This window comes from Oncorhynchus tshawytscha, linkage group LG12 (genome assembly GCF_018296145.1).
Source record: "Oncorhynchus tshawytscha isolate Ot180627B linkage group LG12, Otsh_v2.0, whole genome shotgun sequence".
NCBI classification, from domain to species: Eukaryota; Metazoa; Chordata; class Actinopteri; order Salmoniformes; family Salmonidae; genus Oncorhynchus; species Oncorhynchus tshawytscha.
In genome coordinates, this window is record NC_056440.1 from 23,416,346 (window position 1) to 23,560,524 (window position 144,179).

The 144,179-nt window shown below is 42.1% G+C and overlaps 1 protein-coding gene and 1 pseudogene across 1 annotated transcript; one reads left to right on the top strand and one right to left on the bottom strand.

Annotated features, from left to right (window-relative positions):
• Window positions 1-9,426: 9,426 nt before the first annotated feature.
• Window positions 9,427-98,749, bottom strand: htr7c (5-hydroxytryptamine (serotonin) receptor 7c). Its single transcript, XM_024438453.2, has 2 exons — window positions 97,809-98,749; window positions 9,427-12,092 (listed from the first exon to the last, which is right to left on the bottom strand). Exons 1-2 carry the CDS (start codon window positions 98,267-98,269, stop codon window positions 11,354-11,356), a joined length of 1,200 nt encoding a protein of 399 aa, XP_024294221.1. The 5' UTR covers window positions 98,270-98,749; the 3' UTR covers window positions 9,427-11,353.
• Window positions 98,750-136,940: 38,191 nt separating this feature from the next.
• Window positions 136,941-144,179, top strand: part of LOC112263929 — an 8,143-nt pseudogene continuing 904 nt past the window's right edge.

Sequence of the window (144,179 nt, forward strand, 5' to 3'; positions counted from 1 at the left end):
CTTACTGTTCCAGAAAAGACAGAGTGATAGGCCTGCATGGTGGGTAAGATTTGCAAAGGGGGGAGGGGGGAGAAGGCTACATCATGTAGGCTACAGTAGCTGCTGCTTTGATGCCATGTTTATGTTTACACGAGTGTAGCTATCTCTCGTGCAGAATTCGGCACAGATTCTAAGTATGTCTGTGGGAGGAACTTGATATTTCAGATCACTCAGTAATTACTCAGTAATTGCCGTGTTTACAGCTAGGTCCATTTATAGCTGTGGCTTGAAGGAGGTTGGTGGGAGAGTGGTTGTGAGTGGAAACAAGGTTGCATTTGTAGCCCAATTACATGAGAAAGAGTGTGTGTATAAGTCCTCCTGGCTATGCATGTTTTGGCCTCCTAGCGTTATGGTTCACCAACCACTGCATTCGTCTTAAGAGGACCACAGTACCTTAATTCATGCTAACAGAATAGGTGACCTAGACGTACTTCTCAAGTGTTTGGTGATATTTATAATACCAACAACATTTACATAACTTCTCCTTGCTCCATTGCACACATCAAAAACATTTACTGTATGCTTTAGGACATGCTTGTACTGCTCTTGGCTAATCATTCCCTTTATGAATTAGGGCACAGGACACACATTAAAAGGTGTTAACATTTTACAACTTCAGAGCTGTTCCCTTTCATGTTTAATAAAAGCATTCCGCTTAATTTCCAGGCAGGATTAAAAATAGCAGTGTGTGTGTGTGTGTGTGTGTGTGTGTGTGTGTGTGTGTGTGTGTGTGTGTGTGTGTGTGTGTGTGTGTGTGTGTGTGTGTGTGTGTGTGTGTTTCTCTGTTCAACCAAACAAGATTTTTCTGTTTATCTTCAAGAAGAATTTGTGTTCTGGCCTGGTTTAGATCTTATCTGTCGGAAAGATATCAGTTTGCGGACGACACAACAGTGGTAGGCTTGATTACCAACAACGACGAGACGGCCTACAGGGAGGAGGTGAGGGCCCTCGGAGTGTGGTGTCAGGAAAATAACCTCACACTCAACGTCAACAAAACTAAGGAGATGATTGTGGACTTCAGGAAACAGCAGAGGGAACACCCCCCTATCCACATCGATGGAACAGTAGTGGAGAGGGTAGCAAGTTTTAAGTTCCTCGGCATACACATCACAGACAAACTGAATTGGTCCACTCACACAGACAGCATCGTGAAGAAGGCGCAGCAGCGCCTCTTCAACCTCAGGAGGCTGAAGAAATTCGGCTTGTCACCAAAAGCACTCACAAACTTCTACAGATGCACAATCGAGAGCATCCTGGTGGGCTGTATCACCGCCTGGTATGGCAACTGCACCGCCCTCAACCGTAAGGCTCTCCAGAGGGTAGTGAGGTCTGCACAACGCATCACCGGGGGCAAACTACCTGCCCTCCAGGACACCTACACTACCCGATGCTACAGGAAGGCCATAAAGATCATCAAGGACATCAACCACCCGAGCCACTGCCTGTTCACCCCGCTGTCATCCAGAAGGCGAGGTCAGTACAGGTGCATCAAAGCTAGGACCGAGAGACTGAAAAACAGCTTCTATCTCAAGGCCATCAGACTGTTAAACAGCCACCACTAACATTGAGTGGCTGCTGCCAACACACTGTCAATGACACTGACTCAACTCCAGCCACTTTAATAATGGGAATTGATGGGAAATGATGTAAATATATCACTAGCCACTTTAAACAATGCTACCTTATATAATGTTACTTACCCTACATTATTCATCTCATATGCATACGTATATACTGTACTCTATATCATCGACTGCATCCTTATGTAATACATGTATCACTAGCCACTTTAACTATGCCACTTTGTTTACATACTCATCTCATATGTATATACTGTACTCGATACCATCTACTGCATCTTGCCTATGCTGCTCTGTACCATCACTCATTCATATATCCTTATGTACATATTCTTTATCCCCTTACACTGTGTATAAGACAGTAGTTTTTTGGAATTGTTAGTTAGATTACTTGTTCGTTATTACTGCATTGTCAGAACTAGAAGCACAAGCATTTCACTACACTCGCATTAACATCTGCTAACCATGTGTATGTGACAAATACAATTTGATTTGATTTGATTTGATTTGTCTCTGTGAATGGTTTGTCCTCTGACAAATCAACTGTAAATTTTGGTGTTCCTCAAGGTTCTGTTTTAGGACCACTATTGTTTTCACTATATATTTTACCTCTTGGGGATGTCATTCGAAAACATAATGTTAACTTTCACTGCTATGCGGATGACACACAGCTGTACATTTCAATGAAACATGGTGAAGCCCCAAAATTGCCCTCGCTAGAAGCATGTGTTTCAGACATAAGAAAGTGGATGGCTGCAAACTTTCTACTTTTAAACTCAGACAAAACAGAGATGCTTGTTCTAGGTCCCAAGAAACAAAGAGATCTTCTGTTGAATCTGACAATTAATCTTAATGGTTGTACAGTCGTCTAAAATAAAACTGTGAAGGACCTCGGCGTTACTCTGGACCCTGATCTCTCTTTTGAAGAACATATCAAGACCATTTCAAGGACAGCTTTTTTCCATCTACGTAACATTGCAAAAAACAGAAACTTTCTGTCCAAAAATGATGCAGAAAATTAATCCATGCTTTTGTCACTTCTAGGTTAGACTACTGCAATGCTCTACTTTCCGGCTACCCGAATAAAGCACTAAATAAACTTCAGTTAGTGCTAAATACGGCTGCTAGAATCCTGACTAGAACCAACAAATTTGATCATATTACTCCAGTGCTAGCCTCCCTACACTGGCTTCCTGTCAAAGCAAGGGCTGATTTCAAGGTTTTACTGCTAACCTACAGAGCATTACATGAGCTTGCTCCTACCTATCTCTCTGATTTGGTCCTGCCGTACATACCTACAGGTACGCTACGGTCACAAGACGCAGGCCTCCTAATTGTCCCTAGAATTTCTAAACAAACAGCTGGAGGCAGGGCTTTCTCCTATAGAGCTCCATTTTTATGGAACGGTCTGCCTACCCATGTCAGAGACGCAAACTCGGTCTCAACCTTTAAGTCTTTACTGAAGACTCATCCCTTCAGTGGGTCATAGGATTGAGTGTAGTCTGGCCCAGGAGTGGGAAGGTGAACGGAAAGGCTCTGGAGCAACGAACCGTCCTTGCTGTCTCTGCCTGGCCGGTTCCCCTCTTTCCACTGGGATTCTCTGCCTCTAACCCTATTACAGGGGCTGAGTCACTGGCTTACTGGGGCTCTCTCATACCGTCCCTGGGGGGGTGCGTCACCTGAGTGGGTTGAGTCACTGATGTGATCATCCTGTCTGGGTTGGCGCCCCCCCCCTTGGGTTGTGCCATGGCGGAGATCTTTGTGGGCTATACTCAGCCTTCTCTCAAGATGGTAAGTTGGTGGTTGAAGATATCCCTCTAGTGGTGTGGGGGCTGTGCTTTGGCAAAGTGGGTGGGGTTATATCCTTCCTGTTTGGCCCTGTCCGGGGGTGTCCTCGGATGGGGCCACAGTGTCTCCTGACCCCTCCTGTCTCAGCCTCCAGTATTTATGCTGCAGTAGTTTATGTGTCGGGGGCTAGGGTCAGTTTGTTATATCTGGAGTACTTCTCCTGTCCTATTCGGTGTCCTGTGTGAATTTAAGTGTGCTCTCTCTAATTCTCTCTTTCTCTCTTTCTTTCTCTCTCTCGGAGGACCTGAGCCCTAGGACCATGCCTCAGGACTACCTGACATGATGACTCCTTGCTGTCCCCAGTCCACCTGGCCGTGCTGCTGCTCCAGTTCCAACTGTTCTGCCTTATTATTATTGGACCATGCTGGTCATTTATGAACATTTGAACATCTTGGCCATGTTCTGTTATAATCTCCACCCGGCACAGCCAGAAGAGGACTGGCCACCCCACATAGCCTGGTTCCTCTCTAGGTTTCTTCCTAGGTTTTGGCCTTTCTAGGGAGTTTTTCCTAGCCACTGTGCTTCTACACCTGCATTGCTTGCTGTTTGGGGTTTTAGGCTGGGTTTCTGTACAGCACTTTGAGGTATCAGCTGATGTACGAAGGGCTATATAAATAAATGTGATTTGATTTGTTCCAGAGTGGTGGTCGTTCGACGTCTCAAGCCTGATGACAGGTGTCCACGTATGTTCACCCCTCACCCCCTCACAGGCTGTCATATTGCAGTTGGCAGTGGGAGCCTTTGGGTAGCATATGTGAAGGAGTCATCTGCTACTGTCTGCTTCCCTTTGATGAACAGACATCACATGTGAACATTTGCCGCCATCTCCCTCCCAGTGGTAATACGCATTTATTCCAGCACAGGGACAGAGACAGGAAGCTAGAGAAGCTGTGTGCTGACATGCAGGGTGGCTTCCTCTCAGGGTGTGCTCTTCTCATTCCTCAGTGTTACCCATGGCTGTTAGGAGATCAGACATCGTCGGTTGGACAGGATGGGGTTGGCAGTCCTGTGGGTCTGACTGCCACAACCAGAATGTCAGCATGCTACAGGAGCAAAGGCTATTTTCTCACTCCCTCGTTTGTTGTGTATGCTCCTTTCTCTCCTCTCAGTCATACTATATACCAGGGATCATCAACTAAATTCAGCCGGCGGAACGATTATTTCCTGAGCGGATTGTCAGGGGGCTGGAACATACTTCCAAATAATTTGCAGATTGCTAATTGACCGGAAGAAGCCCAAAGATATATATTTTTTGAGGAAAACATAATCATTTCAAACCTTGCTTACATTTGTATGCAATCATGTGTCTCTCTATTATGCATGAGAATACTTGGGAACATAGTTCTTGAATTAAACGATGAAAATAAAAAATACATTTGTTTTCTTGTTTTATTTTGCTCAGAAAACTTGGGAGGACAAATAAAACAATTTTGGCCTGCAGGCTGCCAGTTGGGGAACATTGCTGTACACCCAGCTAGCAACAAACGTTCACACAACAAAGACTGTTCCCCTAAAAGTCTCATTAGGTTAGGGGTTCCAAAATGTCTTTGGCCCGCAATTTGATATAAAAATTATTTTGAGGTCCCACTCAAAAAACGTTTTCATTGGGGCTATAACAATCTATTACAAATCAGTCTGAAAGTAGTTTTGACAGTATTTCAGGCTGAAGTAAATATGGTTTAAAGTGACTGAACATATTGGGAAATTCAGAAGATCATTAGGCAATAATTTTGTATGATCTTCTTTGTGGAAAAGAACATCATAATTGATTGTTCTTTTCCCCACAGTCTGATTTAGTGCCTGATCTTATCCACTCTGTTCTAATGAGGCTTGTGGGCATTGTAGCGGGAAACAGAGAGTCTTATCTTTCAGTGATGGGGTCATAATATTTTGTAGCTTAAACAGTTCAAAAGATAGAGCCACATTTGTTAGAAGAAAACAGATACCGCTCTGTTTATTACAACTGCATCTATTGGCTACTGGAGGTTACAGACGTAACCCAGTTCTATGAACCAAGCTCAATTTTATTTTATTTTATTTGTGTTTCCCTCGTGACCCCATTTTCAAATCAGGCAATCCAACATGGGGTTGTGACCCCTAGTTTGCAAATGCTGGTTTTATCACGACTCAGGATATTACCCAGATGCAGACATAGGAGGCGGATAGTACAGCTCTCAGATGATTTATTGAAAACACAGGGCAGGCAAATGGCAGGTTGAGGACAGGCCTGGGTTTGTGATCAGGTCAGAGTTAGGCAGGTACAGGACAGCAGGCAGGCTCAGGGTCAGGGCAGCCAGAATAGTCAGAACCGGGAAAACTTTTTTGCCCGCTTTGAGGACAATACAGTGCCACTGACACGGCCTGCAACGGAAACATGCGGTCTCTCCTTCACTGCAGCCGAAGTGAGTAAGACATTTAAACGTGTTAACCCTCGCAAGGCTGCAGGCCCAGACGGCATCCCCAGCCGCGCCCTCAGAGCATGCGCAGACCAGCTGGCCGGTGTGTTTACGGACATATTCAATCAATCCCTATACCAGTCTGCTGTTCCCACATGCTTCAAGAGGGCCACCATTGTTCCTGTTCCCAAGAAAGCTAAGGTAACTGAGCTAAACGACTACCGCCCGTAGCACTCACATCCGTCATCATGAAGTGCTTTGAGAGACTAGTCAAGGACCATATCACCTCCACCCTACCTGACACCCTTGACCCACTCCAATTTGCTTACCGCCCAAATAGGTCCACAGACGATGCAATCTCAACCACACTGCACACTGCCCTAACCCATCTGGATAAGAGGAATACCTATGTGAGAATGCTGTTCATCGACTACAGCTCGGCATTCAACACCATAGTACCCTCCAAGCTCGTCATCAAGCTCGAGACCCTGGGTCTCGACCCCGCCCTGTGCAACTGGGTACTGGACTTCCTGACGGGCCGCCCCCAGGTGGTGAGGGTAGGCAACAACATCTCCTCCCCGCTGATCCTCAACACTGGGGCCCCACAAGGGTGCGTTCTGAGCCCTCTCCTGTACTCCCTGTTCACCCACGACTGCGTGGCCATGCACGCCTCCAACTCAATCATCAAGTTTGCGGACGACACAACAGTGGTAGGCTTGATTACCAACAACGACGAGACGGCCTACAGGGAGGAGGTGAGGGCCCTCGGAGTGTGGTGTCAGGAAAATAACCTCACACTCAACGTCAACAAAACTAAGGAGATGATTGTGGACTTCAGGAAACAGCAGAGGGAACACCCCCATCCACATCGATGGAACAGTAGTGGAGAGGGTAGCAAGTTTTAAGTTCCTCGGCATACACATCACAGACAAACTGAATTGGTCCACTCACACAGACAGCATCGTGAGGAAGGCGCAGCAGCGCCTCTTCAACCTCAGGAGGCTGAAGAAATTCGGCTTGTCACCAAAAGCACTCACAAACTTCTACAGATGCACAATCGAGAGCATCCTGGTGGGCTGTATCACCGCCTGGTATGGCAACTGCACCGCCCTCAACCGTAAGGCTCTCCAGAGGGTAGTGAGGTCTGCACAACGCATCACCGGGGGCAAACTACCTGCCCTCCAGGACACCTACACCACCCGATGCTACAGGAAGGCCATAAAGATCATCAAGGACATCAACCACCCGAGCCACTGCCTGTTCACCCCGCTGCCATCCAGAAGGCGAGGTCAGTACAGGTGCATCAAAGCTGGGACCGAGAGACTGAAAAACAGCTTCTATCTCAAGGCCATCAGACTGTTGAATAGCCATCACCAGGCAGCTTCCACCCGGTTATGTAACCCTGCACAGAGGCTGCTGCCCTATATACATAGACTTGAAATCACTGGCCTCTTTAATAATGTAACGCTAGTCACTTTAATAATGTTTACATATTTTTGCTTTACTCATCTCATATGTATATACTGTATTCTATTCTACTATATTTTAGTATATGCCACTCCGACATTCTTCATCCTAATATTTATATATTCCTTAATTCCATTGTATTACTTTTAGGTTTTGTGTATATTGTTGTGAATTGTTAATATATTACTGCACTGTTGGAGCTAGAAATACAAGCATTTATCTACACCCACAATAATATCTGCTAAACATGTGTATATGAACAATACCATTTGATTTGAACAAAATGTGGAAAAAGTCAAGGGCTGTGAATACTTTCTGAAGGCCCTGTAAGTTCTGATTGACATTAAAGGGAATGTTCTCTTAACTTTAACACCAAAACATGCTAAAAAGGTTCTCAGTAGGTGTTTTGCTAACATAGATAGAATATTCCCCTTACTAATGGAAAACTGGACACTCAAACATAAGGGGAACATTACGAGTAACATTACAAAACCATTCTCTCGCTCTAGAATAGACTCCACTAGCGCGTTGGGTTAAATGCAGAAGACACATTTCAGTGGAATGCATTCAGTTGTACAACTGACTAGGTATTCCCCTTTCCCAAGTCGTTCATTATTTTCCATAGAACACATAGCCCCTTGTTGATTATCGCTTACATATGACTCTCGGGATATGAAGCAGACAGCTGCCAAACTAATGCTGAATAAAATATTTAGCTGGGAGCAGGTTGATAATAATGAGGAGTTTTTGGGTCACTGTCCTCATTCACTCCTCCAGACACCTCGGTCATGTTTCAGAAGCAAATCTTTTTGGATTGTTTTGAGTTAATCTGAAAACGTATGAATGTTTCAGGACTAGACCTACAGTATACAAAGCCTTAAGGTCTATCATGATTCCCTCTATGAAAGGTCTATAAATCTAGCCAGCTTTGTTGATATATTTTGCATTATTTAGGTTTTGCTCTTTGGTGAGGAGATCTTTTATGTAACAATGAAGGAGCATTTTAAAGGCCTCTTGACGGTTTCTTGTTTCAAAGTGCAATATGACAGGGCATGTTTTAAGTGTGAAACAGCTGGCAGAGATATAACATCTGTGGGTATTAAATAGTTCATGACCATATGAATGTCTGAGTGACTGGGGAATATATGTGCATACTGGAAGAAACCACTGTGAGATTTTAAACCAAGTGCTGCTTTATTTACAAAGTGATGAAATAAATATGCTTTCATTTCTCCAGGTAAATTTGAGAGAATAATGTCGGCAAAGCAGTTGTAGACGGTATGTGAATGAATTTTGTCGACACTAGACACTTTAAATAACATGGAATTATATGACAAAATATAGTGCAAGCCAGGAATAGATATCTGTTTGCAATAATAATGAACAAGTACTTTACAAAAATCGAGGTAGAGAAAGCATACGCTGCTTCAATGATTACGTTTTACACAGATCAATACAGAGAATGTCAACTGAACAGAGCAGTTGTTGTGATCAACTGAAGTTGAGGCAGAGTTCCTAGAAGTTTTGACCACATCCTGCTATGAAGTAGAGACAGCAGAAGTAGCAATACCTGTTAGAGATGAAGATGCTGATGGGTGGACTTATTCCTTGTTGGGTGAACCTCATCAGCATAATTAGTGTCTTTTCCATAATGGTCATGTTGAATAGTTTGATCAGCTTTTGTTACAACACAAACAAAACGGTAGGGAAAATCGTTAGTTTAAGATCACTTCCACATGTTTTACCCTTATGTGCTTAAGTATGCTTGGGTGACGTAGTTTAAACCACTGTGCTGCTGAACTACAGATGTAGGATCTTAATTTCAGCCAGTTTGCTACAGCAAGAAAATAATCCAGCAACAGGAAATATGAATTATTATGTGGATTATAATGAATTACATTTTCTTAGGGGTTGATATACTTTTCGTAAGGGGAAATCAAGTCTAGAAATGACAAACTCCAGAAGCCTATTTAAACCTCAAATACACTACAAGTTTTAAATGTCCTGCATTGCAGGAAAGCTCTCATGCAACAGGGTGATCAAAGTAGCCCTTTCCTGCAGTCAAATGACCTAGTTGCCTCATGGGTGGAATGTTATTCATAGTTTTCATAATTTCATAATTAAGAAACATCTTTTTTTTTAAACGACGTGTGTTTCTATGTCAAAGCTTTTGTTATATTTCAGTCTTCTGTGATGTTATAAAGTGTACATTTAAAACATGATCTATATCTGACATGGTACAGGTGTCTTCTTTTTTAAGCCCATAACCATGTGTGTGAGGTGTATACTTTTGTTTCAAAGTAGATTTGTTTAAGACTACCAAGAAACACTCTGTGTGACCCTGTTTTAGTCCACTGCAGTAAAAGGTTTTAAGATCCTACATATGTACTGTATGTCAGATTTACTATGCACAACATTCTGTTCCTCCATGGATAATGCATAGCATGTTAGACAGATGCAAGTTTCAATGCAGACTCCACTGAACAATGAATGCCAAATGAAGAGTTTTGTTTTCTGAAATAGTGAGGGTTCCTGTGGATTTTGTAAATGGGCATTTCTCAGAGATAATATGTTTCTAGTTACAGTACATTCTCAGAGATAATTTGTTTCTAGTTACAGTACATTCTCAGGCGCTAACCATTAGGCCTACTTGTTGTACCATCTCTTTTTTCTCTTACCCATTAAATCACTTCAAATCACAGGCTTGTCATATTTGCTACCCTCAGGTGCTTTGTGGTAACATTGAAAGATTAACTTTTGTTTGTTGGCTTTCATTTGCATTACGATTTATATTCAAAAGTAATATACTATCTTTGCCATGTACTGTGTGTGTGTCCCTTGGGTCTGTGTGTGTGTGTCCCTTGGGTCTGTGTGTGTGTCCCTTGTATCTGTGTGTGTCACTTGGGTTGACTTTGTAGTTAACTCTTTAATAGCTAAGTGATGTTGGCCAGCAGAGATCAATGTATTCTATTCAATGATTGAATGGAGAAACTGACAGTCAAAGGCATGTCTGGAAATAAAATGACAACGCAAAAGGTGCCTTCTGAGGTGTATACTACAAAGCAGATTCAGTGAGTTAGCCAGCTAACTTTGATAAACAACGACAAATAACAGATGATTTTCTGGTTCATTAAAAAAGCTAAACATAGATACATGTATGTGTTTTTGGTTGTTGAGTCAATGAGACAATGGCAATTTCAAGATAATCTTTCTGAAAACGTTCAACATTTTCAGAATATTCAGGCTCCTTGATCCTGCTTTGTAGTATACCCCTCTGTTCTGCAGTGTTTTTGTTGGTAAACAGAAAACACTTAACTGCCTCCACAAAGTAATAGATTCACATATACCTATACAGACCATTTTCAATTGTTCACCATCATCACCTACTGTACCACAGACAAGATGAACTGGAAACAGTTATGTAGATACCGATTCCGTGACCTTCATTGGTTTAAATCAATAGCCACTGGCACCCACTTGCTCAAGCATCAATTTGGCAAATATCATCATGCAGAAATCTATTCGCAGCCCATGCTTTGAATGACCCAGAATTATTGCAGAAATCTATTCGCAGCCCATGCTTTGAATGACCCAGAATTATCGCCTGGGTCCGCATGTCATTTCCCCAGTCAATGCACCATCCACCAGACATGAATATGAAGTCAGGACTGTGTAGCATATGCACAAAGCCAGTGTCAACTTGAATAGCCCGTCAAATACGGTCCATGGTTTTGGGTCCCAAAATAGAATGACTGAGCGAGTCACACAGACACAGACCTAAGGAATGGCCTTATCTCTGTGCCTCTGCAGTGGGTTAGAGAGGAAGTAACAGTCAGCCTCTGTCTTTATCTGTCTTTATCTACAATACTACTGCCAGGTCACAGGTCATCCCTCTAAGCTTCCATTATACAACCACAGAAACTGCACTTCCCAGTAGTTTTTGCAATAAGGACGGCATTTAAAATTCCTTGGACGCTTCTGGGGCCCCAAACTCTCCTCCTCATCATCCTTGTCCTCTTCCTCCTACACCTTGAGGGCCTCATGCACGCCCACGGCGGACAGGCGTCGGTTGATGTTGCGGTAGCGGCATCGTAGCAGGTCCTTGTATGTGGAGCGCAGATCCCGGTTGAAGAAGGCATAGATGAAGGGGTTCATGAGGGAGTTGGCATAACCCAGCCAGAGGAGGAACCTTTCCAGCCAGATGGGCACGCAGCTGCACTCCACCCCGCAGATGAAGGGCCTAGCTGTGGACAGGATGAAGAAGGGCAGCCAGCAGACAGAGAACACACCGACGATCACCCCCAGCGTAGTGGCTGCCTTCTGCTCCCTTTTGAAGATGGAGATGTTGCGGCGCTCACGGGACAGCAGACGGGATAGCGCCGCACACTCCTCGGCCACACCTTGCGGCTTCAGGCCCTGCATCCTCAGCGCCTCACTGGCCACTGTCTCCAGCCGCTCCCGCCGGGCAAAGTCGGTGAAGCGGTGCTTCAGACCGCTCTTGCGGGCGGCCCTGAAGATCTTGTAGTACATAAAGAGCATGACGAGCATGGGGATGTAGAAGGCCACTGCCGTGGAGTAGATGGTATAGCCAAAGTCCTGGCTGATGAGGCACACGCCGCCCGTGTGGACATTCTTGGCCCAGCCACAGAAGGGGGGCAGGGTGATGGAGGCGGACACCAACCACACCCCCAGGATCATCTTGGCCATCAGCTGACCGTTCTGCCTGGCTGGGTATGTGAGGGGCCGGGTGATTCCCAGATACCTGAGAGAGAAGAAACAAAAATAATTTAGCAAGGAAAACTTTATTATCCCATATGGAAATGCAAGCAGGATAAACATACAAGGCTACATGCCCCTCTTCTGTGGCTGGGTCAAGAATGTCCAAACGGGCGGTGTGTGCCTCATCAGCCAGGACTTTGGCTATACCATCTACTCCAATGTAAAGATGGCGCCGGAGAACAAGGCTGATGTTTTACGTATTCCTAAACAATTGAATTTTTTTGTTTGTTTCTCTGCTTTGTTTGTAACTTATTAACTTATTTTGTACATCATGTTGCTGCTACTGTCTCTTTTGACCGGAAATAACTTCTTGACATCAGAACTTCGATTACTCACCACGGACTGTCAGAATCCTTTTTTTAATTTAACAAGTTCGACATGAATGATATATCGCTTTCCCGGAAACAGGCCCAGATCCCCGTCATTTGCGTGAAGAGAAGGTGGAGAAAAAGGGGCCATAGGGTGGGCTGCCTTCTGAGAATTTGTAGTCAATCGAATAAACCCCCACTTCCTTCCATTCTGCTAGCACACAGCAATCTTTGGAAAATAAATTTGATGACCTACGCGGAAGATTAAATTACCAACGGGACATTCAAAACTGTAGTATATTATGCTTCACGGGGTCGTGGCTGAACGACAACATTATCAACATTCAGCTGGCTGGTTAAACGCTGTATCAGCAGGATAGAACAGGGGCATCTGGTAATGCAAGTGGTGGCGGACTATGTATTTTTGTAAATAACAGCTGGTGCACGATATCTAAGGAAGTCTCAAGGTTTTGCTCGCCTGAGGTAGAGTATCTCATGATAAGCTGTAGACCACACTAACTACCTAGAGAGTTTTCATCTGCATTTTTCATAGATGTCTACTTACCACCACAGACTGATGATGGCACTAAGAAAGCACTGAATGAGCTGTATTCTGCCATAAGCAAACAGGGAAACGCTCACCCAGAGATGGCGCTCCTAGTAGCCGGGGACTTTAATGCAGGGAAACTTAAATCTGTCTTACCAAATTTCTAGCAGCATTTTAAATGTGCAACCAGAGAGAAAAAACTCTGGACCACCTTTACTTCTTTTCTCTACTGTGTCATTGACTTGTTTGTGTTATTGGCTTGTTTATTGTTTACTCCATGTGTAACTCTGTGTTGTTGTCTGTGTCACACTGCTTTGCTTTATCTTGGCCAGGTCAGAGTTGCAAATGAGAACTTGTTCTCAACTAGCTGTCGTGTCTTTACTACCATTAAACTGAAGACTTATAGTTTTTATCAAAGATTCTCTGTAATTAGTATTACGCGAACTGATCGAACTGATTAATCATGTAACTGTAATTAACTAGGAAGTCGGGGCACCAAGGAAAATATTCAGATTACAAAGTTATAATTTCCTAATATAACCTTTCAGATATTTTCATATCTGATCAATAGCCTTCTGATTAATTAATTATTTGCGTTAGTCTCATTCCAAACGTGAATTGTTGGTCATCTGCACGAACCCAGTCTTCACTATGAGTCATCGATACATCAATTGTCTTAAATCATTTATTTATTAACTAACAATCATAGAAGTGCACACACAAACAAACAAAGTAAATATGGTTACAAGAAATGATAGGAGAATGTGCCCTAGTGGGCTAAACCGGCATGGTGTCTTGTTAGACAAAAGGGGGAGTAGGGTTCACCTGAGAAGTCACTACAGATTTGATAATTGTAGCAATTGAAATACTAATCCTTTGCACATGAACGCTCACTCATTCGGGAACAATTGCAATCAATCAATATATTTACGCTCAGTGTGTCGTCTTGATCACTGTTGAAAAGTTTGTTCCTTTTGTAGAATTCTTTCTCTCTCTCTCTCTCTCTCTCTCTCTCTCTCTCACACCACAATGTAACAAACGGACCAGTTCGTAGCTGGATTCTTCACTGATCTTTTATACCTTCTCCGGAACATAAATGTTGTTTGGACCTCAAGATCTGTGAGGTGGAAGAAATTCCTTTGTTCTCTGTGAAAATTCACTCTGTCGTTATACTGTGTGGCCATGAGGAGATCCTCTCCTCAGGAATTTACGACCTCTCTCTGACCACAGCAGTCTGGTTGTAGGAGCAGAGAGCGGGGGATGGTGCTCGATGTACCCAAAGAGGGCAACATCATGACATAGCCTACCTGGTTAAATAAAGGTGAAATTTCAAAAAAATTAAACTCCACACAGAGACGTATACAAAGCTCACCCTCGCCTTCCATTTAGCAAATCTGACCATAATGCTATCCTCCTGATTCCTGCTTACAAGCAAAAATTAAAGCAGGAAGCACCAGTGACTCGATCAATTAAAAAAGTGGTCAGATGAAGCAGATGCTAAGCTACAGGACTGTTTTGCTGGCATAGACTGGAATGTTCCAGGATTCCTCTGATGGAATTGAGGAGTACACCACATCAGTCATTGGCTTCATCAATAAGTGCGTCGATGATGTCGTCCCCACAGTGACCGTACATACATACCCCAACCAGAAGCCATGGATTACAGGCAACATCTGCACTGAGCAAAAGGCTAGAGCTGCCGGGACTCTAACCTGGACGCTTATAAGAAATCCCGCTATGCCCTCCGACAAACCATCAAACAGGCAAAGCATCAATACAGGACTAAGATCGAATCGTACTACACCGGCTCTGACACTCGTCAGATGTGGCAGGGCTTGCAAACCATTACAGACTACAAAGGGAAGCACAGCCGAGATCTGCCCAGTGACACAAGCCTACCAGACGAGCTAAACTACTTCTATGCTCGCTTCGATGCAAATGACACTGAAACATGCATGTAAGACCTTTAAACAGGTCAACATTCACAAGGCCGCAGCGCCAGATGGATTACCAGGATGTGTACTGCGAGCATGCGTTGACAAACTGGAAAGTGTCTTCACTGACATTTTCAACCTCTCCCTGTCCGCGTCTGCAATACCAATATGTTTTAAGCAGACCACCATAGTCCCTGTGCCCAATAACACTAAGGTTACATGCCTAAATGACTACCGACTCATAGTACTCACATATGTAGCCATGAAGTGCTTTGAACGGCTGGTCATGGTTCACATCAACATCATTATCCCAGAAACCCTAGACCCACTTCAATTTGCATACCGCCCAAACAGATCCATAGATGATGCCATCTCTATTGTACTCTACACTGCCCTTTCCCACCTGGACAAAAGGAACACCTATGTGAGAATGCTATTCATTGACTATAGCTCAGCGTTCAACACCACAGTGCCCTTGAAGCTCATCAATAAGCTAAGGACCCTGGGACTAAACACGTCCCTCTGCAACTGGATCCTGGACTTCCTGATGGGCCGCCCCCAGGTGGTAAGGGTAGGTAACAACACATCCGCCAAGTTAATTCTCAACACAGGGGCCCCTCAGGCGTGCGTGCTCAGTCCCCTCCTGTACTTCCTGTTCACGCATGACTGCACGGCCAGGCACAACTCCAACACCATTTAAGTTTGCCGATGACACAACAGTGGTAGGCCTGATCACCGACAACGACGAGACAGCCTACAGGGAGGAGGTCAGAGACCTGTCCGTGTGGTTCCAGGACAACAACCTCTCCCTCAACGTGATCAAGACAATGGAGATGATTGTGGACTACCCGAAAAAGAGGACTGAGCTCGCCCCCATTCGCATCTACGTGGCCGTAGCGGAGCAGGTTGAGAGCTTCAAGTTCCTTGGTGTCCACATCACCAACAAACTATCATGGTCCATGCACACCAAGAGAGTCGTGACGAGGGCACGACAAAACCTATTCCCCCTCAGGAGACTGAAAAGATTTGGCATGGGTCCTCAGATCCTCAAAAGGATCTACAGCTGCACCATCGAGAGCATGGTTGCATCACTGCCTGGTATGGCAACTGCTCGACCTCCGACCGCAAGGCACTACAGAGGCTAGTGCGAACGGCCCAGTCCATCACTGGGGCCAAACTTCCTGCCATCCAGGACCACTATACCAGGCGGTGTCAGAGGAAGGCCCTAAAAATTGTCAAAGATTCTAGCCACCCTAGTCATAGACTGTTCTCTATGCTTCCGCACAGCAAGCGGTAGCGGAGAGCCAAGTCTAGGTCCAAGAGGCTTCTAAACCGCTTCTACCCCCAATCCATAAGAATCCTGAACATCTAATAAAATGGCCACCCAGACTATTTGCATTGCCACTCCCCCCTATTTTACATCACTGTTACTCTCTGTTGTTATCATCTATGTGTAGTCACTTTAATAACTCTACCTACATGTACATATTACCTCAACTAACCAGTGCCCCCGCACATTGACGCTGTACCGGTACCCCCCGTATATTGTTTCGCTATTGTTATTTTACTGCTGCTCTTTAAATGACTTGTTACTTTTATTTCTAAGGACCACTTTAAGCCATAAACTCCACAGAGCTGGGCTTTACGGAAGAGTGGCCAGTAAAAAGCAATTGCTTAAAGAAAAAAATAAGCAAACACGTTTGATGTTCGCCAAAAGGCAAGTGAGAGATTCCCCAAACGTATGAAAAAAGGTACTCTGGTCAGATGAGACTAAAATGTAGCTTTTTGGCCATCAAGGAAAACGTTATGTCTGGCACAAACCCAACACTCCTCATTACCCCGAGAACACAATGAAGCATGGTGGTGACAGCATCATGCTGTGGGGATGTTTTTCATCGGCAGGGACTGGGAAACTGGTCAGAATTTTAGCATGGTGCTAAATATAGGGAAATTCTTGAGGGAAACCTGTATCAGTCTTCCAGAGATTTGAGACTGGGACGGAGGTTCACCTTCCAACAGGACAATGGCCCTAAGCATACTGCTAAAGCAACACTCAAGTGGTTTAGGAAACATTTAAATGTATTGTAATGGCCTAGTCAAAGCCCAGACCTCAATCCAATTGAGAATATGTGGTATGACTTAAAGATTACTGTACACCAGCGGAACTGATCCAACTTGAAGGATCTGGAGCAGTTTTGCCTTGAAGAATGGGCAAAAATCCCAGTGGCTAGATGTGCCAAGCTTATAGATTCATACCCCAACAGACTTGCAGCTGTAAGTGCTGGTGGCTCTACAAAGTATTGACTTTACGGGGGGCTTAAATAGTTATGAACGTTCAAGTCTTCTGTTTTTTTGTCTTATTTCTTGTTTGTTTCACAATAAAAAATATTTTGCATCTTCAAAGTGGTAAGCATGTTGTATAAATAAAATGATACAAATCCCCCCAAAATCTACTTTAATTCCAGGTTGTAAGGAAACAAAATAGGACAAATGCAAAGGGGGTGAATCCTTTCGCCAGCCACTATCTTGCATCTAAACAAATGTGTAAGCATTTCACTGTAATGTTCACCTGTTGTATTCGGCGCATGTGACTAATAACATTTGATTTGACAATACAAAACATAGAGACACTGGGGCAGCAGGATCAGGAAAACACGACAGCACTCCGAGCTAGAACATAACGTTCTGAGAACCATATGTTGTATAGAGCTTGAGAGCGTTCAGTAGATGTCCTATGGTTATTTTGCATACAACGTTCCCACAACTTTCTGGGAATGGTGCAAGATAGGTATTAAAGAAACTTGACAAAGCATTTGTATTTTATTTATTCTTATTACTTTAACTGAATGTTTTCTAAAAGTTCTAACATGGTTACATTTCATATTTTTTTGGCAATAGACATTTCAACTGGTTTGACATTGGGAACAACATTGGGAAAAACATTATTCTGTGGAAATTTCAGTACTTCAGCATAACATTTCCTACAGGTTTCCTCATGGTTCTATTGAAAGTAATGTTCTCAAATAGTTCAGAGAACGTTAAGAAATAACATTCTTCTACAGAATATTCCACACGTGTTCACATGGGATAACATTTAATGTCATATTTTTATAACATTCTGGGAGCATTAAAAAATGGTATGACTTAAGAGATGTTCTCAGAACATTCAAAGAATGTATGTATCTCTTATGTCAGTCCTTGGCAATATTCCGGGAATGTAAAAAATAATCTACACATTAACATCAATTAGCTCTAAATTCCATTCTCAGAACATGAACTTTAAATACAAAAATAGAAGAAAATGTAAGTAACTTTCACAGAATGTTCTAAGAATGTTTTTAAAAAACATACACATTCTGTTCTCTTATCAACTGGGTGATAGCAATCTGAGAGTTTTTCCAGGATCAGACTGGTAGGTTGGTGTATGTGTCTTGCCTTGGTTACACAACAACAGAGTCATGTCACTACTCCACTCTACTCACTCACTCCCCCATCCCAACTCTTACTAATGCATTAATAACCATCTCAGTCTCAAACTCTCTTTCTCTGTCAGTCCCAGTGCACTTACACCACAGTGGTAAGACTGTGAATGGGTCATTAAATACAGTGCATTCGGAAAGTATTCAGAGTCCTTGAATTTCTCCACATTTTATTCTAAAATTCATTGAATTTTTCTCTCTCCCCTCAATCTACACACACAATACCCCATAATGTCAAAGCGAAAAAGGTTGTTTATTTTTTTAATGAAAATGTATTAAAAAAAATGTTTTTAAATATATATTTACATAAGTATTCAGACCCTTTGCTATGAGACTCGAAATTGAACTCAGGTGCATCATATTTCCATTGATCATCATTGAGATGCTTCTTCAACTTGATTAGAGTCCACCTGCGGTAAATTGAATTGATTGGACATGACTTGGAAAGGCACACACCGGTCTATATAAGGTCCAACAGTTGATAGTGCATGTCAGAGCAAAAACTAAGCCATGAAGTCAAAAGAATTGTCCGTAGAGCTCTGAGACAGGATTGTGTCGAGGCACAGATCTGGGCAAAGGTACCAAAAAATGTCCGCAGCATTGAAGGTCCCCGAGAACACAGTGGCCTCCATCATTCCTACTTACTGGTGCTCTTTCATGCCCCCCTTGGGTTGTGCCGTGGTGGGCTATACTCGGCCTTGTCTCAGAATGGTGGTTGAAGATATCCCTCTAGTTGTGTGGGAACTGTGCTTTGGCAACATGGGTGGGGTTATATCCTTCCTGTTTGGCCCTGTCCGGGGGTATCATCGGATGGGGCTACAGTGTCTCCTGACCCCTCCTGTCTCAGCCTCCAGTATTTATGCTGCAGTAGTTTATGTGTCGGGGGGCTAGGGTCAGTGTGTTATATCTGGAGTACTTCTCCTGTCCTATCCGGTGTCCTGTGTGAATTTAAGTATGCTCTCTCTAATTCTCTCTTTCTTTCTCTCTCTCGGAGGACCTGAGCCCTAGGACCATGCCTCAGGACTACCTGGCATGATGACTCCTTGCTGTCCCCAGTCCACCTGGCCGTGCTGCTGCTCCAGTTTCAACTGTTCTGCCTGCGGCTATGGAATCCTGACCTGTTCACCGGACATGCTATCTGTCCCAGACCTGCTGTTTTCAACTCTCCAGAGACAACAGGAGTGGTAGAGATACTCTTAATGATCGGCTATGAAAGGCCAAGTGACAATTATTCCTGAGGTGCTGACTTGCTGAACCCTCGACAACTACTGTGATTATTATTATTTGACCATGCTGGTCATTTATGAACATTTGAACATCTTGGCCATGTTCTGTTATAATCTCCACCCGGCACAGCCAGAAGAGGACTGGCCACCCCTCATAGCCTGGTTCCTCTCTAGGTTTCTTACTAGGTTTTGGCCTTTCTAGGGAGTTTTTCCGAACCACCGTGCTTCTACACCTCCATTGCTTGCTGTTTGGGGTTTTAGGCTGGGTTTCTGTACAGCATTTTGAGATATCAGCTGATGTACGAAGGGCTATATAAATACATTTGATTTGATTTGATTCTTAAATGGAAGTAGTAGGAACCACCAATACTCTTCCTAGAGCTCACTGCCCAGTCAAACTGAAGAATCGGGGGGATAAGAGCCTTGGTCAAGGAGGTGACCAAGAACCTTCCAGAAGGACAACCATCTCTGCAGCACTCCACCAATCACTCCACGGAAGCTACTCCTCAGTAAAAGGCACAACAGCCCGCCAGCTTGGTGGCACAACAGCCCGCCAGCTTGGCTTGGCCAAAAGGCATCTGGTCTGAAACATCTGTGCTAGCTGGGTAGTATATCTATCCAGTAATATTCTGGCCTTCAACATGTATCCATTTGACATGGCCTACCCACATATGTACAGTGCATTCAAAAAGTATTCAGACCCCTTGACTTCTTCAACATTTTATTACAGGACAGCCTTATTCTAAAGTGGATTAAATGTTTTTCCCCTCATCAATCTACATACAATACCTCATGATGACAGAGCAAAAATAAGTTTACACATTTAAAAAAATGTACTCAAAGTCACAAATGGAAAAATCACATTTACCAACCTAGAATGCAGTACTTTGTTGAAGCAACTTTGGCAGCAATTACAGCCTCGAGTCTTCTTGGGTATGACGCTACAAGCTTGGAACACCTGTATTTGAGGAGTTTCTCCCATTCTTCTCTGCAGATCCTCTCAAGCTCTGTCAGCTTGGATGGGAGTGTCGCTGCAAAACTTATTTTCAGGTCTCTTCAAAGATGTTAGATCAGGTTCAAATCCAGGCTCTGACTTGGACACTCAAGGACATTGAGACTTGTCCTGAAGCCACTCCTGCGTTGTCTTGGTTTTGCGCATAAGGTCATTGTCCTGTTGGAAGGTGAACCTTCACCCCAGTCTGAGGTCCTGAGTGCTCTGGAGCAGGTTTTCATCAAGAATCTCTCTGACCTTTGCTCCGTTAATCTATCCTTCAATCCTGACTTGTCTCCCAGTCCCTGCTGTTGAAAAATATAATCAAAGCATGATGCTGCCTCTACCTTGCTTCACCATAGGGAAGGTGCAAGGTTTGCTCCAGACATGATGCTTGGCATTCAGGCCAAAAAGTTATCTTGGTTTGATCACACCAGATAATCTTGTTTCTCATGGTCTGAGAGTCTTTAGTTGTCTTTTGGGAAACTCCAAGAAGGCTGTCATGTGCCTTTTACTGAGGAGTGGCTTCCGTCTGGCCACTCTACCATAAAGGCCTGATTGGTGGAGTGCTGCAGAGATGGTTGTCTTTCTGGAAGGTTCTCCCATCTCCATGGAGGCCACTGAGTCTCTTGGGGACAATTCCTTCAACCTTGCGGCTTGGTTTTTGCTCTGACATGCACTATCTATTGTGGGACCTTATATAGAGAGGCATGTGGCTTTCCAAATCATGTCCAATCAATTGATTTTACCACAGGTGGATTTCAATCAAGTTGTAGAAACATCTCAATGATGATCAATACAAACAGGACGCACCTGAGCTTAACTTCGAGTCTTATAGCAAACGGTCTGAATTCTATATATATATATATATATATATATATATATATATATATATATATATAAGGTATCTGTTTTTTAATATTTAACACATTTGCAAACATTTCTAAAAACCTGTTTTCGCTTTGTCATTATGGGGTATTGTGTGTAGAATGATGAGGATTTTTATTTTAATTCATTTTAGAATAAGACTGTAAATTAACAAAATGTGGAAAAAGTCAAGGGGTCTGAATACTTTCCGAATGCACTGTACATGTTGTTTTTCTCTACGAACCTGGCAAACGTCTTGGGACTCGGTACAGCCAATCTGCCAACTTCTGTCTGTAGTGTTCAAACAGTTTGGGTCACCCCACTGTGGAAGGGTGAGACTGTCACGAACATGTTGTTTTGCTCTAGGACGCCCACAGGCTTCAAAAGACATGTCTGATGGTCCCTGGTACCAGTTGGAAAAAATGGGGCTTCACAAGCAAGGATATTGCTGCCAGTAAGATTGCACCTAAATCAACCATTTATCGGATCATCAAATACTTCCAGGAGAGTGGTTCAATTGTTGTGAAGAAGGCTTCAGGGCGCACAAGAAAGTCCAGCAAGCTCCAGGACCATCTCCGAAAGTTGATTCAGCTGTGGGATCGGGGCACCACAAGTACAGAGCTTGCTCAGGAATGGCAGCAGGCAGGTGTGAGTGCATCTGCATGCACAGTGAGGCAAATACTTTCGAGGATGGCCTGATGTCAAGAAGCGCAGAAAAGAAGCCACTTCTCTCAAGGAAAAACATCAGGGACAGACTGATATTCTGTAAAAGGTACAGGAATTGGACTGCTGAGGACTGGGGTAAAATCATTTTCTCTGATGAATCCCCTTTCCAAATGTTTGGGGCATCCGGAAAAAAGCTTGTCCAGAGAAGACAAAGAGCGCTACCATCAGTCCTGTGTCACGCCAACAGTAAAGCATCCTGAGACCATTCATGTGTGGGGTTGCTTCTCAGCCAAGGCAGTGGGCTCACTCACAATTTTGCCTAAGAACACAGCCATGAATAAAGAATGGTACCAACACATCCTCCGAGAGCAACTTCTCCCAACCATCCAGGAACAGTTTGGTGATGAACAATGCCTTTTCCAGCATGATGGAGCACCTTGCCATAAGGCAAAAGTGATAACTAAGTGGCTCAGGGAACAAAACATCGATATTTTGGGTCCATGGCCAGGAAACTCCCCAGACCTTAATTCCATTGAGAACTTGGGGTCAACCCTCAAGAGGCAGGTGGACAAACAAAAACCCACAAATTCTGACAAACTCCAAGCATTGACTATGCAAGAATGGGCTGCCATCAGTCAGGATGTGACCCAGAAGTTAATTAACAGCATGCCAGGGGCAGATTGCAGAGGTCTTGAAAAAGAAGGGTCAACACTGCAAATATTGACCCTTTGGATCAACTTCATGTAATTGTCAAAAAAAGCCTTTGACATTTATGAAATTATTGTAATTATACTTCAGTATTCCATAGTAACATCTGACAAAAAATACCTAAAGACACTGAAGCAGCAAACTTTGAAAATTTATATTTGTGTCATTCTCAAAACTTTTGGCCACGACGGTACACTACATGTCAAACGTTTTAGAACACCCACTCATTCAAGGGTTTTTCTTTATTTTCACTATTTTCTACATTGTAGAAAATAGTGATGACATCAAAACTATGAAATAACTCATGTAAGTAACCAAAAAAGGTGTGAAACAAATTAAAATATATTTTCTTTTGAGATTCTTCAAATAGCCTCCCTTTGCCTTGATGACAGACAGCTTTGCACACTCTTGGCATTCTCTCAACCAGCTTCGTGAGGTAGTCACCTAAAAGATAATACATTTTTTGTGTACCATCATCTTTGAAATGCAAGTGAAAGGCCATCATGTATTATTCCAACCCAGACACAATTGAGATTTTGGCCACTAGATGGCAGCAGTGTATGGGCAAAGTTTTAGACTGATCCAATGAACCATTGCATTTCTGTTTAAAATGTTGTGTCAAGACTGCCCAAATATGCCTAATTGATTTTTTAAAATACATTTTCAGGTTCATATCTGTGCAATCTCCTCAAACAATAGCATGGTATTCTTTCACTGTAGTAGCTAGTGTAAATTGGACAGTGCAGTTAGATTAACAAGAAATTAAGCTTTCTGTTCATATCAGATAAACTCAGCAAAAAAAGATACGTCCTCTCACTCTCAAGTGCATTTATTTTCAGCAAACTTAACGTGTACATTTTTGTATGAACATAACAAGATGCAACAACTGAGATATAAACTGAACAATGAAGATCTGAAGTTATTTGGATTTTTTCTAATTATCTTTGAAAGACAGGGTCCTGAAAAAGGGATGTTTCTTTTTTTGCTGGGTTTATGTCTATATCCTGGGAATTTTTCGTGTTATTGACAACCTCATACTAATCACATTAGCCTACGTTAGCTCAACAGTCCAGCGGGGGGTGACACCGATCCTGTAGACGTTTTAAGACATGAATGTCAGTCAATACATTCAATACATGAACATTTTAAGAACTTTGAAAGTCTCTTCAAGTGCAGTTGCAAAAACCATCAAGCACTATGATGAAACTGGCTCTCACGAGGACCGCTACAGGAAAGGAAGACCCAGAGTTACCTCTGCTGCAGAGGATAAGTTCATTAGAGTTAACTGCACCTCAGATTGCAGCCCAAATAAATGCTTCAAAGAGTTCAAGTAACAGACACATCTCAACATCAACTGTTCAAAGAAGACTGTGTGAATCAGACCTTCATGGTCGAATTGCTGCAAAGAAACCACGACTAAAGCACACCAATAATAAGAAGAGACTTGATTGGGCCAAGAAACACGAGCAATGGACATTAGACCGGTGGAAATTTGTCCTTTGGTCTGGAGTCCAAATTTGAGATTTTTGGTTCAAACCGCTGTGTCTTTGAGAGACACGGTGTGGGTGAACGGATGATCTCCGCATGTGTATTTCCCACCGTAAAGCATGGAGGAGGTGGTGTTATGGTGTGGGGGTGCTTTGCTGGTGACACTGTATGTGATTTATTTAGAATTAAAGGCACACTTAACCAGTATGGCTACCACAGCTTTCTGCAGCGATACGCCATCCCATCTGGTGTGGGCATAGTGGGACTATCATTTGTTTTTCAACAGGACAATGACCCAAAACACCTCCAGGCTGTTGGAATGCCATGAGTGTGCAAAGCTGTCATCAAGGCAAAGGGTGGCTATTTAAAGAATATCAAATATAAAATATATTTTCATTTGTTTAAAACTTTTTTGTTTTTGGTTACTACATGATGTCTTCACTATTATTCTACAATGTAGAAAATAGTCAAAATAAAGAAAAACCCTTGAATGAGTAGCTGTTCTAAAACTTTTGACCTGTAGTGTATATATGGAGACTGTTTAGTGCCAAAAATAAGGGGTTAAATACATGTAAAAAATTATAATGTTTCCTGATCTTTCTTATGTCTCTCAGATATAGGACAGACACTTCAGAACAAACTTCCTTTACATATTTTTTTGTTGTTGGGGGGATATCTGTTGTTCCATGTAGTGAATATGTTATTCAGTGTGTTTGTATGGGCAAATAGCAGTGAGGAAAAATACAATTTTTCAGCAAATAATTAGAAAATAATTTGCGGGGATACTTCAATGGGTCTTAAAATTCTAAATCAAATAGCAAAATGATCCTTGGTAAGACCCTCTTAAAACAATTCCACTTAGCTTAGTAGAACACCCCCTCCCCTCCCCGCCCCCCTGGCTTAGACTCGTATGGCCCCTTTAAACATCCTATGGTCAACATCCCTAGTGTTCACATTTCTCTCAAGTAAATGTTGTATTTGTATAAAATATTAAATAAACTATTTATTTGGGAAATATCCTGTCTTTGCTCTTTGTTTCATTTCCATGCTGATGATTTCAACTTGTATTGGATTTACCTGCATTTGTTGAGACATTGAATACATGTAGTTTAGTATATTTAGTACATTTATTATGTTTAGTTTGTTTTCTCTGTGAGAAGCAAGTTCATTTAAAGTTATATGTGATTTGGTTTATGTAGATAAACACACAGTGACCAACAACCTGATCTAATTTGCATATTCATACTCCGTTTGCAAATTGCCTTCAGAAAGTATTCATACCCCTTGACTTCAGTGGCGGTTGGTGCCGTTTAAGATGAGGGAGGACAATTTTTTAAATTTTTATGAGCATGGCCTTATTTCTATTACAGGATATTGGATGACTGTCATTCATATTCCATTCACCCAGCTCAATGTAACATTGATAGGTTTAGGCTACTACATGATACTAAAAATGTTTCCTATACCCACCATGAGGTTGCTACAACCTAGATCTATGAATTAAAGTTTAAAACATAGGTTGAGAGAAAAAAAATGTTGTAATCAAGGTGACAGACAGTGACACATTCAATACCACCTAGCACACTCTTGGCTGCATCTAACTGATCTAGGGTGTAATCATTAGTCCAACAGTTGCAAATGAGAGTTTCTTTTGGACAAATTCATGTATGTTTATCTTTGTTTCGTTCCTTTTAAGAAACTTTGCCAACAGAATTTACTAAATGAATACACTCCTGATCACACGCACAGTTCACTTTCATAGCAGCCACATACAAACAGCATGATCACTTTGCTTGTTTTATAATATCTCCTTCTCGCATCTACGCACTCTCCTTCTCTCACCTTTCACTTCACTTGTGAACACTACAGAAAAGCTGTCTGTGAACAGGTGAAAAAAACTTTCCAAGCCAGACCTTCATACCATAACCGCTAACCGTTACACACAGCGTACATCATTGTCACCATATTAGCTAACGTCATAGTCATCATAGCTACTATAACTAGCTCGTTAGAAAATCTGCTACAATCATGCAGTACAGAGTACAGCAAGCAGTTTAGCAGTTACACCGGTGGGCCCTGGTGACAATACATTTATAAAACCAAAAGCTTACCTTGACTTGGAAGGGTTCCAGTGTTGGATAGTCATGGCCAGCTAGCTAACATAGCATTCCTCTCAGTTTGAGCAGGGTGTTTGAGTAGGCTAAACTAGCTACCTGCATTTGCTAGCTAAGTAAGTGAAAGTGAAAAAAAATCCTACAGAATATAACGTTAGCTAGCTCTCTCACTCTCTCTCTTACCTATCCTTCATTTTTGAAGAAATGTATTTGTTACACTATTATCTTTCTCTTTGAGTCAACTACTCATGACATGTCATGCACTGCCGCACTAACCAGCTGAAGCTTTTGCTTTCAGTAGTAGATTCATTCTCTGATCCTTTGATTGGGTGGACAACATGTCAGTTCATGCTGCAAGAGCTCTGATACGTTGGAGAACGGCATAATTACTGTGTAAGTCTATGGAAGGGCATAATCATGAGCCCCCTGGGTTTTGTATTGAAATCAATGTACCCAGAGGAGGACGGAAACTAGCTGTCCTCCGGCTACACCATGGCGCTACTTCAGAGAGTGCTGTTGAGGCTACTGTAGACCTTCATTGCAAAACAGTGTGTTTTAATCAATTATTTGGTGACATAAATATATTTAATATAGTTTTATCTAAAAAGGTTTACTTTTTATGTTGAACTTTTTTTATGCAATTCACTGAGGATGGTCCTCCCCTTCCTCATCTGAGGAGCCTCCACTGCTTGACTTATTTTACATTTTGTTGTATTACAGCCTTACTTCAAAATAGATTTTAAAACAAAATGTCTCACCCATCTACACACAATACCCCAAAAGGACAACTTTAAAAAAAAACATTTTTTGTCAATACATGTTAGAATCATCTTTGGCAGCAATTACAGCCATGAGTCTTTTTGAAGTAAGTCTCTAAAAGCTTGGAGACACCTGGATTGTACAATATTTGCATTTTTATTTTTATTCTTCAAGCTCTGTCAAGTTGGTTGTTGATCATTGCTAGACAGCCATTTTCAAATCTTGCCATAGATTTTCAAGCAACTCCAGTGTATATCTAGCCTTGTGTTTTAGTTTATTGTCTTGCTGAAAGGTGGCTTTGTCTCCCAGTGTCTGTTGGAAAGCTGACTGAACCATGTTTCCTCTAGAATTTGGCCTGTGCTTAGCTCTACACCATTTATTTTTTATCCCCCCCAAAACACTCCCTAGTCCTTGCCGATGACACGCATCCCCATAGCATGATGCAGTCACCACCATGATTGAAAATATAAAGAGTGGTACTCAGTGATGTGTTGGATTTGCCCCAATCATAGCACTTTGTAATCAGGACATAAAGTTCATTTCTTTGCCACATTTTAGTGCCTTATTTATTCCGTACGGGCTTCCTGCTTTTCACTCTGTAATTTAGGTTAGTTTTGTAAAGTAACTACAATGTTGTTGATCCATCCTCAGTTTTCTCCAATCACAGCCATTAAACTCTGTAACTGTTTGAAAGTCACCATTGGCCTCATGGTGAAATCCCTGAGTGGTTTCCTTCTTCTCCAGCAACTGAGTTAGGAAGGATGCCTGTATCTTGGTAGTGACTGGGTGCATTGATAAATCATCCAAAGTGTAATTATTAACTTCACCATGCTCAATGGGATATTTAATGTCTGCTTTTGTTTTTACCCATCTACCAATAGGGGCCCTTCTTTGAATCTGTGTTTGAAATGCAGTGCTCAACTGAGGGACCTTACAGATAATTGTATGTGTGGGGTACAGAGATGAGGCATCAACAACCATTGTAACCACTACTATTGCACACAGAGTGAGTCAATGCAACGTATTGTGACTTAAGAAAATGTTTACTCCTGAAATTATTTAGGCTTACCATAAAAAAGGGGTTGAATATTTATTGACTCAAGATATTTCAGCTTTACATTTTTTATTAATTTGTAAAAATGTCTCAAAACAGAATTCCAATTGACATTACGGAGTATTGTGTGTAGACCAATTACACCCAATCTCAATTTAATCAATTTTAAATTCAGGCTGTAACACAACAAAATGTTAAAAAGGTCAAGGGTTGTGAATACTTTCTGAAGACACTGTAGCTAGCTCCCAAAGACTGAAATAAGATAAATATCTGTTTTCAAGTGCACTTTAAATATGCAGCATGCAATATGAATTGTTCTGATCGTATGAATAGGGAACACTGTTGACCATTTAGCCAATTTATTGAAAGCTAGCAAATGTTACAGTTTTGAGTAGCCTAGCCAGCTCCTGTAAATGTCAGTTTGTGTTTCATTAGCCATCTGTCAGTGAATTACATTTTGTAATCATGCTTATGCATGATTATATGCCTCATTTTAAGTAACTAGCTGCAGGCTTAAAGAAACATTCAATCATAAACGTTGCACTGAAACTGAAACAAAAGCATGTTGTGATCGAAGGTGTGTGTGTTTGAGTGTGTCATGTATGCTAGAATGGAGGTTTAAAAACGACAGCTGCATATACATATTAGCCAATACATATGGCATAGCCTACACATATAGCATACGTTGAAATAAAATCTTCTCTAAAAAAAACTGTTGTATAATGTGCTCTGCAATAAGATAAACAAAGTTGGATTTCAAAACCAGATGAGTTTTCAAATAGCAGCTTCCCAATATCCTGATAGGCATGCATAATGTTGGATGCATTGGAATATAAGGTATGGAGAATGATAGAGAGGCTGTAGGATTATAGAAAAAGTTGGGAAATTAACATTTGAGTTTAAAATGCTACATGTTCAGTGAATGTGAGTATATTAAGGTGGTTTAAATGATTCGCTTTCCTACTAACCTTCTAAAAGTTGACGGTACCAAAATCTTGCCAATCCATTCATTAATCTACTAACTATGACAGAGTGTGAGACATGTTACCCATAATGTACGTTTCATGCATATACATTTGAACAAAGAACACCATCACAAATAGTGTTTCACAATTATTGAGTATGGAGACAAATAGCAAAGGTGTCTCAGGCAGTATTTGAAGTATCTAAATATAGTGTAACCTACTAATCAATGTACATCAAGTGCTGTGGAGGGCACAATCTTACAATGTTGCAGTCCAGAAATGAGAGCTTTACCATCTATGCCAAAATCCTGGGCCTCTGATGGACACTGTAGAACTGTCAGTATTCCCCCTTTCTCTCTCGGAGCATTTGTGTGCCCAGGCCCCATAGGCATATCAAAAGGATCCCACCATGGTCACCAAAGTAGCTGACCGATGTAGAGAGAGAAGTGCCTTAGCAAAATGAAATCTAAAACTGGTGTGGTCCAGAGACGAGAAATGTACCATCTATGGCAAAAGCCTGGGCTCCTGAAGCGGTAGAAGTCTCCCCACTGAATGTTACAATAGTAAAATAATCTGTTTGTCACCTGTTAAACTGATTCTACATTGAATTTAGATTTTAGTTGCTCAAACAAGTACGTGTCTCTGTATTTGCCGTTCTTCAACCAAAAAAAATGCACTTGACTGTGTATGACAAAATCCACAAAGAAAAGACAACAGGTGAATGCATACATATGTGGTCCCAAAGTCTAAATAGTGAATGTTTTTCCAACAGTCTTGAAGATGTTCCCACATATTCTGAGCACTTGTTGGCTGCTTTTCCTTCACTCTGCGGTCCAACTCATCCCAAACCATCTCGATTGGCTTGAGATAGGGTGATTGTGGAGGCCAGGTCATCTGATGCAGCACTCCATCACACTCCTTCTTTGTTAAAAAGCCCTTTGGTTAAAAAGCCCTTACACAGCCTGGAGGTGTGTTGGGTCATTGTACTGTTGAAAAATGAATTATAGTCCCACTAAGTGCAAACCAGATGGGATGGTGTATTGCTGCAGAATGATGTGGTAACCATGCTGGTTAACTGTGCTTTTCTAAATAAATCACTGACAGTGTTGCCAGCAAAGCACGCCCACACCATCACACCTCCTCCATGCTTCACGGTGGCAACCACACATGCAGAGATCATCCGTTCATCTACTCCACGTCTCACAAAGACACAGCAGTTGGAACCAAAAATCTCAAATTTGGACTCATCAAACCAAAGGAGAGATTTCCACCAGCCTAATGTCCATTGCTTGTGTTTCTTGGTGCTTCTTGGTGTCCTTTAGTAGTGGATTCTTTCCAGAAATTTGACCATGAAGGCCTGATTCACACAGTCTCCTCTGAACAGTTGATGTTGAGATGTGTCTGTTACTTGAACTCTGTGAAGCATTTATTTGGGCTGCAGTCTGAGGTGCAGTTAACTCTAATGAACTTATCCTCTGCAGCAGAGGTAACTCTGGGTCTTCCTTTTCTCTGGCGGTCCTTATGAGCGCCAGTTTCATCATAGCGCCTGATGATTTTTGCTACTGCATTTGAAGATAATTTCAAAGTTCTTGAAATGTTCAGGGTTGACTAAGCTTCATGTCGTAAAGAAATTATATACTGTCATTTCTCTTTGCTTATTTGAGCTGTTCTTTCCTGATATAGCCCTATTTGGTTAAAGACCAAGTCGATCTTCACTCCGACCTTGTCACAACACAACTGTTTGGCTCAAACACATTAAGAAGGAAAGAAATTCCACAAAATAACTTTTTACAAGGCACATCTGTTAATTGAAATGCATTCCAGGTGACTATGTCATGAAGCTCTTTGAGAGAATGCCAAGAGTGTGCAAAGCTGTCATAAAGCCCAGGGTATTTTGAAGAATCTCAAATATAAAATATATTTTGATTTGTTTAACACTTTTTTGGTGACTACACGATTCCAGATGTGTCATTTCATAGTTTTGATGTCTTCACTATTATTCTACAATGTAGAACATTGTAAAAATAAAGAAAGCCCTTGGAATGAGTAGGTGAGTCCAAACTTTGAATCGGTACTATATACAGTGGGGAGAACAAGTATTTGATACACTGCCGATTTTGCAGGTTTTCCTACTTACAAAGCATGTACAGGTCTGCCATTTTTATCATAGGTACACTTCAACTGTGAGAGACGGAATCTAAAACAAAAATCCCAAAAATCCCATTGTATGATTTTTAAGTAATTAATTTGCATTTTATTGCATGACATAAGTATTTGACCACCTACCAACCAGTAAGAATTCCGGCTCTCACAGACCTGTTAGTTTTTCTTTAAGAAGCCCTCCTGTCCTCCACTCATTACCTGTATTAACTGCACCTGTTTAAACTCGTTACCTGTATAAAAGACACCTGTCCACACACTCAATCAAACAGACTCCAACCTCTCCACAATGGCCAAGACCAGAGAGCTGTGTAAGGACATCAGCGATAAAATTGTAGACCTGCACAAGGCTGGGATGGGCTACATGACAATAGGCAAGTAGCTTGGTGAGAAGGCAACAACTGTTGGCGCAATTATTAGAAAATGGAAGAAGTTCAAGATGACGGTCTGGGGCTCAATGCAAGATCTCACCTCGTGGGGCATCAATGATCATGAGGAAGGTGAAGGATCAGCCCAGAACTACACGGCAGGACCTGGTCAATGACCTGAAGAGAGCTGGGACCACAGTCTCAAAGAAAACCATTAGTAACACACTACGCCGTCATGGATTAAAATCCTGCAGCGCACGCAAGGTCCCCCTGCTCAAGCCAGGGCATGTCCAGGCCCGTCTGAAGTTTGCCAATGACCATCTGGATGATCCAGAGGAGGAATGGGAGAAGGTCATGTGGCCTGATGAGACAAAAATAGAGCTTTTTGGTCTAAACTCCACTCGCCGTGTTTGGAGGAAGAAGAAGGATGAGTACAACCCAAAGAACACCATCCCAACCGTGAAGCATGGAGGTGGAAACATCATTCTTTGGGGATGCTTTTCTGCAAAGGGGACAGGATGACTGCACCGTATTGAGGGGAGGATGGATGGGGCCATGTATCGCGAGACCTTGGCCAACAACCTCCTTCCCTCAGTAAGAGCATTGAAGATGGGTCGTGGCTGGGTCTTCCAGCATGACAACAACCCGAAACACACAGGCAGGGCAACTAAGGAGTGGCTCCGTAAGAAGCATCTCAAGGTCCTGAAGTGGCCTAGCCAGTCTCCAGACCTGAACCCAATAGAACATCTTTGGAGGGAGCTGAATGTCCGTATTGTCCAGCGACAGCACCGAAACATGAAGGAACTGGAGAAGGTCTGTATGGAGGAGTGGGCCAAAATCCCTGCTGCAGTGTGTGCAAACCTGGTCAAGAACTACAGGAAACGTATGATCTCTGTAATTGTAAACAAAGGTTTCTGTACCAAATATTAAGTTCTTCTTTTCTGATGTATCAAATACTTATGTCATGCAATAAAATGCAAATTAATTACTTAAAAATCATGCAATGTGATTTTCTGGATTTTTGTTTTAGATTCCGTCTCTCACAGTTGAAGTGTACCTATGATATTGTACGTAGGAAACACTGCCGATTTTGCAGGTTATCAAATACTTGTTCTCCCCACTGTATATACAGTTGAAGTCGGAAGTTTACATACACTTAGGTTGGAATCATTAAAACTTGTTTTTTAACCACTCCACAAATTTCTTGTTAACAAACTATAGTTTTGGCAAGACGGTTAGGACATCTACTTTGTGAATGACACAAGTCATTTTTCCAACAATTGTTTACAGACAGATTATTTCACTTACAATTCACTGTATCACAATTCCAGTGGGTCAGAAGTTTACATAGACTAAGTTAAGTAACTTTAAACAGCTTGGAAAATTCTAGAAAATTATGTCATGGCTTTAGAAGTGCCTGTCACCAAGGCTCGATCCTAGGCCCCACGCTCTTTCCAATTTACATCAACAACATAGCTCAGGCAGTAGGAAGCTCTCTCATCAATTTAGATGCAGCTGATAGTCTTATACTCAGCAAGCCCCTCCCTGGATCTGGTGTTAAATTCTCTACAACAAAGCTTTCTTAGTGTCCAACAAGCTTTCTCTACCCTTAACCTTGATCTGAACACCTCCAAAACAAAGGTCATGTGGTTTGGTAAGAATAATGACCCTCCTCCCACCGGTGTTATTACCTCTGAGGGTTTAGAGCTTGAGGTAGTCACCTCATACAAGTACTTGGGAGTATGGCTAGATGGTGCACTGTCCTTCTCTCAGCACATATCAAAGCTGTAGGCTAAAGTTAAATCTAGACATGGTTTCCTCTATCGTAATTGCTCCTCTTTCACCCCAGCTGCCAAACTAACCCTGATTCGGATGACCATCCTACCCATGCTAGATTACGGAGACATCATTTATAGATTGGCAGGTAAGGGTCCTCTCGAGTGGCTAGATGTTCTTTACCATTTGGCCATCAGATTTGCCACCAATGCTCCTTATAGGACACATCACTGCACTCTATTTTCTTCTGTAAACTGGTCATCTCTGTATACCCGTCGCAAGACCCACTGGTTGATGCTTATTTATAAAACTCTCTTAGGCCTCACTCCCCCCTATCTGAGATATCTACGGCAGCCCTCATCCTCCACATACAACATCCGTTCTGCCAGTCACATTTGGTTAAAGGTCCCCAAGGCACACACATCCCTGGGTCGCTCGTCTTTTCAGTTCGCTGCAGCTAGCGACTGGAATGAGCTGCAACAAACAATCAAACTGGACAGTTTTATCTCAATCTCTTAATTCAAAGACTCAATCATGGACACTCTTACTGACAGTTGTGGCTGCTTTATGTGATGTATTGTTGTCTCTACCTTCTTGCGCTTTGTGCTGTTTTCTGTGCCCAATAATGTTTGTACCATGTTTTGTGCTGCTACCATGTTGTGTTACTACCATGTTGTTGTTATGTTGTGTTACTACCATGTTGTGTTGTCATGGTAGCTTTGCTATGTTGTTGTCTTAGGTCTCTCTTTATGTAGTGTTGTCTCTCTTGTTGTGATGTGTGTTTTGTCCTATATTTATATTGTATTTATTTTTTATTTTTTATTTCTAATCGCAGGCCTCCGTCCCCGCAGGAGGCCTTCTGCCTTTTGGTAGGCTGTCATTGTAAATATAATTAGTTCTTAACTGACTTGCCTAGTTAAATAAATATAATTTAAAAAAGAGCACATTGGCCTCCATCATTCTTAAATGGAATTAGTTTGGAACCACCAAGACACTACCTAGAGCTGGCCGCCCAGCCAAACTGAGCAATCACCAGAGAAGGGCCTTTGTCAGAGAGGTGACCAAGACATGATGGTCACTCTGACAGAGCTCTAGAGTTCCTCTGTGGAGATGGGAGAAAAGGCACGTGACAGCCCGCTTGGAGTTTGCCAAAAGGCACTTAAAGTACTCTCAGACCATGAGAAACAAGATTCTCTGGTCTGATGAAACCAAGATTGAACTCCTTGGCCTGATTGCCAAACGTCACGTCTGGAGGAAACCAGGCAGCGCTCATTACCTGGCCAATACCATCCCTATGGGGAAATCTGGTGTTGGCAGAATCATGCTGTGGGGATGTTTTTCAGCGGCAATGATTGGAAGACTAGTCAGGATCGAGAGAAAGATGAACGGAGCAAAGTACAGAGAGATCCTTGTTGAAAACCTGCTCCAGACCACTCAGGACCTCAGACTGAGGTGAAGGTTCACATTCTAACAGGACAACAACCATAAGCACACAGCCAAGACAAAGCAGGAGTGGCTTCGGGACAAGTCCCTGAATGTCCTTGAGTGGCCCAGCCAGAGCCCGGACTTGAACCTGATCAAACATCTCTGCAGAGGCCTGAAAATAGTTGTGCAGCGACACTTCCCATCCAACCTGACAGAGCTTGAGAGGATTTGCAGAGAAGAATGGGAGAAACTCCCCAAATACAAGTGTGCCAAGCTTATAGTGTCATAGAAGACTCGAGGCTGTAATCGCTGCCAAAGGTGCTTCAACAAAGTATTGAGTATAGGATCTGAATACTTATGTAAATGTGAATATATTGGGGCCCCTTAGAGTTGTTTTATGACATATTTTCAAGGTATTAAGGTATTAATTAACAGAAAACACAAACCTTGTACACTAAGGACCTGGGGAATAAAATAAATGAATAGCCCCTGACATGTTTCATTTTTAAAAAGTAGCTTTCCTGCTGGAAAAGGTTGGAAACCCCTGCCCTAGTCAAACAGTGTGGCTGAGTTAATGGAGACTTCTGTTACTTCCACTAGGCTGGCGAAGCACAGTAAAGTGGAACTATTTTCTGCACACATGCATAATGGAAGGACCTGGATCGGCATCATGGTTGCAGTGGCTGTTATTCACCTTCAGGAGCAGGAGCACCACTCAAGCGTTCTATGTCTGAGATGGGAAACATGGTGAAATATTTAACTGGGCTGGAGCTGCTAATTTGGAATGGCTTCCAGCAACAACATAAAAAGCAACACACTAAAAAAGGAAAACAGTCTGCTGGGTAGCTTTTAGGCCAAGTGTCTCTAAGAATAAGAGTACAATTCTGTAATTTTCAAACAAATTGTGTTTATTATCTTAAAGGGAGATTTTCAATGTCAACAAAACAATCGGATTGAGTTTTACAAATGTAGATCGCTCTCTGCTTTAGTAAAAATATCAGAGGTTCTGTGCATGTCATGTGCATTTGCAATAACGCTGTACAATGTATTTGCACAGATGAGAGAACAGTGGATTTGAATGAGATGCACAGGGCTGATGCTAATCTGAAATGAAGTTGACTTTTTTCAGAACGTGAGAACTGTCAAGTTGCTGTTTTTCCTTAAACGTTCAGTACATTTGCTGCTCGCTTCATGGTTCATTTCCTTAATATAAAGAAAATGTTAGTGCCATGGAGAAACTTGAATGCACAGAAAGACAGCAACTTCAGCACATCTTCAAACTGAATTAGCTCTGTATTACTGAAGTATGCTGCAGTTGCCTTACCAGTCCTCCTGCTGATAATGGACTAACACAAATGTGTCTGTATAATGATGTCATTATACAATGATGTCTAGCCCATCTGTGGCCAGGTCAAGGTTAAAACGAATGAGCGTAGAGGTCAGTTAGGAGCTGGAAGTGCCAATATAAAATGGCATTGTCTCTTACATAAACCCTGGCTGAGTCATCCCTAGACGGTGTAATCTGTGCACTGGGGTTTGTCTTCCCACCAGCCCACCAGCCCTTCCCCACATGCCATCCCTCTGTGCTGCCCACTCCCCTTTCTCTGCAGCTCAAAATCCCTGTGTTTAAATAGTATTACATTTGAGAGTTTGATTAAGTGTGCCAGTCCAGATCGAAAGCCTGATTGAGTGCCAGATGGGTGGGTTTGGGGCCCTTCTCGGTCGATTCCATTAGTTCCATTTAGAAATGCTCAAATCAAGCACAGCTGAAGTATTTGGAAAAAAAACAATACAATGTGCTTGCATAAAATTGCTCCTTAGCCTGTGACACTATTTGAATCTTTGAAAAACTCCCTAATGGAACATTAATATGGATGTCCGTAATGTGCTGTGTCTGGCCCCACCCTTGACAACCATGATTTGTAAACGGTGACCAGGCCCACATTTATTTTTGGTTGTCGACGTGAGTAAAACATTTAAATGTGTTAACCCTCGCAAGGCTGTAGGCCCAGACGGCCTCCCCAGCCGCGTCCTCAGAGCATGCGCAGACCAGCTGGCTGGTGTGTTTACGGACATATTCAATCAATCCTTATTCCAGTCTGCTGTTCCCACATGCTTCAAGAGGGCCACCATTGTCCGTATTCCCAAGAAAGCTAAGGTAACTGAGCTAAACGACTACCGCCCCGTAGCACTCACTTCCGTCATCATGAAGTGCTTTGAGAGACTAGTGAAGGACCATATCACCTCCACCCTACCTGACACCCTAGACCCACTCCAATTTGCTTACCGCCCAAATAGGTCCACAGACGACGCAATCTCAACCACACTGCACACTGCCCTAACCCATCTGGACAAGAGGAATAGCTACAGTGGGGAGAACAAGAATTTGATACACTGCCAATTTTGCAGTTTTTTTTAATCATAGCTACACTTCAACTGTGAGAGACGGAATCTAAAACAAAAATCCAGAAAATCACATCGTATGATTTTTAAGTAATTAATTTGCCAAATCGGCAGTGTATCAAATACTTGTTCTCCCCACTGTATGTGAGAATGCTGTTCATCGACTACAGCTCAGCATTTAACACCATAGTACCCTCCAAACACGTCATCAAGCTCGAGACCCTGGATCTCGACCCCGCCCTGTGCAACTGGGTACTGGACTTCCTTACGGGCCGCCCCCAGGTGGTGAGGGTAGGTAACAACATCTCCACCCCGCTGATCCTCAACACTGGGGCCCCACAAGGGTGCGTTCTGAGAACCTCTCCTGTACTCCCTGTTCACCCACGGCTGCGTGGCCATGCACGCCTCCAACTCAATCATCAAGTTTGCGGAAGACACTACAGTGGTAGGCTTGATTACCAACAACGACGAGACGGCCTACAGGGAGGAGGAGAGGGCCCTCGGAGTGTGGTGTCAGGAAAATAACCTCACACTCAACGTCAACAAAACAAAGGAGATTATTGTGGACTTTAGGAAACAGCAGAGGGAGCACCGCCCTATCCACATCGATGGGACAGTAGTGGAGAGGGTAGTACGTTTTTAAGTTCCTCGGCGTACACATCACGGACAAACTGAATTGGTCCACCCACACAGACAGCATCGTGAAGAAGTAGTATTAGCCTCAGGAGGCTGAAGAAATTAGGCTTGTCACCAAAAGCACTCACAAACTTCTACAGATGCACAATCGAGAGCCGGGGGCAAACTGCCTGCCCTCCAGGACACCTACACCACCCAATGTCACAGGAAGGCCATAAAGATCATCAAGGACAACAACCACCTGAGCCACTGCCTGTTCATCCCGCTATCATCCAGAAGGTGAGGTCAGTACAGGTGCATCAAAGCAGGGACCGAGAGACTGAAAAACAGCTTCTATCTCAAGGCCATCAGACTGTTAAACAGCCACCACTAACATTGAGTGGCTGCTGCCAACACACTGACTCAACTCCAGCCACTTTAATAATGGGAATTGATGGAAATTGATGTAAAATATCTCACTAGCCACTTTAAACAATGCTACTTAATATAATGTTTACATACCCTACATTACTCATCTCATATGTATATACTGTACTCGATACCATCTACTGCATCTTGCCTATGCCGTTCTGTACCATCAATCATTCATATATCTTTATGTACATATTCTTTATCCCTTTACACTTGTGTGTATAAGGTAGTAGTTGTGGCATTGTTAGGTTAGATTACTCATTGGTTATTACTGCATTGTCGGAACTAGAAGCACAAGCATTTCGCTACACTCGCATTAACATCTGCTAACCATGTGTATGTGACAAATAAATTGGATTTGACTTGATTTGATTTGGATAGCACTGCATTGATGACAGCCTATTTACCATGAAGCTCATAAAGCTTACCGTATGCTTCCCAGTTGAAACAGTTCGCACATATATTATGACATTTTTTGAGGACACACATTTTTTTCTTGAGGCTTGTTTTAATTAGGTAACCGAAGTCTACGCCCTTTCGTCTGTGATTGGCCAACAGTAGGGATTTTTCACCTCTAGTGTTTGTTGTCATTCAACAACAGACGACTAGTTTTCATGCTAATTACTTTACCAAACATCTTAGATGTCAAATTACGAAACTTAAGGCCTCCTCTGCAAAAAACATCAATTAATGACAAATTTCTTGTTGACAAACTATAATTTTGGCACATCAGTAAGGACATCTACTTTGTGCATGACACAAGTATTTTTTACAGACTTATTATTTTGCTTATTTTTTATTTTATTTAACCTTTATTTGACGAAACAAGTCAGTTAAGAACAAATTCTTATTTTCAATGACGGCCTAGAAACAGTGGTATAACTGCCTTGTTCAGGGGCAGAACGACAGATTTTTACCTAGTCAGCTCGGGGATTCGATCTTGCAACCTTCTGGTTACTAGTCCAACGCTCCAACCACTAGGCTACCTGCCGCCCCATATCATTCACTGTATCACAATTCCAGAGGGTCAGAAGTTTACATACACTAAGTTGACTGTGCCTTTAAACAGCTTGGAAAATTCCAGAAAATGTCATGGCTTTAGAAGCTTCTGATAGGCTAATTGACATAATTTGAGTAAATTGGAGGTGTACCTGTGGATGTATGTCAAGGCCTACCTTCAAAGTACCTTAGTGCCTCTTTGCTTGAAAATATGAAAATCAAAAGAAATCAGCCAAGACCTCAAAAAAAAAAAAGTAGACCTCCACAAGTCTGGTTAATCCTTGGAAGCAATTTCCATACGACTGAAGGTACCACGTTCATCTGTACAAACAATAGTACGCAAGTATAAACACCATGGGACCACGCAGCCGTCATACCGCTCAGGAAGAAGACGCATTCGTTCTGTCTCTTAGAGATGAAAGTACTTTGGTGCGAAAAGTGCAAATCAATCCCAGAACAACAGCAAAGGACCTTGTGAAGATGCTGGAGGAAACAGCTACAAAAATATCTATATCCACAGTGAAACGAGTCTTATATCAACATAACCTGAAAGGCTGCTCAGACAGGAAGAAGCCACTGCTCCAAAACCGCCATAAAAAAGCCAGACTACAGTTTGTAATTGCACATGGGGATAAAGAATGTTCTTTTTGGAGAAATGTCCTCTGGTCTGATGAAAAAAAAATAGAACTGTTTGGCCATAATGACCATCATTATGTTTGTAGGAAAAAGGGGGAGGCTTGCAAGCCGAAAAACACCATCCCAACCGTGAAGCATGGTGGTGGCAGCATCATGTTGTGGGGGTGCTTTGCTGCAGGAGGGACTGGTGCACTTCACAAAATAGATGGCATCATGAGGAAGGACAATTGAAAAAACATCTCAAGACATCAGTCAGGAAGTTAAAGCTTGGTCGCAAATGGGTCTTCCAAATGGACAATTACCCCAAGCATACTTCCAAAGTTGTGGCAAAAATGGCTTAAGGACAACAAATTCAAGGTATTGGAGTGGCCATCACAAAGCCCTGACCTCAATCCTATAGAACATTTGTGGGCAGAACTGAAAAAGCATGTATGAGCAAGGAGGCCTAAATTCACCCAACTTATTGTGGGAAGCTTGTGGAAGGCTACCCGAAATGTTTGACCCAAGTTAAACAATTTAAAGGCAATGCTACCAAATACCAATTGAGTGTATGTAAACTTCTGACCCACTTGGAATGTGATGAAAGAAATAAAAGCTGAAATAAATAATTCTTTCTACTATTATTCTGACATTTCACATTCTTAAAATAAAGTGGTGATCCTAACTTACCTAAGACAGGGAATTTTTACTAGAATTAAATGTCAGGAATTGTGAAACTGAGATTAAATGTATTTGGCTAAGGTGTATGTAAATTTCACACTTCAACTGACTTCAACTGTATATATACAGCCATGTATCATGAGATTTTGAGTGAAAACCTCCTTCCATCAGCAAGGGCATTGAAGATGAAACGTGGCTGAGTCTTTCAGCATGACAATGATCCCAAACACACCGCCCGGGCAACGAAGGAGTGGCTTCGTAAGAAGCATTTCAAGGTCCTGGAGTGGCCTAGCCAGTGGCCTAACCCCATAGAAAATCTTTGGAGCGAGTTGAAAGTCCGTGTTGCCCAGCAACAGCCCCAAAACATCACTGCTCTAGAGGAGATCTGCATGGAAGAATGGGCCAAAATACCAGCAATAGTGTGTGAAAACCTTGTGAAGACTTACAGAAAACGTTTGACCTCTGTCATTGCCCTTGCTGATGGAAGGAGATTTTCACTCAAAATCTCACGATACATGGCCCCATTCATTCTTTCCTTTACACGGATCAGTCGTCCTGGTCCCTTTTCAGAAAAACAGCCCCAAAGCGTGATGTTTCCAACCCATGCTTCACAGTAGGTATGGTGTTCTTTGGATGCAACTCAGCATTCTTTGTCCTCCAAACACGACGAGTTGAGTTTTTACCAAAAATATCTATTTTGGTTTCATCTGACCATATGACATTCTCTCAATCTTCTTCTGGATCATCCAAATGCTCTCTAGCAAACTTCAGACGGGCCTGGACATGTACTGGCTTAAGCAGGGGGACACGATGGTAGTGTGTTACTGATGGTAGGCTTTGTTACTTTGGTGCCAGCTCTCTGCAGGACATTCACTAGGTCCCCCCGTGTGGTTCTGGGATTTTTGCTCACCGTTCTTGTGATAATTTTGACCCCACGGGGTGAGATCTTGCATGGAGCCCCAGATCGAGGGAGATTATCAGTGGTCTTGTATGACTTATATTTCCTAATAATTGCTCCCACAGTTGATTTCTTCAAATCAAGCTGCTTACCTATTGCAGATTCAGTCTTCCCAGCCTGGTGCAGGTCTACAATTTTGTTTCTGGTGTCCTTTGACAGCTCGTTGGTCTTGGCCATAGTGGTGTTTGGAGTGTGACTGTTTGAGGTTGTGGACAGGTGTCTTTTATACTGATAACAAGTTCAAACAGGTGCCATTAATACAGGTAATGAGTGGAGGACAGAGGAGCCTCTTAAAGAAGATGTTACAGGTCTGTGAGAGCCAGAAATCTTGCTTGTTTGTAGGTGACCAAATACTTATTTTCCACCATAATTTGCAAATAAATTCATTAAAAATCCTACTATGTGATTTTCTGGATTTTTTTTCTAATTTTGTCTGTCATAATTGAAGTGTACCTATGATGAAAATTACAGGCCTCTCATCTTTTTAAGTGGGAGAACTTGCACAATTGGTGGCTGACTAAATACTTTTTTGCCCCACTGTATATATTGTGGCAGACCATGTGGTTTAGTCAAGACGTTTACACAGATCAGACACGGACAGAGTAGGATTAGCTCGGTTTCAAGGGTGTTTATTAAATAATAGTTAAAAAGAAAAGGATACTCTCCGGGATACCGTCTTCTGGGCTCCGGGTCTTGCTGTATCTTGTCGGGCACAAAAACTGAACTCCCTCCTTTTAGCTCGGGCACCGGCTTCAACTATACAGAAGTCACCTTTCTTCCCCCAGTCCCTCCCCTTGTGTGCTGCCCTTCTGGCAGCTTCATGGGATTCGTACAGCTGGTGAGCTTGATTACCCACCAACCACAATCAGCCCCAATTAGTCCTGGCCGGAGAGCCCGTCAAGACCTGGCATGTCCAGCAGAGGGAGCCATCGCCTCGTGATGTAGACCCGTGTGCCACCAGGCCTTGACAAGTCTCCCCCTGGTGGCTGACCTGCTGTACGCCACAATACATATATGTGTACACACACACACACATATATATATATACACACACACACATATATACATACACATACATACATACATATACACACAAATGTATCTATATATCTATCTATATACTAGAGGTCGACCGATTAATCGGAATGGATAATCAATTCGGGCCGTTTTCAAGTTTTCATAACAATCGGAAATCGGTATATTTGGACACCGATTTTGCATATATATATATTTTTTTACACCTTTATTTAATCTTTATTTAACTAGGCAAGTCAGTTAAGTTAAATTAAGTGTTCATTCAGTATTGTTGTAATTGTCATTATTACAAATAATAAAATGTTAAAAAATTTGGCCGATTAATCGGTATCGGCTTTTTTGGTCTTCCAATAATCCGTATCGGTGTTGAAAAATCATAATCGGTTGACCTCTAATATATACACACACACGTATGCATATATATATATACACATATATATATACACACACACACACATCAGGACATGTACATAGTGAACTCGTATACATTGTAAAATAGAATACAATGTTTCAAAACGTGATCTACCGCTTGCATGTCTATATCAGACTGGGAAGAATTTGCATTTGCGATCTCCCCCTATCTGCAAGCATGACCAACGGCATAACACATTATTGACATCTGACTTGAACCAAACAATTAGAATACATAAAAATCAAATACATATTTCTGCAGTGTCAGTGGAAACAGTGGAAACATAACCATATCTGTTACACTGTTACACTGAAACGTGAGAATCCCACCAAAAGCATATAATCTGTAGACCTATTTATCTGGCCTGTGCCTCATCGACTGGAAACCATAACTCTTTCCACTTTAGAAGAGGAGGATGTTTGAGCAGTAACCCTGTGATAAAGTTTGCAAGTTCGTGAGCACATAATATCCCAAAGTTAGATTCTCTCTCTTCTGTTATGTCTCTTCATTCCTCTCTCCAACCAGCCTGTTCAGCGGCTGGTACTGTGTGTTAGTCAATAAAACATTCATGTTTTATAGCCTTATTTACAGTGGATCATTGCAGGCCTCAGAAACCACCTGCACCACGAGTTTATAGAGTTTCCCACAGATAAAGATAATAGCCGGCTATTAGAGTCAAAACAATAAACGGTTAATGGGAACACTAATATAGTGCACAGCTGGTCTGTCACTTTATATATAAGAGTGGGTGTGTATGTCAAGTTTAATTTGAGTGTGTATGAGTCTGTGATTAGATAATAAGCTCTATCGTTTCCTCTGGATATTGTGGGTAATTATACCTAAAAACCAATTATAGATAAATATGTTTAAGGTTTAAGAGTGAAGAGAGGATATAAATTGAGATAAGATTGTGATGAACCAGCATGAACCAGCATACACACACAGTTACACTGTTGCTATACAACATGTAATATTACCATGTAGAGTATATTTATGAGCCAGCCAGTCCCAGAACCAAACTCATTTACTAGGGGTCCTAAAATGGTCACAAAAATATTTATGAATTTGACAACTATTTTCTCATTATTATGCAACGACAAATATATTGGTAGATGCTGAATATGTATGTCTATTGGTAGAAGCTGAATATTTATGCTTTACCTAGTCCATTGTTTCTATCCAAATCATGGTGATCCATGTTTACTTACCCATCATTCTGTGTAATCTATATCATACTGGTAGCCCTTTCCTGCAGTCAAATGACTTAGTGGCCTCATGAGTGGAATGTTTTTCATATTTTTCATAATTTCATAATTAATAAACATAACTTTTTTAAATTCCGAAAGTCCGGTTTTGTTATATTTCAGTCTTCTGTGATTTACATAAAGTATAATATTGGGAAGCAAACTCAAAATTGAATCAATTTAAACTCTATATCTGATATGGTACAGGTTAAAATAATTTTGTATGTTAAATATGTTTTTTTGCTCTTGACCTCTGGGACCAAGGTAACCAACACCATAATGAGCAGGTTTTATTTGATCTGTCTCACCTACATTTCACAATCTAAGTTCCCTAGTTGAAGCCTCCGCTTGTAACCTAAACATCTCTAGATGTAGACAACTGAATAGAACAGGAATGTGGGGGAAATTATTTCTAACTCTTTACTGTGTCCATTTGAATGTGTTTAAAAACCAAAGGAGGTTGGTTAAAGGTGAATATTTCATTGTCCCTAATACCTTTTAAATGATGCAACCCTAATAGCACTTTGCAGGTCAACGTTGTAAAAAAAACACCCTGAGACAGAGAGAGTGTGTGAGGGAGAGAGAAAGAGAGACCATCTTCCTTCGAAGATCTTCAAGATGGGGGAGCTCCATCAGTTTTTCAAAAGAGCACACGGGATAATATGTTTTATATAACAGTATATATCTCATGTTACAGTGAAAAGTCATGCTTTTCTCCTCCATGTGTCCTTCACACAGCATTGTAAATATCTGTTCAGAATCTGTACGTTGTCTCGACCTCTGTAATTCAACATTTATGGAAAATGAGCTAACGCTACAGAGTAGAGCAAACATTAGGAATACCGAAAAGCAAAGTTCCCTCTAAGCTGCACACCTGCACGGGCCCGCAGTAGCCCCGAGACTGCAGCAGCAGAAATACAGTATCAGCCCACGTAGAGAAGCACAAGATTGAACTTCACTCAACTTTCTAGAGTTTTCTCTGTTAGTTAACACTATCAACGTTTCCCTTTACTGTGACAATTGTGATCGAATCAATGCAATATCAGCCGCTCTCAACGCAACATAACCAAACAAAGGAACTATGCAAGACTTAGTTTGCAAATTTAACTACAATAGATTTTGTTGTAGGCAGAACTCATTGGAGTAGGACTCTATTGCATTATTAAGCACGACTCAGCCCGTACTCTAGGCAGACCAGTGCGGAATAAGCAATGAGAGCTGCAATAGGCCTATATCTGTGGCGGCTGCTGAGGGGAGGTTTGCTCATAATAATGGCTGGAACAGAGCAAATGGAATGGCATCAAACACATGGAACCATGTGTTTGATGTATTTGATACCATTCCACCTCTTCTGCTCCAGCCATGACCACGAGCTCGTCCTCCCCAATTAAGGTGCCACCAACCTCCTGTGGCCTGCAGTGCATTCGCAAAGTATTCAGCCCCTTCCGCTTTTGCAAGTTTTGTAACATTATAGTCTTATTCTAAAATTGATAAAATTATATTTTTTCCTCACCAATCTACACACAATACTAGAAATACCTTATTTGCATAAGTATTCAGACCCTTTGTTATGAGACTCGAAATTGAGCTTAGGTGCATGCGGTTTCCATTGATCATCCTTGAGATGTTTCTCCAACTTCATTGGAGTCAACCTGTGGTAAATTCTATTGATTGGACATGATTTGGAAAGGCACACACATGTCTACAGTATATAAGGTCCCACAGTTGACAGTGATGTCAGAGCAAAAACCAAGCCATGAGGTCGAAGGAATTGTCCGTAGAGCTCAGAGACAGATGTGTGTCAAGGCACAGATCTGAGGAAGGGTACCAAAAAATGTCTGTGGCATTGAAGGTTCCCAAGAACATAGTGGCTTCCATCATTCTTAAATGGAAGAAGTTTGGAACCAGTAAGACTCATCCTAGAGCTGGTCGCCCGGCCAAATCGAGCAATCGGAGGAGAAGGGCTTTGGTCAGGGAGGTGACCAAGAACCCAATGGTCACTCTGACAGAGCTGCACAGTCCCTCTGTGGAGGTCAACCATCTCTGCAGCAATTTACCAAAATCAGGCCTTTATAGTAGAGTGGCCAGATGGAAGCCACTCCTCAGTAAAAGGCACATGACAGCACACTTGGAGTTTGCCAAAAGGCACCTAAAGTATTCTCAGACCATGAGAAACAATATTCTCTGGTGAAACCAAGATTAATCTCTTTCGCCTGAATGCCAAGCATCAAAACTGTAGAAAACCTGGCACCATCCCTACGATGAAGCACAGTGGTGGCAGAATCATGCTGTGGGGATGTTTTTCAGTAGCAAGGACTGGGAGACTAGTCAGGATCGAGGGAAAGATTAACAGAGCAAAGTACATAGAGATTCTTGATGAAAACCTGCTCCAGAGCGCTCATGAGCTCTGACTGGGGCTAAGGTTCACCTTCCAAAAGGACAACGACCCTAAGCACACAGCCAAGACAACGCAGGAGTGTATTTGGGAGAAGTCTCTGAATGTCCTTGAGTGGCCCAGCCTGAGCCCAGACTTGAACCCGATCGAACATCTCTGGAGAGACCTGAAAATAGCTGTGTAGCAACGCTCCCCATCCAACCTCACAGAGCTTGAGAGGATCTGCAGAGAAGAATGGGAGAAACTCCCAAAATACAAGTGTGCCAAGCTGAGGGAAAAAAACAATTTCATTAATTTTATAATGAGGAAAAATATGGAAAAAGTCAAGGAGTTTGAATACTTTCTGAATGCACTTTATATGCAAATCAACCTTTGCCATATATGGATCTGTGCCATTTACTTTGAACTGGACTGTGAGTAGATGCTCTTGTTTTGAGATCAAAGCAGGAGCTGCATGTAGCCACGTGCACATTTTGTTAATATCCTTTGCTAGTTAGTAAGTTATTAGCACAGTTATAGATAATGTGTCGTCAACAATAGTGGAGTGAGTGCTTCTTACATGAGCACAAAACATGTACATTCATAGACATCTTTGAAAAGCGAGTTTTTTTTTTGTCTTGAAGGGGCAGTGTTAGAGAGTGTTGAATAAGCTATGTAGCCAATATACAATATTATTATTATTATTATTAATAATAATAATTTGTTTTATTTTGTAAAGTGGTGTCTTGCATCAAACACAACATTTTCAGTCACTTCCTTGTCTGAAGGACAAGTGGATTAACAGGTTAATGTCAAGGTTAATGTCATGGAATGTAGGCCTACATTGAACACCACATATTGGCTGTTACCGTAGGCTGAATGATAGAACAGCTATTCCCATGTTAAAATGTTATAGGATGCATTGTCTCCATTGTTACTGATGGTAGGCCACTCTGGTAGGCCTACATTATGATCAAATAGCTACAGTAGCCTACTTAACAACTGTTAAAACTAACTTAAAGCGGGTACAGCCTCAATGTTCACAGTAAACGTACGCTGGAAGTTGCACACAATTGTTTGAGCTCAGTGGAACTGAAATTTGCATACCTTTTTTTTGAGGGAACATTGCCTACAAGGTGTCGAAAGTGTTCCACAGGGATGCTGGCCAATGTTGACTTCAATGCTTCCCACAGTTGTGTCAAATTAGGTGGACTATTCTTGTTAAACACAGGAAACATTTCAGTTCTTGACACAAACTGGTGCGCCTGGCACCTACTACCATACACGTTCAAAGGCACTTAAATATTTTGTCTTGCCCATTCACCCTCTGAATGGCATATATATACAATCCACAGCTCAATTGTATCAAGGCTTAAACATCCTTCTTTAACCTGTCTCCTCCCCTTCATCTACACTTATTGAAGTGGATTTAACAGGTGACATCAATAAGGGATCATAGCTTTCACCTGGATTCACCTGGTCAGTCTGTGTCATGGAAAAAGCAGGTGTTCTTAATGTTCTGTATACTCAGTGTATAGCTGGAAAGAAAAGAGACTTTAATTATAGCAAATGTTAAGCCTTCCCTGGGGTATATCAATGTGTCTACTGCCCTGAGTTCTGCAAACAGAGAGTAAAACATAACTAAAACATACGGTTTTATCAATGTAGACCAACGGTAATCTTCATCTCAATATTCATTCAGTGTTTCGTGGTGACATCCATGTTCCAACAAGCAGTGGCGTGTCCAGATTTTTTTTTATGGGGTGGCAAAGGTGAGCACAATAAAATGTTGAACCTTAATAGATGCAAGGTGTATTTTTAAAATAAAATAATGATTGTTAAATGCATTAATGATTCAGCTTAGGTTTGGTACATTTCCCTGTTCTAAAAAAATCATTAAAAAAAATAAAAACAATACAATATAAAACAATACAAATGGCCACACCCATCAGTGGGATCTCTGGTCAGTGGGTGTGCTCGCCCCCACCCACCCGTGAAGCCGGCAGGGCTTAGCCCCCACCCCAAAGGGATTTTCCAAGGGCGGGGAGGACAACCATGCAGGCATGGAAGTGAGCGCACCCAAACTACCAGGACCAGCACACACACCGCTCACAGTGTGAAACCAAAACAGGAATAAACACAAAACATAAAATAATCACATCCCCACACTCACCCCTGATTGGAGGACCTCAAACATTTATACTGTGCATGTGTGTATGTATTTATTCCTACTCATTAATTCCAAACTTCAGACAGCCACAGATCAACCTATGTTTCCCAGTTGATCAACCAATGTTTCCCAGTTAATCATCATGCTTTTCTCTTGCAATACATCCATCCATTATACTATGGTGTCTCTCTAGGGACTTGAACCTCCCAATCTGCAACATTTCTGACAAAATTGCTCCAACAATAAACATTTTACCCAAGAACAAAATTATATTTCCTATTTACAGACTGTGATCCTTCAAATCCCCCAAATATACAGTTTGCAGGTCTGACTCCAAAAACAAGCCACTGATGAACAGTACCAAAAGAGGAGCTCTATTGAGTCTGTTTCCGCGTGTTCAATGTCCCATACACTGAGCTTTTTTATATATAATAGATTCAAATCGAAAATAACAGATTGATGGGTCAATCAGTTCATAACCCATTTCCATGGTATTGAGACATTGAAAATCTGTTCCCAATTATCTTGCATTTTATGCAGCATAGTTGTCAACCGTCTTCACCGTCAGTGAAACTGATACATTTTAAGATTTATACTGGTCATTTTAAGCCATTTATGATTTTTAATTGGTGGCAGACAAACCAATTAATTTCTTTCTCTTTTAAGTAATTGCCACTTCCATTTTTATGGCAGAGCTGCGATGAGTTAGTTATAATTCTCCATAAATCTTGATTAATTGCTTGTGTAACAATTTAGTGTCATTGCTTACTATGTCATTCATAAACATGATGCCATCCTTATACATTCTCTTCAAGAAAATTGATTTATCTGCTGTCAGTACATTGGAATTTAGCCATATTATTTGCTGTAATATATGTTCTGCCTGTACTGGAGGATAAAATTGGAATTGTAGCCAACTCTGTATGGATACTTTAAATCGGGTTCCATTGTTAATCCACCTTAAATTGATGGTTTTAATCTGTATATGAGCAAAGAGCCCCCCTTTGTGCCTACTGGAAAACCAGTTTGGATTTAGATACAGTTTCAGTATAACAGAAGCTTTAAGAGAGAGGTTTAATGCCTTGATATTTAATAGTTTTAGCCCTCCAAAGTCATATTCATTATATAAATATGTCTGTTTAACTTGATCTGGTTTTCCATTCCAAATAAAATGAAATATTTTTGTTGGCTCACATGTTTTTGCTCACAAAAAGATTATCCTGGAGTCGGTAGAGCCATGAATAGATATGTAAACTGTGATATCACTAGAGAATTAATTAGGGATATTATCCCATAGATGGACAAGTGTTTCCATTTCCATGGTTTCAAGATCCTACCTATTTTGCTTAGTTTTCTGATCAAAATTGATAGTTGCAAGATCATTCAACGTTTCCGGGATGTGAACACCAAGTACATAATTGCACCATGCGCCCATTTAATTGGGAGACCACATAACAATTAAAAGTGTGTGTCTTTTAGAGACCAAATCCATAATATAATACACTTATCATAGTTGGGTTTTAGTCCAGATAAACTGGAGAAACTCTCCAGGTCCTCAATCAGACCCTTGAATCACTTGAAAACTTGAATCATCAGCATACATTGATACCTTTGTTTCTAATGCATTATTTTAAAACACCTTCATTTTATCATGGGATCTGATTATTATAGCTATCAATTCAATGGCAATAACAAACAAGTATGGTGATAGAGGGCAACCTTGTTTTAAACCTCTTGGCAATTCAAAATTCTCAGAGAAATAACCATTATTTATAATTGTACATAAATGAGTGTTATACATAACTTTTATCAATTTTATGAGATTCTCCAAAATTGAAATAATCCATGCACTTATAATCCATGCATTCATTCTCATAGTTTATAATTATTTCAAATCATTGTGTTATGTTGTCGCCAATATATATTCATTTTGGGAATCCTGTCTGACCTTGATGAATAATATCCGGTAAGAAGCTTTTTAATTCTATTACAAATACATTTTGCCAATATTCATCGCAACATTGAAGGGTGAGGGGCCTCCAATTTATTTTGAAAGACTGGGTGTTTATACTGTCCCTTGGCTCCTGCTTCAGTAGGAGAGAAACTAGCCCAGACAGTTGACCATTTACAGTGCATTCGGAAAGTATTCAGACCACTTCACTTTTTCCACATTTTGTTACGTTAGAGCCTTATTTTAAAATGGATTAAATTGTTTTTTTTCCCTCATCAATCTACACACAATACCCCATAATGACAAAGCAAAAACAGGTTTTATACATTTCTGCTAATGTACAGTACCAGTCAGAAATTGGACACCAACTCATTCAGAAGTGTATTTATTTTAATATTTTCTACATTGTAGAATAATAGTGAAGACATCAAAACTATGAAATAACACATGGAATTACGTAGTAACCAAAAAAGTGTTTAACGAATCAAAATATGTTTTATATTTAAGATTCTTCAAAGTAGAAAACCTTTGCCTTGATGACACTCTTGGCATTCTCTCAACTAGCTTCACCTGGAATGCTTTTCCAACAGTCTTGAAGGAGTTCCCACATATGATGAGCACTTGTTGGCTGCTTTTCCTACACTCTGCGGTCAAACTCATCCAAAACCAACTCAATTGGGTTGAGGTCGGTTGGTTGTGGAGGCCAGGTCATTTGATGCAGCACTCCATCATTCTCCTTCTTGATCAAATAGCCCTTACACAGCCTGGAGGTGTGTTGGGTCAATGTCCTGTTGAAAAGAAAATGGTAGCTCAAACCAGATGGGATGGTGTATCGCTGCAAAATGCTTTGGTAGCCATGCTGGTTAAGTGTCCCTTGAATTCTAAATAAATCACTGACAGTGTCACCAGTAAATCACCCCCACACAATCACACCACCTCCTCCATGCTTCACAGTGGTAACCACACATGCAGAGATCATCCGTTCACCTCATCTGCATCTCACAAAGACATGGCGGTTGGAAGAAAAAAAAATCTAATTTGGACTCATCAGACCAAAGGACAGATTTCCACCAGTCTAATGTCCATTACTCGTGTTTCCTGGGCCCAAGCAACTCTCTTCTTATTATTGGAGTCCTTTAGTAGTGGTTTCGTTGCAGCATTTCGACCATAAAGGCCTGTAATATTGTAGTCTCCTCGGAACAGTTGATGTTGAGATGTGTCTGTTACTTGAGTGTCGCTGCACAGCTATTTTCAGGTCTCTAGAGATGTTCGATCGGTTTCAAGTCCGGGCTCTGGCTGGGCCACTCATGAACATTCAGAGACTTGTCCCAAAGCCACTCCTGCGTTGTTTTCGGTGTGTGCTTAGGGTCGATGTCCTGTTGGAAGGTGAACCTTCGCCCAAGTCTGAGATCCGGAGCACTCTGGAGCAGGATCTCTCTGTACTTTGCTCTGTTCATCTTTCCATTTATTAGTCTCTCAGTCCCTACCTCTGAAAAATATCCCCACAGCATGATTCTGCCACCACCATGCTTCACTGTAGGGATGGTGCCAGATTTCCTCCAGACGTGGCAATTGGCATTCATGCCAAAGAGTTCAATCTTGGTTTGATCAGACCAGAGAATCTTGTTTCTCATGGTCTGAGTCTTTAGGTGCCGTTTGAGAAACTCCAAGAGGGCTGTCATGTGCCTTTAACTGAGGAATGGCTTCCGTCTGGCCACTCTACCATAAAAGCCTGATTGGTGGAATGCTGCAGAGATGGTTGTCCTTCTGGAAGGTTCTCCTATCTCCACAGAGGAACTCTAGAGCTCTATCAGAGTGACTTTCGGATTCTTGGTCACCTCCCTGAATAAGGCCCTTCTCCCCCGACTGCTCAGTTTGGCTGGGCGGCCAGCTCTAGAAAGAGTCTTATTTACATATTTACAGATGGCATACAAGTTTGTTATTAAGGCACATGAAATTTCACGTGTTCCAGAAGGCATTTCTGCCCAAAGAAACGCATTTTGATAAAAATAAAAATAAATCACAAATGTATTACCTTTATACAGTGGGGCAAAAAAGTATTTAGTCAGCCACCAATTGTGCAAGTTCTCCCACTTAAAAAGATGAGAGAGGCCTGTAATTTTCATCATAGGTACACATGACAGAGGTCAAACGTTTTCTGTAAGTCTTCACAAGGTTTTCACACACTGTTACTGGTATTTTGGCCCATTCCTCCATGCAGATCTCCTCTAGAGCAGTGATGTTTTGGGGTTGTTACTGGGCAACACAGATAGGGACATCTATAACAAACACCCTAAGTGTTGACATAATGACATTCTGCCTACAAAGTAGGGTGTAGTGGCACCAAAAATATTAATAAAAACAGAAATAACACATATCCAATTATTTCTTATTTGTGTCCATATGTGTTTCATACTTCTTCTTCAATTCACAAGAGACTGAATCTCTCACTGGAGAAGGTGTTCCCATGTAGGTGTTCCCATGAAGGTGTTCCCATCCCCTTTTGCCATGTGTAGCCCATGTATCTGATGCTGTCTGGCCAAAAGTAATATGACATGTGATGCTCTTTTTGGCCAGACAGCATCAGATACATGGGCTACAAAAAATGGCGCCAGAGGAGATGGCCGTCGTTTTACGGTCTCCTAACCAGTTGCGCTATTATGTGGGTTTTTTTCGCAATATTTGTAAATGATTTTGTACATAATGTTTCTGCAACCGTATCTTACGTCAGAAAAGAGCTTCTAGATATCAGAACAGCGATCACTCACCTCGGATTAGACTAAGATTTTTTCAACAACAACAACAGCAGCAAGCAGGACTCAAGCGATATTCTCCAAGAGATCCCAATTATTCGCAAAAGGAAGCGACGCAGAGGAAGAAGAGCCGTATGCCTCGTCCGGACCCGTAGAAGGCAACTAGGAAAGCTGCCGTTACCGTCAATATTACTTGCCAACGTGCAATCATTGGACACTAAACTAGATGAGGTACGATCACGAATATCCTACCAACGGGACATCAAAAACTGTAATATCCTATGTTTCTCGGAATTGTGGCTGAATGACGACATGGATATTCAGCTAGCGGGATACACGCTGCACCGGCAGGATAGAACAGCACACTCCGGTAAGACGAGGGGGTGTGGTCTGTGCATATTTGTAAACAACAGCTGGTGCACGAAATCTAAGGAAGTCTCTAGATTTTGCTCGCCTGAAGTAGAGTATATTATGGTAAATTGCAGGCCACACTACTTGCCTAGAGAGTTCTCAGAAATACTTTTCGTGGCTGTTTATTTACCACCACAGACAGATGCCGGCACTAAGACCGCACTGTACCAAATCTCTATCAACATGTTGAATGCAACCAGAGGGAAAAAAATTCTAGATCACCTATACTCCACACACAGAGATGCGTACAGAGTTCTCCCTTGCCCTCCATTTTGTAAATCCGACCACAACTCTATCCTCCTGATTCCTGCTTACAAGCAAAAATTAAAGCAGGAAGAACCAGTGACTCGGTCTATAAAGAAAATGGTCAGATGAGGCAGATGCTAAACGACAGTTTTGCTATCACAGACTGGAACATGTTCCGGGATTCCTCCGATGACATTGAGGAATACACCACATCAGTCACTGGCTTTATCAATAAGTGCATTGAGGACGTCGTCCCCACAGTGACTGTATGTACATACCCCAACCAGAAGCCATGGATTACAGGCAACATTCGCGCTGAGCTAAAGGGTAGAGCTGCCGCTTTCAAGGTGCGGGACTCTAACCCGGAAGCTTACAAGAAATCCCGAACCATCAAACAGGCAAAGCGTCAATACAGGGCTAAGATTGAATCTACACCGGCTCCGACGCTCGTCCGATGTGGCAGGGATTGCAAACTATTACAGACTACAAAGGGAAGCACAGCCGCGAGCTGCCCAGTGACACGAGCCTACCAGACGAGCTAAATCACTTATATCCTCGCTTCGAGGCAAGCAACACTGAGGCATGCATGAGAGCATCAGCTGTTCCGGATGATTGCATGATCACGCTCACGTAGCCGACGTGAGTAAGACATTTAAACAGGTCAACATACACAAGGCTGCGGGGCCAGATGGATTACCAGGACGTGTGCTCCGGGCATGTGCTGACCAACTGGCAGGTGTCTTCACTGACATTTTCAACATGTCCCTGATTGAGTCTGTAATACCAACATGCTTCAAGCAGACCACCATAGTCCCTGTGCCCAAGAACACAAAGGCAACCTGCTTAAATGACAACAGACCAGTGGCACTCATGTCCGTAGCCATGAAGTGCTTTGAAAGGCTGGTAATGGCTCACATCAACACCATTATCCCAGAAACCTGAGACACACTCCAATTTGCATACCGCCCAAACAGATCCACAGATGATGCAATCTCTATTGCACTCCACACTGCCCTTTCCCACCTGGACAAAAGGAACACCTATGTGAGAATGCTATTCATTGACTACAGCTCAGCGTTCAACACCATAGTACCCTCAAAGCTCATCACTAAGCTAAGGAACCTGGGACTAAACACTTCCCTCTGCAACTGGATCCTGGACTTCCTGACGGTCAGCGCCCAGGTGGTGAGGGTAGGTAGCAACACTTCTGTCACGCTGATCCTCAACACTGGAGCTCCCAAGGGGTGCGTGCTCAGTCCCCTCCTGTACTCCCTGTTCACCCACGACTGCATGGCCAGGCATGACTCCAACACCATCATTAAGTTTGCTGACGACACAACAGTGGTAGGCCTGATCACTGACAACGACGAGACAGCCTATAGGGAGGAGGTCAGAGACCTGGCCGGGTGGTGCCAGAATAACAACCTATCCTTCAACGTAACCAAGACTAAGGCGATGATTGTGGACTACAGGAAAAGGAGCACCGAACACGTCCCCATTCTCATCGACGGGGCTGTAGTGGAGCAGGTTGAGCGCTTCAAATTCCTTGGTGTCCACATCAACAACAAACTAGAATGGTCCAAACACACCAAGACAGTCGTGAAGAGGGCACAACAAAGCCTATTCCCCCCCCAGGAAACAAAAAGATTTGGCAGGGGTCCTGAGATCCTCAAAAGGTTCGACAGCTACAACATCGAGAGCATCCTGACCGGTTGCATCACAGCCTGGTACGGCAATTGCTCGGACTCCGACCGCAAGGCACTTCAGAGGGTAGTGCGTACGGTCCAGTACATCACTGGGGCAAAGCTGCCTGCCATCCAGGACTTCTACACCAGGCGGTGTCATAGGAAGGCCCTGAAAATTGTCAAAGACCCCAGCCACCCCATTCATAGACTGTTCTCTCTACTACCACATGGCAAGCGGTACCGGAGTGCCAAGTCTAGGACAAAAAGGCTTCTCAACAATTTTTACCCCCAAGCCATAAGACTCCTGAACGGTTACCCAGACTATTTGCATTGTGTGCCCCCCCAACCCCTCTTTTACGCTGCTGCTACTCTCTGTTTATCTTATATGCATAGTCACTTTAGCTATACATTCATGTACATACTACCTCAATTGGTCTGACCAACCAGTGCTCCCGCACATTGGCTAACCGTGCTATCTGCATTGTGTCCCACCACCCGCCAACCCCTCTTTTTACACTATTCCTACTCTCTGTTCATCATATATGCATAGTCACTTTAACCATACCCACATATACATGCTACCTCAATAAGCCTGACTAACCGGTGTCTGTATTTTGCCTTGCTACTCTTATTTTCAAATGTCTTTTTACTGTTGTTTTATTTCTTTACTTACCTACATACACTTTTTTTCCTCCGCACTATTGGTTAGAGCCTGTAAGTAAGCATTTCACTGTAAGGTCTACACCTGTTAAATTCGGTGCACGTGACAAATAAACTTTGATTTGATTTGATTTACACATACTAAGACCGAGGGTGTTGTTTGCCTAGCTCGGATGCTTTCTTCAGTGAGATTGCGTCTTCGTCAAAATTATCAATATATTCAGAGACAACCTTTCAGATCTCAGAGTTTCTTGGGGGCCACTGGTGTGGCCAATCAGATTTCAGGGTGGGGGGTGGACACGCCACTGCCTACAAGTAAATAAACCCTTACTGGCTTGTACAGTGTGTGTAGTTTGACCTTTGTTGCTGCAAACACCAAACATTACTGAGAGACTAGGGCAAAAAAGTACAGATAAAAGATGGTAATATCTTAACATGGAAATTCATGACTAATTCATTTTATCAAGAAGGAAAGGCAATGATCTTACCCTATTGCTTACATCAGCAATGAATACACCTCCAAAAGAGAGAGCAAGGAAGCAACATGTAATGTAATCTAATTTGAATGCAGGCGCTAACCACGATTCCATCTACAGTTTTTATGCGAGTAAAGTCATACCATATATAAAAAAATCATAACAGCTGTGATGAAAACAGTACGTTTCGGTACAATTTTCTGAAAGCCGACAGATCATTTGCTCGTTCGACATGGTGGAATCTTTTTGTGTCTGTAAAATGAATTATGCGAGAAATTACAGTGGAAACGCCTTTATGCACAAATATTGACGTAACAACCATATCTAAGTAAACTTAGAGTCACGCGATGACATGGTGTGTAGTCCTCCCTCGACGACTCAGGAAAGCATGCAGTTTATTAGGCTACAGATTAAATAAGTTATGATGAACTGCACAGCCTGCCCGCACTGTATCTACAAGCTGTTGGCTAGAGCACACGTGCCAAGATCATTTAACAGGAGGTTTGGTGTCAAAACTATTGGTAGAATTGAAAATGAGATGGCAACACATTGAACTTAAGATTTTTATTTGGTACATGAAACCTTAAGCAGAAAAGTACATTTTGTGTGCACTACATCATCACGCTCTGATTTTTATCTGCAGTAAGTCCTTTAGGTGGAAACACACCGCTGGTGGGAAAATGTACATATTTTCTTTTCGAATATTCACCTGAAAATCTGTCTCCAATTGGATGGAAACCTAGCTACTGACATGCCTCAGATAGACTTTGGGGAGAGTATGTTTCTGTTTGTTTGTTCAATGCACATACAGAATAATATAGTAGGAAACTATAGCATAACTCTCCACTTTATCTCAATATATCCCATTACCAGGGAAACTTTACAGTGAAGCACAATATTGTTTATCTCTTTAAACACATTCAGTGCTATGAGCAAAAAAGTAAGCATGGAATAGCTTATGTTCATACCCTCTATCTATTTCATCATCTTCACTTACAAGTTTGAATATTGCTCGGACGTGTTATCTCTACGCTATATATATATATATATTATATATCTCCTCTTAGATACCTGAAGTGTACCTTTACAGGTGAGCAAACAAAGTGTACACTGTGTACACTGTTGTCTGTAGCTTGTGAGGTGTGGAAACACTTTGTTGCTTTTATGAATTTTGTCTTGCTGCTTTTTGTTCTGTTGCTCTGTCTGTATGCTACGTCTTGCTTGTCCTATGTTGCTCTGTCTGTATGCTACGTCTTGCTTGTTCTATGTTGCTATTGTCTATATTGTAATTGTTTTTAATAACCTGCCCAGGGACTGTGGTTGAAAATTAGCCGGCTGGCTAAAACCGGCACTTTTACTGAAACATTGATTAATGTGCACTGTCCCTGTAAAAATTAAAATAAACTCAAACTCAAACACTCACACAGTAAACATGGATTGTACCAGGCATCTACAGTATAAACAACAAATGACAGAAGTGTTATAGGAGAATCTAAAGTAGCATTGATGGACTTAAGGATTCCTAAAAATAAACATAGCTAGGTTATTCTACATTAAGTGAAAGGGTTTAAAAATGATATAAGTCTCCACTCTGCTATAACCTATTGTAAATTACTAAGTGGGTGTCAAAGTCATGACAGTTAATTCCAGCATGAAATAAGTAGGATATTTGTTCCCTGAGAGAAGATTACCTTTGAAAGATTGCTGACTTAGCTTTCTAATGTGAGTAAAGGCCAAAAGAAAAAATGAATCTGTGATTCACAGATAATCGTACTTCGTGTTCTCTCCCTGTGTCAGTTGTGGTGTTATAGGAAGCAGGAAAATGCCGGCCATATTGCCACAGCATCATAATTCTAAATGATGAATTTTGGAATTGAGAGTGAAAACTCTTCCCGGATATGTAGATGCATGCCTACACACATGCACACACATGCACACACCAGCACACACACACACAAAATTCACTACCAATCATCATTTGAGTGGAAGACTTTACCAACATGATATATCTTCATATCGAAAGGGATGTACAGTACATCTGTGTCTCATTAGTACCCTTGGTTGGAGAGCATTATAACAACGCGCGTGCACGCACACACAGCACACAATCTACAGTATATAATCTGTTCCATCAATGGGATTCCCATTATCCTGCTCTGTGTAAAACGTTTAGCTTTTGTCTATCCCAGATGAATAATGCAACCTGTAACATTATTTATGCAATGTGATTTATGCCAAACTCCCTGCGCCATTTAAAAGCTTTGCAAACAGTTGGCCTTTCCCCCCCAGCATGCTCTCTTCCTTGCTCTGAGATTATACATGCAAGTCACTGCCACATGATATGCATATTAAAAGAAGCAGGTCTCAATCTCCCTGAGGTTTATAGCTAATCCATCATACTTTAACCTCTGTTTTTTCTTACTTGTGTTGCTCTGTATTGAACCCACAGTGCAAAATGTGCAAATTATTCACAACCCAATTATCCCTGATCCTTACATTAACACCTTGCCTGAGGAAGTTTATTCTGGGAAGTTTTCAAGGTCCCTGTTCCATCACTGTGCCTACTCTCTCTAAGTATGATGCATACGAGTCTTATTCCAAAATGCTTTATATCCATTTTCAGAATTGTTGGTAAATGAGCTTTCATTGTTTAAAGAAATTATGAAAGCGATTGGTGTGTTCTTTCACTTTCTATTCATGGCATGGGTTTGTTCAATGATGGGCATGTACAGTATTTGTTTAAAGTCCATCACTTGATAGGTGGGAGGTGGGGGGGTGGGGTAGTAAAGTTCCTTGCTCAAGGATAGGATTTAGGATTTGATACCTACAGCCCTCCGGTTGCCAGCTCACTTCCCACCAAATGTTCCCATTTGAACAGGGATTTGAACTGGCAACTCTCAGGTTGGTGGCTCACCTCTCTAACTGCTTGGCTACATGCTGCACAATTAGAGCTGGCCAGACAGCTTATCAGAGTTCTGTGACAGCTGAGAACCAAGTGAACGACCAAGACACTTTCTAACTTCACAGAGTCAATATTGTGGAGGGAAAGTACATTTATAAAAGTAAGACCACAAACAATGTAGCCTAGCCACCAAGGCGGTGTTATTATCCTTCCTGCCATCCTCTCCTCCCGGTCCCAGGGACCTCTTCTCTCACAGATCATTATGATGGATTGGTACTGTAGCTCTATAACAATGTGCTTTGGTAATTAATGCTTATGGAATTCAAAGAGCCAGTACTTTGCCCTACATGGTGACATTATAGGCCTATCACATTGATCAGACATTTTTTTGTCTTTTCTATTTTAGTCAAATGCCAAACAAGGGGGAGGGCAGTTCTGAGGCAAAACTAGTATTGTGAATGCATGCTTTTCACAAATAAAGTTCCAAGCAAACATTCATTTTTAATTTATGTTTTCACAAATTCCAGTATATCGGACGAACTCCAACTTCCCATTGTTTAGAAAACACTGTTTGCAGCTTGCATTGCATAACTTCCAACTGGGAAACGGGTATAGAGACAACTGAATACATCACTGCTATTATATGGACAGTGCATTGGAAAAATATTCAGACCCCTTGACATTTTCCACATTTTGTTACGTTACAGCCTTATTCTAAAATTGACTAAATCGTTTTTTCCCCCTAATCAATCTATACACCATCATCACAAAGAAAATTATTTTTGCTAATCTTTAAAAATAAAAAAACTCTAATATCACATTTACATAAGTATTCAGACCCTTTACTCAGCACTTTGTTGAATCACCTGTATTTGGGGAGTTTCTCCCATTCTTCTCTGCAGATCTTCTCAAGCTCTATCAGGTTGGTACCATCCTGGTGCCAGAGGAAGAAACCTGGCACCATCCCTACGGTGAAGTATGGTGGTGCCAGCATCATGCTGTGGGAGCTTGGCATTCATTCCAAAGACTTCAGTTTTGGTTTCATCAGACCAGAGAATCTTGTTTCTGGTCTGTGCCTTTTTTTAAAGCGGGCTGTCATGTGCCTTTTTCCTGAGGAGTGGCTTCCGTCTTGCCACTCTACCATAAAGACCCGATTGGTGGAGTACTGCAGAGACTGTTGTCCTTCTGAATGTTCTCCCATCTCCACAGAAGAACTCAGGAGCTTTATCAGAGTGGCCATCGGGTTCTTGGTCACTTCCCTGACCAAGGCCGTTCTCTCCAGATTGCTAGGAAGAGTCTTGCTGGTTCCAAACTCCTTCATTTAAGAATGATGGAAGCCACGTGTTCTTGGGGACCAGAAATGTTTTGATACACTTCCCCAGATCTGTGCCTCGACACAATCCTGTCTCTGAGCTCTACGGACAATTCCTTCGACCTCATGGCTTGGTTTTTGCTCTGACATGCACTGTCAACTGTGGGACCTTATATAGACAAGTGTGTGCCTTTCCAAATCATGTCCAATCAATTGAATTTACCACAAGTGGACTCCAATCAAGTTGGAGAAACATCTCAAGGATGATCAATGGAAACAGGATGCACCAGAGCTCAATTTCTAGTCTCATAGCAAAGGGTCTGAATACTTATGTAAATAAGGTATTTATTTATTTTATTTTTAATACATTCGCTAAAATTACTAAAAAAACTGTTTTCACTTCGTCATTATGGGGTATTGTGTGTAGATTGATGAGGAAAAAATTATTTGATCCTTTTTAGAATAAGGCTGTAACGTAAGAAAAAGTGGACACAGTCAAGGGGTCTGAATACTTTCCAAAGGCACTGTATATCAGTGGATAATATACTGATGGACTTCTGCAGAAAATCTATACATTTTGGGGGGTGTATATTAAAGGATTACATGAGAAGAAGCACGCCTCTCCAAGCACGCATTCACTTTGATATGACTGCACTACTATTGCTTACAGGAGACCTCCTCTGTCCTCTCTCCTCAGCCACATTCCTCCTCTCCTACAGTCCCCTGCCTATTTGAGATTAGGCAGGGGACTGCATCTTTGGAGATGTGGAGGAGGGAGGGAAAATGCCACTGAGTGTGTATCATCCTCTGTGTCACTCTGTATTACCTGTGCAACCGTCATCCAGGTCGTGTGCTGTTGTGCTGTGCTGTGGTGGGTGGATGTTCATTCTGCACCAAACAACTACACACACACAGGCCTACCCTTGTTTGAACTTATTCACTGGCTCACAAACAACAATAAATGGTAGAGGAAGACTATATACTGTATCTGTAAGGTCCCTCAGTCGGGCAGTGAATTTTAAGCACAGATTCAATCACAAAGACCAGGGAGGGTTTTCCAGTGGTTCGCAAAGAAGGGCACCTATTGGTAGATGGGTAAAAAATTGAAAATCCCTTTGACCATGGTGCAGTTATTAATGACACTTTAGATGGTGTATCAATACAAAGCTTGTGTTTGGGGCAAATTCACCCCAGTGATGTGACCGAGTACCACTCTTCATATTTAATGCAGGCAAGAACTAGAGCTAAGCACAGGCATAATCCTAAAGAAAAAAATGGTCCAGTCTGCTTTCCAACAGACCCAGGGAGACAAATTCACCTTTCAGCAGGGCAATAACCTAAAACACAAGGCGAAATATACACTGGAGTTGCTTACCAAGATTCCTGAATGGCCTAGTTACAGTTTTGACTTAAATAGGGCTAGAAAATACACTGCTCAAAAAAATAAAGGGAACACTAAAATAACACATTGAAATATTCTTAATGAATGAAATATTCTTATTAAATACTTTTTTCTTTACATAGTTGAATGTGCTGACAACAAAATCACACAAAAATTATCAATGGAAATCAAATGTATCAACCCATGGAGGTCTGGATTTGGAGTCACACTCAAAATTAAAGTGGAAAACCACACTACAGGCTGATCCAACTTTGATGTAATGTCCTTAAAACAAGTCAAAATGAGGCTCAGTAGTGTGCCTGTATGACCTCCCTACAACGCCTGGGCATGCTCCTGATGAGGTGGCGGATGGTCTCCTGAGGGATCTCCTCCCAGACCTGGACTAAAGCATCCGCCAACTCCTGGACAGTCTGTGGTGCAACGTGGCGTTGGTGGATGGAGCAAGACATGATGTCCCAGATGTACTCAATTGGATTCAGGTCTGGGGAACGGGCGGGCCAATCCACAGCATCAATGCCTTCCTCTTGCAGGAACTGCTGACACACTCCAGCCACATGAGGTCTAGCATTGTCTTGCATTAGGAGGAACCCAGGGCCAACCGCACCAGCATATGGTCTCACAAGTAACAAGTAATAACGTAATAATAAAAGTAATATTAAATACACAATGAGTAACCATAACTTGGCTATATACACAGGGTACCAGTACCAAGTCAATGTGCAGGGGTACGAGGTAATTGCAGAAGATATGTATATATAACTAGGAATAAAGTGACTAGGCAACAAGATGGATAGTAAACGGTAGCAGCAGCAGCATATGTGATGAGTCAAAAATGTTAGTGCAAAAAGGGCCAATTGTCTGGGTACCTATTTAACTAACAATATAGCAGTCTTATGGTTTGGGGGTAGAAGATTTTCAGTGTCCTGTTGGTTCCAGACTTGGTGCATCGGTACTGCTTGCCGGTCGGGAGCAGAGAGAACAGTCTATGACTTGGGTGGCTGGAGTCTTTCACATTTTTAGGGTCTTCCTCTGACACCGCCTAGTATAGAGGTCCTGGATGTCAGGCACCACACTGCCAGGTCTGACCTCCTCCCTATAGGCTGTCTCAACATCGTCGGTGATCAGGAATACCACCATTGTGTCGCCCGCAAACTTAATGATGGGGTTGGAGTCGTGCGTGGCCACGCAGTCGTGGGTGAACAAGGAGTAAAGGAGGGGACTAAAAACGCACCCCTGAATGGCCCCCGTGTTGAGGGTCAGCGTGGCGGATGTGCTGTTGCCTACCCTCACCACCTGGGGACGGCCCGTCAGAAAGTACAGGATCCAGTTGCAAAGGGAGGTGTTCAGTCCCAGGGTCCTAAGCTTAGTGATGAGCTTGGAGGGCACTATGGTGTCCTAATAAATCAAATCAAATCTCTTTGCTGTAGTCAATAAACAGCATTCTCACATACGTGTTCCTCTTGTCCAGGAAGGAAGAGGGTAGTGTGGAGAGCAATAGAGATTGCGTCATCTGTGGATCTGTTGGGGTGGTATGCTAATTGGAGTGGGTCCAGGGTGTCTGGGATGATAGTGTTGATGTGAGCCATGACCAGCCTTTCAAAGCATTTCATAATGCTTTGAAAGGCTACAGATGTGAGTGCTACAGGGAGATAGTAATTTAGACAGGTTACCTTGCTGTTCTTTGGTAGAGGGACTGTGGAGGCCTGCTTGAAACATGTAGGTATTGGTGACTGGGTCAGGGAGAGGTTAAAATGGTCAGTGAAGACAATTGCCAGCTGGTCAGCGCATGCCTTGAGTATGCGTCCTGGTAATCCATCTGGCCCTGCGGCCTTGTGAATGTTAACCTGTTTAAAAGGTCTTACTCACGTCGGCTATAAAGACCTTGATCACACAGTCGTCCGGAACAGCTAGTGCTCTCATGCATGGGTCAGTGTTGCTTGTCACGAAGCGAGCATAGAAGACATTTAGCTTGTCTGGTAGGCTCGCATCACTGGGCAACTTGCGGCTGGGTTTTCCTTTGTAATCCGTAATAGTTTGCAAGCCCTGCCACATCCGACGAGCGTCAGAGCCAGTGTAGTAGGATTCAAATTATGTCCTGTAGTGATGCTTTGGAGGTTAGGGTTAGCCTGTAATACATGGATTCTGGTTGGGATATGTACATACGGTAACTGTGGGGACGACATTGTCGATGCACTTATTAATGAAGCTGGTGACTGATGTGGTAAACTCCTCAATGCCATCGGATGAATCCCAGAACATATTCCAGCCTGTGCTAGCATAACAGTCCTGTAACTTAGAATCCGCTTCATCGGACCACTTCACTGGTACTTCCTGTTTGAGTTTTTGCTTGTAAGCAGGAATCAGGACGATAGAGCTATGGTCAGATTTGCCAAATGGTAGGCTAGGAAGAGCTTTGATATGCATTTCTGCATGTGGAGTAAAGGTGATCTGGTTTTGTCTCCTCTAGTTGCACAGGTGACAAAGTGGTAGAAATGAGGTAAGATGGATTTCATTTTCCCTGCATTAAAATCACCGGCCACTAGGAGTGCCGCCTATGGATGAGCATTTTCTTGTTTGGTTTTGGCCCAATAAAGCTTGTTGTATGCAGTCTTATTGCCAGCATTGGTTTGTGGTGGTAAATTGACAGCTACAAAAATTTGGGATTAAAACTCTTAAAATAGTATGGTCTACAGTTTATCATGATGTATTCTAACTCAGGTGAGCAGAACTCAGAGACTTCCTTAATATTAGAGATTGCACACAAGCTGTTGTTAACAAAGGTACACACACCTCCCACCTGGAGCATACCTGATGCTGCTGTTCTGTCCTGCTGATGCATAGAAAAACCAGCTAGAGGTACAGTGCCTTGCGAAAGTATTCGGCCCCCTTGAACTTTGCGACCTTTTGCCACATTTCAGGCTTCATACATAAAGATATAAAACTGTATTTTTTTGTGAAGAATCAACAACAAGTGGGACACAATCATGAAGTGGAACAACATTTATTGGATATTTCAAACTTTTTTAACAAATCAAAAACTGAAAAATTGGGCATGCAAAATTATTCAGCCACCTTAAGTTAATACTTTGTAGCGCCACCTTTTGCTGCGATTACAGCTGTAAGTCGCTTGGGGTATGTCTCTATCAGTTTTGCACATCGAGAGACTGACATTTTTTCCCATTCCTCCTTGCAAAACAGCTCGAGCTCAGTGAGGTTGGATAGAGAGCATTTGTGAACAGCAGTTTTCAGTTCTTTCCACAGATTCTCGATTGGATTCAGGTCTGGACTTTGACTTGGCCATTCTAACACCTGGATATGTTTATTTTTGAACCATTCCATTGTAGATTTTGCTTTATGTTTTGGATCATTGTCTTGTTGGAAGACAAATCTCCGTCCCAGTCTCAGGTCTTTTGCAGACTCCATCAGGTTTTCTTCCAGAATGGTCCTGTATTTGGCTCCATCCATCTTCCCATCAATTTTAACCATCTTCCCTGTCCCTGCTGAAGAAAAGCAGGCCCAAACCATGATGCTGCCACCACCATGTTTGACAGTGGGGATGGTGTGTTCAGGGTGATGAGCTGTGTTGCTTTTACGCCAAACATAACGTTTTGCATTGTTGCCAAAAAGTTCAATTTTGGTTTCATCTGACCAGAGCACCTTCTTCCACATGTTTGGTGTGTCTCCCAGGTGGCTTGTGGCAAACTTTAAACCACACTTTTTATGGATATCTTTAAGAAATGGCTTTCTTCTTGCCACTCTTCCATAAAGGCCAGATTTGTGCAATATACGACTGATTGTTGTCCTATGGACAGAGTCTCCCACCTCAACTGTAGATCTCTGCAGTTCATCCAGAGTGATCATGGGCCTCTTGGCTGCATCTCTGATCAGTCTTCTCCTTGTATGAGCTGAAAGTTTAGAGGGACGGCCAGGTCTTGGTAGATTTGCAGTGGTCTGATACTCCTTCCATTTCAATATTATCGCTTGCACAGTGCTCCTTGGGATGTTTAAAGCTTGGGAAATCTTTTTGTATCCAAATCCGGCTTTAAACTTCTTCACAACAGTATCTCGGACCTGCCTGGTGTGTTCCTTGTTCTTCATGATGCTCTCTGCGCTTTTAACGGACCTCTGAGACTATCACAGTGCAGGTGCATTTATACGGAGACTTGATTACACACAGGTGGATAGTATTTATCATCATTAGTCATTTAGGTCAACATTGGATCATTCAGAGATCCTCACTGAACTTCTGGAGAGAGTTTGCTGCACTGAAAGTAAAGGGGCTGAATAATTTTGCACGCCCAATTTTTCAGTTTTTGATTTGTTAAAAAAGCTTGAAATATCCAATAAATGTCATTCCACTTCATGATTGTGTCCCACTTGTTGTTGATTCTTTACAAAAAAATACAGTTTTATATCTTTATGTTTGAAGCCTGAAATGTGGCAAAAGGTCGCAAAGTTCAAGGGGGCCGAATACTTTCGCAAGGCACTGTATATTATCCATGTCCTTGTTCAGCCATGACTCCGAAAAACATAGGATAATACAGTTCTTCAAGTCTCTTTGATAGGATAGTCTCGACCAGAGCTCGTCCAGTTTGTCCTGCAGTGATTGTACGTTCACCAATAGAATGGGGGTAGAGGTGGATAATTTATTTTAAAAAATGTAAGTTTCAAAAGATCACTAGAGTATGTTAGAATCTACAGGATTGTCAAGTCAGCTTGGGCTTATCCAGGTGCTTTAAGGGCCAAAGCAGGCTGTTACAATGGAGGGGAATCACATCACACATAGAGAAGGGACATCTTTAGTCTAGCAGCCTGCCTGACCCTGTAAGAGGGACACCTCACCATTTAAGACAGATGATATCATTCCCTCCATCCAAAAAACGCATTGAGTGCAAGACTGTTTTTTATTTGTTTGCAATTTTAATGAGGATATGTGTTTTTGCAATAACTAACTATTCCATTCCCTTTAGTACCATCTAGATTTTTTCAACGGCTGGGTGACTCTAGACAGTGAATATCCTCTCTCTCCCCTCTGTTGCCAATGAATAATTAATATCTGGCTTTTGAAAGAATTTATATACACAATATACTGCATTACTCTCAGAGGGGTGAGAACTAGAACTGGCCATAAGAGAAAGCACCTTTTTAGGAGTGGACAAGGGCAACTCTAGTGCTATCACACTAGGTAAGACTATTTCCAAATGATGATGCATTTTTTTGTTTGGAGAGTGAGGAGGGACAGAAAAGCAATAACAAAGGATGGAGAAAAGTCCTGATCATATTTCTGAAAACTCTTTTCATTATTCACCCTTTCCAGAGTAAGATTTATGCAGTGATCATGTACTTAGTAAGAGCTGTTCGGGTATATTGTTTGGCACAGCTGAGTAGAACCCAATTGAGAAGATCCTCAACCAGGGATGATAGTTGAGCCAGAATTCATTTACCTGCATGGTTTTCATAACCACAAATGATGCAGAAACAACCCATAGAGAAAATCCATCCCAAGACAACAAAAACATAATCCTCAATCACTGTGAAGTGGGGCCACACTCTCCAATGTGCAGTCAGTGTGTGTGTGTGTGTGTGTGTGTGTGTGTGTGTGTGTGTGTGTGTGTGTGTGTGTGTGTGTGTGTGTGTGTGTGTGTGTGTATATATATATATATAAGTTGAAGTCGGAAGATTACATACACTTAGGTTGGAGTCATTAAAACTCATTTTTCAACCACTCCACAAATGTCTTGTTAAGAAACTATAGTTTTGGCAAGTTGGTTAAGACATCTACTTTGTGCATGACACAAGTCATGACACAATTGTTTAGACAGATTATTTCACTTATAATTCACTGTATCACAATTCCGGTGGGTCAGAAGTTTACATACACTAAGTTGACTGTGCCTTTCTAAGCTGTTTAAAAGTCCAGAAAATGATGTCATGGCGTTAGAAGCTTCTGATAGGCTAATTGACATCATTTGAGTCAATTGGAGGTGTATCTCTGGATGTAGGCCTACCTTCAAACTCAGTTCCTCTTTTCTTAACATCATGGGACAATCCAAAAAAAATCAGCCAAGACCTCAGAAACAAAATTGTAGACCTCCACAAGTCGTTCATCCTTGGGAGCAATTTCCAAATGCCTGAAGGTACCACGTTCATCTGTATAAACAATAGTACGCAAGTATAAACACCATGGGACCACGCAGCCTTCATACCGCTCAGGAAGGAGACGTGTTCTGTCTCGAGATGAATGTACTTTGGTGCGAAAAGTGCAAATCATTCCCAGAACAACAGCAAAGGACCTTGTGAAGATGCTGAAGGAAACGTGTACGCAAGTATCTATATCCACAGTAAAACGAGCCCTATATCAACATAACTTGACAGGCTGCTCAGCAAGGAAGAAGCTACTGCTCCAAAACCGTCATAAAAAAGCCAGACTACAGTTTGTAACTGCACATGGGGACAAAGATCATACTTTTTGGAGAAATGCCCTCTGGTCTGATGAACTGTTTGGCCATAATGACCATCGTTATGTTTGGAGGAAAATGGGGAGGCTTGCAAGCCGAAGAACACCATCCCAACCGAGAAGCACGTGGGTGGCAGCATCATGTTGTGGGGGTGCTTTGCTGCAGGAGGGACTGGTGCACTTCAAAAAATAGATGGCCTCATGAGGACGGAATATTATGTGGATATATTGAAGCAACATCTCAAGACATCGTCAGGAAGTTAAAGCTTGGTCGCAAATGGGTCTTCCAAGTGGACAATTACCCCAAGCATATTTCCAAAGTTGTGGCAAAATGGCTTAAGGCCAACAAAGTCAAGGTATTGGAGTGGCCATCACAAAGCCCTGACCTCAATCCTATAGAACATTTGTGGGCAGAATTGAAAAAGCACGTGAGAGCAAGGAGGCCTAAAAAAACCTGACTCGGTTACACCAACTCTGTCAGGAGGAATGGGCCAAAATTCACCCAACTTATTGTGGGAAGCTTGTGGAAGGCTACCCGAAATGTTTGACCCAAGTTAAACAATTTAAAGGCAATGCTACAAAATACTAATTGAGTGTATGTAAACTTCTGAGCCACTGGGAATGTGATGAAAGAAATAAAAGCTGAAATAAATCATTCTCTCTACTATTATTCTGACATTTCACATTCTTAAAATAAAGTGGTGATCCTAACTGAGCTAAGACAGGGAATTGTTGCGAGGATTAAATATCAAGAATTGTTAAAAACTGATTCTAAATGTATTTGGCTCAGGTGTATGTAAACTTCCAACTTCAACTGTGTGTGTATACAGTGGGGGGGAAAGTATTTAGTCTGCCACCAATTGTGCAAGTTCTCCCACTTAAAAAGATGAGAGAGGCCTGTAATGTTCATCATAGGTACACTTCAACTATGACAGACAAAATTAGAAAAAAAAATCCAGAAAATCACATTGTATGATTTTTTATGAATTTATTTGCAAATTATGGTGGAAAATAAGTATTTGGTCACTTACAAACAAGCAAGATTTCTGGCTCTCACAGACCTGTAACATCTTCTTTTAGAGGCTCCTCTGTCCTCCACTCGTTACCTGTATTAATGGCACCTGTTTGAACTTGTTATCAGTATAAAAGACACCTGTCCACAACCTCAAACAGTCACACTCCAAACTCCACAATGGCCAAGACCAAAGAGCTGTCAAAGGACACCAGAAACAAAATTGTAGACCTGCACCAGGCTGGGAAGACTGAATCTGCAATAGGTAAGCAGCTTGGTTTGAAGAAATCCACTGTGGGAGCAATTATTAGGAAATGGAAGACATACGAGACCACTGATAATCTCCCTCGATCTGGGGCTCCACTCAAGATCTCACCCCGTGGGGTCAAAATGATCACAAGAATGGTGAGCAAAAATCCCAGAACCACACGGGGGACCTAGTGAATGACCTGCAGAGAGCTGGGACCAAAGTAACAAAGCCTACCATCAGCAAGGGCATTGAAGATGAAACGTGGCTGGGTCTTTCAGCATGACAATGATCCCAAACACACCGCCCGGGCAACGAAGGAGTGGCATTGTAAGAAGCATTTCAAGGTCCTGGAGTGGCCTAGCCAGTCTCCAGATCTCAACCCCATAGAAAATCTTTGGAGGGAGTTGAAAGTCCGTGTTGCCCAGCAACAGCCCCAAAACATCACTGCTCTAGAGGAGATCTGCATGGAGGAATGGGCCAAAATACCAGCAAGTGTGTGAAAACCTTGTGAAGACTTACAGAAAACGTTTGACCTCTGTCATTGCCAACAAAGGGTATATAACAAAGTATTGAGAAAAACTTTTGTTATTGACCAAATACTTATTTTCCACCATAATTTACAAATAAATTCATTAAAAATCCTACAATGTGATTTTCTCATTTTGTCTGTCATAGTTGAAGTGTACCTATGATGAAAATTACAGGCCTCTCTCATCTTTTTAAGTGGGAGAACTTGCACAATTGGTGGCTGACTAAATACTTTTTTGCCCCACTGTATAGGTATGTGTGTGTGTTTGTGTGTGTGTGTGAGCAAGCATGCTTGGGTGCGTGCAAGCCTGCGTGTGTCCAAGACGGGGCAGCTAGGGACCAACCGACCTGACAGACGGGGAAAGGTCAGAGAAACACAGGTATTAGTTTCAGCAGAGTGGTCCATGTTTTTCGATGGGCTCCTGAGTGGCGCAGTGGTCTAAGGCACTGCATCTCAGTGCTAGAGGCGTCATTACAGACCCTGGTTTGATTCCAGGCTGTATCACAACAGGCCGTGATTGGGAGTCCCATAGGGCGGCACACAATTGGCCCAGCGTTGTCCGGGTTAGGGTTTGGCCGGGGTAGGCCGTCATTGTGAATAGGAATTTGTTCTTAACTGACTTGTCTCGTTAAATAAAAATAAATCCTTTAGCCCTGCCAAAAATGCTGACAGGATCATGCCAATCTAGCAGGCATCATTTATAGTACACTTCCTTTGACCAGTAGCAATATATGGTGAAAAACCACTGCTTGTATACATGTTTGAGATTCACTAAATCACTACATTGCGATGCATGCTGTTCGGCTGCGAAAAATCACTGTTCTACAAATCACCACCTTGAATCCAAAATAAATCCACATTATGTCATTAAGATGACAGATTCTGCACCTCACCTTACTTAAACTGGTTCCCTGAAACACACTGACACTATGATCCACAATCAAAGTTTTAGTTATTTTTTTTATAACTGACAAATTCATCAATCTATAGATATTTTTTTACACAGATATCAATAGTGTATAGGCCAATAAAATGTTTCTACAACTGCACAGTCATTTTCTAAATGAGTACGCTACACTGAAGAGCAAAACCTTTTCGGCTTTCCAGGATATGACTGAATATAGCCTAGTGTGCAGGTACAGTCAATCATTCTAAATACCCAATCTGACAATAATACTGACATCCCAGAAGATTATCTCCTCATAATCTCAAGCATTTATCTCAAGATGATTTACATCTTTATAAAATGGCATTATTGATCTAGGGTGCTACCGTGCTAGATCAGTTTAGACTTAATTTCTCAATAGAGAAGTGAGTTGCAGCATGAAACTAAACTCTGGAATGGTCTTCCCTTTCTCGACGACTATTTTGTGTATACGCACGTGTCTTATTTGTCTCAAGTAGTTGATGGATCCAATTGTCCATCTAATCATTTTAGACATGCTTTCCCTCATACAAGGTCTTTTTCTCCCTGGGTCCGCTGAGCACAAGCGATGAGCTGTTCAGTTCAGAGCCCTAATTACTAGGACATTTTATCTTCCACAATGGTCCCTGATACACAGCAGTCACAATGACGCTTTTCTTTTGTTTAGGGCGAGACTGAGACAACCTCCTTTTAAAGATTGGGGCCAATTGTCTGTCAACAATGCCCAAGAAGGGGTGAGGTCATGTTGACTTTGTTCTCCGTGCTACGGTCCTCAAAAGCGTGGTTATATTTAACACATTAGCTTTGTTTATTTCTCCTTTTAAAGGTTAGCTTGATGGAATATATTTGTGAGGAAGGATGAAATCGATGGCTTAAATGGTTAGATGAATGGATCTTGCTCTCCTTGCGCAAAGAAAATGTTGGAGTCATTCTGTATAAGCAGGAAAGGCAGGGAGGTTTAAGGATATATATATATTTTTAATCTACCTTTATTTTCCAATCTTATTGACAACAGCCTGTCATTGATTGTTATGAAAATGTAGGCCTTTAGAACCACCTGCATGTGGGACAGCTGAAGTATTTGTTGAGAGAGGATCCATGAGTGACATATGCTATAGAAAGGCAGATGCTGAGTTCACTGAAGGGTGAACAACCACTGGCCATACTGCATACCATAGTTTCTGTCTCTTTGAGCCATCAATTTCCCTCACCTGTAAGTGTCTATCACACTGACCTGGCTGAATATTTAAAATACGGTCATTCTCAAACCATCTTTTCCCCCACGAATGCTTCTGTCACACTTGTTGATTCATAATAGGACCATGTCATCATATGTCATACTTATTCTCCCTACCATATAGGCATCATGAAGGAAGGGCCCCAACGATACTAACCCCTAAAAGTCTAAGCCTTTCAGGGGTATTTTTTAATGCAGGACAAACATATGCACACACAAACACGCAGATACATGCATACACACACTGCATACACAAACTGGCACTTCTAAACTTGCATACATGCACCCATTCACACACACACACACACATCCACACACACTCGTCCGTTTAAAACATGTACATTTCATCTCCTATTAGGGCCTGTAAATATTTCATACTATAAGTCTCAAATAGTCATTTTGTTTCTTATTCTATGAGTTATCATTTCCATACTAAACTCAGCAAAAAAATAAGAAATGTTCACTCACTGTCAACTACATTTTTTCAGTAAACTTAAGGTGTAAATATTTGTATGAACACAAGATTCAGCAACTGAGACATAAACTGAACAAGTTCCACAGACATGTGACTAACAGAAATTGAATAATGTGTCCCTGAACAAAGAGGGGGTCAAAATCAAAAGTAACAGTCAGTATCTGGTGTGGCCACCAGCTGCATTAAGTACTGCAGTGCATCTCCTCCTCATGGACTGCACCAGATTTGCCAGTTCTTGCTGTGAGATGTTACCCCACTCTTCCACTAAGGCACCTGCAAGTTCCCGGACATTTCTGGGGGGGGGGGGAATGGCCCTAGCCCTCACCCTCCGATCCAACAGGTCCCAGAGGTGCTCAATGGGATTGAGATTCGGGATTGAGATCCGGGCTCCTGTCTTGCAGGAAATCACACACAGAACGAGCAGTATGGCTGGTGGCATTGTCATGTTGGAGGGTCATGTCAGGAAGAGCCTGCAGGAAGGGTACCACATGAGGGAGGAGGATGTCTTCCCTGTAACGCACAGCGTTGAGATTGCCTGCAATGACAACAAGCTCAGTCCGATGATGCTGTGACACACCGCCCCAGACCATGATGGTCCACCTCCAAATCGATCCCGCTCCAGAGTACAGACCTCGTTGTAACGCTCATTCCTTCGACGATAAACGCGAATCCAACCATCACCCCTGGTGAGACAAAACCGCGACTCGTCAGTGAAGAGCACTTTTTGCCAGTCCTGTCTGTTCCAGCGACGGTGGGTTTGTGCCCACCTTGGGCACAACCTTGTTGCTGGTGATGTCTGGTGAGGACCTGCCTTACAACAGGTCTACAAGCCCTCAGTCCAGCCTCTCTCAGCCTATTGCGGACAGTCTGAGCACTGATGGAGGGATTGTGCATTCCTGGTGTAACTCGGGAAGCTGTTGTTGACATCCTGTACCTGTCCCGCAGGTGTGATGTTCGGATGTACCAATCCTGTGAAGGTGTTGTTACACGTGGTCTGCCACTGCGAGGACGATCAGCTGTCCGTCCTGTTTCCCTGTAGCGCTGTCTTAGGCGTCTCACAGTACAGACATGGCAATTTATTGCCCTGGCCACATCTGCAGTCCTCATGCCTCCTTGTAGCATGCCTAAGGCACGTTCACGCAGATGAGCAGGGACCCTGGGCATCTTTTTTTTCAGAGTCAGTAGAAAGGCCTCTACACGGAACCCAAACCGGCTGCGCGTGTGCGCCATCATGCATAGATTTATTTGCAGCTTGGCTTCCCAAATCATTTAAATGTATCACCGATCATATTTGGCTTAAAGTCGCTGTCCATTACAATTTCTCGCAGGTAGTAGGTCTGTTTGGATGCATTTTGTTTGAGGGATCTTTGTCCAGACCTTTATGGTGTTATTTATACAGGTATCATCTTCCTATAGTATTGATTTTCTTCTTAAATATAGCTGGATTTCCATCTGTCCATTTATCTGTTGATGCCGGGTTCATCCATACAATAATACATTTTTAGATGGGCGGCTATCAATATTCCCTCTAAACTGCGAACGCGCACTTCCTCCAGGACTGCCGCTCAGAAGAGATTTCGCCCCATTAGTTTGCACTATATAGATCAAGTTTTTTTCTGTGATCGAATCAACATTATATCAGACCCTTTTCAATGCAACAAAACAAAACAATTCTAACTTTCCAAGACTGAGTCTGTGATTATGTAGTCAGAGCTAGAGCGCAACAGAGTAGAATTCTATTGGCGGATGTAACCCATGAGCGGTTTTTCAATCGCCCTCGAGTGAATTGGTTTTTCAGATCAGAGCGCAGAGCTGCGTGTGTGCACATTTGTTAATATTCTTTGCTAGTTAGAGAGTTATTAGCCAAGTTTTAGATAAGTATAGGTCAGCAATAGGGAGTTACTGCGTGTAGGCTACATTTCAAGCTGTAGTTGAAAAGCCTGTCAGGTAAAAAGCTTACGTCGTAATTAAAGGGGCAGTGTTGTATTTTGAGACATGCTCGAATATGCAAATACACCAATAGGCAGAGGGGTAGCCTACATTGTCTAATTCTCTGTATGGTAATAATAATGATATTTTATTTTGTAAACTGGTACAACACAATACAATGCAATTTACAGTCACTTATTTGGTCCATGGTGTTACAGACCAAGAAAAAACAAATTAATTCATGTCAAGCCCTTCATAATGTAAAAATGTTTTAAAAAATGTTTGAAACCTCATGTAATGTAGGGCGACATTGAACACCACATATAGGATTTGCTCCTTTGGCTTTGTTGGTAGGCCTACATTATTCTCAAATAGGCACAATATCGTATTGGCTACTGTCTAAAACTGTAAGGGTACAGCCTCAGTTTTCAATGTCAACACGGAAGTTGCACAAAATTCTCACAATGATCAAATTTCCAATCACAAGACTGAAAATTTGTTTACTGTCCCAAACAATTAGAGTGAACATTGGCAGCTATGTAATAATTAATTAGGTTTGGTCATGCTAGCCCACCTGCATGTTTACATTGTTAGATTGTTTTAAGTTTGACACTGGCATTTCTTCCTCCCCAAATGAATGTGCTCAGTAGCTTGTCACACTGTTTAAAAATATTTGGAGTGATAGTTACTGGTCGATTCTTGGACAGGAATTCAAATCTTGGGAGGACATTCGTTTTAATACTTAAATATTCCATCTTTGTAGGTCCAGTATAAGCTGGTTTTCCAATGTTCCAAAGTTATACTGATGTAGTTTTGTCAGATCTTAGGAGATAGTAATACATAAGTATTTCAGTTTATTTTGATCCCATTTAAGTTGTCATGGCGTTAGAAGCTTCTGATAGGCTAATTGACTATTTGAGTCAATTGGAGGTGTACCTGTGGATGTATTTCAAGGCCTACCTTCAAACTCAGTGCCTCTTTACTTGACATCATGGGAAATCTAAAAAAATCAGCCAAGACCTCAGAATTTTTTTTTGTAGACCTCCACAAGTCTGGTTCATCCTTCGGAGCAATTTCCAAATGCCTGAAGGTACAACGTTCATCTGTACAAACAATAGTACGCAAGTATAAACACCATGAGACCACGCCGCCATCATGCCGCTCAGGAAGGAGAAGCGTTCTGTCTCCTGGAAATGAACGTACTTTGGTGTGAAAAGTGCAAATCAATCCCAGAACAGCAGCAAAGGACCTTGTGAAGATGCTGGACGAAACAGGTACAAAAGTAACTATATCCACAGTAAAACGAGTTCTATATCGACATCACTTGAAAGGCTGCTCAGCAAGGAAGAAGCCACTGCTCCAAAACTGCCATAAAAATAAAGACTATGGTTTACAACTGCAAATAGGGACAAAGATTATACTTTTTGGAGAAATGTCCTCCGGTCTAATAAAACAAAAATAGAACTGTTTGGCCATAATGACCATTGTTATGTTTGGAGGAAAAAAGGGGAGGCTTGCAAGCCAAAGAACACCATCCCAACCGTGAAGCATGGGGGTGGCAGCATCATGTTGTGGGGGTTTTTTGCTGCAGGAGGGACTGGTGCACTTCATAACATTATTGGCATGATGAGTCAGAAACATTATATGGATATATTGAAGCAACATCTTAAGACATCGTCAGGAAGTTAAAGCTTGGTCGCAAATAGGTCTTCCAAATGGACAATTACCCCAAGCATACTTCCAAAGTTGTGGCAAAATGGCTTAAGGACAACAAAGTCAAGGTATTGGAGTGGCCATCACAAAGCCCTGACCTCAATCCTGTAGAAAATTTGTCGGCAGAACTGAAAAAGCATGTGCGAGCAAGGAGGCCTACAAACCTGACTCAGTTACACCAGCTCTGTCTGGAGGAATGGACCAAAATTCACCCACCTTATTGTGGGAAGCTTGTGGAAGGCTACCTGAGACGTTTGACCCAAGTTAACCCATTTAAAGGCAATGCTACCAAATACACTCAATTTGTATGTAAATTTCTGACCCACTGGGAATGTGATGAAGAAATAAAAGCTGAAATAAATCACTCTCTTACTATTATTCTGACATTTCACATTCTTAAAATAAAGTAGTGATCCTTACTGACCTAAGACGGAATTTTTACTAGGATTAAATGTCGGGAATTGTGAAAACCTGAGTTTAAATGTATTTGGCTAAGGTGTATGTAAACTTCTGACTTCAACTGTATGTCTTGTTTGACTTTCTTATAGATTTGCAATAAAATGCTAATTAATTACTTAAAAATCATACAATGTGATTTTCTGGATTTTTGTTTTAGATTCCGTCTCTCACAGTTGATGTGTACCTATGATAAAAATGACAGACCTCTACATGCTTTGTAAGTATGAAACACTGCCGATTTTGCAGGTTATCAAATACTTCTTCTCCCCACTGTATATACTGTACTAGATACCATCTAATGCATCTTGCCTATGCCGTTCTGTACCATCACCTATTCATATATCTTTATGTACATATACTTTATCCCTTTACACTTGTGTGTATAAGGTAGTAGTTGTGGAATTGTTAGGTTAGATTACTCGTTGGTTATTACTGCATTGGCGGAACTAGAAGCACAAGCATTTCTCTACACTCGCATTAACATCTGCTAACCATGTGTATGTGACAAATAAAATTGGATTTGATTTGATCTTAAATAAGCATGCCTCTTTCAAAAAATGTAAAACTAAGAACATATATAGCCCTTGGTTCACTCCAAACCTGACTGCCCTCGACCAGCACAAAATACATCCTGTGGCAGACTGCACTAGCATCGAATAGTCCCCGCGATATGCAACTATTCAGGGAAGTCAGGAACCAACACATGCAGTCAGTTAGGAAAGCAAATGCTAGCTTTTCAAACAGAAATGTGCATCCTGTAGTTCTAACACTAAAGTCAATTGAGAATGAGAGCACCTCCTCCCAGCTGCCCACTGCACTGAGGCTAGGAAACACTGTCAACACCGATAAATCCACGATAATCGAGAATTTCAACAAGCATTTCTCTACGGCTGGCCATGCTTTCCTCCTGGCTACTCCTACCCCGGCCAACAGCTCTGCACCCCCCGCAGCTACATGCCAAAGCCTCCCCAGCTTCTCTTTCACCCAAAACCCAGATAGCGGATGTTCTGAAAGCACTGCAAAACCTGGACCCGTACTAATCAGCTGGGCTAGACGATCTGAACTCTCTCTTTCTAAAATTATCTGTTATAGACCTATATCCATCCTGCCCTGCCTCTCTAAAGTCTTCAAAAGTCAAGTTAACAAACAGATCACTGACCATTTCGAATCCCACTGTACCTTCTCCACTGTGCAATCTGGTTTCCGAGCTGGTCACGGGTGCACCTCAGCCACACTCAAGGTACTAAACGATATCATAACCACCATCGATAAAAGACAGTACTGTGCAGCCGTCTTCATCCAGCCGACTCTCAAGCCGACTCTTTTCTCTGTATATATCAACAATGTCGCTTTTGCTGCGGGTGATTCCTTGATCCACCTCCACGCAGACGACACCATTCTGTATACATCTGGCCCTTCTTTGGACACCGTGTTAACAAACCTCCAAATGAGCTTCAATGCCATACAACAGTCCTTCTGTGGCCACCAACTGTTCTTAAACACCAGTTAAACTAAATGTATGCTTTTCAACCAAACGCTGTCCGCACCCGCCCACCATCACTACTCTGGACGGTTCTGACTTAGAATATGTGGACAACTACAAATACCTAGGTTTCTGGCTAGACTGTAAACTCTCCTTCTAGACTCATATTAAACATCTCCAATCCAAAATTAAATCTAGAATCGGCTTCCTATTTCGCAACAAAGCCTCCTTCACTCACACTGACAAACATATCCTCGTAAAACTGACTATCCTACCGATCCTCAACTTCGGCGATCTCATTTACAAAATAGCCTCCTACACTCTACCTAGCAAACTGGATGTTTTGTCACCAAAGCCCCATATACCACCCACCACTGTGACCTGTATGCTCTCGTTGGCTGGCCCTCACTACATATTCGTCGCCAGACCCACTGGCTCCAGGTCATCTATAAGTCTTTGCGAGGTAAAGCTCCGCCTTATCTCAGCTCACTGGTCACCATAACAACACTCACCCGTAGCATGCACTCCAGCAGGTATATCTCACTGGTCATCCCCAAAGCAAATACCTCCTTTGGCCACCTAGCCATCCAGTTCTCTGCTGCCAATAACTGGAACAAATTGCAAAAATCGCTGAAGTTGGAGACTAATATCTCCCTCACTAACTTTAAGCGTCAGCTATCTGAGCAGCTTACCGATCGCTGCAGCTGTACACGGCCCATCTGTAAATAGCCCATCCAATCTACCTACCTCATCCCCATATTTGTTTTTATTTACTTTTTGGCACACCAGTATTTCTACTTGCACATCATCATCTGCACATCTATCACTCTAGTGTTAATTTGATAAATTGTAATTAATTTGCTACTATGGCCTAATTATTGCCTTATCTCCTCACGCCATTTGCACACACTGTATATAGAGTTTTTCTATTGTGTTATTGACTGTACGTTTGTTTATTCCTTGTGTAACTCTGTTGTTGTTTGTGTTGCACTGCTTTGTTTATCTTGGTCAGGTCGCAGTTGTAAATGACAACTCGTTCTCAACTGGCCTACCTGGTTAATTAAAGGTTAAAATAAGTAAATAAAAAATGTTTTGTAAATGTGAATATGAATTATGCCCCCATTTCAGATTACTCTGACGTTTTTCTTGCCCTGTATCCAATGACATATGAAAACTTGCTTGGTAGGTCGATGTCCTCATTGTGGTTTTACAGACGTGTTTAATACGTTTAATGTACACTTTATTCTAATATTTATGAAATGCGCAGTTATATTTAGTTGCACCTATTTGTTTTCCCTCAACTCCAATCCCATTCGATGCGTGGAACTAATGTGAGAGGGGCTATGTCTACATAAGAGTGCCAATTTAAACTCACAAAAGCTTTGACGAAGGCTGTGAGGCTGATACGTAAAGCTTATTAAAGAGCAGTGCTACTATCAAGAGCAGTGTGCAGGTTTCCTCTTTTTCCTCATATTTGAGATTCAAATAGCCACCCTTTACCTTGATGACAGCTTTGCACACTATTGGCATTCTCTCAACCAGCTTCACGAGGTAGTCACCTGGAATGCATTTCAATTAACAGGTGTGTCTTCTTAAAAAGTTCATTTGTGGAATTTCTTTCCTTCTTTATGCATTTGAGCCAATCAGCTGTGTTGTGTCAAGGTGGGGGGGGGGTAATACAGAAGATATCCCTATTTGGTAAAATACCAATTTTCAAGACCTTTGAAAGTTTCTTCAAGTGCAGTCGCAAAAAAACATTAAGCGTTATGATGAAACTGGCTCTCATGAGGATCACCACAGAAATGGAAGACCCAGAGTTACCTCTGCTGCAGGGGATAAGTTCATTAGAGTTACCAGCCTCAGAAATTGCAGCCCAAATAAATGCTTCAGAGTTCAAGTAACAGAAACATCAACATCAACTGTTCAGAGGAGACTGTGTGAATCAGACCTTCATGGTCGAATTGCTGCAAAGAAACCACTTCTAAAAAGGACACCAATAAGAAGAAGAGACTTACTTGGGCTAAGAAACACGAGCAATGGACATTAGACCGGTGGAAATCTCTCCTTTGGTCTGATGAGTCCAAATTTTATGGTTCCAACCACCGTGTCATTGTGAGACACAGATTAGGTGAACATGTGTGGTTCCCACTGTGAAGCATGGAGGAGGAGGAGGTGTGATGGTGTAGGGATGCTTTTCTGGTGACACTGTCAGTGATTTATTTAAGACTCACTTAACCAGCATGGCTACCACAGAATTCTGCAGCGATACGCCATCCCATCTGGTTTGCGCTTAGTGGGACTATCATTTGTTTTTCAACAGGACAATGACCCAACACACCTCCAGACTGTGTAAGGAATATCTGACCAAGAAGGAGAGTTATGGAGTGCTGCATCAGATGGCCTGGCCTCCACAGTCACCCGACCTCAACCCAATTGAGATGGTTTGGGATGAGTTGGACCGCAGCGTGAAGGAAAAGCAGCCAACAAGTGCTCAGCATATGTGGGAACTCCTTCAAGACTGTTGGAAAAGTATTCCAGGTGAAGCTGGTTGAGATATTGCCAAGAATGTGCAAAGATGCCATCAAGGCAAAGGGTGGCTACTTTGAAGAATCTCAAATATTTGTTTAACACTTTTTGGTAACTACATGATTCTATATGTGTTATTTTATAGTTTTGATGTGTTATTATTCTACAATGTAGAAAATTGTAAAAAATAAATAAAGAAACACCCCTGAATGAGTAGGTGTGTCCAAATTGGTTGTTGATCATTGCTCGACAACCATTTTCAAGCCTTGCCATAGATTTTCAAGCTGATTTAAGTCAAAATTGTAACTCGGCCACTCGGGAACATTTACGGTCTTCTTGGTAAATAACACCATCTCCCAGTGTCTGTTAGAAAGCAGACTGATCCAGGTTTTCCTCAAGGATTTTGCCTGTGCTTAGCTCCATTCCGTTTATTTTTTATCCTGAAAAAAGTCCCAGTCTTTAACGATTACAAGCATACCCATAACATGATGCAGCCACCACTATGCTTGACAATATGGAGAGTGGTACTCAGTAGTGTCTTTTGTTGGATTTGCCCCAAACATAACATAACATAATATTCATTACAAAAAGTACATTGCTTTGCCACATTTTTTGCAGTATTACTTTAGTGCCTCGTTGCATGATGAAATAAAGGTAAATAAATCATTATGATGTATGTTTTGGAATATTCTGTACAGGCTTCCTTCTTTTCCCTCTGTCAATTAGATTCATATTGTTCAGTAACTACAATGTCGTTGATCCATCCTCAGTTTTCTCCTATCATAGCCATTAAACTCTGTAACTGTTTTAAAGTCACCATTGGCCTCATGGTGAAATACCTGCGCAGTTTCCTTCCTCTCTAGCAACTGAGCTAGGAAGGACGGTATATTTGTAGTGACTGGGTGTATTGATACACCATCCAAAGTGTAATTTTGTAACTTCACCAGGCTCAAAAAAGATATTCAATGTCTGCTTTATTTTTATCCAACTACCAATAGGTTCACTTCTTTATGAGGCAATGGAAAACCTCCCTGGTCTTTGTGGTTGAATCTCACTGCTCGACTTGAGGGACCTTACAGAATTGTATTTGAATGGCGTAGTCATTCCAAAATAATGTTAATAAATCCTCTTGAGCTTACTTGAGACGCAGACGTCTCACCTAGAGCTCTAGAAATGCACATGCGCGACGCTATATGCTAATGGTATTAGTTAAAACGCAAACGTTCGTTAAAATACACATGTTTGGTATTAAAATAAAGCTACAGTCATTGTGAATCTAGCCACCGTGTCAGATTTTTAAAATGCTTTTCGGCGAAAGCATGAGAAGCTATTATCTGATAGCATGCAACACCCCAAAAGACCCGTAGGGGATGTAAACAAAAGAATTAGCATAGTCGGCGCTACACAAACCGCACAATAAAATATAAAACATTAATTACCTTTGACCATCTTCTTTCTTTGCACACCTTGATGTCCCATAATCAATACTGGGTCTTTTTTGGATTAAATCGGTCCATATATAGCCTAGATATCGATCTATGAAGACTGTGTGGAAAACGGAAAAAAAGAGCGTTTCATAACGTAACGTCATTTTTTAAAAGTTAAAAATTGACGATAAACTTTTACAAAACGAAATACCTTTCTAATGCAACTTTAGGTATAACTACACGTTAATAAGCTATAAAAATCATCAGGAGGCGATGTAAATTCGATAGCCTGCCGTGTGGAAAAATGTCCGGAGAAAAGACAGACAATGCCTCGGGTCGGTGGTCGGAGAGAATCGGTTCCCTTTGGGCGGATCTACCAAGAATCAATTCAGATTCAAATGAGGAGACTCTATAGATCCTGTGGTAGCTGTAGGTACTGCAAGCTTGGCCTAATATATTACGGTTCACCTTTAACAATTCATGGGAGTGGCGCATGGATACTTTTTTCCATCTCCAGTGATCAGATTTTCCTGCGCTTTTCGATGAAACAGACGTTCTGTTATAGTCACAGCCGTGATTTAAACAGTTTTGGAAACGTCTGAGTGTTTTCTATGCACACATACTAATCATATGCATATACTATATTCCTGGCCTGAGTAGCAGGACGCCAAAATGTTGCGCGATTTTTAACAGAATTTCCGAAAAAGTAGGGGGGAAGCTTAAGAAGTTTTAAACACCATTTTTGCACACAGAGTCAATGCAATATAGGGCTCCTGAGTGGCACAGCAGTCTAAGGCACTGCATCTCAGTGCTAGAGGCGCGTCACAACAGACCCTGGTTTGATTCCAGGCTGTATCACAACTGGCCGTGATTGGGAGTCCAATACTTTTTAATGTATTTGTACAAATGTCTAAAAACATCATTCCACTTTGACAATATGGGGTATATTGTGTAGGCCAGAGACAAAAAAAACTCTATAATCAATTTTCAATTCAAGATGTAACAACAAAATGTGGAAAAAGTCCAGGGGTGTGAATACTTTCTGAAGGCATTGTAGCTTATGTGGACAATTAATACACAAACACTGTACATAATCCATAGAATACACAATGCATTAACCAACATGTGTAATTATGCATGCTTGTATCCATGTTCTGGTATGAATGGATAACCAAATAAAATGACTATACATTCATTTTAAAAAGTTAAATAAATGTTTTGTCTGCTCATTTATTTTCTAATGGGAAGATCACTTGACAGGACGGAAATACATCCTTTTCTTGCTGCAGCTTTCTGCTCCCCTGATTCCGGAGACATTGACAAATGTTTTTAATCTTATGATTATCTCAGGTGCTATCCCCAGGGATTGGAAGGCGGCCCATGTACTCCGTCTCCACAAAGGTGGTGACCACTCCAACCCCCTAAAAATGTACCTTGTCAAAATTGTCTTGCCTAGCAACATTTTTAGAGTCATTAATCAACTGTCAGCTTAGATCCTTCTTGTATATGAGATGCATTCTAAGTGTTCACCAATCTGGTTTCAAGCCTGGTCATAGCACCATCTCTGCTGCAACCTTGGTGTTAAATGATGTGGTAATCGGTATGGATAGGAGGAAACACTGTGCGACCCTCTTTATTGACTTATCAAAGGCTTTTGATACTGTTTATTGGTAAAGAATATTGTCTGCAATTGGTATGGACCAGGAACTTTTAATATATTCCCTGGTTTTCCCAAATTCCCAGTTGAAGGATTCTCGGAATTAGGAGCGAATAAGCAGGAAATCCTTCAACCAGGATTTCTGGAAAAAAAACTGAAATTTATTGAACATTCCTGGAATTTTGCAACCCTAAGTACTATATTTATTATTCTCCAAATCACATAAATGATGATTAATGCATAAGTACATTGGATGGTGCCCTCATTGATCGTGTACATGCTTATAAATATCTGGGCATCTGGATTGACGAAAAGCTATCTTTTACAAAGACATTAGTCATTCAAATGACTTTAATTATAGTAATAGTTCATGCCTTTCATTAAATAGCAGGAAAAAAAATAATTCAGTCGACATTTGTATAGGTTATAGACTATGGTGATATTGTCTGTATGAAAGCAGCTGCCACTGTATTGAAGCCACTGGACACAGTTTATCACAGCACATTACGTTAGGTGGTTCCATACACATCACTGCGTTTTGTATCAGACAGTAGGCTGGCCCTCTTTGAAGTATTGTAGATCGATGTATTGCACTCTTTTTGTTAAGAAAGCCCGCCTGCATAAACTTCTGCCGTACCTTACTTCATTCTTAACATATGAGAGAATAGTTCGTACCTCCGCACCTTACTTGTGGAATAATCTCCAGGCTCTCTAAAATGGAATGAATTGGTGCCTCTAGGGCAATTCAAAAGGCAGATTTTTACTGAAGAATGTGTTGGTTTTCTATGAGTATTTTTTGCTTTTTGTGTATTGATGTGAACCTTGATGAGTATATTTATGTTTATAGTGTATGTTGATGTGTATTGATGTGTGAAAATGGCGGATCTGTAAAAGAGACCTTGGTCTCGGCATGACTCCCTGTTTTTGCTTGTTTTTCCTAAAACCACCGGCATGTAATCGTGTCATTTGCGCGACTTGCAGAATCATAATAATGTATGCATTCATACCCAGCTAACAACAAACATTCCCACAACTTCAGAGAACATTCCCTTAAGCGTTTAAGAGTCTCATTGGGTCACCTAACATTTTCATATGAATGTTCCAGTGATGTGCAATGACTGTTTCCAAGATATCATTCCCTTAATGTCAAAAAGACTTGTTCTCAGAATATTCAATATTAATGTTATAGACACATTTCATGGGAATGTTGCAAGAACATTCATGTGTCTTGTTTTCTGAGGGTTAGATGAATATTCCATCAACGTCACGCCAAACATACACCGAACATGGTTGCCATGTTCTCAGAATATAAGATGTTAATGTTCTAGACAAGCTGTTCTATCATGGTATCCTGGAGGTTTTGGTCTTGTTCTCAGCTTGATCCGGGGTCACGCATATTTAGGACGTTGCCTGATGGTCCCAAAAAATTATATGAAATGGTCTGAATGGAATATCAGCCGTTTTACGGGCTCATGACCAATTGTGCAATTTTGTGTGTTGTTCTGGCACAGATAAAAATAAAAAAAAATCATGTTTACGCCATCATTTCCTATGACCGAAAAGAGCGTCTGAACATCAGAACAGTGACCACTAACCTCAATTTGGATGAGCATTTCTAGATCAATGAGTCGGAGATGAATGACATACTACTCATCCAGGAGAAGGCCCAAATCCCCAACACTCTAAGAAGGAAGAGGGGGCATTACAGAGGCCAGCATACAGGATATCTAACAAAACAACCTCGGTGAGTGGATGAACCACCTTGAACCCCTGTTCTATTGGCGAATGTCCTTTCACTGGAGAATAAACTGAACAAGCTCACTGAGACCATCCTATCAATGTGATCTGAAGAACAGTAATATTCTGTTTCTCTGAGTCGTGGCTGAACAAAGACATTGAACATATCAATCTAGCGGTTTCTTTCTATACAGAATGGCAGCTGATCCATTCATAGCTAATCCATTCATTATGTGCCTGTTGGCAAGATCAGGGACACCCATACTTCCTGTTTCCATCACAGCTGTCGTGATTTTTTTTCTCCATACGGTACGACTTTACTCGCATAAAATAGTGGTGACAGATATACATGGTAACATTGTTAATTTATACAGGATTTATTATTAAACCTGGTTTACGGCATTCCGATCTTCCTGCTACGCCAGCTAATCCCACATAATTGATTTTATTTACTTATTTCAGCAAGTTTCGGGTTTTTCTGTATAGTTGTCTAATGTTTGTGGGGCATATTACTCTATTGTAATATTACTCCTTAATCACTATGATAAATACCAATTGTTTTTCTTGAGTGTGCATTTAACAGAGCTGAGATTTACTTAGATGTGCAAAGTGTAGCAATACAGGTGAAATCAGTCATTGACACAGACATGGTGGGGTACCAGGAAGATTGGAATGCTGTGAACCAAGACGTTGGGAGTTCAAATCCCAAATCTCCAAACCCTCAGAAAACTGGACATATGAACGTTCTTACAACATTCCAAGATTATTATAGTTTTGTGTTTAAATATTAGGGTTTTTTCGATTCTCATTTGAAATTCAGTTTAGTTTCAGTTAGATTTCAGACTTGATTTACTCGTTTTATTCAAATTTAGTTTGACAAAAACATTTCTATTTCATGTTTATATTATTTAGTTTCAGTTTTAGTGTTAGGGACACAAAGCAGCATATGCGTTGGAGGTAGGGCTAGAGGTCTTTACGGGTCGAACAGACCCGAAATCCCGAGATCCAACCCGGGACTCAAGCGGGAGCTTGTTATCTGTGTTAGCCAATTGCAGCACAATAAAAGGTACAGCTTATGTACAGCTGAAACTGGTTCTGGCTGTTCATGTCAAGTGTGCCTGCTGCTGAGGAGAGACACAGAGCGAGTGAAAGGAGACTTGGCCTAGGCTACTGTTGATTGGGAACATGTAAGCCTTTTTAATTGAAGTAAAATTAAAGTTAGAGGAGAAATAGTATAGTGAAAAGAGCCCTACAAAAAGGTCCTCGGGGACAAGTTTTAATGGACAGAGATGAGAAGAACGTTGGCGCGGCCAAATAGACTGTGTCGGAGGCTAGGAGATAGTTATGTGTTGTAGGCCTATAGTTGTGTTTCTGGGGATGTCACTTATTGCCACTGTTGGGCAGTAATACATACATTTATGGGTCAGGTCATAGGTTAGGGTAGGTTTAAATGCCCAGTGCTGTCAAAATTCTGTTTTTTTAATGTGTTTTGTATCATTTTGTAGAACAGCTGATGAAACTACCACTGTAAAAGTTTGAAAAATGTGATCAGTGTTATTTCCTGATAGTTGCTGGATGAGAATACAACATACACAGGACATTCTAATCAGCAGGTTTGCATGGGCGGAAGTTTCGGCTGTCCATGGTGACATCAACATGCGGCAAATTTGGTCAATAGACCAATAAAAAAAAGAGTTCCAAACCTCTCTGCCAATAACAGCTAGTTTTCAGTTTCCCCCTCCTCACTATGACCACCCCAAGACAATCCTAGAAAGAGGATTCTAGCTTTAAAGTCTCAATGCAGATGTTTTTATCAATATCAAATAATTTCTGCATAACAATTAAGTACCGTAGGGTAAATAAGAATTTGTTCTTAACTGACTTGCCTAGTTAAATAAAGGTTCAACTTCTCTCAAGCAGGGATTACTGTAATCCACAAGAAAGGGAAAAACCCGCTAAAGTGCGCCTCCTATAGACCAATCTCTCTCCTTAACACAGATTGTAAACTGGTCACCAAGATGCTTCCTAAGAGACTGGAGTCATGTCTTCCCCTGTTGGTCAACCCAGATCAGACTGGCTTCATAATTAATAGATTGTCCTCCAATAATCTCAGAAGGATCTTTGATATAATTCACCTTGCTAACAAAAACAAAATACCTAGTGTCGCAGTCTCCCTCGACGCTGAAAAGGCCTTTGATAGGGTTGAATGGCCATACCTCTTTCGCGTCTTGGAAAAGTTCGGTTTAGGTACAGTGTTTGTAAATTTGATAAAATCACTCTACAAATCTCCTAAAGCTAGGATTGCTACCAATGGGATTACTTCCTCCTCTTTCCCTCTTTATAGGGGGAACAGACAAGGTTGCCCAATTAGCCCCCACCTCTTTGCCCTCGCCATTGAACCGTTGGCTGAGGCTATTAGAACGTGCCCTGACATACATGGCTTTGAGGTGGGCCCCCATACCCATAAATTATCACTCTTTGAGGACGACCTTATCTTATTTCTAACAAACCCAGAACACTCCCTCTCTCACTTGCAGATCCTACTACAGTGTTATAGTTCTTTCTCTGGATATAAGGTCAATTTTGATAAAAGCGAAATCTTACCGTTGTCTGTCTTTGACCATCATACCATCAAGCACAAGTTTCCTTTTAGATGGTTGCCTATGGGCTTCACATATTTGGGCATAATGGTGGATGGTAATCTGAACAACCTCTATAAACTCAATCTGGCCAGTTTGTTGCAAAAGGTGGAGGTTGACCTTTGTAAATGGATGGACTTACCTCTCACTCTACTGGGTAGAATCAATGTAATTAAAATGAATGTCCTGCCCAGGTTTCTATATCTGTTTCAATCTCTCCCTGTTCCCGCAGCATTTTTTTCCTCTCTCGACAAGCTGACCAGACGGTTTATCTGGCACGGCAAAACCCCTAGGGTTGGCCTGGATAAACTGGCCCTTGATTACAGTCAAGGGGGCTTAAACCTCCCCAATTTTAGAATGTACTACTGGGCTGCACAGTCTAGGTTTCTGGCTCAGAGGTTTGACAATGGTCCCTCTCCCTCATGGTTGAACATTGAAAAGCGTGAGGTAAATGATGACACTGGGGCAGATTTGTTTTACAAATGGGACAGAAAATCTATAAAAACCATCACAGACAACCCTTTAATCATACATTCTGTCCTGGCATGGTGCAAACTGCATGAGCTGTTCGGACGAGGGGGATTCCTTTCCCCTAAAACCCCTTTATGGAACAATAGATTGATCCCTATGTTTTTCCAGAATAGTAACTTTAGACCATGGTCTGATAAGGGGATCACTCTTCTGGAACATTGTTACGAGGAGGGAGTTCTTATGTCTTTTGATCAGCTGAAACAGAAATAGCACTTGCCTAACAGGGACTTCTTTAGCTACCTACACCTACGAAACTTTATTAGGGTGACTCTCAAGGGACAATGAAACCTGCCTAAGATGTCACCTATTGAACAACTCTGCCACGCAGACCAACCACTGTTCAAGACCATTTCCCGTGTTTACAATGCTCTTATGTCAGGACTAACACTGCCTGGGCTAGATAAACCCCGACTTAGATGGGAGAAAGATCTGGGTATTGATCTTGATGAGGATCTATGGAGTGACCTATGCAGGGATGGGGTTACATCCACATCGAACTCCAGATACAGACTGATCCAGTTTAATTTCCTCCATCAGCTCTATATCACCCCATCTAGACTGCACAAGTTCAACCCAGATATCTCCTCCCTATGTTTTAGATGTGGCTCAGATGAAGGAACATTCCTCCATTCCACTTGGCAGTGTTGAAAACTACACGGTTTCTGGCAGGGGGTATGCGATACCATATCCTCAATTCACGGGGTTGCATTCCCTTTAGACCCGGAGGTCTGTCTACTGGGTAACTTTACTAACACCAATCTTAGGCAAAGCCATACTATAAAGCTTATAGAAATATTGCTAGCGATTGCCAAGAAATGTATTGCCTTGAAATGGAAATTGGATTCCTCCCTGCCAGTTGCAATGTGGCTATCGGAAGTTAATAGTTGTATCCCTTTGGAGAAAATCACTTACTGCTTGAGGAATAAGTTAAAGACATTTTACAGAATTTGGCAACCTTTTATTGACTATATGGAGAATCTCCCCCCACATCTCATTGATTGAATCTATATATAATCCTCACAATGTTTCACACGTAACGTATAATATGTAGCCTACGGCAGGTGATCCAATGTCTCGTTATTTATTTTATTTTATTATTGTATGTTTGTTTATATAATTATTATTTATTTTTGTTACACTTGTCTGTTACTGTCACTTTGTCCTATCATTGTCTAATATCTTTTCACTTTTGTTTTGAATGTTCTTAATTGGAAAATGCAAAAATAAAATATTTAAAAATATATACAAAAATAAAAGGTTCAATAAAAATGTGTTCAACATCAGAACTCCAAATAATATTACCTTGTTTTACTCCAATGTTTCTAAACAATGTAATATAAACACACACTATAGCCTCAATACAATACAAATTATACTTTTGATATCATGGATGCCTGGTCAGCCCTTTCAGACATAGCTCTGTATATTAATTTGAGAGTGGTTACATTTCTCCAGGCCCATGCATCCCTCAGCTTTTTACCAAAACAGAGACTGGGTGTTCCATGTGTTATTGTTTCAATGAAGGAATCTAGCTTTAAAATGACAAAGTCAATCTCAATGTGACTTGGATTTAAAAGGATTAGTACCTAGACTGGTCGCAGAAACACGACGGAAGGAAACTCTTTCCCCATGTTTAAATTAATGACATGCTTTTTCAACTTTAGTAATACATGTAAGAAGAATCAACCTTTATCTGACAGAAACAGAGAGGAAAAAACAACAAATGAAGTCATAGCACATTTGTTAGTTAATGATAGTGATGCACTAGTCCCATAAATCCCAAACCTAGGCAACAGCAGCATTAGGTCTGAGGAGGATGTCGGATTCTCTTGGACAATTCCGGGGAGGGTCCGCTTCAGACAGACAACTCTTTATTTATTTCACCTTTATTTAACCAGGTAGGTTAGTTGAGAACAAGTTCTCATTTGCAACTGCGACCTGGCCAAGATAAAGCATAGCAATTCGACACATACAACAACACAGAGTTACACATGGAATAAACAAAACATACAGTCAATAATACAGTAGAAAAAAGAAAACAAAGTCTATATACAGTGAGTGCAAATCAGGTAAGATAAGGGAGTTAAGGCAATAAATAGGCCATGGTGGAGAAGTAATTACAATATAGCATTTCAACACTGGAATGGTAGATGTGCAGAAGATGAATGTGCAAGTAGAGATACTGGGGTACAAAGGAGCAAAATAAATAAATACGGTATGGGGATGAGGTAGATAGATGGGCTGTTTATAAATGGGCTATGTACAGGTGCAGTGATCTGTGAGCTGCTCTGACAGCTGGTGCATAAAGCTAGTGAGGGAGATATGAGTCTCCAGCTTCAATGATTTTTGCAGTTCGTTCCAGTCATTGGTAGCAGAGAACTGTAAGGAGAGGCGGCCAAAGAAGGAATTGGCTTTGGGGGTGATCAGTGAGATATACCTGTTGGAGCGCGTGCTACAAGTGGGTGCTGCTATGGTGATCAGTGAGCTGAGATAAGGCGGGGCTTTACCTAGCAGAGACTTGTAGATAACCTGTAGCCAGTGGGTTTGGCGACGAGTATGAACCGAGGGCCAACCAATGAGAGCGTACAGGTCGCAGTGGTGTGTAGTATATGGGGCTTTGGTGACAAAACGGATGGCACTGTGATAGACTGCATCCAATTTTTTGAGTAGACTGTTGGATGCTATTTTATAGATGACATCGCCGAAGTCGAGGATCGGTAGGCTGGTCAGTTTTACGAGGGTATGTTTGGCAGCATGAGTGAAGGATGCTTTATTGCAAAATAGGAAGCCAATTCTAGATTTAATTTTGGATTGGAGATGCTTCATGTGAGTCTGGAAGGAGAGTTTACAGTCTAACCAGACACCTAGGTATTTGTAGTTGTCCACATATTCAGAGCCGTCCAGAGTAGTGATGCTGGACTGGCGGGCCGGTGCGGGCAATGATCGATCGCATGTATTTAGTTTTACTTTCATTTAAGAGCAATTGGAGGCCACGGAAGGAGAGTTGTATGGCATTGAAGCTCGTCTGGAGGTTAATTAACACAGTTTCCAAAGAGGGGCCAGAAGTATACAGAATGGTGTCGTCTGCGTAGAGGTGGATCAGAGACTCACCAGCAGCAAGAGCGACATCATTGATGTATACAGAGAAGAGAGTCGGCCTGAGAATTGAACCCTGTGGCACCCCCATAGAGACTGCCAGAGGTCCAGACAACAGGGCCTCCGATTTGACACACTGAACTCTATCAAAGAAGTAGTTGGTGAACCAGGCAAGGCAATCATTTGAGAAACCAAGGCTGTCAAGTCTGCCAATAAGAATGTGGTGATTGACAGTCGAAAGCCTTGGCCAGGTCGATGAATGGCTGCACAGTAATGTCTCTTATCGATGGCGGTTATGATATCGTTTAGGACCTTGAGCGTGGCTGAGGTGCACCCATGACCAGCTCTGAATCCAGATTGCATAGTGGAGAAGGTACAGTGGGATTCGAAATGGTCGGTAATCTGTTTGTTAACTTGGCTTTCGAAGACCTTAGAAAGACAGGGTAGGATAGATGTAGGTCTGTGGCAGTTTGGGTCTAGAGTGTCAACACCTTTGAACTCTACCAGGACATCATAATTTGAAACCAATGTTTGCAGGCAAAACAGTGGTTTTAGTGAAGGTAGATGATGCAAACTAAACACTTACGAAAGGCATTCATTAAAAATAACCTCTGCATTCTCCATTACCTAGCTAGCTAGTACTTTGTGTATTGCGGGTATGTTTACACTAGGAAAATAAGAAGATGTGGCGGTGACGTCATCGGTGACACGCGACCCTTTTCCGACACCTTCTCTCTGTCCCAACTGATTCAGGAACTTCTACAGACATGTATGCAGGAACATTGGTACATTGTAATCAGTCTGTCGACAGAGATTAGTGACGCACAAACTAGGCCTATTTAAAACATGCCATCTCCTGGCAGCATTTACCTGCCAGATTCAGATGCCTGAAAACCCCGTTGGAAAGAACTGCTTGGAAACCCCATTTGATTTTTGCCCAAAGTTTTTTTTTTTTAACTACCTAAAAACTGAACATAATTTATTATGTTTTTCTTAGTTCGTTTGGGAGTCAAAGATAATAGTTTCACTAAGGTTCACATTTTTCAAATTGGTTTCTTAAATTAATATAGTTTTTTCATGATTAGTTTTTAGTTTATTTTCAGTTTTAGTTTATATAATAACCTTCCAACATTGGTAACCATGTTCTGGGTATGTTCTGTTTGACATCAAGGGAGTGTTCTAACACTAACGCCAAAACATGCTAAATAGTTTCTTATGATGTTTTTGCTGACATACGTAGAATGTTCGCCTAGCTTAGGAAAACTGGACACTCAAACGTCAGGGGAACATTACTGGTAACATAAAAACGGTCTATCTAGAATTGTTAACTGGTTATTCACAGTCAAACGGTCTTTGCAGTGACTAAACATAACTTTAACGTTGGCATGTAAGAAACAAATCTAGCGACCAACCCTTATAAATTGCTTGATCCACTCACAAAGGGCTGTGAATCAATAATTAGATTATTGCTAACTGGATAAACTAAACAACAAAAAACACTGGGCACAGATGTCAGTTCAATGTCTAGATTTGATTTACATTTGTTTGAGTTGTCAATGTGAATTAAACAAAAAAAATTCACCCAGTCATTGGATTTAGCTTCAAAGTTGGGTGCGAAAAATACAGAATTCCCATACTTTGATGACTAGATAACATCACATAGATTTTTTGTTGTTGAAATTATGTGGAAACAACATTGATTCAACCAGTTTTTGCACAGTGGGAAGTGTTATTGTTGGCAAGCTCATGTTTTTTCTGCTGGACAACCTCAAGCGAACCAATTCACATCCGGCTTACTGTGTATCATTTGGTGCTATAAATGTTTTAACTAATGTAGGGTTATGTGATATTTGGCGAGACCTCTTCTATGGTATGCTACTCTAAATATTTCGATATCCGATATAATCGTTTTGCTCTGTTAATGACTAAATCATTCCAGACTGTGCAATTTTTGTGCTTATTTACAATATCATAGTCACACTAACCAGGCTTCCATCCAAACCTTTCATGAGAGTAAAGTACATGTCAGGAAAAAAAGCACATTTGTCATAAACGTTCCAAATGTCGACAAAACAAAATACGCTAGACAAGGTGGGCATTTTTTGTGTCAGTAAAATGGCGCTGGAAACGCCTTTATGCGCAATCCCCTTGGGTTGTGCCGTGGCGGAGATTTTTGTGGGCTATACTCGGCCTTGTCTCAGGATGGTAAGTTGGTGGTTGAAGATATCCCTATAGTGGTGTGGGGGCTGTGCTTTGGAAAAGTGGGTGGGGTTACATCCTTCCTGTTTGGCCCTGTCCGGGGGTGTCATCGGATGGGGCCACAGTGTCTCCTGACCCCTCCTGTCTCAGCCTCCAGTATTTATGCTGCAGTAGTAGCTAGGGTCAGTTTGTTATATCTGGAGTACTTCACCTGTCTTATCCGGTGTCCTGTCTTATGTGTGAATTTATGTATGCTCTCTCTCTAATTCTTTCTTTCTCTCTTTCTTTCTCTCGGAGGACCTGAGCCCTAGGACCATGCCTCAGGACTACCTGGCATGATGACTCCTTGCTGTCCCCAGTCCACCTGGCCGTGCTGCTGCTCCAGTTTCAACTGTTCTGCCTGCGGCTATGGAATCCTGACCTGTTTACCGGACGTGCTACCTGTCCCAGACCTGCTGTTTTCAACTCTCTAGTGGTAGAGATACTCTTAAAGATCGGCTATGAAAAGCCAGCTGACGTTTACTCCTGAGGTGTGGACTTGCTGCACCCTCGACAACTACTGTGATTATTATTATTTGACCATGCTGGTCATTTATGAACATTTGAACATCTTGCCATGTTCTGTTATAATCTCCACCCGGCACAGCCAGAAGAGGACTGGCCACCCCTCATAGCCTGGTTCCGCTCTAGGTTTCTTCCTAGGTTTTGGCCTTTCTAGGGAGTTTTTCCTAGCCACCATGCTTCTACACCTGCATTGCTTGCTGTTTGGGGTTTTAGGTTGGGTTTCTGTACAGCACTTTGAGATATCAGCTGATGTACAAAGGGCTATATAAATAAATTTGATTTGATTAATAACCATCAAATCAAAGTAAACTTGAAGTTACGCAATTATATTTTGTGGTCCTCCCACTGGGACTCTGGAAAGCATAGGCTACAGTTTATTAGGCCACAGATCAAATAAATTATGATGAACTTCACAGGGTGGTGAAAGTCCATGGTGATGAGCTTGATTGCGCCTTTCCAATAAAAATAGCGTCTTATTCTTATGACATGATGATCGATACTTGGCTGCCAATTGACAAATAAAAATAATCTTGCTATTTTGTCCATAATAATCTCATTATGTATGTACTGTAGCCTAGCCGCACTGTATCTGCAAGCTGTTGGTTAGAGAGCACGTGCCAAGACCAGAGTAGGCATATTTGCTAAATAGCGCAAAATTCTAAACCATCAGTAGAGTTGAACATGCTATGGAAACCCATTTAACTAGTTGGTTTTTTTCGGTACATGGGAATTTAACCGCAAAAGTTTATGTGCACTACATCATCACACACAGCATTTTATCCACAAGCCAATTTGATGGAAACACCTCTGGTGGGAAAATGCACATATTGTTTTTAGCAGATTTTAGAATATTGGCATGCAAATCTGTTGGCAACTGGATGGATAACCTAGCTATTCTCATTAAATAATCATGTTTATTTTGGCTTAGTTTATAAATGTATACTTAATGTTTAACATGTTGATACAGTCTAACTGAAAAAAAAACTGTACAGTTTATTTGTAAAGTTAAAATAGAGTCTTGCACAGTCTTACCGGTATATCGTCTTACACTTCATGATACATCTTCAATGTCAAATATCGCGATATTCGATTTAATCATAAAAATCAGCCCAACCCCAGACTAATGTCACCTAATAGCCTATACATTAGATACTTCCTTCCTTGTTTTAAGGTGAGTATTGATAAAGTGGGACACTTTATGAAAATGTGCTTTCTGGAACACCTTACAGAATCATCCCATTGTCTCAACTCCCAACATGATACCATTCCAAATAGCTTAAAAACTCTACTAGACTATACAAAATAAAAAAATATTGAAAAATGGATGGATGACTCTTCTTCAAACATATTGTCCTGAGACCACATTTATTGTCGATACTGGCATATTGGGACACCTTGATTGTCAAAGTGGGACACTTCATTCTTTATTGTAAACAAACTTCATCTAGGCCTATCAGCTCAACATTCTCAACAGTATACTCTAGTGGAAATGTTGTAGAATGAAACCAGAAAGACCTCACCCCTCAACAATTTCAATTAGTTTTATTGTCACCAGAGTCAAATACACCAAATAAATGTTTTTTTGTCATCATATGGTTATGAATATAGCTAGCTAGGATTTTTTATGTTGTTTGATGTAATATCTTTCTAAGTGAAATGCAGCTATGCTAGCTGATAACAGATGAGGAAAATTAAATCCAACATTTCATCTGATTTAGAAAATTTAGAGGATTTCTGTTAAGAAAACATGTATTTCATAATCCCCCAAAATATTTTATTACATTAAAATGGCCTAGAGGAGTGTCCCAGTTTGACAGTAGTTAAATTGGCATACTGGGACACTGCCAAAATGTCTATATTCTAAAAAGATGAGAGAAGTAAATCAAATTAAATAGTATTGGTCACATACACATGGTTAGCAGATGTTATTGCTAGTGTAGCGAAATGCTTGTGAGTAAAAAGCACATCCCATTACAAAATATGTTTTACTGAGACACTGAATATCCTTTCCTAGGTCTAGATAACCATAACATTTTACCTCAGAACCCTATGTAATTTTACTTACCATTATGTCTCTAGTCTAGAGACACGTGTCATTCCATGGGACGTCACTCCCATTGAACCCATTAGTTATCCTGACATACTTCCTCACTAACACACAGGCATTGATTGTTGGTTATGTTATTGTACACATTTAAAGATATCCATTACAAAGCTTGAGTGTTTCACTTTACCATTATTCACCCTACATTTTATTCCACTGTTAGAGTTTAACTAACTCACCTGTCAACGCTGATCACGCACAGGGTCATGATGGAGGCTGTGCAGCACATTACATCCATACCAATGAAGATGTTGCAAAACACCTCCCCAAAAAGCCACTTGCCTCCAGTTAGGTCGGTCACTATAACAAACGGCATTACAACTATTGCCACGGAGAGATCTGCCACGGCCAGAGACACAAGAAGATAGTTTGATGGTTGTCTTAGTTTTTTCACCACGCAAACCGCTATGACAACCAATGTGTTTCCCATCACAGTGACTGCTGTGATGATAGCCAACATCACTCCGATAATTATCTTCTCTCCACTGCCGAAATCAAGTAGTGTCTCCCCGCACGTATCGTTCCACATGACTGTAGGATCAGCGGTGACGTTGTAGACAAGCTCGAGAGTGCCATTGATAACTTCGGAAACATCCTCTCTCTTATTGAAAGTGTGATCGACGTCCGAAGTATTGAACATTACGACAGTAATCCCGGCGGTGATCCAAGGGACACCTCGCCTGTGTAGGCTACTCCAGTTAAGCGCATACTTGATTAGTTTGTCTCTGGTCTTGGATCCAGTACCTATTTTCTTATATAAAAAGACAGCCAGTACTGAGAAACATAAGCCCGCTCATCAAAGCCATGCACAGTCAGAGCTTTCACCTGCCCAAAATAGTGATTCGCACCTCTCCAAAAATAAGAGGCGAAAAACAATAATGCATTCTATGGACAGCACCGCGTTTTCTTCAGAGAAAAATCCCTAAAACGTCACAAATCACTTGAAATGTTAAGCAATTCTTAAAAAGTTGTTTGCACGACGCGCTTGTTTCCCTGTGTGGTTTGTTTCGTTTCGCTGACAGATGTGAATTTCCTCACGAGTGGTTTAGCTCCGTCTGCGAACGCTCACAACAGAAAATGAGTTCACAAACACAGGCTACGACGCAAGTTAATTGAATAGTATCAAAACGGTGATTTCTCATGTACTAAAAGCTATACGGCGATTATGAGGGGGTGGTGGGTGATCAGGAGGGACAACAGGATTTAAACAATTAAGGAAACGGATCATTCTTCACATATTTACATAATCGGAACTCTAAATTGAGGACAGACAGTATAGTATACTGGTTCAAATTGAGGACATTGCTGTATTAGCCTAATACTATCCTCAATTTAGATTCATGGGCTATAAATGCCAAAAAATCTTAATTTCACATTATTAAACATAAACCAGGTAAAATGACTGCTTTCTGTTATTTGTAATCACATTTTCTTTGAGATGTTTTGGACATACTGTTTTACTTGGTATAGTAAATAAAGGGTAATCATTGGTGGGGCCTGAACCAGTGGTCCATGGAGAAGTAAAGCAAGTGCATTACTGCCTGTGCCGTAAACACCAGACCTCTTGGCAGAGTCTGGTCATAGTATGATTGATTACATGGACGCTACAAAAACAAATATGTGTAATACTTTTTCGTTGTGTTGGTTTTGAAGTGTCAAGTACAGGGTTAACTGTACTTAATGATAAACAAAACAAATAGTTGACATCTTGCTTCCTATTCAATACATGGGAAAGTACCTGATTTTCTCATGCATATGCTCTGTGGACTGTGACCTTGCAGATCAGATAGGAAACAGTCCTTCTGGTGTCTTCCATGCCACCTCTGGGCCTGGCAGAGGGCAACTGTCTATAAATAAACGGAGGAGGAACATTCGGTCAAAACCACTGGAGTTGAAAACACGTTATTTTCAACATTGGAAAAATGCTGGGGGAGACAGACAGCATGGATAGGACATAAGGGATAGAGAGCTTCCTAGGCTGCTCACAACATCATCCAGGGAACAGCTGTGGTATGTTAACCACTCTGGGCCTTGGGAAGGCCAGCTCCTTCCCACATAGCACCACTGCCTGGGCAGTCTGTCTCTCCCCCGGATGTGATCACCAGCGCAGCCTAGGGCTTCGCTTGTCATTACCCACTGCTGGGCCTGATGGGCACGCCGGTAATAATGATTGTCGCATTAGATTACCGCCAGTGTCCAGTGACGCCAGTGCTTGGCCAGCCCTACTGTCATTGAAATTGCTCCACTTACAACGAGGCACATTATCACTGGAATGGACGCCAAAGAGACAGTGGTACACATTGTTACACAGGAAAACCCGGAGGACCCAAGTGCAGAGAGCTTATGCAAAACAACCTGTCAGCATCCAGTCCGCACCTCAATCAGCCTCATGTAATGGAGAAGAGGGTAGAAGCAGAGGTGATTAATTGGGATAACAGCTGCTCTGGCAGACTGGAGGAACACTTCTGCTGTGCAAGAGCGAAAGTTTATGCAGTGAGTGACAACTGAAACTAACTGTAGATAGTAGCTGCTGATTGGGGTCACTTCCAGTCACTTCGGCTTTGTGAGATAGTCAGACTGCAAAACGAGTTCAAGAAAATCTTGATAACTAACCCTGTATGAGATTTACAAGTGTAGCACATCCTCTCCTCTCTTTGTGGGCAACCAGTCAGCCCAGCAATCTCTGTGCTCTCTGTGGCTCCAGGGAAGGAATCAATTCCCTAAAACTCTGCCTGTGATAGTAGAGTAGAGTGAATTATTTTGTCATCTGATGTGACTAAATTGGGAAAAATGGGTATAGGAGTCAATCTGCCCAAGTCCAAACTGCTGCGACTGACAGTGTAAAAATAGGTATAATTGTCCTGGTCAATCAAACACAGAGCTCCATTCTCTGCTGTCTTCTCTTTTAACAGCAGATATACTACAAATATAAAAAATGTGGACACCTCTTCAAATTAGTGGATTCAGCTATTTAAGCCACACACATTGCTGCCAGGTGTATAAAACCGAGCACAAAGCCATGCAATCTGCAAACATTGGCAGTAGAATGGCCTTACGGAAGCGCTCAGTGACTTTCAACGTGGCCTAGTCATAAGATGCCACTTAACAAGTCAGTTCGTCAAATTTCTGCCATACTAGAGCTGCCCTGGTTAAATGTTAAGTGCTCTTATTTTGACTTGGAAATGTCTCATTATTTGAGACTAAATAGATTTTATTGATGTATTATATTAAGTTAAAATAAAAGTGTGCATTGTTCATTCAGTATTGTTGTAATTGTCATTATTACAAATATATATATAAATATCGGAAGATTAATGTCTAGGAGCAACAACGGCTCAGTCACGAAGTGGTAGGCCACACAAGCTCACAGAACGGGACAACCGAGTGCTGAAGCACGTAGTGCGTAAAAATCATCTGTCCTCGGTTGCAACACTCACTACTGAGTTCCAAACTGCCTCTGGAAGCAATGTCAGCACAAGAACTGTTCGTCGGGAGCTTTATGAAATGAGTTTCCATGGCCAAGCAGCCACACACAAGCCTAATCTCCCCATGCACAATGCCAAGTGTCTGCTGGAGTGGTGTAAAGCTAGCCCCCATTGGACTATTAGACTCTGGAGCAGTGAAAAAGAGTTCCCTGGAGTGATGAATCACGCTTCGTTCTCTGGCAGTCCGATGGACAAATCTGGGTTAGGCAGATGCCAGGAGAATGCTACATGCCCCAATGCATAGTGCCAACTGTAAAGTTTGGTGGAGGAGGTATAATGGTCTAGGGCTGTTTTTAATGGTTTGGGTTAGGCCCCTTATTTCCAGAGAAGGGAAATCTTAATGCTACAGCATACAATGACATTCTAGATGATTCTGTGCTTCCAACTTTGTGGTGTAGGGGGTGGGTCCCAAAGACCCTCCTCATTATTGATTAAGGGGACCTTAAGATTCATATGTTTTGCTGCAGGCTTTATGATAAGATACTGTTGCTATGTTTCTAAAAAATATGCCACTATACGTTGCATAAGCTATCTATATTAGTCTTTGTGGTTAAGCCCTGGCTGTTGCGAAAGTGTGCTTGCAGGCTAGGTCTGAGTCAGACCGAAAATAGATAGAGAAGAAACCACTGTCTGGTTTTGGCATTTTGATCTTGTGTGACAGTAGACCATGCTAATACATTCAGAGAAGCTACTGTACTAGGTTGTCTTATAAGGTAACCTCAGCTTATTTATACACACATACATTGACGTAGGTGATCATACCACTAGGTATCATACCACGAGTGTATAAAATCAGCTGCGCCCTTAGGTGGGGTGCAGAACCTACTCGGAAACATGCGTGCTATGTTCCCGTTGTCAACTTCTGTCTGCAATTGCATTAATAAATGAATGGTGGATTTACTTAAAGATATTTTCTGACTGCCTATTTCACCAATAAGCCAATGATTGACAAGGGACAAGGAACCTACCCCGACAGTGGCAACAGTTTGGAGAAAGTCCTTTCCTGTTTCAGCATGACAGTGCCCTCATACACAAAACTAGGTCCATACAGAAAGGGTTTGTTGAGATCGGTGTGGAAGAACTTGACAGGCCTGCAGAGAGCACTGACCTCAACCCCATCTAACACCTTTGAGATTATTGGAACGCAAGCCAGGCCTAATCGCCCAACCTCACTAATGCTGTTGTGGCTGAATGGAAGCAAGTCCACACTGCAATGTTCCAACTAGAGATCGACTGATTCATCGGAATGGCCGATTAATCAGGGCCGATTTCAGGTTTTCATACCAATCTGTAATCGGCATTTTTGGACACCGATCATGGCCGATTACACTGCACTCCACGAGGAGACTGCGTGGCAAGCTGACTACCTGTTATGAGAGTGCAGCAAGGAGCCAAGGTAAGGTGCTAGCTAGCATTAAACATATCTTATAAAAAACAATCAATCTTAACATAATCACTAGTTAACTACACATGGTTGATGATATTACTAGTTTATCTAGCTTGTCGTGCGTTGCATATGATTGATGCGGTGCCTGTCAATTTATCATTGAATCACAGCCTACTTCGCCAAACGGGTGATTTAACAAGCGCATTCGCGAAAAAGCACTGTCGTTGCACCAATGTGTACCTAACCATAAACATCAACGCCTTTCTTAAAATCAATACACAAGTATATATTTTTAAACCTGCATATTTAAGTTAAAATTGAATTTCTTTTAACTAGGGAAATTGTGTCACTTATCTTGCGTTCTGTGCAACAGGGTCAGGGTATATGCAGCAGTTTGGGCCGCCTGGCTCATTGCAAACTAATTTGCCAGAATTTTACGTAATTATGACATAACATTGAAGGTTGTGCAATGTAACAGCAATATTTCGACTTATGAATGCCGCCCGTTAGATAAAATACGGAACGGTTCCGTATTTCACTGAAATAATAAACGTTTTGTTTTCGAAATGATAGTTTCCGGATTTGACCATATTAATGACATAAGGCTCGTATTTCTGTGTGTTATTATATTATAATTAAGTCTACGATTTGATAGAGCTGTCTGACTGAGCAGTGGTAGGCAGCAGAAGGCTCATAAGCATTCCTTCAAACAGCACTTTACTGCGTTTGCCAGCAGCTCTTTGCAATGCTTTAAGCATTGCGCTGTTTATGACTTCAAGTCTATCAACTCCCGAGATTAGACTGGCAATACTAAAGTACTTATTAGAACATCCAATAGTCAAAGGCATATGAAATACAAATGGTATAGAGAGAAATAGTCCAATAATAACTACAACCTAAAACTTCTTACCTGGGAATATTGAAGGCTCATGTTAAAAGGAGCCACCAGCTTTCATGTGTTCGCATGTTCTGAGCAAGGAACTTAAACGTTAGCTTTTTTTACATGGCACATATTGCACTTATACCTTCTTCTCCAACACTTTGTTTTTGCATTATTTAAACCAAATTGAACATGTTTCATTATTTGAGACTAAATAGATTTTATTGACGTATTATATTAAGTTAAAATAAAAGTGTGCATTGTTCATTCAGTATTGTTGTAATTGTCATTATTACAAATATATATATAAATATCGGAAGATTAATCGGTATCGGCTTTTTCGGGTCCTCCAATAATCGGTATCGGTGCTGAAAAATCATAATCAGTCGACCTCTAGTTCCAACATCTAGTGGAAAGCCTTCCCAGAAGAGTGGAGGCTGTTGTAGCAGAGAAGGGGGACCAACTCCATATAATTGCCCATGATTTTCAAACGAGATGATCTAGTAGCAGGTTTCCACATACAGTTGAAGCCAAATATATATTAATGCGTTAACAAGAAATTTGTGAAGTGGTTGAAAAATGAGTTTTACTGACACTTCAGACTTTACTGACTGAAGTGTATGTAAACTTCTGACTTCAACTGTACTTTTGGTCATGAAGTGTAGTACATTCTATGGGACAGTTTGTGATAATGCAGGCTTATTCTAGGAGAGATGAAGATAAACATTGTTTATCTCGTTTGGTTGGTGGTAAATTGAGGATTATTCATTACTGTGACCTTAATCCCGACATTATCTGGTCGAGGACTCGGTTCTGAGACATTAAATAATCAAAAGATTATGATGATTACAAATGCCAATAATCAGAGAAATTATAAAAGTTATATTCAGAGGTTGGCAGCTGTGCGACAGCCTCATCTATTTGAAGGTAGTAATTAACTGGACTAATGTCCAATAAACCAGTTGACATAACGAGGACTATAGCTAGGTTTCCATCCAATTGGCAACAGATTTACATGCGAATATTCTAAAATCCCCATTTTCCCACCAGAGATGTTTCCATCTCATTTCCTTCTAGCAGATAAAAGGCTGTGTCTGATGATGTAGTGCACATAAAAATACATTTGTAGAATAGCATTATAAAGCTGCACATTTTCCACTATGCCCCATGGCAAAATGTGTTGAAATGCAAGAAGTCAGTTGTTACTCAAGGGGTAATCGTACAGATTCCCATCTTTCAATGAAAAACTCAATTGAATTAGATAAATTAGGGGAATTTCAACTGTTGCCAAATAATGACATTAACATATATTGCTAAGAATGTGAGAGTAGTGTGACTCCTCTAGCGGATAACGAACACAGGCCACCAGCACTAATGACCAACTTGTTATCCTGACCAACTTGCCCTCCAAATACACCTCTGCTGTTTTCAATCAGGATCTCAGCGATCACTGCCTCATTGCCTGCATCCGCAATGGGCCCGCTCAAACGACCACCCCTCGTCACTGTCAAACGCTCCCTAAAACACTTCTGCGAGCAGGCCTTTCTAATCGACCTGGCCCGGGTATCCTGGAAGGATATTGACCTCATCCCGTCAGTCGAGGATGCCTGGTCGTTCTTTAACAGTAATATCCTCACCATCTTAAATAAGCATGCCCCTTTCAAAAATTATATAACTAAGAACAGATATAGGACTAGTTAACTGTAAGGTTGCAAGATCCCGGAGCTGATAAGGTGAAAATCTGTCGTTCTGCCCCTGAACAAGGCAGTTAACCCACCTTTCCTAGGTCGTCATTGAAAATAAGAATGTGTTCATAACTGACTTGCCTAGTTAAAAAAAGGTATTACATTTTTTTTAATCAAATAAAAATGGGAAAATCACACCAATTTCCGATTGTCATGAAAACTTGAAATCTGCCCTAATTAATCGGCCATTCCGATTAATCGGTCGACCTTTAATTCTTTGTATTAAGGACTGATTATTATTTTATAGTATACATTATGGCTTTATGTGTGATTGTGTGAGTGCGAGAAAACACAGAGAGAAAGAACAACTTGTCAGATGGTGCATTGGAGACTGATGTGTTCCTGTCCTGTCTTTTCACATACTATTGTATTAAGCGCGGAAATCGACTCTGCCGCTGGAGCATGCTTTTGCGCTGGACCTCGGGCTAGAAGGTTGAGGGTTCGAGACCTGCACCCTGCTGTTTCATTACAATAGATTGCTAACATTTTTAAAGAGTAATTTGTGAAAATGTATGCTGTCGTAAAATATTACAATTTGAAATATTTTATTGAATATTATTTCCCCCAGATTGACAGCTATCGTGAACCAATGCACTTTAGACAAATTTGTTCGATTTACCAGGGTGTTTCCAGACATTCCGTAATTTTTGCTACAGTTGTCAAGTGGCAGACAGGTCAGTACAAATTTCGAGATGCGAGTCCTGTAAATACAGCAAAAGTTGATGAAAATGAGGTTTGGTGTTCTGTTTGAATTGTAAAGAACGTATCACGCAACGAAATAGCGACGCATTTGATGATTATCTCTCGCGTTCCCACTGGTGCATGTTTTTGCAAGAAAAAGCAGTTGCGCTTGCTGCTAGCATTCATTAGCTGTTGTTAAAACACTAGAAATTGCTATTGCAATATTGAGTTAACCTTTGATGTTGGTATAACATGTCTGAGTAGTTTACGTTACTAGTCTAATGAATGTTAGGGTGGAAAAAAACACATGCAACTAGTTAGCCGGCTAACTATCCCCGACTGGCGGCAACCGGCTGCTTTTTCGGGCGTCGATATTGCAAATTTTACCCTGACATGAATTGGCTTGGCGGCTGAGCCTTGCTGAGTGAACTCAAGTGTTGCGCCCTCGGCGTTGAGCAAACCCAGCAAGTCGCCTCCTGTCTTTTTCCCCGTCATAATACATTTTCCATACGTGTTTTGATACTAGCAAAGTAGGTATTTTCATTATGAGAAAAGACATGTGCATATTGCCATCTAGAGCATTCTCATGGTTTTTGCGAGTTTCCATATGTCCTTTTCCATCTCACAAGCATTGAATGGGAGAGAAGCTAGTTTGAATTGATCCAAACACGCCTTGTTCCCAAGCCTCCCTCATGGCTTGCCTGCAGCAGCAGGACGGAGGACTTCTGTCAGATAAGCCAGCAACAGGAAGAGCCAGGAGTTTCATCAACCCTGGTGATACACTGCTAATGCAGTATGGGAGAGGAGTGCCCTTCCCAGCGAGCGAGCCCTCCATTGGCTTCGCCAAGGGGATACTCATGCCCACATCAGAAGATGGTGGGCTTGGCCGCACAAGAGGACTGCTTCTTTCGTCAGCTGAGTCGGTGGTAGGGGTGGCAAGAGGGGTTTGGAGCCTCACTGGTCAAGGTCCTCCAGGTCAGCCTATCACACAAGTCTGGCCTGAAGTAGAAGTAGTAATCAAGCAGGTTTGTGTTGTGTTACTTAGGGTTTGTAAAGTCTTTCTTCTCCTAACTCCAACTCAGACTAGGGTTCAAGGTGGATGGCGCTTATGGGACTATTCAGTTAGTTCCATTTCACTCATTGCAAGCTCAATCAAGGACAGATTACATACTTACATTTTGCAGACGCTCTTATCCAGAGCGACTTACAGGAGCAATTAGGGTTAAGTGCTTTGCTCAAGGGCACACCAACATAATTTTCACCTAGTCCGTTCGGGGATTCGAACCAGTGACCTTTTCGGTTACTGGCCCAACGATCTAGGATACCTGCCGCCCGCTCAAAATTGTTCAAATACCATTTGAGCCCAGGTTTGGCTCTCGCATAGCTCTTGTAACAATATTGTAATTCGCAGGTGGACATGCCCATCCAAGACCAGGGGTCGTCTCTGGTGTCCATGTTCAGAGGCATTGGAATCGAACCCTCAAAGACCTCCTGGGGTAAGGGAGCTCTGCCAGTGGGTGAGTTATAATAACTTTATGAAAGACTAGGTTTATGTCCCAAATGGCACCCCATTCCCAATGTAGTACACGACTTCTTTTCAGGGCCCAAAGGTAGTGCCCTACATAGCTAATAGGGTGCCATTTGGGACAATTGGCTAGAGATGAAGGCACACTGGATCAAACTAACTGGGAAGATCATGTTTTCCACTGAGTTTGAGTTCAAATTAGTGCTGAATGATTAACCAAAATGTTGGCTATTTTTTGTTTTTTAAACAACTAATTGACCTACATCGGTTCAATTATTTGAATTCCATTTCATTCAGTTTTTTTCTGTGGAGCTCAATGTGCGCAATTTCAGAGCCAGCCTGAACTGTGCGATGTAGTAGGGAGTTGTAGTTTCCAACAGACCAATATACTACATAATTTAGTGCATACAATGAGTTAATTAACTACAATGACCATAATCCATTGCACATTTACTTGTCCGGTCTGTGTTTCTTTAACACCTGCTACAGAAGAGACAAGAATGCATGATTGTGAGGGAGAATAGAGCAGCTGTTGCTTCTCTACCTGAAAATACACGATCAAAGGGTTTGATAATTGGTATTCAGCAGTCAAAGAAGTATGCCTTATTTACTTTGAAGAACTACAAAATAGTTACAGCATAGGCAGCAGCTCTATTGAGATGACTTGGAATTAAATAATAGTCATCAAATAAAACCAATGTAATATACACAACTGAAATATTTTTGTAAAGTTTTTGTGAATAAATTGTGGTTAGTAAGTGATAAGCAGTAATGGGCAGTCATTACCATCATGGGGATTTTATTCATGGTTTTATTCTGTGTTAGAGCATCAACACAAATAATCAAAACCAAAATTGAAAACTTTTATTTTTTAATAATCAAAACTGAACCGACCTCCAAAATCCATTAATATTAGAAATCTGTCAAATATTGATGCACTAAAGTTAAGCCATCTTTTGTACGCAATAAGTAGAAGTACTGAAGACTCCTGTAAAAATGTAACATAGTCAAATCGTAATTAGAGCTTTAAAAGATTTAGGAAACTGGTATGCTTGGTTGATTTCCTTATGCACCAAATGAGGCCCCAGGAATTAGGAGAGGTATGAATCCACTGAATCCCCTGGTGTTTTTCTCTGGTGTTCTTTTTGGCACAGAAAGGGGTGCTGTCAGAGATTTTGGAGCAGAGCTCAAACCACAGACAACCCCTACTGGTGCAGTGGCAGTTGCTGGCCTGGGGAGAGACGGGTTCCCTGAGGACATGATAGGCTGAGGCAGCAGGCAGGAAGGAGAATGACATGGTAAACTCAAACCCTTCTATTTAGCCTGGGGAAAAAAGGTATTTTGGGGCCTGGCAGTAATGCTTCTAGAATTCATAATTCATGTGCATATACAGGAATCCCACTCACATATCCTTATCATAACATGCCCATCTCCTTATTAATTCATTATCCATTGTCTATGTGAAGTTAAATCAGACTTCCCACTCTTCCGTGTGTATGTGACTTAGGGCTGCAAGATACAGTCCCTTAGGAAAGTATTCAGACCCCTTGACTTTTTCCACATTTTGTTACGTTACAGCCTTATTCTAAAATTAATTAATTCATCGTTTCCCCTTCATCAATCTACAGAAAATACCCCATAATGTCAAAGAAAAAACTGTTTTTATATGTTTTTTGCAAAAAAAGTGAAATCACATATAAATAAGTATTCAGACCCTTTACTCAGTACTTTGTTGAATCAAATCAAATCAAATGTATTTATATAGCCCTTCGTACATCAGCTGATATCTCAAAGTGCTGTACAGAAACCCAGCCTAAAATCCCAAACAGCAAGCAATGCAGGTGTAGAAACACAGTGGCTAGGAAAAACTCCCTAGAAAGGCCAAAACCTAGGAAGAAACCTAGAGAGGAACCAGGCTATGTGGGGTGGCCAGTCCTCTTCTGGCTGAGCCAGGTGGAGATTATAACTGAACATGGCCAAACTGTTCAAATGTTCAAAAATGACCAGCATGGTCAAATGATAATAAATCACAGGCAGAACAGTTGAAACTGGAGGTGGACTGGGGACAGCAAGGAGTCATCATGTCAGGTAGTCCTGAGGCATGGTCTTAGGGCTCAGGTCCTCTGAGAGAGAGAGAGAGAGAAAGAGAGAAGTAGAGAGATTATACTTAAATTCACACAGGACACCGGATAGGACAGGAGAAGTACTCCAGATATAATAAACTGACCCTAGCCCCCCGACACATAAACTGCTGCAGCATAAATACTGGAGGCTGAGACAGGAGGGGTCAGGAGACACTGTGTCCCCATCCGATGACACCCCCGGACAGGGCCAAACAGGAAGGATATAACCCCACCCACTTTACCAAAGCACAGCCCCCACACCACTGAACGCCACGTGAAGTGGCTTTGGCAGTGATTACAGTCTCAAGTCTTCTTGGGTATGACGGTACAAGCTTGGCACACCTGTATTTGGGGAGTTTCTCCTATTCTCTGCAGATCCCCTCATGCACTGTCAGGTCTGTTACGTTTTGCTACATCAAAGCCATATTCTAAAATTGATTAAATAAAATCCTCATCAATCTACACACATTTTTGCAGATTTATACAAAAACAAAAAAAATACATATTAACGTAGGTATTCAGTATGCTATGGGACTTGAAATGTATCTCAGGTGCATCCTGTTTCCATTGATCATCCTTGAGATGTTTCTCTACAACTTGATTGGAGTCCACCTATGGTCAATTCAATTGATTGGACATGATTTGGAAAGGCACACACCTGTCTGTCTATATAAAAGGTACCACAGTTGACAGTGCATGTCAGAGCAAAAACCAAGCCATCAGGTCGAAGGAATTATCCGTAGAGCTCCGAGATAGAAATGTCAAGGCACAGATCTAGGGAAGATTTCAGCAACATTGAATGTCCCCAAGAACACAGTGGCCTCCATCATTCTTAAATGGTAGAAGTTTGTAACCACCAAAACTCTTCCTAGAGCTGGCCGATGGTCACTCTTGACAGAGCTCCATAGTTCCTCTGTGGAGATGGGAGAACCTTCCAGAAGGACAACCATCTCTGCAGATACCACCTTTATGGTAGAGTGGCCAGACGGAAGTCACTGCTCGGTAAAAGGCACATGACAGCCTGCTTGGAGTTTGCCAAAAGGCACCTAAAGGACTCTCAGACCATGAGAAACAAGATTCTCTGGTCTGATGAAACCAAGATTGAACTCTTTGGTCTGAATGCCAAGCAACAAATCTGGAGAAAACCTTGCACCATCACTATGGTGAAGCATGGTGGTGGCATCATCATGCTGTGGGGATGTTTTTCAGCGGCAGCGAAAGGGAGACTAGCCAGGATCAAAAGATGAACGGCGCAAAGTACAGAGAGATCCTTGATGAAAACCTGCTCCAGAGTGCTCAGGACCTCAGACTGGGGCAAAGGTTCACCTTCCAACAGAACAACAACCCTAAGCACACAGCCAAGACAACGCAGGAGTGGCTTCGAGGCAAGTCTTTGAATGTCCTTGAGTGGCACAGCCAGAGCCCGGACTTGAACCCGATCGAACATCTCTGGAGAGACCTGAAATAGCTGTACAGTCATTGTCACATAGAGTAGGCCAGATGGCTAAACTGGATAACCTAACCTCTATAAAAATAAAAAGATGGCGGAACCGCAAAAGTTCTTCTGTGCAAAGGTGTTTATTTACAAGTGATTCCGGAACAGAAAACAACAGTACTGCCATCAACGTCTACCTTATGGGACAGCTTAACAACAATGCTGCCCCATCCACAGCTCAATCCAAAAAATCCCCCTTAGAGACTGGAGAGAGGCTCCTTTTGTAGGGCTAGCCCCTCCCCTCAGAACAATTAACCCTAATTAATTAATCAATTAACAATACAAACCTACATTTTCCATGAACTAAACATACTAAAGGATATACATTGCAACACGGTTTTAAACAATATCACAACATAACATTTACAACATTACATCATTACTGACAATATCTTTCAATATGCCCATATGCATTAATGAGCCATTTGGGACAGGCACTATAAAGCTAACCCAATTCCCTTAGCTCGGGTCCTTTTCCAGCATACCCAGAAGCTACAGAGATGGAGAGAGAGGAACAGAACAAACAAACAATGCGCTCATCCACAACATTGATAAGTATAATAATTATTGTATCTCTCAAATATGAACATTGACAAGTGTGAAATGCATGCACCAAGACAGAAGTTAAATTGTGTGTCGACCCACATTGTTAACTTATGGTATAATGGCGCAGGGAGGAGTGATGAATATGTGTGTGCTTTAAAGAACCAAATGCTGCCCGCGGCCAGTGACGGACTTCTACGTCACATTACCTTCCTCCTCTCCTGAAGCGACCATGTTCGGGAGCCTTGATAGGTAGTCCGCAGTAACGTTCTCTTTTCCTGCCTTGTGACGGACACAGAACCTGAAGGGCTGGAGCTCCAGATACCACCTGGTCACACGAGAATTCCGGTCCTTCATGGTCTGGATCCAGGTCAGTGCTCTGTGGTCCGTGTGCAGGTCAAATTCCCTCCCAAGAAGGTAGTAACGGAGGCTATCTAGGGCCCACTTTATAGCCAGGCACTCCTTTTCGATTGTAGAATACCTGGTTTCCCTGGGCAACAGCTTCCGACTCAGGTACAGCACAGGAAGCTCTTCTCTTGGCTCCCCTTGGGCCAGTACAGCTCCAATTCCTACAGCCGAAGCGTCCACCTGCACGAGAAATCTCTTCTTAAAATCAGGGGTCTGGAGAACAGGGAATGAGCACAGTCGTTTTTTCAGTGTCATGAAGGCTTCCTCACACTCCTCAGTCCACTTCACAGGGTTGCTGGCCCCCTTCGAAGTGAGGTTGGTCAGAGGGACAGCGATGGTCGAAAACTGTGGAATGAATCTCCGGTACCACCCTGCCAGACCTAGGAAGGACTTCACCTGTGTCTTGGTTCTGGGTTGAGGGCTATTCCTGATGGACTCCACTTTCTCCACCTGAGGCCGAACTTCACCCTTACCCAGCTGGTAACCCAGGTACTTTGTCTCCTGTTTCGCCCACTCACACTTCAGGAGGTTAAGCGTGAGGCCTGCTTCATGGATCTTCCCCAGGACGCTGCTAAGATGCTGTATGTGCTTCTCCCAGGAGTGGCTGTAGATCACCACGTCGTCCAAGTAAGCAGCACAGTAATCGTCACAGTCCTGGAGGACCTTGTCCATCAGCCTCTGGAAAGTCGCAGGGGCCCCATGAAGGCCAAACGGCATGACCTTGAACTGGAACAGGCCCATTGGCGTCCGGAATGCAGTGTAGGCCTTGGATTGTTCATCCAGGGGCACCTGCCAGTACCCTTTGCAGAGATCCAATGTGGTGATGTAATGAGCTCTACCTATTCTCTCCAGTAAGTCGTCAATGCGGGGCATGGGATAGGCATCAAACTGGGAGATGGCATTCACCTTACGGAAGTCCATGCAGACGCGCAAAGAGCCATCCTTCTTTGGGACAATGACAATAGGGCTGCTCCATTCACTTGAAGATGGCTCGACAACATCCATCTCTATCATGGTGTGGACCTCTTCCTTGAGGGCTACCACCAGCCTCTCAGGCACACGGTAAGGATGCTGGCGGACAGGGTTCTGGCCAGGTTTCAAACGAATGACGTGTTCCAGGACTTTGGTTCTTCCTGGTCTCTGACTGAAGAGGGCCGGATACTTGCCAAACAGCTGCTTCAGCTCATCTTGCTTGTCTTCTTCCAGGTGAGCCAGTATGACTTCTGCTCGTTCTTTCCATGCCTCTGTGACTCCATCCGACTCATCCTCTTCTACTCTGCGGACCAGAAAGGACTTTCCTTTGGAGAGTTCCTCTTTCTCCTCCCAGGCCTTGAGAAGGTTCACATGGTAGGTTTGCTTCTTCTTACCCTTGTCCGGGTGCAGCACCTTGTAGGTCACTGGGCCCATCTTCCTCCCGATTAGGTACGGTCCTTGCCATTGCGCAAGGAGCTTGCTGGTAGACGATGGAAGGAGGAGCAGGACTTTCTGTCCTGGCTCAAACTCTCTGTGGCGAGCGTGCTGGTCATAGCCTCTCTTCTGGGCCTTCTGGGCTTGCTGAAGGTTTGCTCTAGCTTCCTCTCGGTACCGTTCCAACCTGTCTCGCATCTGGAGGACATACTGGACAATCCCCTGTCCTGAGGTAGCTACTGGGGAACCTTCCCAGCACTTCTTCAGCAGGTCCAGTGGTCCTTGCACTGGCCATCCATAGAGGAGTTCGAATGGCGAGAAACCTGTCGATGCCTGAGGCACCTCCCTGTAAGCAAAAAGCAGAAAGGGTAACCACTTATCCCAGTCTTTACCAGTGTCAGCCACAAACTTCCTCAGCATGTTCTTGAGCGTTTGATTGAATCTCTCTACGAGCCCATCCGTTTGGGGATGGTAGGGAGTAGTCCTCAAGCCTTTAATGCCCAGCTGTCGGTGGAGTTGAACCATCAGTCGCGAGGTGAAGTTTGTCCCTTGGTCTGTCAGGATTTCATCTGGGATTCCTACACGAGAGAAGAGCTGAACAAGAGCACTGATTATCTTTGGAGTGGTTATGGAACGGAGTGGGAAGGCTTCTGGGAACCGGGTGGCATAGTCACAGATCACCAATATATACTTGTAACCTGCACTACTCTTCTCCAAGGGTCCAACAATGTCCATTGCAATTCTCTTGAATGGGGTAGAGATAACTGGCAGTGAACATAGAGGAGCCTGTTCAGACCTACGGACAGCACTGGTTTTCTGGCACGTGGGGCATGATTTGCAGTATTTTTGTACATCAGTATACATGGAGGGCCAAAAGAAACGGGAGCCTAGCCTAAGATAGGTCTTATGTTGCCCTAGATGGCCTGCCCATGGAACTGTATGTGCAAGGTTGAGAACAAGTGGTCTACAGGTAGATGGCACCACCAACTTCCTGCTATCTGCCTCTGACCCAAGGTAGAGTATGTGGTTGTCTACTGTGTAAATCCCCCACATGAAGATTGACTGACCCCAGCTAAGGCCTTGTCAAACAAACATTTCAAGGTTGCGTCAGACTTCTGCAGTGTAGCAAAATTTTGTGGAACATCCCATTGCACCTCTAACCCAGACACATCAGCAACAGGTACAGGGGTTCCCACATACTTCTCAAGACGCCGCTGGCGGCGTGACTTTCTGGGCCCTTTGGTTCCCCCCTCGCACAGACTATCACACAAGTCAGGCAGAGGTTGTAAACCAGCTTTGGCCTGGGCACGAGTGACAACTGAACATGCCATCTGAACATCAGACTGGCAAACTGACTGCTCATATAGCTGACCCCCCACACTTCCCAACAGATCAGAGAGTACAGGCACATCCCTCCCAAAATCATCTCAAAAGGTAGCTTCTCCATTACCCCAACTTTGAGGAGGTATTTCTGACCCTGAACCTCAACACTGGGGCCCCACAAGGGTGCGTTCTGAGCCCTCTCCTGTACTCCCTGTTCACCCACGACTGCGTGGCCATGCACGCCTCCAACTCAATCATCAAGTTTGCGGACGACACAACAGTGGTAGGCTTGATTACCAACAACGACGAGACGGCCTACAGGGAGGAGGTGAGGGCCCTCGGAGTGTGGTGTCAGGAAAATAACCTCACACTCAACGTCAACAAAACTAAGGAGATGATTGTGGACTTCAGGAAACAGCAGAGGGAACACCCCCATCCACATCGATGGAACAGTAGTGGAGAGGGTAGCAAGTTTTAAGTTCCTCGGCATACACATCACAGACAAACTGAATTGGTCCACTCACACAGACAGCATCGTGAGGAAGGCGCAGCAGCGCCTCTTCAACCTCAGGAGGCTGAAGAAATTCGGCTTGTCACCAAAAGCACTCACAAACTTCTACAGATGCACAATCGAGAGCATCCTGGCGGGCTGTATCACCGCCTGGTATGGCAACTGCACCGCCCTCAACCGTAAGGCTCTCCAGAGGGTAGTGAGGTCTGCACAACTCATCACCGGGGGCAAACTACCTGCCCTCCAGGACACCTACACCACCCGATGCTACAGGAAGGCCATAAAGATCATCAAGGACATCAACCACCCGAGCCACTGCCTGTTCACCCCGCTGCCATCCAGAAGGCGAGGTCAGTACAGGTGCATCAAAGCTGGGACCGAGAGACTGAAAAACAGCTTCTATCTCAAGGCCATCAGACTGTTAAACAGCCACCACTAACATTGAGTGGCTACTGCCAACACACTGTCAATGACACTGACTCTACTCCAGCCACTTTAATCATGGGAATTGATGGGAAATGATGTAAATATATCACTAGCCACTTTAAACAAGGCTACCTTATATAATGTTACTTACCCTACATTGTTCATCTCATATGCATACGTTGATACTGTACTCTATATCATCGACTGCATCCTTATGTAATACATGTATCACTAGCCACTTTAACTATGCCACTTGGTTTACATACTTATCTCATATGTATATACTGTACTCGATATCATCTACTGTATCTTGCCTATGCTGCTCTGTACCATCACTCATTCATATATCCTTATGTACATATTCTTTATCCCCTTACACTGTGTATGACAGTAGTTTTTTTTGGAATTGTTAGTTAGATTACTTGCTCGTTATTACTGCATTGTCGGAACTAGAAGCACAAGCATTTCGCTACACTCGCATTAACATCTGCTAACCATGTGTATGTGACAAATAAAATTTGATTTTGATTTTTGATTTGAACTGTGAGCTCAGCTGTGGGCTGCTGTGACTGGTCACCATGGACACATTGGATCAGTGTCTGATGACCATAATCAATGTCATTAACAGGTACATTACCTTTTCTGATCAATGACAGGGAACTGCCGGTGTCAATCATTGCAGTAAGACTTTTACCATTCACTTTTACAGGTACCAAGCATGACCCTTCCCGAGTCTGTCTATTCTGAACACCATCCCCCTCTCTGGGTACATAACAGTAACCTGAGAGCTTGGATTTACGTAGCGGACACATTGAAGCTTTGTGCCCCTGCTGCCGGCAGTAAAAACAGGTCAGACCCCTCCCATCAGAGCGAACTGCATGATCCCTTACCTCCCTCCCAGACACATAACCCCCAGAGTTACCTCCACCATCTCTGGCGTTTCTGATGTCCCTTGTGTCTCTGAGACTCCTTGGAGCGGGTGCTGCAGGTTGTGGTGGGCCCCCTTTACGTGCATTAAGATACTGCAGTGGAAGCTTGGCCGCCATAAGCCCGTCCTTGGGCTCGTGCTCTCGGACCCAGGTTCGAATGTCGTGTGGTAGAACTTGTAGAAGTTGCTCGAGGATGATAACCTCCCCGATTTCGTCCTGTGTCTTCTCCCCCGGTCGAACCCATCGTCGGTAGAGACCCTTGAGGCGGTGGTACGTCTCTGTCGGCGACTCACCCGATGGCGTTGATGCAGCTCTGAAGCGTTGACGGTAGGTTTCCGGTGAGATGTCAAACTTCACCAGCAGCGCTTCCTTCAAGCCCTTGTAGACATTGGCCAGCCCCTCATCCATTGCTGTGTAAGCCTCTAAGGCCTTGCCCGTGAGCAATGGGACAAGCCTGCAGGCCCACTCTACCTCAGGCCACTGCCACGTCTTAGCCATGCGCTCAAACCTCAGCAGGTAGTTTTCAATGTCCTCCCCTGCTGGTATGAGGGCATCTTTGGCTCCTTCCTCAGGAATGCTGGAAGATGGACGTTAACACTGCTGGACTGGTCTCCTGGTGCTGGCCTCATTACTGCTTGGGGTGCCTGCTGTGGAGTTGTAGTCCCTGCTGCATCGAGCCTTTGTCGTCCTGGTGTTGGAAGACCCAATCTTGGGCTCTCACTGACGAGTTCCACCTGGTGGGGAGCTGTGAGGATAGATTGGCGTAGGCCACGTAACTCCTGCTTGAGGTCTTCGTCCCTCCTCTCAAGGCAGGTGAAAAGTTGCTGAAAAAGGGTTACCATAGTTGGGTGTGGTTCTGGTCCCCCAACTGCTCCTTCAGTCAGCAGCTCACCCGGTTCTGGTTGTCTTTGGCCCCGCGGTCGGGCTCCTAGTTTCTCATACTTGACCTCTTCTTCACCAGACGATTCCATGGTATTCCACCCCGGTTCAACTTCAGGTACCTTTTCTGACAGTTGATGCTGTTGCTGAGAACGCAATCCTGTACGCATTCCTTTACCTCTCTTGTTGGAATTCACTGATTTGCGGTACACCATCCCAGCACTGCCACCATATGTCACGTAGAGTAGGCCAGATGGCTAAACTGGATAACCTAACCTCTATAAAAATAAAAAGATGGCGGAACCGCAAAAGTTCTTCTGTGCAAAGGTGTTTATTTACAAGTGATTCCGGAACAGAAAACAACAGTACTGCCATCAACGTCTACCTTATGGGACAGCTTAACAACAATGCTGCCCCATCCACAGCTCAATCCAAAAAATCCCCCTTAGAGACTGGAGAGAGGCTCCTTTTGTAGGGCTAGCCCCTCCCCTCAGAACAATTAACCCTAATTAATTAATCAATTAACAATACAAACCTACATTTTCCATGAACTAAACATACTAAAGGATATACATTGCAACACCTTTTTTAAACAATATCACAACATAACATTTACAACATTACATCATTACTGACAATATCTTTCAATATGCCCATATGCATTAATGAGCCATTTGGGACAGGCACTATAAAGCCAACCCAATTCCCTTAGCTCGGGTCCTTTTCCAGCATACCCAGAAGCTACAGAGATGGAGAGAGAGGAACAGAACAAACAAACAATGCGCTCATCCACAACATTGATAAGTATAATAATTATTGTATCTCTCAAATATGAACATTGACAAGTGTGAAATGCATGCACCAAGACAGAAGTTAAATTGTGTGTCGACCCACATTGTTAACTTATGGTATAATGGCGCAGGGAGGAGTGATGAATATGTGTGTGTGTTAAAGAACCAAATGCTGCCCGCGGCCAGTGACGGACTTCTATGTCACAGTCACACTCCCCATCCAACCTGACAGAGCTTGAGAGGATCTGCAGAGAAGAATGGGAGAAACTCCCCAAATACAGGTGTGCCAAGTTTGTAGCATCATACCCAATAAGACTCGAGGCTGTAATCGCTGCAAAAGGTGCTTCAACAAAGTACTGAGTAACGGATCTGAATACTTATCACATTTACATACGTTTTTTGTTTTTGCTTTGTCATCATGGGGTATTATGTGTAGATTGAGGGGTAAAACGATTTAATCAATTTAGAATAAGGCTGTAACGTAACAAAATGTGGAAAAAGTCATGAGCTGTGTTCAAGTACTCTTACTAACCACACTAACCATAGTATTTGCAACATAAATTGAGTATGTGGTATGCTTATTGGTCATAGTAAGGATAGAGTTAATATGCCAAAACTTCGGATGTGGTACTAAATTTGCCAAAATACAAGCAGTGGACACTATTTACATGGTTTACACTATTTACTATTTACACTATTTACATGGGACCATAATACAATTCTTCAAAAAATGGGCATGCCTTCACAACTTTTTCAGATTTCAAGAAAATGGCAGAAAATATGCAGCCAAAGTTTAATAGCTTTAACTAATTATGACAAATGTTGAGAAAATGGTGAGCAATGTAATAAAGTAATGACTTTTCAAATAAGTTACTTTGGCTGACAATTTGTTAGCTACGCTGCCCTTACAAACTGCAGCATAACATTACAGCAGTACTAAGGGTGTGTTCGTAAATTCACTCTGGCTATCTACTCCGATTTCAGAGCACTCTCGTCTGAGTGTGCCAGAGTGCAGAATAACTGATGAATTTACGAACGCTCAACACCCGTTGAATATGGTCGGAGTAATTAATTAAATTAAGTAATTAAATTGTTGCTAGCAGCACATACAGTAACCAATGCTCTGGATAACATGAAAACAGCCTAACCAGCTCTGCAAGGGCAAGTAAAATGTGAGGTGTTCTCTCATTTGTATCTGAAAGTAGCTAGCCAAAGTTAGCCAGTTAGCTTGTGAGGTCAAAACGCTCAAATCAACCTTACTCCTCGGGCCAGAGCATCCAGTGTGCGCTCTGAACGCTCTGAGAGTGAAACGCTCTGAATTTACGAACGCCCAGAGCGCACTCCCAGAGCGCTAGTAACTTCTTATGCTAAATAGCTAGCAAGAGGTTGCATAGCAAAAGCATCAACTTCCGGGAGACAGGCAAAGTGCTAGTACGCTCAACTGAAAGGATACCGTTAGTTTACAGTATACTAAAATTAACTAACACTATATAGTATGTAAACCCAGCAAAAAAAGAAATGTCAGTTTTTCAGGACCCTGTCTTTTAAAGATAATTCGTAAAAATCCAAATAACTTCATTGTAAAGGATTTAAACACTGTTTCCCACACTTGTTCAATGAACCATAAACAATTAATGAACATGCACCTGTGGAAAGGTCGTTAAGACAGTAACAGCTTACAGATGGTAGGCAATTAAGGTCACAGTTATGAAAACTTAGGACGCTAAAGAGGCCTTTCTACTGACTGAAAAACACCAAAACACAAACCTACCGTTGCTGGACCAGACAGGACTGGCAAAAAGTGCTCTTCACTGACAAGTCGTGGTTTTGTCTTGTTGGATTCGACATTTTGAACATTGAGATATTAAATAAATGATAGAGAAGAAGCATAGAATATTAAGGAGTGAAAGAGACTGGGTCTCTGTAGAAAGACAGATTCTGTTGGAATGTGTTGGGGGACGGGAGCTGAGCAACGTGTTGAGACAGATGGACATCTGTGGATTAGATGAAGGAGTGGTTGAAGTCAGGAGGGGAGCACAGATTCCCTTAAGGGAGTAATAAGTGTTTGGTATCCTGTTACCCTTCTTTCTGTTGAACCATAAGATGTAAGGATTGGAGAGAAGGTGTGTCTTAAGTAGGATGTATATAACTGTGATGGAGAGAAATGTTTTGTTGTCTGAATACAGCTGTACAGAACCTTTGGGAAGAATTAAACTTGGTTAACTTCTTGGCGCACCCATCCCGTTAGCGGGATCATTTTCGTCAACATCCGCTGAATTGCAGAGCGCCAAATTCAAATAGAATTACAAAAAATATTTATTTGACATGAAATCACAAGGGCAATATAGCAAAACACAGTTTAGCTTGTTGTTAATCCACCTGGCGTGTCAGATTTCAAAAAAGCTTTTCGGCGAAAGCTATCGAAGCGTTTATGTTAGGACATCTCTCTCAGCAGACAAAACATTACAAACAGCTAGCAGCAAAGTAGATTGGTCACGAAAGTCAGAAAAGCAATAAAATGAATTGCTTACCTTTGATGATCTTCGGATGTTTGCACTCACGAGACTCCCAGTTACACAATAAATGTTCCTTTTGTTCGATAAAGATTATTTTTATATCCAAAATACCTCCATTTGGTTAGCGTGTTTTGTTCAGAAATCCACAGGCTCAAGCGGTCACGACGGGGCAGACAAATTCCAACTAGTATCCGTAAAGTTCGTAGAAACAATAAATAATAATAAATAATCAATAATATTTCAACCGGACTGTAGCTTTTTCAATAGGAGTGAGAGAGAAAATGTCTGCTCCAAGCTGTTGCGCATGCAAAACTCTGCTGGCACCCAGCCATCCAAGGACGCGATGTGATCTTTCTCGCTCATTTTTCAGTTCTGTTATACTCACAGACAATATTTTTACAGTTTTGGAAACTTTAGTGTTCTCTATCCTAATCTGACAATTATATGCATATTCTAGATTCTGGACCTGAGAAATAGGCAGTTTCATTTGGGTACATTTTTCATCCAAACATCAAAATACTGCCCCTTACACTCAAGAGGTTAAAGGTTCTCTAGTGTCCTTGGGTTATTTACTTTGAAAAATAAGAACCTAACAGTCTCACCAGGGGTGATGGTCGGATTTGCATTTATCGTCGAAGGAATGAGCGTTACACCGAGGCCTGTAGTCTGGAGCGGGATCGATTTGGAGGTGGAGGGTCCGTCATGGTCTGGGGCGGTGTGTCACAGCATCATCAGACTGAGCTTGTTGTCATTGCAGGCAATCTCAACGCTGTGCGTTATAGGGAAGACATCCTCCTCCCTCATGTGGTACCCTTCCTGCAGGCTCATCCTGACATGACCCTCCAGCATGACAATGCCACCAGCCATAGTGCTTGTTCTGTTTGTGATTTCCTGCAAGACAGGAATGTCAGTGTTCTGCCATGGCTAGCGAAGAGCCCGGATCTCAATCCCATTGAGCACGTCTGGGACCTGTTGGATCCAAAGGTGAGGGCTCGGGCCATTCCCACCAGAAATGTCTGGGAACTTGCATGTGCCTTGGTGGAAGAGTGGGGTGACATCGCACAGCAAGAAGTGGCAAATTATGGTGCAGTCCATGAGGAAGAGATGCACTGCAGTTCTTAATGCAGCTGGTGGCCACACCAGATACTGACTGTTACTTTTGATTTTGACCCCCCTTTGTTCAGGGACACATATTCCATTTCTGTTGGTCACATGTCTGTGGAATTTGTTCAGTTTGTCTCAGTTGAATCTTGTGTTCATACAAACATTTACACATTAAGTTTGCTGAAAATAAACGTAGTTGACAGTGAGAGGACGTTTCTTTTACTGAGTTTATTATACAGTATGTTAGTATGGGTATTCAAACAGCTATCGTCTGAAAACTTTCCGAATGCACTGTAAATAATGTATCAGATAATGGATATGGTCGAAAGAGTATGTGGCCTTTTCTGTAGCCTACAGACTAGAGATAAAGTGTATGACAATGTAATAAGAAATACACTTTTTACATCATGCACGTTTCTCAGATCATTTAGCCTAACCTAAATGGCAACCAATCAAATAAAAAAATGTTAACAAACACCTAGGGCTGACCCCAAGTGAAACAATTAGATAGGCTGTTTGTCGACAGATTTCTTAAACCACTTCTTAGGGCTGCAATCCCGTTAACGGGATCGTTATGACAAAAGCCAGTGAAAGTGCATGGCGCCAAATTCAAAACAACAGAAATCTCATATTTAAAATTCCTCAAACATACATGTATCTTATACCGTTTTAAAGGTAATCTTGTTGTTAATCCCACCACAGTGTCAAATTTCAAATAGGCTCACAGCAAAGGCATCACAACCGATTATGTTAGTTCACCACCAACTCACAGAAAAACACAGCCATTTTTCCAGCCAAAGAGAGGAGTCACAAAAAGCACAAATAGAGATAAAATTAATCACTAACCTTTGATGATCTTCATCAGATGACACTCATAGGACTCATAGGACATGTTACACAATACATGTATGTTTTGTTTGATAAAGTTCATATTTATATAAAAAAAATCTCAGTATACATTGGCGCGTTACGTTCACTAGTTCCAAAAACATTTGGTGATATTGCAGAGAGCCACAACATTTTACAGAAATACTCAATATAAATGTAGATGAAAATACAATTGTTAGACATGAAAATATAGATATACCTCTCCTTAATGCAACCGCTGGGTCAAGATTTTTTTTAAACTATGGAAAAAGTAAACCATGCAATAATCTGAGAACGGCGCTCAGAATTTTAAAAAAAATTATCCGCCATGTTGGAGTCAACAGAAATCAGAAATAACATTATAAATATTCACTTACCTTTGTTGATCTTCATCAGAATGCACTCCCAGGAATCCTAGTTCCACAAATGTTTGAGTTGTTCGATAATGTCCATTATTTATGTTCAAGTAGCTACTTTTGTTAGGGCGTTTAGTACACCATTCCAAACGCTCGTGCAGGTCCAGCTAAACGTCGGACGAAAACTTTAAAAAGTTATACTACATGTCGTAGAAACATTTCAAACTAAGTATAGAATCAATCTTTATGATGTTTTTATCATAAATCTTCAATAACTTTCCAACCAGAGAATTCCATTGTCTGTAGAAAAGCCATGGAACGCAGGTCGCTATCATGTGAAATGCAAAGACCAGGACCTGGCTCTCTGCCAGACCACCGACTCAAAGAGCTCTCATCCGGCCCCACAATACAGTAGAAGCCTCATTCAAGTTTCCAAAGATGGTTGACATCTAGTGGAAGCCTTAGGGAGTGCAACATAACCAATATCCCACTGTGTATTCAATAGGGTCTGGGTTGAAAATCGACCAACCTCAGATTTCCCACAACCTGTTTGGATTTCTTCTCAGGTTTTTGCCTGCCATATGAGTTCTGTTATACTCACAGACATCATTCAAACAGTTTTAGAAACTTCAGAGTGTTTTCTATCCGATACTATTAATAATATGCATATATTTGCAACTGGGACTGAGGAGCAGACTGTTTACTCTGGGCACCTTTCATCCAAGCTACTCAATACTGCTCCTGCAGCCATAAGAAGTTACGTTGGGCAGTAGCAAAACATTTAAATAATAATATGGCATACAAGACACCTGTCTGATTCACGCCTGTCTGAGTGGACTGGTCCATTGTGGGGGCCGTGGGGATGACACAGTCCATCATTCTAAGATATGTGCTACTGAAATTGTATATGGTTATATTACATTAGAACAATGCTGCAACACTATTAAAAATTCTATTTTATAACAGATGCGCTTTCTCCCTCGTTGGATAGTGGTCGCTGTCCCCGGCTCTGAAACACATCAGTGTGCTGTTGAATTGGCGCCTTTTCCTAGACAATGTTGCAATGTGCATAATGGCGGAGGCAGCAGCAGAATGAGGAGATGAGAAAACAGCTCTTGCCTTATTGTCTAAGAAAAACTTAATTAGGTCTATAATCAATAGCCTAACTGTTAAATGTGCCTGGCTTTATACATCATCAATACATCTACAGGCATAAGACAGATCCTGCATCAGTTGCCTGTCTGAGTGTTTGTTAGCCTACTGATTCCGTGAGCACCAAGCCTCACACAACGACATATCAAGTAAACAATTTCACAAATGTGGCTCTTCTTAACCTTTGCTTTTCTGTTATAAAGGCTTTACACGTTTTTTGTTAACAGCCTCTCTGTTATTAGATATATTTTATTTAGTGTTTATACTGCTCCAAATTGTCTGAAATTATAATTAGCTTAAACAAATAAACCATACAATTTCGGAAATTGCTTTCACAAAGGAATGTGACTGTTGTAATAAAGGCCTTAACAAAAACAAGTTACTCTCGTACGCTTATACTTTATTTAGTGTTGTTTACATTGTTCCAAACTTTCATAAAAATTATATTGTAATCTATACAGCACCTGTTTGGCACTCATAATATACATGCAGCACTTGCTCCTTACCTTTTCTTGATCTCCAGGATTTTCCACAACAAGTCACATTTATTCCACACAACTGACTTTCCCTTTGCCTCCTGAGCAACCTTTAAATATTCCCCCATTTCAATTTTTGTTTGTCATGTCATCTGTCATCTTTCGCTGTCATGCGTTACATGTTCAGAGTTTGTTTATAACCAATTTATTGATGTGATTAAGATCTGACATAGGTCAGGCCCTATTCGGACAGGATTAGCTTTACTGGGAGAGTCAGGTAATGTAATTATGTGCACGACCACAAAACACCACATCTGTAATTTTAGCCCTGTCCGAATCTGCCATGTCAGTAGTTTTTAAATGGCAGGAGAGTAACAATTCTAGACAAAATAACCTACTGTTTTTTTGGCCAACTTCAAGGTCCTCTGATAACACTAGTCCTGTGTGAATCAACATCCCTGTGTTTTGAGAGAAATGTCTGAGTTTTGACAGGTGTTGCTCGCTTTTTGCGCAAAAAAACTATAACTAATTCGATAAATTGTACTAAGTGCTGCGCATAAGTTATAAATGAATGGCCTACATGTTGCCTATCAACTTTCGCAGTGAATGCTTTTGTTTATATTTTTTGTAAGTATGAATTGAATATTGCCAAATGCACCAGTCATTTTTTGGGGGCCTATTTAATGCAACGTTTGCTGTTAATAGATCACAAAGCAGTAGCATACATCTGACCTAAATGTTTGGAAATGATATGTTAACTTTCTCATCCATAGCCTTAAAATGCATTTCAAGTGCAATTGCACTGTTTAGCTCACTGTTTAATGCTGGGGGCATTCGCTAAAATGTATCCTAATGACACTTCCTCAATCAAATATAATGAGGACTCTATAGGAAAGATGGTATAGTTTAGAAACTTGAGTTATCAGTGTGGCCCCATCACCTGGACTTGTTGCAATGCTGTATCTTCGTGCCTAGAACTAAAACCTTCATAACTGTCAATTTATTGGAAAAAATTACGTGGGTTTGGAAAAAACTAATTCCTTCCGAATCATCATAATAATTACATAACTAACGTTCTCTAGTAATACTAGTCCCGTGCGAATAGGTCTTTGGTCACATGCATGCGATGCATACATGTCACGTAAAGAGAGCAAGGGTTGAGGGAATAGGGAATGTTTTTCCTAAACAAATGAGGGATTTCGGTAACAGAACTTTTCAGTCAGAAATGGCTGTAATTACATTGCAGCATCAGCAACATGGACAGCGCGATAAATACTGTTCTGTGGTGGTCACTGCAGCAGGGAGGAGAGAGAGACAAGGGGTGCTAGTCACAGTCACTCAGTCCTCTTTTTTTTAACACAGCGCAGCAAGTCTGAGCCCAGCCTGGCACAACCAAATCAATTGCTGGTCAGACTCCTTCTAGTCATTTGTGTGTCTTAATTATTCAATCAAACTGTGTGCTTTAAAGCATCAGATAAGCTCAGTGAATATAATTGAGTTGTTTAAAACACATAGGATGTGTCAATATATTGAAAGAACAGACAACCTTTTTTGTCGGACAGCCCTACGAACACCATATCCTAAAAACAGGACAGGTCAAAGTAGAATAGGCAATATGGAATGGACAGTCAGGCTACTCACAACTGCAGTACTAGAGTTTCACCCCATGGGCTAAATTGTCATGATCAGTGGTTTCAAGTTTGTATCCGTACAAACGAGCTGATCATAGTGAAAGGAGAATACTTCTGCATTTCCCGCTGTGTAAACACATTGATTCTCATTGAACAAATAGGCTCATAACTCCTTATAAAGTTGGATAGCTGATATTCAGAGCTTAAAGGGATACTTCAGCATTTTGCCAATGAAGCCCTTCATCTACCTCCCCAGAGTCAGATGAACTCGTGGATACCATTTTTATTGATTTGGCCCTGCCATACATACCTACACGCACGCTACGGTCACAAGACGCAGGCCTCCTAATTGTTCCTAGAATTTCTAAGCAAACAGCTGGAGGCAGGGCTTTCTCCTATAGAGCTCCATTTTTATGGAACGGTCTGCCTACCCATGTCAGAGACGCAAACTCGGTCTCAACCTTTAAGTCTTTACTGAAGACTCATCTCTTCAGTGGGTCATATGATTGAGTGTAGTCTGGCCCAGGAGTGGGAAGGTGAACGGAAAGGCTCTGGAGCAACGACCCGCCCTTGCTGTCTCTGCCTGGCCGGTTCCCCTCTTTCCACTGGGATTCTCTGCCTCTAACCCTATTACAGGGGCTGAGTCACTGGCTTACTGGGGCTCTCTCATGCCGTCCCTGGAAGGGGTGCGTCACCTGAGTGGGTTGATTCACTGATGTGGTCATCCTGTCTGGGTTGGCGCCCCCCCTTGGGTTGTGCCATGGCGGAGATCTTTGTGGGCTATACTCAGCCTTGTCTCAGGATGGTAAGTTGGTGGTTGAAGATATCCCTCTAGTGGTGTGGGGGCTGTGCTTTGGCAAAGTGGGTGGGGTTATATCCTTCCTGTTTGGCCCTGTCCGGGGGTGTCCTCGGATGGGGCCACAGTGTCTCCTGACCCCTCCTGTCTCAGCCTCCAGTATTTATGCTGCAGTAGTTTATGTGTCGGGGGGCTAGGGTCAGTTTGTTATATCTGGAGTACTTCTCCTGTCCTATTCGGTGTCCTGTGTGAATCTAAGTGTGCGTTCTCTAATTCTCTCCTCCTCTCTTTCTTTCTCTCTCTCGGAGGACCTGAGCCCTAGGACCATGCCCCAGGACTACCTGACATGATGACTCCTTGCTGTCCCCAGTCCACCTGGCCGTGCTGCTGCTCCAGTTTTAACTGACCTGAGCCCTAGGACCATGCCCCAGGACTACCTGACATGATGACTCCTTGCTGTCCCCAGTCCATCTGACCGTGCTGCTGCTCCAGTTTCAACTGTTCTGCCTTATTATTATACAACCATGCTGGTCATTTATGAACATTTGAACATCTTGGCCATGTTCTGTTATAATCTCCACCCGGCACAGCCAGAAGAGGACTGGCCACCCCACATAGCCTGGTTCCTCTCTAGGTTTCTTCCTAGGTCCTAGGTTTTGGCCTTTCTAGGGAGTTTTTCCTAGCCACCGTGCTTCTACACCTGCATTGCTTGCTGTTTGGGATTTTAGGCTGGGTTTCTGTACAGCACTTTTAGATATCAGCTGATGTACGAAGGGCTATATAAATCGATTTGATTTGATTTGATTTGATATGTCTGCGTGTAGTTTGAAGGAAGTTGCTAGCATGCTAGGAGATACCATAGACTCCCAGTCATTGCGCTAACTCTAGTTAGCATTGGCTTGTGAAATGACCTCTAAACTTCCTTCATACTGGATGCAGAGACATAAAATGTTTACCATTGCCAAAATCCCAAAGTATCCCTTTAACACTAGAACCGCCATAGGCCAACTGCCAGCCATTTGATTTGGTAAATAAATTAAAAAGCAGCCCAAAAAAATAAATCCTGCTCCATCCCTGACATTTCCTAAATGTCTGCTCATTTTTAAATCACAAACAGAAAAGTATTTAGTCTTTTTACCCGTTTTTTTTCACCCCCACACTTATTGCTAACTTAATCCGCCAAGACAATGTGCTGTAGGACATTGGTACCCAGCCAGGTGCTAATGCGTCTCTCTCTCCTCACTGAATTAATGACAAATGTGTGATAATTGTGCACCTTACTTCACAGTTGAATTTAAATTAGGCCTAACAATGATAAATGTTGATTTTAATTTAGAAAGACAATAGTGTAATGATGAGTGTGTTATGCCCATTTACCAGCAGCAAATCATTTGACCGTATGCCTTACGGGTTGATACGGTTGGGTTCTGAGAATATTAAATATACTAATTCATGTCACTGAGAGAGAGAGGTTAATGTATAACGTTTACATTGTCAGGATATGTTGTTGTTGTTAGCCATCAGGGATCCTCTGGGAGAAGAGACAGTCTGGTACCAGTCACCATGACAGCCGTGAGTTGGGGAGTAGTGAGCACTTTGGGGCAGAGGACAGGTCAGATGAAGTGAGGAAGAACATATCACTAAGGTTCTGTCTAGCAACAGAGATGCATTGGCTGTTCAGATATGTAGGAGGAGACTCAGTGTAGGAGGAGACTCAGCATAGGAGAAAGGGATAAATGTGAGTGCTTGTGTGAAGAATGTGTTGTCTGTCTGTTCAGCTGTTCGATCCTTTGGGAAGAATAAACTTGGTTTGAGCTTTCATAGTGTCCGTTGAGTTCTTACTCTGATAATTAGAACCTAACAGTTAGCGCTGCGAGCAGGGTTCACCACAATTTGCAGTCGGAACTAGTGAAACAGGAGCCAGGACCAAAAATAAGTTAAGCACAGTTCCTACACCTGTTATCACTAATTCTGGCACCTTGGGGAGATGAGAGTCGTAGGCTGAACCAATTATAAGATACGGACCTAGAAAGCCTGAGCTTATTCTCATGACCACTCGAAACATAATAAATAAAGGCGAAACATAATAAATGTAAAATGACTATGTTATTCTATCGCCAGATAGAAACTGATAAATGACTTCAGTTACGTTTTGGTTAGCCGCCGATGTCGAAACCAAGTACTTGCTCAATGTTTTTCTGTATCAGGGGAAAGATGAAACCAGGCCAGTGGGTGAGCACCTTTCTGAGATTGGTTTTGAGACTCGTGGAGCCTTACATGGGCAAAGGCAGAAATGTGACCATGGACAACTTCTTCACATCAATTCCCCTGGCAGACAAGTTGGTTGCAAAGAAGACTAGCCTGCTCGGAACAATGGACAGAGGCAGGAGCTGCCCCCCTCTGCGCAAAACAACATACCAGCAATGCTGTACTCCACATCAGTGATGGAGAGTGTTAAAGCAACACTGTGTGCAGATGTTAAATAAGAGTGTTTGCATCCTCAGCACCATGCATCCCACTGGATCTGGCATGTGAGCTTTGTGAGAACCACATGAACGCCAAGAAAGAAGCTACAGCCGCCAAGCCGGCCGCCAAGGCAGCAGGTCCTGCCCTCCTCCTTCCCCAACCACCACAGCTCACACTTGGGACAAATAAGACACGATGTTAAGTCGGCAGGTGCACACAAAACAAGGCCCATGAAAAGGGTGCAGTGCAAGCCATTTTGTTTGTGGGGCTCCATAGTCAGCTGTGTGCTGACTGTGGACCCGAAGCATAAAGAGAAGACACAATTGATTAATGTGTAAAGGCATGGGTATATGGGCACAATACAGTGTCTGACACAATCAACAAATGACTGTTTTAATATCTTGCCATTTAATATATTCCCATTCATATTTATTTATGCAATTCATCCTTTACAATTGGTAATGCACTGGGGCTTTTGTTCAGGAATACTGCAAATAATTTCACCTATGCATCTGGCTGGTTATATTATTATTATGGTTATCATCGTCATCATTTCAGTTTCTACTTTGTCAAAAGAAGCTGTAACTGGACTTTTTAGTATTATTATAATTCTATTACTAATCAAATCTACAAATAAAGTTGATCAAATGGATGACACTAATATTTTATAGGCCTACATTTTTGTAGGACTTTGTAGAATTATACAAAACATATTCTTGACTCTATCGAAACAAAACTTGTTGTAATTTTTTTATTGATATATCTCCATGAATATTTTTTCAAGCTATTTATCCTTTACAATAGTTTATGCACTATTTATCAAGCATTTATTTATCAAGCACGTTTGCGCACCTTGCAGGTTGATATGCAGCTGATGCATATGCTAAAGAGGATGCCTGGCAATGTCCTCTAGTGGGTGCATTCAGAAAGTATTCAGACCCCTTGACTTTTGCCACATTTTGTTACATTATTTTAAAACTGATTGAATAGTTCCCCCCTCATCTATCTACACACAATACCCCATAATGACGAAGCAAAAACAGGTTTTTAGAAATGTTTGTAAATGTATTTAATAGAAAAAAATGACATTGACATACAGTTGAAGTCGAAAGTTTACATACACCTTCACAATTCCTGACAATTAATCCTAGTAAAAATTCCCTGTTTTAGTTCATCTAGGATTACCACTTTATTTTAAGAATGTGAAATGTCAGAATAATTGTAGAGAGAATTATTTTTTTCAGCTTTTATTTGCTTTAAATTTTATTTCACATTTCCAGTGGGTCAGAAGTTTACATACACTCAATTAGTATTTGGTAGCATTGCCTTTAAATTGTTTAACTTGGGTCAAACTTCTCAGGTAGCCTTCCACAAGCTTCCTACAATAAGTTGGGTGAATTTTGTCCCATTCCTCCTGAGAGCTGGTGTAACTGAGTCAGGTTTGTAGGCCTCCTTGCTCGCACACGCTTTTCCAGTTCTGTCCACAAATGTTCTATAGGGTTGAGGTCAGGGCTTTGTGATGGCCATTCCAATAACTTGACTTTGTTGTCCTTAAGCCATTTGGCCACAACTTTGGAAGTATGCTTGGGGTAATTGTCCATTTGCGACCAAGCTTTAAGTTCCTGACTGATGTCGTGAGAAGTTGCTTCAATATATCCACATAATTTTCCGGCCTCATGATGCCATCTATTTTGTGAAGTGCACCCGTCCCTCCTGCAGCAAAGCACCCCCACAACATGATGCTGCCACCCCTATGTTTCACGGTTGGGATGGCTTGCAAGCCTCCCCCTTTTTCCTCCAAACATAACAATGGTCATTAAGGCCAAACAATTCTATTTTTGTTTCATCAGACCAGAGGACATTTCTCCAAAAAGTATGATCTTTGTCCCCATGTGCAGTTGCAAACCGTAGTCTGGCTTTTTTATGGCAGTTTTGGAGCAGTGGCTTCCTCCTTGCTGAGTGGCTATTCAGGTTATGTCGATATAGGACTCATTTTACTGTGGATATAGATACTTTTGTACCTGTTTCCTCCAGCATCTTCACAAGGTCCTTTGCTCTTGTTCTGGGATTGATTTGCACTTTCCGCACCAAAGTACGTTCATCTCTAGGAAACAGAACGCGTCTCCTTCCTGGGCGGTATGACGGCTGCGTGATCCCAAGGTGTTTATACTTACGTACTATTTTTTTCTGAGCTCTTGGCTAATTTATTTTGATTTTCCCATGATGTCAAGCAAAGCAGCACTGAGTTTGAAGGTAGGCCATGAAATAGATTTTTTATTTATTTTTATTTCACCTTTATTTAACCAGGTTAAAGTTGAGAACAAGTTCTCATTTAAAATTGCGACCTGGCCAAGATAAAGCAAAGCAGTATGACACGTACAGTTACACATGGAGTAAAACAAACATACAGTCAATAATACAGTAGAAAAATAAGTCTATATACGATGTGAACAAATGAGGTGAGATAAGGAAGGTAAAGGCAAAAAAAAGGCCATGGTGGCGAAGTAAATACAATATAGCAAGTAAAACACTGGACTGGTAGATTTGCAGTGGAAGAATGTGCAGAGGAGAAATAAAAATAATGGGGTGCAAAGGAGCAAAATAACTAAATCAAGTAGGGGAAGAGGTAGTTGTTTGGGCTAAATTATAGATGGGCTATGTACAGGTGCAGTAATCTGTGAGCTGTTCTGACAGCTGGTGCTTAAAGCTAGTAAGGGAGATGTGTTTGACAGCTCTGACAGCTGGCAGCAGAGAACTGGAAGGAGAGGCGGCCAAAGGAAGAATTGGTTTTGGGGGTGACCAGAGAGATATACCTGCTGGAGCGCGTGCTACAGGTGGGTGCTGCTATGGTGACCAGCGAGCTGAGATAAGGGGGGACTTTACCTGCATAGTTTCCTAGGAACGCGAAGCGAGGCGGCCATCTCTGTCGGCGCCGGAAGTCACACGCATTTCGCTACACTCGCATTAACATCTGCTAACCATGTGTATGTGACAAATAAAATTTGATTTGATTTGATTTACCTAGCAGGATCTTGTAGATGACCTGGAGGTGACGAATATGAAGCGAAGGCCAGCCAACGAGAGCGTACAGGTCGCAGTGTTGGGTAGTATATGGGGCTTTGGTGACAAAACGGATGGCACTGTGATAGACTGCATCCAATTTATTGAGTAGGGTATTGGAGGCTATTTTGTAAATGACATCGACAAAGTCGAGGATCGGTAGGATGGTCAGTTTTACGAGGGTATGTTTGGCAGCATGAGTGAAGGATGCTTTGTTGCGAAATAGGAAGCCAATTCTAGATTTAACTTTGGATTGGAGATGTTTGATGTGAGTCTGGAAGGAGAGTTTACAGTCTAACCAGACACCTAGGTATTTGTAGTTGTCCACATATTCTAAGTCAGAACCGTCCAGAGTAGTGATGCTGGACGGGCGGGCAGGTGCAGGCAGTGATCGGTTGATGAGCATGCATTTTGTTTTACTTGCATTTAAGAGCAGTTGGAGGCCACGGAAGGAGAATTTTATGGCATTGAAGCTCATCTGGAGGTTAGTTAACAGAGTCCAAAGAAGGGCCAGAGGTATACAGAATGGTGTCGTCTGCGTAGAGGTGGATCAAAGAATCACCAGCAGCAAGAGCGACATCATTGATGTATACAGAGAAGAGAGTCAGCCCGAGAATTGAACCCTGTGGCACCCCCATAGAGACTGCCAGAGGTCCAGACAACAGGGCCTCCGTTTTGACACACTGAACTCTGTCAGAGAAGTAGTTGGTGAACCAGGCAAGGCAATCATTTGAGAAACCAAGGCTGTTGAGTCTGCCAATAAGAATGTTGTGATTGACAGAGTCGAAAGCCTTAGCCAGGTCGATGAATACGGCTGCACAGTAAATGTCTCTTATCGATGGCGGTTATGGTATCGTTTAGGACCTTGAGCGTTGCTGAGGTGCACCCATGATCAGCTCTGCGACCAGATTTCATAGTGGAGAAGGTACGGTGGGAATCGAAATGGTCGGTAAACTGTTTGTTAACTTGCCATTCAAATACCTTAGAAAGGCAGGGCAGGATATATATAGGTCTGTAGCAGTTTGGGTCTAGATGGTCTCCCCCTTTGAGGGGGATGACCGTGGCAGCTTTCCAATCTATGGGAATCTCAGATGATATGAAAGAGAGGTTGAACAGGCTAGTGATAAGGGTTGCAACAATTTCGGCAGATCAATTTAGAAAGAGAGGGTGCAGATTGTCTAGCCCGGCTGATTTGTAGCGGTCCAGATTTTGCCGCTCTTTCAGAACATCAGCTATCTGGATTTGGGTGAAGGAGAAATGGGGAGGCTTGGGCGAGTTGCTGTGGGGGTGGAGGGCTTTTGATCGGGGTAGGGGTAGCCAGGGGGAAAGCATGGTCAGCCGTAGAAAAATGCTTATTGAAATTCTCAATTGTAGTGGATTTATCGGTGGTGACAGTGTTTCCTAGCCTCAGTGCAGTGGGCAGCTGGTAGGAGGTGGTCTTATTCTCCATGGACTTTACAGTATCCCAAAACTTTTTGGAGTCTGTGCTACAGGATGAAAAATTCTGCTTGAAAAACCTGGCCTTAGCTTTCCTAACTGCTTGTATATATTGGTTCCTAACTTCCCTGAAAAGTTGCATATCACTGGGGCTATTCGATGCTAATGCAGAACGCCAAAGGATGTTTTTGTGTTGGTTAAGGGCAGTCAGGTCTGGAGAGAACCAAGGGCTATATCTGTTCCTGGATCTAAATTTCTTGAATGGGGCATGCTTATTTAAGATGGTGAGGAAGGCATTTAAAAAATAATAACCAGGCATCCTCTACTGACGGGATGAGGTCAATATCCTTCCAGGATACCTGGGTCAGGTCGATTAGAAAGGCCTGCTCGCTGAAGTGTTTCAGGGAGCGTTTGACAGTGATTAGTGGAGGTCGCTTGACCGCTGACCCATTACGGATGCAGGCAATGAGGCAGTGATCGGTGAGATCTTGGTTGAAAACAGCAGAGGTGTATTTAGAGGGCAAGTTGGTTAGGATGATATCTATGAGGGTGCCCGTGTTAACGGTTTTGGGGTGATACCTGGTAGGTTCATTGATAATTTGTGTGAGATTGAGGGCATCAAGCTTAGATTGCAGGATGGCTGGGGTGTTAAGCATGTTCCAGTTTAGGTCACCTAGCAGCACGAACTCTGAAGATAGATGGGGGGCAATCAGTTCACATATGGTGTCCAGAGCACAGCTGGGGGCAGAGGGTGGTCTATAGCAGGCGGCAACGGTGAGAGACTTGTTTTTAGAGAGTTGGATTGTTAAAAGTAGAAGATCAAATTGTTTGGGTACAGAACTGGATAGTAGGACAGAACTCTGCAGGCTATCTCTGCAGGAGATTGCTACACCGCCCCCTTTGGCTGTTCTATCTTGTCTGAAAATGTCGTAGTTAGGGATGGAGATTTCAGAGTTTTTGGTGGTCTTCCTAAGACAGGAGTGTGCTAAAGAGTGTGCTAAAGCAGTGAATTAAAAAAAACTTAGGGAGGAGGCTACTAATGTTAACATGCATGAAACCAAGACTATTACGGTTACAGATGTCATCAAATGTGAGCGCCTGTGACACGGACAAGGAGTAATTAAAGTTAATGAACACCATTCCAACTAGGAAGAAAGGAATGGTTTGTGGATTAAGTAAACAGAAAAGGTAGTTAACCTATGGTTGAACCGACGAAACTGAGCTCTCGGGTGTTTTAGATAAGGCAGTGAGTGCATTCCTAGGTTGTCTGTTAATTAGAACTGTCAGCTAAGTGGTGATCGATAATGGTGAGGAATCAAAAGTTAATTCAGTTGTGTTGTGTGTCTTGAGTTGAGTTGAGTTGGAATGAACTTTGAATGAACTTTTAAAGTTCCCTTTGTCCTGGTCAGGAGGAGGAGATTCATTTTAGAAGCAATGAAATGACGTCATGTTATTGTATATAAACTTTTGCTCGTGGTAACGTGGCAGCGCACTGTAACCTATTATTGAAAATACTGGTCTCCGTCTATTTTATGCAAACAAGAATCTTACCAATTCTCATAAAATAGATTAAGGAAATTCAATTAATGAAAACATATTGGAATAATTAAATTACAGTAACAGGTAGGATGTGAATAGAGTGGAGGTAAACCTAGGCATTGAGTGATGATGAAAGAGATATTGTCTCTAGAAACATGATTGAAACCAGGTGATGTCATCACGTGTCTTGTGTTGGTGGTGGAACTGAAAGGTTGGATAAAGTATAATGAGCAGGGTTACCAGAATGCAAACTAAATTAGGACAAACTAAAAGCTCAATTCTAATGAGTGAAAACGAACAAACTAATGCAAAGACAGGCAAATCCAGCTCATAAAGTTATACAAGCATGGCTAGTAGCTACCGAATGTCGTTTTTGGTGATTGGACACTTACAAGAGAAATTGTGCAAATAAAGAAAGGTGTAATGCATGCATTTTCTAAAGGAAGAGCAGCATGTGTACATGGAGCAGAGGGGAGAAGAACCGAAGAGGAAAAAAACGCTAGTAGGAAGCACAGGGGGAAAATGGCAGCTGTACAGAAAACTCACCCAGAGCTCTTTGACTTCTGGCAGAAAGCCTTTATAAAGTATCTTATGGCAATGATTTAGTTATAAATTGCATACAAGTGTAACTTCATCACCTCGTGTACACCTCATAACAGAGACTCACAAATATCAGATCCCCAAAACATGCTAACCTCGCACCATTATAATGACTGGGGAGGTTAGCATTTTTTAGGTTTATGAGTCTAACTTTCTCCCTTATCATTATTCAGGATTATCTGTAATCATGGTAGCATCCACATTAATGTAGAAGTGTTTAGAAACATTATATTCTTATTTAGAATAGAAGTGATTCCAAATGACACTACATTATTTACCATTCATTAAAACAGGGCACAAAATAATCTGAAACACAACCAAAACAAACAGCAAATGCATCCAACAAATGTGTAGTCACAAGCTTGATGTAGTCATTCCGTGCTATGAATATGGGACCAAATACTTTACTTTTTACTATAATATACATAAGTGAATTTGTCCCAATACTTTTGGTCCCCTAGAATGGGGGTACTATGTACAAGCTGTGCTGTCATTTCTAAAACAGTCCACCCGATAAGGATGAAAATACCCTCAATTCCAAAGTGCTGGAGTACAGAGCCAAAACAACAACAAATGTGTCAGTGTCCCAATACTGTTGGAGCTCATTATATTATGAATTGTGTGTTTTATGACTGTTAGACCTAGTCATTGAACTGTTATTTTCTCCTTTTTCAGTAAACCATTGCAAAAGATTGGTACTAAAGGAGTAACATTGCACATAGGCTCAAACCATATCACCATTGGCTGCAGAAACGAAGCAGTCTATCAGTACCATGTCACTTTCACGTAAGTACATGTGTTAGGGGAAAAAAGAGCAACAATCCTGGGAAAAATATCTGCTGTAGAAATAACAATGCAGCCTTCATTAGGGCACATCATAGCAAAACATTTTACAACAGAAAACAATGGTTCTTATTGGACAGGTTCAGGTAGTCCCTCCCTGTTTACAGTATGTTGTCTTCCATTTGGTCTCATAAAAATACACCCCAGTGCTGCAATATGAGCTGCTAATGGTCCACCACCAATTGACCTTTTTACATTTTGAGAAATTGGAGGTGTTTTTTTTAAAGGCCTGTGGTCTACCTATGAGAGACGTTCTCTGTGGGAAAACCTGCCCTAAGTGCAGCCATGTCGTCTGAATTTAGCTAATCTCCCCTTGTTCTCTTCATGGAGTCATCTATTGTGCTCGTTTGATAGCTTCAAGCAAAAACAATTGCTTTCTTGAGAGGCCTCAAATGTTTTACACATGAGGCCAGACTTTTTAAAACGGTCAATTTCCCCCTAAATCCTAAAAAGCTTTTTCACTGAAGTAGCTAATTTTACAAATCAAATATATAACCCCCCAAAAAAGCCTGGCTGGCTACACCAAATGTTACATTTGTCTGGTTAGACAAGACATTAGTGTTCTCAAGGTTAATGAGGATCCTGGGACTGAAGCATGCTTTTTATGTTCCAAAAAGCGCAGTCATACTTGGGAACATCGAGAAGGAATTCAAGTTGTCCACAGACTGAGAAATTATACTCCAACTGAAATCTCTAGGATAATAGCAGCTGACTCAAGCCATTTGGTTTCCATCTTCATATTCTAGGCTGCAGGTGTGGCCAGGTTACTCAATGTGCAGAATGCACACTGGCAGAAGCCTGTACCTCCAGGTGGATGTGTCCCACAAAGTGCTATGAAACGACTCCGTCCTTGACTGCATGTGAGTTCAACCTGACCATTTAGAAGAATGGTTACATGACGTCACTGACTAACTTGTTTAATACTCTAAAATATGCATGATAAATCTGTTCTCTGGACAGATATTTTGAGGTGTAGACTGAGTATACAAAACATGAAGGACACCTGCTCTTTCCATGACAGACTGACTAGGTGAATCCAGGTGAAAACTATGATCCTTATTGATGTCACCTTACTTGTCCCATTGAGGGTGAATCGGTAAGACAAAGATTTAAGTGCCTTTGAACGTGGTATGGTAGTAGGTACCAGGCGCACCGGTTTGTGCCAAGAACTGCAATGCTGCTGGGTTTTTCCACACTCAACAGTTTTCCATGTGTATCAAGAATGGTCCACGACCCAATGGACATCCAGCCAACTTGACACAACTGTGGGGTGCAAGTCAATATTAAGGTGTTCTTAATGTTTGGTATACTCAGTGTAGATACATCCACATGGTGTTTATACCCACGTGGTGCACTGTCTACTGTAGTTCATACCAATTTAACACTTTTTTGCCAAAGATATTTATAAAGAGCATTTTCACTGATACACTCATATTTCAACAAATATTGACAAGTTCTCACAGAAAGTGCATCAGCCTGCTCATAGAGATTTGGACACCGAGTATGCCTCAACCACTTCAAAACAACCTCAGGGACTTGTGAGACTGAGGGGTTGTCTAGTCTTGGTCACTAAAGGGACATATGCTGGAATACAATTGGGCTGACTTGCAGGGCCTTGAGTGGTAACCTTTGTCCTTTTGACCCCTCTGTATCCCAGGAAAGTGATCTACCAGAAAAGCAGGGAGTGCTTCTGGGATGAGTGCACCAAAGAGCTCATTGGCAGCATTGTCATCACCCGCTAGAACAACCACACCTACCGCATCCCTCAAAGATTCCTTCAACATGGCCGACTACAGGTAAGGCCGGGTCTGAAGTTGCCCATTCATTCAATCTCAAGCAGGCAACTAATCTATGTTTTTGAACAGAGCCGTGTGTGTTATTCAAGTGCATTTCCTATGTGTGTATTACAACCTTTTTCCTGTAATATGAACAGCAAAAACTACGGCATCACCATAAAAGATATGGCCCAACTCATTCTTATCCATCCACCCAAAAAGAGGTCCAAGCAAGGGGGAAAGATACAAATATTCCGCAGGACACGTTTGCTGACGCTAACACACCCAACAACCCTGAAACAGAAGGCCACCTTATGGGGCGAGTCAGTGTTGGGATTAATCTCAACATACTCTGTTTTCATAGCTCTGACTGATGTTCTACTATCACACATGCTTTATAAATAGTCCTTTTGAGTTTCTATTGAGGAGTTGGAGACATTCTTCTCCATATAGATACAATGTGTTCTATTTCATTTCCTGTTTTTATCTTACAGCCAAGTCATAACCGGCATGATCCTGCTTCTGCCTGAGCTCTTCTTCATGACTGGAATCCCTGACAAAATGAGAACGGACTTCCGAGCCATGACGGTAAAATCATTGTGTCAGCAATGCATTCTATTCCCTGTGGGGTTTTCTGTGACATTTACATTCTGTGACATCCACAGTCCATGAAGGCAGCACAGTGATTTTGATAACGCAGCATTTGATAACACATTAGCTGGTTACTATTGTTTTCTTTCAAATGTTGTGCTTACTTGAGTTTTCCTGCCTCAATTAAATAAATTGTACACCATAAACCCAGCTGGCAATCCAGACAAGCTGAATGTAGTGCTCCAAGTATTGGGGATGGGGAAACAAATACTATTTGAACCCAGACACGTCAGAGATTAAATGGGAAGGGCAAAGTCAGAGTAATTATATTGTTATAGAATGAAAGTGACGGTTTAACCATCCCAGGACCTGACAATGCACATCAATGTGAGTGAGTGATGAGCAGCACACCCACTCCCTGAAGCAGCTCCTGAAGAACACCAACCCAGAGGCCCAGATGGAGTTGGCACACTGGGGGCTGGAGATCAGCCAAGACATCCTGGTGGTGAGGATACACACAGCACAGTTAAAGAATCAACATTTGACGGAAATTTGTTGTGTAGCTGAAGTCGCACATAAAATGAACAGTCATTTATCTGGTGGTAAGGCTCCACACAGATCATTAGACATGCTCACTCACACATTACTCTTAAAAAATGTTTGGATGCTGGATCGTCATTTGTGAAATCCATCAAGTGAAATGGACAGCAATAGGTCAGTCGTGTGTTAAATTAAATGCACAATTAATTAGAGCCCGACTGATATTATCTGCAGATTGTTAGCCTTTCACATAAACATTTGTATCAGTCTTTATTCCACCATTTAAAGCACTGATATTGTGTACGTAGAATTAACAAATACGTGTGCTCATTTGCAGTTATTTTTTAGAATGTTTCAATGGTTGCCTGAAGAGGGCGCTCTGAGCTGCTCATTGAACATCATTCAGCCTTTCACTCAATCTGTCCAATTTATTACCTTTTCGCCTCTAAAATGTAAATAAAACACTATAAAGAGTTTATATAATGTGTCATTACATACATATTTGACGGTTTGTGTCGAATTTGAATCGGGTTGTTAGGGCGTTGCTAAAGTGATCTTCAGAAGTAAACAGCGGCTTTGAGAGTCATGATCACATGCAGTGATGATGCAAAAAATGACTAGGTATCCCCCCTTATCCCGTCAGTCCATTTATTGTTTTTAACGATGAGAAGTGCTACACCTGGTGGAGAGAGATTGTAAGACAGAAATAGTTGCTTTATGCGTGCTGTACGTTACGGCATGACACGTCACGATGAAACGGAGGGTCAGTTTATTCAACGTTTCTCCAAAACTATAGAGCCATTACCATGTCGATCAACGCTTGAATAGAAACGTAGTTCACACCCCAGATTTTGAAGTCAACACAGTCCCATTAATTTTCTTTGCAGCCTCGTTTGAATGTCACGGTTGCGCACATTTGTACGGAATGGGGTGAGTTTACGTTAGCTAACCAGCAATGTAATTAAGCTCTATCTTGCCAGAAAGGTAGTTAGCCTAGCTAGCTAGCAAGCAATCTGTGCTACATATGTGCAAGCACTGGACTGGCGCCAAAGTCAACACTGGCTCATCCTTCATACAAAAATAACACTGTTACTGTCTAGGGCTATTATGTTAGTGGGCTTAGTTAGTTGGCGCAGTGTTCATGTTGTCATGCTGAGTCACGTCGTTGCTAAGCTTATCGTCAAGCAATCCCTCAAAATCAGGGTATGAATCGAGAAACCAGCCTATTTTCCATGAAAGTATGTAACAATTTCAAAGCTATGCGATATTACAGAGAACAAGTTAATTGTCTCAAATATTTACGTTTTACTTGTTGACGAAATTCATGCTAATGTTGTTTTTTTGAGCTGGCGCACATTTGACTTCCATACATTCCCGTGAAGGACAGCTCTTCTTGTCCTAGAATTGCCCAGAATGCACCATGCGGTCCATTGACAATGCATGGGAACATACACAATGGGAATGATTCCAATGGAGTTTACAATCTCCTGAAAATTATCTCTGAACAAGCTCTCATTGCACGGTTGTCATAAATTGTTTCTTTACATGACATTTGACTGTTGTAAAGCACTGTAGTGTAGTCTTAAAATCTGTGGAGGGGCCAGCTGAGTGTGTTAAACGCTCTACAACAAAGCTTTCTTAGTGTCCAACAAGCTTTCTCTGCCCTTAACCTTGAACACCTCCAAAACAAAGGTCATATGGTTTGGTAAGAAGAATCTCCCCACAGGTGTGTTTACTGCCACTGAGGGTATAGAGCTTGAGGTAGTCACCTCATACAAGTACTTGGGAGTATGGCTAGACGGTTTCCTCTATCGTAATCGCTCCTCTTTCACCCTAGCTGCCAAACTAACACTGATTCAGATGACCATCCTACCCATTCTAGATTACAGAGAAGTAATTTATAGATCAGCGGGTAAGAGTGCTCTCGAGCGGCTAGATGTTCTTTACCATTCGGCCATCACTGCACTCTACAATCGTCTGTAAATTGGTAATCTCTGTATACCCGTCGCAAGACCCACTGGTGGATGCTTATTTATTAAACCCTCATAGGCCTCATTCCCCCTTATCTGAGATATCTACTGTAGCCCTTATCCTCCACAGACAACACCCGTTCTGCCAGTCATATTCTGTGAAAGTTCCCCAAGGCACACACATCCCTGACAGTTGTGGTTACTTCATGTGATGTATTGTTGTCTCTACCTTCTTACCCTTTGATGTTGTCTGCGCCCAATAATGTTTTGACCATGTTTTGTGCTGCGGCCATGCTGTCATGTGTTGCTGCCATGCTGTCATGTGTTGCGGCCATGCTGTCATGTGTTGCTGCCATGCTGCCATCAAATCAAATCAAATTTATTTATATAGCCCTTCGTACATCAGCTGATATCTCAAAGTGTTGTACAGAAACCCAGCCTAAAACCCCAATCAGCAAGCAATGCAGGTGTAGAAGCACGGTGGCTAGGAAAAACTCCCTAGAAAGGCCAAAACCTAGGAAGAAACCTAGAGAGGAACCAGGCTATGTGGGGTGGCCAGTCCTCTTCTGGCTGTGCCGGGTGGAGATTAAAACAGAACATGGCCAAGATGTTCAAATGTTCATAAATGACCAGCATGGTCAAATAATAATAATCACAGGCAGAACAGTTGAAACTGTAGCAGCAGCACGGCCAGGTGGACTGGCGACAGCAAGGAGTCATCATGTCAGGTAGTCCTGAGGCATGGTCCTAGGGCTCAGGTCCTCCGAGAGAGAGAAAGAAAGAGAGAATTAGAGAGAGCATACTTAAATTCACATAGGACACCGGAAAGGACAGGAGAAGTACTCCAGATAACAAATTGACCCTAGCCCCCCGACACATAAATACTGGAGGCTGAGACAGGAGGGGTCAGGATCCGATGTGGCCCCATCTGATGACACCCCCGGACAGGGCCAAACAGGAAGGATATAACCCCACCCACTTTGCCAAAGCACAGCCCCCACACCACTAGAGGGATATCTTCAACCACCAACTTACCATCCTGAGACAAGGCCCGAGTATAGCCCACAAAGATCTCCGCCACGGCACAACCCAAGGGGGGGCGCCAACCCAGACAGGAAGACCACATCAGTGACTCAACCCACTCAAGTGACGCACCCCTCCTAGGGACGGTATGAAAGAGCCCCAGTGACTCAGCCCCTGTAATAGGGTTAGAGGCAGAGAATCCCAGTGGAAAGAGGGGAACCGGCCAGGAAGAGACAGCAAGGGCGGTTCGTTGCTCCAGAGCCTTTCCGTTCACCTTCACACTCCTGGGCCAGACTACACTCAATCATATGACCCCCTGAAGAGATGATCATTCAGTAAAGACTTAAAGGTTGAGACCGAGTTTGCGTCTCTCACATGGGTAGGCAGACCATTCCATAAAAATGGAGCTCTATAGAAGAAAGCCCTGCCTCCAGCTGTTTGCTTAGAAATTCTAGGGACAATTAGGAGGCCTGTGTCTTGTGACCGTAGCGTACGTGTAGGTATGTACGGCAGGACCAAATCAGAGAGATAGGTAGGAGCAAGCCCATGTAATGCTTTGTAGGTTAGCAGTAAAACCTTGAAATCAGCCCTTGCCTTGACAGGAAGCCAGTGTAGGGAGGCTAGCACTCGAGTAATATGATCAAATTTGTTGGTTCTAGTCAGGATTCTAGCAGCCGTATTTAGCACTAACTGAAGTTTATTTAGTGCTTTATCCGGGTAGCCGGAAAGTAGAGCATTGCAGTAGTCTAACCTAGAAGTGACAAAAGCATGGATTAATTTTTCTACATCGTTTTTGGACAGAAAGTTTCAGATTTTTGCAATGTTACATAGATGGGAAAAAAGCTGTCCTTGAAGCAGTCTTGATATGTTCTTCATGTGTTGCGTCCATGCTGTCATGTGTTGCTGCCATGCTGTCATGTGTTGCTGCCATGCTGTCATGTGTTGCTGCCATGCTGTCATGTGTTGCTGCCATGCTGTCATGTGTTGCTGCCATGCTGTCATGTGTTGCTGCCATGCTGTCATGTGTTGCTGCCATGCTATGTTGTCATCTTAGGTATCTCGTTATGTAGTGTTGTGGTGATGTGTTTTAATAAAAAGTACAGTTTCAGATTTACTTTGAGACTAAGTTTAATTCATTCAGCCCTTCAGCACAAACACTTCTGCATTCTTATCTACTGCCATAGACAAATCTGTATGTTTTACCTAAGGTATTTAAAAAAAAAATGTATATGTTTTGTATTTATAGAGGATATAGTTGCTTTTTGGTGGT

What these genes read in the sequence shown, in the direction of transcription:
- htr7c (XM_024438453.2), bottom strand. Translation starts at nt 98,269, where the DNA reads ATGTTCAATACTTCGGACGTCGATCACACTTTCAATAAGAGAGAGGAT. An exon ending in TGCGTGATCAGCGTTGACAG is followed by an intron (nt 12,093 to 97,808) that starts GTGAGTTAGTTA and finishes CTTCTCTCTCAG; the next exon opens with GTATCTGGGAATCACCCGGC.